Here is a 144,179-nt window from a genome sequence, read left to right on the forward strand (position 1 = left end):
AACAGGCTCAGTAATAACTTCCAGAGTGGTACTCTTTTCTCTCCTAATACCATAAAAATGTTTCTCATGGCTTTTATTCATCCCATTATTCTCAGGAGTAACCACCACAGCTCAATAACAATTTTATGTTATAATTTTAATCCACTTAAGCTTGATGTGGTCCTCTCCTTTGTATGAAAACATCTAGATATAGAACATTAACCCTTAATGATTTACAGATGGAAAAGATATATGATATAATCTAGAACAGTAGAACTCTAAGTATGGTTTAGAGATATTTTCCTGGGGTACTCAAGGTCAAAACTAATTTCATAATAATATAAGATGTTTTAATTTCTAATATAGCATTGAAAGACATGGCCTATGCAAACAAATGCTTGTGAGTGTGTGTGTAGAGGGGGAATGTATTGATATTTTTCAGTGTATAAAAAGGTGCTAAGACAAAAGAAAATAATTGAGAACCACTGATCTAGAGCAACCTCTGTTATAGAGATGGGAAAATTAAGTTACGAGAAAAGAAATGATCAGCTCAAAGGTATCCTGGTTGTAAGCAGCCAGGCTAAGATTCAAATTCAGGTCATCTAATTCCAAATTCAGTGTTCTTTCTACTCTACAGCAGCTACCTTCTTTACCCTATGGGGGATTTCCTAGGCTAATTGAGCTCAGGCAGATCACTATTCCTACATGTATCTGACCCTGAGCTCACTATATTTTAACTTTGGAAATATATTTAGTATGTGAAAGTGGTTGGAACTGTGATGACTCCATTTCTTAGTAGTACTCTGGTATTTGTAAACAAATAAGGCTGGAGAAAACCAATTGAGAGATAGGGGAAACTGCTAGGTAGCTGAAGAAGAAAGAATTCTGATGAGAATTCTATATACTTTAATAACTTCCAACATTAACCCTAGCTCTGTGAAAATTATGATTGTCTGATACCCAAAGATGATAAAATAGAGGTTTACAGATGAATGACTAGTTTGGTATCATATAATCAGTTACTGGCAGCACCATGATTAAAATGCATAGCTTTTCAATTTATAGCCCTTTTCAAAATTGGCTATATTAGCAATTTCCATTTTGAAATCATTAATTTAGCTTCAAGAAAAGGCAACTTGCCTTCCTGGACACTTTCCATTATACTTTTAAGGTCATGAAAATATTTTTATCTCCTTTATTACTCTCTCCTTTTTATTATTTTAACTATATTTTTTGTTAAATTTTGAAATAAAAAAGATGTAGAGAAAGTGACTTTTGTTGGCAGAATTTTTCAGGTACTTGTGTTTTTTTCTTATTATATAGAGGAACTCATATGCCTAAAATAATTGAATATGGTCACATATACCTCTCGTAAATTTAGTTTGCATGGAAAAATTGAGATGAAATTCCAATTATTAAGACAACAATAAGTTGTACTTCTAGTGTCATTAAACACGTCTTTTCCTATAAAACTACACAGTTACTAAATTTACTTTTACAAGCTCAGATTTTAAGTTGGCAGGTAACTCAAAGGCTTAATCAAACCTCTTCATTTTACAGACCAGGAAACTGAATTTCAGTTTTTAAGTGGCTTGCCAAAGGTCACATAGGTGGGAAATATCACAGCCAGGGCTGGAATACATACACATCCTTTCCCTGCAAAGGCAGGTAGTGTTTTTTCCTCTGTACCACAAGACCTCATAATTAATTTAATCCTTTGTTAAGACTCAAGTGTCTGTTGATTTTTCTATGAACTCTCAATTCTGTTAAGATATCATTAAAAGTGCTACATAATCCCTTTATGAATTCACTCTTTTTCCTCTAAAGCCTTTAGATTGATTCTGCCTTGGTAGAATCTGTCACATGGAAGTGAATAGCCATAAAATTATCACCTTAGGCTTGCTAATGCCCTAGTTTCAGAGTGACAGAAAATTCAACTACAATATCCCAAGGGATTTTCTCTGGTTTAAATGTATACGCAACTGCAAAACTCAAAGGCTATTTGTCTCATGAAGCATCAGTTAGCACTAAGATTAAGAACTTAACAAAGCTAATGATTGGCTCAGGTAATATATGAGCATTTCCTGCTACTGTGGTGTGCAGTGAAAGAAAAAAAAATGAAGATCTGTCTTATAATCTAAGAAAATCTTTTCTTAAAGTCTGAACCATTGCAATATTGCACATAATCTATCAATGGTTACTCCATATTGCTATGGAGATGACAGACACTTCTCCCAACTCCACTAGCATTGACAATGTGGTACTGGAATTGATAGGGTTGTTATTTTCAGTCTTATGAGAGAAACATGCAATAAGAGATGCAAGTCAGTTTGAGAGTTAGTCCTCAACCTTGAAAGTAGGTTTGAACACATTGACATGCCCCTGTAGTCATCCCTACAAAGACTCTTAGAAGAGTGATTGATACACTGAAAAATACAGTCAGCATAAGTCATTGATACTGGCACAAATGATTACACTGGTTAATAAAATGCCCTACCTGTTACTTTTAAGTAGAGATGCAAGGAGTTACCCCAATTTATCTCAGCAAAATGAAGAAGTTAGAGTAATCTAATGATCTATGAACTGTCCCATTAATCTTGCACTCTCTCTTCTTTCTTTACTTCTGTTCATTTCTTGTTTTATATTAAGAAAATAGCAAACATTTAACTTGGTTGTGTATTTAATGTTACCTAAAACTATAGAGGTTTGGGGAGGGAGGGGAGAATAATTGCTCAGGGCAAAGTTAGAGACACATTAAGACTGTCACAAAGTCATTGAGAAGCAAAAGAGAAGCAGAGCCAAGATGGCAGAGTAAATTCAATGACTCGCCTGAGCTCTTCCCTATACTCTTCCAAATACCTTTAAAAAGTTGGAGTAAAACTGTTTTCCAGCCCAAGACAACTTAGAAGGTCAGCAGGAAATGTCTATTGCACTGAGGTGACAGAGGAGCATTCCAGTGCAGGCTGCACCAGCACAGACAGGGCCCAGGAAATACAGAGTAGGCCTAGGGGTGACTGAATCAGTTGCAACAGTGATGGTTTCCAGACTTCTCAGACCACAGATGCCAAAGACAACTTGGAAGGTCAGCATGAAAGGTCTGACACACCCCAGTAAAAGAGAAGTAGAGTCTATTAAAAGCTGCAGCAGCACAGACCAAATCCCAGCAAAGCAGAAGCAGGCCTTGGAAGTGACTGAATCAGTACTGGCAGTGACTGCTTCTGGAAATCTCAGCCCTCAGACTGTAAAGGGGTTGAACAACTGGTCAGAAGGATTTTGTAGGGGAATTATGTGGGAAGAGTGGGATATTAATGTATTGTTGGTAGAGTTGTGAACTCATTCAACCATTCTGGAGAGCAGTTTGGAATTATGCCCTAAGGGGTACAAAACCATGCATACCCTTTCACCTAGCAATACCACTACTATGTTTATATCCCAAAAGAGATAAAAAAAATGGAGAGGGACTTATACATACAAAATTATTTATAGCAGCTTTTTTTCTTGTGGCAAAGAACTGGAAATTGATGGTAAGCCCATCAATTGGGAAAAGGCTGAACAAATTGTGGTATGTGATTATTTTGGAATTCTATTGTACTATAGAAAATGGTGAGGAGGATGCTCTCGGAAAAAAAAAATTGGAAAGACTGCATAAGCTGATGCAGAGTGAGATGTACAATGTACAAAGTAACAGCGATATTGTAAGACTATCAGCTGTAAATCACTTAGCTATTCTCTTCAATACTATGATTTAAGAAAACTGTGAAGGGCTTATGATGAAAAATACTATCTATCCCAAGAGAATGAACATATGGGGTCTGAGTACAGAAGCAGTTTGTTTGTTTTGTTTTACTTTATTTTTCTTGAGGGTTTTTTAAATTTGGTTTGTGTTTTCTTTCACAACATAGCTATCATGGAATTTTTTGCATGACTACACATGTATAACCTGTATTGAATTGCTTGCCTTTTCAATGTGGGGGAGGAAGGGAGAGAATTTGGTACTCAATGTTTTAAAAATGAATGTTGAAATTGTTTTTAGATGTAACTGGGGAAAAATAAAATACTGTATTTTAAAAAGAGAAGCAACAGAGTGATGCCTCCTTGAAGAATCACTTATCTTTTGGTCTTACTAACCAGCATTATTCCAAAGCCAGCTAAAAGTGATGAACAGGAGAGGGGATAAGCAGAGGGAGATTACCAATCTAAAAGGAATCACTTTATAACCCTATTAGAGAAAGTTAGCCCAGTAAAAGGAAGAAAATCAAATCATATTCAGTGTGTACCTAGTGAGTCTGGAATCTTTTACTATGTAGACACATACACATACAACATCTCTCTCTCTCTCTCTCTCTCTCTCTCTCTCTCTCTCTCTCTCTCTCTCCTTTACTTATCTATATACTATCTATATCTATATCTATATCTATGTCTATATCTATATCTATATCTATATCTATATCTATATCTATATCTATAGCTATATCTATATCTATATCTATATCTATATCTATATCTATGTCTATGTCTACGTCTACGTCTACGTCTACGTCTACGTCTACGTCTACGTCTACGTCTACGTCTACGTCTACATCTACATCTATATCTATATCTATATCTATATCTATATCTATATCTATATCTATATCTATATCTATATACCTATATATGTATATCCACATATCCTTTAGTTAACCTCAACCAGCACCATTAGATGAGTAAATACCTTACTCATAGAGACATATCTCACATAGTATATTTTAGGAATTGCTTTGTAAAATATCTTTAGGGTCATACATTTGGCAAGAAAAAAAAGAACTCTAATTTTCAGAATGTGCAAATCATTGTTAATTTTTAATAATTGAATTAAAATAATTATATCAACCACTTCGAATAATTAGATACTTGAATAAAAATTATCATCAAGAAAGAGGGGGCAAAACCATGTAATAAGCAAAGAACTGGTTTGGAAACCATGAAGAACTGGGTTCAAGTCCCCACAATAACGTATAGGGTCTGTGTGACCCATCTTACTAAAAGGAGTTTTTATATCTCCGAGTTGCCTAAAGGAAATCACAGGTCTAATTCTGGCAGATGGTGGGTCTTGGGCCTGCAATCAAGAAGATTTTGCCTCAGAAATCTGGCTTCAAATACTTACTAGTTGTGTGACCCTGGACAACTCACTTTAGCTCTATTTACCTTAGCTTCCTCAAGTATAAAATGATGATAATAATACCACCTATATCCCAAGGTTTATGTGACAATCATATCAGATGACATTTCAAAACTGTCTAGTACCATGCCTGGCCCATAATATTTGCAAATGCTTGTTTCCTTCCTTCTTTCTCATCCCTATCATTAATTACTTTAAGCCTGATATGATGTTTTACCTTTTCCAATGAAAAATCTATATAAACCACCCACGATTCTTACATTCATGTTTTTACATTCTGTGTTTGCTTTAATTTCCTCAACTTGTTACTACTTCCTAAGGGTGCATGTAGTTTCTTATTAGAACGAGTAGTTCACTGTATATATTTTACTGTTTCTGAAAAGCAGATAACACAGATTGTTTTCAGTTTGCTGATGAAGATGAAGCCAGCCTTTGGTGCCATCTGTAAATTCTATGTATCATGGACTAAATTTGAAATATTCCATAGTTCAGATGAAAATAAACATTCCATATGAACAATAACAAAATTGTTCTCTTTTGTTGCACTGCTATAATTAGGATATCTTATCAAACTTGTAATATTCTCTTTCTTATATATTAATTTATGATCCTGCCTAGGTCATCTTACCAATAGTTTTAGTAGGCAAATGTGGTTAACATGAGAAGCAGCATTACCTTAGTATAGAGGTTCTGGACATGGATTTGGGGAACTTGAATTTAAATCCTGGCTCTACCTATGTGAACTTGACCTTGGGCAAGTCACCTAAACTGGACTGGATGTTTTATTTTTTTTCCCCAATCTTAAGAATTCAGAGATTTTACTAGATTATCTCAAAGATTTCTAATTCTAAATCCTGTGACCTTTTGAACTGTAATAAAGAAAACAAAATAAATGGAATTTGGTGTTTATAAAGAGGATGCAGATCTAACATTTTCTAAATTTCCAAGGCTTTCTCACACTGACATTGCTATTCTTGACCCTCATTATTTTTTTATGTTATACTCTGCAAAACTTGTGAAGCATCAATAGAATTCTATCTAATTACAATAATTTAATTAAATATGACATTATATATATTTGTGTGTGTATGTAAAATATATATACATGCACACACAATTTGCAATATCTTAGGACAAATGGGAAAGCAAAACTTTTTTTAGATTAGTTTCTAATTAAGTTAAAGTGATGTTAGTTGGATATTATTTGATGCATTGGGACTATGAAATAAGCACATGAGTAGTCTATAATATGTAACTCTGCTTAAGTAATACAGATTTATTTTTTTTCTAATTCTTTCAGTAACTAGCCCTTTAATTGTAAATCCAAGATAGACCTTAATCATACCAAAATTTGGAAGGTAGCAGGATGCATTATTAAAATATTCAATTCCATTTTATGTGTTTTTTAAATTTATTCAGTCACTGGAGTAATAAAAACAGGCTAAACCACCTGTTATGATTGGCAGGTGTTCTGACAATTTTCATCCTGTGATCCCAAAACAATTGCTTCTAAACAACTGTCTCATTGTTCCTTTCATTCTTCCAATTTTAAAATAAAAGAAACTGGGAACTACGTAATACTTTTATTGAATGTTTGGAAGAGGCTAGCAGCAGTCTTAATGAAAGAAAAAATAAAGTTTGTCTCATGACTCCCTATCTAATGCTCCACTAAACCAGTTTAGGTGAAATCAGTTGGTAGTAAGTATCTCATTTCTATCCTAATTATTTAAAATCTATATTGAAAGTAGCCCAATCGAAAGTACACCCTACTCCTAACAAGTTATTCTCTAGTATTTTAATAAGGCTTTTTGCCAAAGGGGTTTCAGGGACTGTATTTGAAGAGCTAATTAGTTCTCAGTCCACTTCAATTATAGTCCTAGTAGTACAATGTCATTAACTTGTTTTCTCAGCATAAGACAGGAGTTAAACAGACTTGGGGAAAGAACTAAACTAAATAATATTCAAGCATGTTTTTGAGGTGATGAAACTTGCATGACTGCTACCTATTGTAAGACTTAATAGAGGCTAGCGATCTCAAATGCTATCAATCTACTACCTTTCATACATTCTAAATTCAATGAAAACACAAAATAAAATACTTCTTTTTCATGCTGAGATTAATTAAAGCTCTCTAAAAATTGGACCTGAAAAAGGTTTTAAGGAGAGCAAGGTTTCAGCCACAAACTATATTTAAGACTAAGTGCTTGGCCACAATCTGAATTTTGTTTGTTTTGGTTAAATGAATGTTAGAGTGTTATGATCTTTCCCTTCTGGAGGACTCGGACAGAGTGAACAGGGAACTTTACACAAGCCATAGCTAACACTTTGCAGCTACCATAATGTTTCAAATAAAGTATAGCACATACAAATTAATACTGAGCATCAAGGAGGAAGATTAGAAAATTACAAAAATCAAACCCCAGCCAGAAGATGATATTTACAAATTTAGTGTATGAGGTCTTATCAAATAGATATAAATAGCAGGAATCTGTAGTCTTATATACATAACCTTAAAGAGCCCTTGTAGCCGATAATGAATTAAATATCTAAGTTCTTCATTTTTCTTATTGCTAGGCTGTGCCTGAACAATATTGTTGATTCTAATGGATTCACAGTCAGATACTTGGTCAATTTCTACTAATGGCAAATAATCCAGTTAACTTCAATACATCACTGCCTGGAGAGTTCCAGTACACTGTTTGGGAAGGCTAGTTTATTATTAACATACTTTTTGGAATCCATGATCTTTTATTCATCCATTACTTCTACCTCATAGCACTGACCCCAAAGCCCTTACTACATACTGAAAAATAGGCTAGGTAATAAGAATAAAAATAAATGACTGAAATAGTCCCTGCCTTTAAGAAGCTTATATTCTACTGACTGAAATGTGTATTTCCCCTAAGGACTCAGTAATAGCTAACATTCCATATAGAAAATATAGCCTTACCCTCAATTCTCTGGTATGGTAAAAAGCAGAGCCCAGATAAATCATTTTTACACCCTAGGAAAGGTTTGATAAGTGCCCTGGGGGCTACTGTCCAATAGTGGCTTTGAGTCTTTACTATAATACCTATTATATATCTATAATTCAGGGGGAATGGAGTTTTTTGGCAATAAAAATATATGTATTTGTAACAATGTTATTAAAAAGAACTTTCATCATATTCCCTCATGTGTTACATGTGAAATGACTGTCTCATTTTCTTGGCCTATGTCTCAGATCTGACTCAGAGCTGAAAAACCTTTCTTCTTACTGATGCTTCTAGATCATTGCTTTTCTTATAATTCAACAACCTCTATGCCTTTTTAATTCATAAATGCTGTGAAAATAGTATGAATTTGTGTAAATTACCGACTTTGAATAAAAGAACAAATTGGACTTAAAGAACTAAATTGAACTAGGACACTAGGCTAGAGTTTTAAGATACCCTGGATTGTCAGCTAGATAGCCTGTGTATCTTTATCTTACACTTACCTAGGAGATATTATCAGATCCCAATGGATGAGAATGTTAAAAGTAAGAGATGTCTAGCTGGATTGCACCAGTATGTATGCCATGGTAGCTCAGAGGAATTTACCTGTTTTCACTGGCTAACCAAGAAAACAGTTGGAGACATGAAGTGCCTGAAATCATTGACAGTATCGTTTTATTTTAAAATACACTGGGAGGAAGAGTGAGACTGATGAAAAGTGCTAGATCAGCTAGCTTAAACCTTTCAATAAATAGTTGGCAGGCTTGCCCAACTTTTGTTCAGTTATGTTGTTCATGTTGCATTCCATCGAAAGGTGAGCTCTGATCCACAGAATGTAGAAATATTTTATAATTGGCCAAGGCCACAAAATTTTAGAGAAAATATAATTTTTGGGTATTTGGTAATTATTAGTATGAATGTATTAAGAACAATGCTACTACCGAGAAACCACTGAATGGTCTCATTCTTAACTAAATAGATTCAGAACCATAATGACAAGTATAGTTGTTTATGAAAAGAATAAAGCCCTTTAGAGATCAATGGGCAAACTTTGTATGAGGGGGGGAAAAAGAAACCTTCAGAGACTTAATCAATTCTTTTACATATATACCTTTGGGCCTATAAAGGCAGAAGTAATTTTTTTCTTTGTCCTTCACTTTGGTGTCATACTGGAAGTTTGGGGAGCCCTACTTGCCAAGATAATATTTGCATTAGTCAGAAGAGTTGCTTTATTTTTTATTATTTTTAATAAACAATATGAGTTATTACCAATTTTACAAGCTTAAATTCTTATCTTTGAAGTGAGTTGCCCTTGACAAGTTCGAAGACTATTTCTTTGAATTAAAATTTGTAAGTGTGGACTGATGATAACATACTAACATATTTAATCCAATGCCAAGCTGATTACTACCTGACAGAGGCAGGGAGCATTAGACAATTATGACTTCAGCATATACTACAGACTAAGTAAGGCTAATGTGGATTTAGATATTCTTTCACATACACCACATGACATCAAAACTCTGATAACAAAAGAAAATATGTGGTATACAGGGAGGTAGTATACAATCAAGTGGAAGTGCAGCTAAGAGTTTTGAACTGACAGAAGATGATATGCTAGCCACATAAGTAAACCTTGTGTTATTTTATAATATCTTTTTTATGTTGCCTATAGATGACTGGCAGTGAGAATAGATGTCTAATAAAGGACTAAAAGAAGTGATACAAGCAAAATATCAAGATTACTCTAATGGACTTAAGTTCCAGTCACCAAAAGTAATATAACCTTTTTTTTAAAATGGATAAGGCATTTATTAAGCAGTGATTATATGCAAAACAGTGTGCTAATAAGTACCAAAGATGCAAATAGGAAATTAAGACAGTCCCTGTTCTCAAGAAGTTCACATTCTAATGGGGAAGATAGGAAATAGTATGATATACGTGTTGTCCTTCATGTTCAAAGAGAGCCAAAATTATGTCACTATATTGGAATTAAGGTACAGTGTGCCTGACTGTGGCTGATCAGACCAATATGAGTTCAGAAGGCTCTGCCACAAATTAGGCACAAGTAGACCATATGGATATTTAGAGTGGAGCTGTCTCAAAATTTTCACATCTTCTCTTTCTTTTGAGCTGCTGCAATTCTGTTTAGCTCAGAAAACACAATGCTTTCTTTGATGGGGGCACAACACACTGGGAGTCTCCAGTGTCTCCCATATCTCACAATTGATTCCAAAGTTTTTCATTTGTAATATTTGGAGACTTTGAGAGTGTTTTTGTACTGCTTCTTTTTACCTCTATGTAAGCAATTTCCTTCTGCTTTCCCCATAAAATAGCCTTTCATGCAAATTTATATTTGGCAATCAAACAACATGGCCAGCCAATTAGGGTTGTGCTCTCTGTAATAGAGTTTGAATGCTTGGCCTTTCAGCTTGAGAAAGTACCTTAGTGTCCAGCACTTATCTTGCCAGCTGATCTTCAGAATCTCCCAAAGACAATTCAAATGGAAGTGATTCAGTTTCCTGGTGGGGTATACTGTCTAGGTTTCATTGGCATACAACAATGAGATCAGCACAATAACTCTGTAGACCTTCAGTTCAGCAGGCAGCCTAATACCTCTTCTCTTCAACACTTTCCTTCACAGCCTACCAAACACTGAGTTAGTGCTGGAAATGCATGCATCAAACTCACCGTCTAGTATATGTTCCTGAAAGTATACTGCCAAGGTAAGTGAACTTATCCACAACATTTGAAATTTATCTATTTGTTATAACCATATACGGATGACACAGTACTAGTTAGTAGAGAACTTCTGTTTTCTCTGTATTAATTGCCAGGCCAAAATTAGTACAAATGGCACAGAACTGATCCCTACTCTGTTGCATCTCAACCTCAGAGCTCCATTGTATGCACAACCGTCTGCAAACAAAAAGTTGTATACCAATTCCCCTTCTACCTTAGCCTTAGCTTGTAGCTTTTTCAAGTTAAAAAAAAATGACTGTCAGTGTGGTAGCTGAAACTTGATGTCATTTTTGTCCTTGTTGAAGGGGTCTGACAACATTGCTGAAAATATCATACTAAAAAGCATGAGAGCAAGCACACATCCTGATTCTCTTAGTTGGTGACTTTGAAAGCACAAGAGCATCATTCATAATTGAGAACCCATGCAAGCATGTTGTCTTGAAACTGGAATGCAATACTGATGAACTTCTCTGGGCAACCAAATTTTACCATGGTCTTCCATGACAGCTCATGACTGACAGCATCAAAGTCTTTGGTCAGATCAACAAATGTTGTGTACAGATTTCTTTTCTTCTCATGGCATTTGTTTCAGTAATTGCTTGGCAGTAAACATGATATTGACCATTCCTTGGCCCTTTCAGTAGTCACACTGGCTCTCAAGTACATGACCATTTTCCTGGTGAAGCATCAGCCTATTAAGGAAGACACTGACAAGAATCTTCTTGTCAATGGCCAAGAAAAACAGCCTGTGCTCACACTGTGATTGTCAAGGACAACCTATTTCTTGTTCCTTTATAAAAAATGGATAATGGAGGCATCTTTGAACTACTGGGAAATAATCTACTCTTGCCATATAACCTAAAAAATTTCAGTCAGCTTTTGTATATAAGTGGACTCCTTGTCTTGTAAATCTCAGCTGGGATAATAGAATCAACACCAGATACTTTGTCATATGAGAGAAGCTTAATAGAATTCAAAACCTTTTCTTCAGTTGGAATTTCAGCTAGAGAGTAGTTGACTCCAGCCTGAGGCATACAGTCAGTGGCTTCAGCATTCCTGATGACAGCATGTTGAAAATACAACAGAAGTGTTCAGCCCATCTCTCTAGGATCACATCCTCATCACTAGTCAATGTGGCTGTATCATTGCCAAGTACTTGGAATGCACCATAGGTTTTGGGCCCATAAATAGCCTCCCAGGCATCATAAGAGTCCTTTGGATTGCTACTATCGGTATAAAAATGAATTCCATCTGCCTTCTTATTGAGCCAAGAATCCTGCATTTCTCTTGGCTTTTCTTGCACTTTCCTTTTGATGGAGTTAGATGCTGCATTCTTAGAGACAGACAAACTATGCTATTGGTAAACCCTGTGGAGTTCTCAGTTTTCATTTATCAGCTTCTGAATTTCCCTATCATTTTAGTAAAACAAATCTTGATGTTTGCAAGTGTTTGCTCAGATGAGTAAATGTGGTGTTGTACAACAAATCCCTGAAAGGCACTCACCCCTTTTCTGCTTCACTATTACCAACACATACATATGCATGCCATACATATTCATACTTCTGTGTGTGTGTGTATGTGTGTGTTTCAACCACAGGGAAGGATCTCCATCTGATGTGGTAAGCAGGCCAGGGTTAAGTTAGGTGAAGCAGACAATTTTAGGGCACATTTTCTAGCCCCTTCCTCATGCCAGGATGAAAGAAATGTGGTCCTTAAAAAAGGCTGCTAAGACGTACTAGAGACAGCCATATCCTACTGCTGGTTCAGTGCAGGGAGAAGACAGCTCTAGGACCTGTGCCACTTTGGTGCAGGTTTGTGACTACCACTAACAGTGTATCCCTACCTGCTGCTTTATTACTTTCCTTTCACCATAGGATTTCAAGTTAGGTAAAAATGTTAAAATGGTATATGAGATATCATTTGACTCATGTATATGTTGGATTTAAGTGAAGCAGAATTACATAAAGTTGTTGGCTTCACTCTGTCTTCCAGAGTTATCAGAGTCCAGTGACAAGAAAAAGGCAAAACTATTAGCAATGGCTTGGGATTCAGTGACTGACCTTGTTCTCTTCAATGTCAAACAGAGCTCTTAATGCTCCCCAACACTTGCTTCCACTAACTTCATGGCCCATAGAAATAAATTGTTCACATCTGCCTAGGCTAAAGAATCATTAACCTTTAAAAACCATTTTAAAGCCTGTTTTTCAGAGCTATAATTTAAGAAAACATAAATGAAAACTACACAGGACAAAAAGTAAATTGCCTAGCTTTTAGGAAAAAAGATCTAGTCTGTACACCCCCAAATATCTTATAAAATATAAGCAACCAAAAATGATGTTCTTACAGACACAGCATCAACGTTAGGATATGGTACCCCAACTGGAGAGAAGGACCACATGTGGCGAAGGGCTGCAGTTGTGTGTGGCTTCAGAGAAAGTAAAACAGATATCTCTAGCCTCATCTTCCCCTACCATTCTCTAAGAGAGACTTTCATTCCTGCCAAGTAGTTTTTTCAGAGCTAGTTCTGCGGTTTGCAATCCCTCAGTACTTTCAAGATGACATTATCCAAGGAGACCTGTGGTCACTGTTCTCCTGGCCTGTGCTCTGGTTTATAAATGATCACAAGCACCCTTGATTCCCTGGAATCATGACCAAGGTTTCTATATCACACTTATAAAAAGTGGATAACAATAGCACCCACCTCCCAGGATCTGCTGTGGCAATTGGAGCTCTGTTTGACGACATCCAAGGCAGTGGGGCCTACCACCACTTCAGTACCTTTAAACAAGACTTATCTCAATTGATTCTCTGAGATTCTCTGACCTAGGTTGTACAGTGGATAGATTTTCGTCAGTCTCTGTACTAACAAGTTGGATCTACATTTGTAGGCTGTTTATGTATGTACAATTAAAAAAGTAATTAAACCTATTTTACTCAGTGCTACAAGGTAGAATAAAGAACAATGGATAGAAATTGCAGAGGGGTAGATTTTGGCTCATATTTTTCAACAACACTTATTAAAAGTTAGAGCTGAATGAGTAGTTTCTTGAGCTAGACATTTCGATAGTCTTAGTGAAGGGACTGAACTGCAACTTGTTGGAGCCACAGGTGATAACTGGGTGACAGATGGACACCAAAGGTGGAAAGCAGCCCTGAAAAAGGACTCAGCAGACCTCACACTGGAAGAACTAGTTTTCCCTGAACACCCATACACCTCAGTGGGGAAGATAACATATATTGAAAGTTTCAGTTACAAATCAGAAAGAAAGGTCACATGGTCATTATGGTGTAACAACAAAAGAGATGGTGATGTCTCTTCATTAAATTAAGTTTCCCTGATAAAAATACTATTAGCTTCTGATATTGAATCATTAGACATTGCCAAAGACTTTGGTGACAAAGTGTTTCTTTCATGAGCCTCCAAAATCTGTTGCTGTAACATCTGTAGGAGTACTTGCCAGGCTATATTTCCACAAGGGCTTCTTCTCAGGATAATGTCTGAGGGTGCTTGGCTGGATGGACTAGCTCCATCAGGGTCTGAAGGGCAATGGTAATCAAAGTGGTGATAGTGCTGCTTCAATCTTTCTCCTCCTCAGTGAAGTCATCATGGATATTTTTTTTTACATAATTATTTTTATTTCATTAAATATTCCTCAATTACATATAAAACATTTAGCAATCAGTTTTTGAAAGTTTGAATTGCAAATTCCTTACCACCATCCTAACTATACCCATCCTTGAGAAGGCAAACAATTTATTATCAAAAACGTATGTGAAGTCATGCAAAGATTTTTCCATGTTAGCCATGTTGCAAAAGAAAACAATGAAAGTAAAGAAAGTAAAAAAAATATATGCTTCACTCTGCATTCACAGTTTATCAATTCTCTTTCTGGAGGTGGATAGCATTTTTCATCATGGGTTCTTTGAATTGTTTCTGTTCATTGTCTTCATCAGACTAGCTAAGTATTTAACAGTTGTTCATTGTTACAATATTGCTGTTAGCATGTACAGTATTATCCTGGTGCTATTCACTTCACTTTGTATGAGTTCATATGTCTTCCCATTGCTTTTGTTTCTGAAATCATCCTGCTTATCATTTTTATAGCACAATAATATTCTGTAACTATCATATATCACTACTTGTTCAGCCATTCCCCAACTGATGGGCACCCTCTCATTTTCCAATTCTTTGCCACCACAAAAAGAGCCGTTATAAATGATTTTTTTCATACAAACAGGTCCTTTTCCCATCTCTTTGGGATACTGGCCTAGTAGTGGTATTTCTGGGTAAAAGGGTGTGCATAGTTTTGTAGCCTTTCTCAGCATAGTTCCAAATTGTTCTCCAGAATGGATTGGTTAATATGATGATTGTGGGAATAATTAAGAAATTTGTTTTGACTTTTCGGTTAATCTGTATTGAGGTATGACATGTAAAACAACACCAAAAGAAAGAAAAATGTCAGCTATTAATATGACATGAAGTTGATGTATGACATTGTTAGGAAGCATGAAGTTTGAGTGAGGAAAAGGAGATGTTGAAAGAGGTTATTGTTCAGTGACTACTTTAGTGTTACCACACTTGGAATTGAAAGTCTTCTCACATAGCTGTTATTTTAATGATTTAGTAATTTTAGATTTACAGAAGTGCCTTTATCTACACATAAGGATTCCACTCCTTTGTGAGAGACTCTACCTCATTCAAGAAAATGCTAAAAGGTCAAGGAGTGTTGAGATTAAAGGCACCTTAGAATTTATGTGAGCTGCATTATTTCTCAAACTAATTCTTTACATTGTCTGAAAATAATTATTTGGAGCATTTGGGAAGCTAGTAGACTTCTGTTCTTGGGTAAAAGTGCATAAATGGGAGATTTAAGGAAGACTACCTCAACTGTTTCTATGGAACTTGAGGAAGTAATTTCTAAACTATGAGCAAGTAAATGATCTGAGTAGATATTTCAACATTTAGTACAATGTGTGGAAGTATTCTTGCTATCTCTCAGGCAATGCTCCCCCAAAGATATTAGAGAATGGTCATAAAGTATAGATAATTTTGTTTGCATTGGTTTTGTTTATGCAAAACCTTTAATTTTATATATTTAAAACTATCCATTTTAAACTTATGTATTTACAACTATCCATTGTAATCATCTCTAAATCTTGTTTGATCCTACAATCTGCAGGTAAACTATTCCATGCTCTCCTAATTTGCTTATGGAATCACCCTTTATGAGTAAGCCATGTACCCATTTCACCTTATCATGGTACAGGGCATTAGATGTTGATCTATTCTGAGTTTTTGCCATACTGTTTTCCAGTTTTCCTAGCAAGTTTTTGTCAAATAATTAATTTTTGCCCCAAAGCTTGAATCTTTGGGTTTATCAAGCGCTAGATTACTATGATCATTTATTATTGTGTACTGTGTGCCTAATCTATTCTACTGATCCACTGCTCTGTTTCTTAGCCAGTACCAGATTGTTTTGATAATTATTGCTTTATAATACAGTTTGAGATCTTGTACTTGCCTATCCACTAAAAAAACAAACAGTCTAATCAACTCACTCATACACTCTTTCTTTATAGAATTCTTCTAACTACCCTAATAATAAAAAAAAATCCTTAAAGCATACATGAATCTTCTTCTTATGTAGAAAGTTAAAATAATCTCACCTTACTGAGTCCCTTATGATTTCTCATTCATGTTTAATTTTTTATGTTCCTCTTGAGTTTTGTATCTGAAAGTCAAATTTTTCTATTTAATGCTGGTCTTTTCATCAAGGGTCCTTGAAAATCTTATTTTTAATTAAATACTATTTTTCCCTTGAAGGATTATACTGTTTTATTTTTTTTTTGGGGGGTAGCTTATTCTTGGTTTTACTTGCAGCTTTTTTATTGCCTTCCAGAATATCATATTCCAAGCCTTCTGCTCTTTTAAGGTGATAGCTGTTATGTTTTGTGTGGTCCTGACTCTAGCTCCATGGTGTTTCAGTGGTTTCTTTCTGGCTGCTTAAAGTATTTTCTCCTTGGCCTGGGAACTCTGGAATTTGGCTAGAATATTCCTGGGACTTTTAGTTTTGTGATCACTTTCAGGTGGTGATTGGTGGATTTTTTTAATATCTATTTTACTCTTTAACTCTAGGATATCAAGAAAATTTTCCTTGATTTTCTTGACATGATGTCATCTATTTCTTTGATCATGTCTTCCAAGTAGTCCAATAATGCTTAAATTCCTTCTCCTCTATCTATTTCCCAGGTCACTTGTTTTTCCAATGAGATATTTCACATTTTCTGCAATTTTTTTCATCATTTTGACTTTTAGAATTGTTTCATGGTATCTCATGGGATCATTAGCATGCACTTGCCTAGTTATAATTTTTAAGGAATCGTTTTCCTCAGTTGCCATGTCCCGTATTATTTCTAGCCTGAGAGCTTCCAAAGTTACTGCTGTTTTGTCCTGAACACCTATCCCCATCACTGGTGTCTCATCTACTTGGGCTTCAGGTCATCCTCCTATTCCATATCACAGATCTCTCTTATCTCCTGTATTATATTGGGCTGTAAGCAAATCTCACTCTGACCTTTTCTTGGCTCTGTCACTCCAGAATTCTATTTCCACTGTTATTTTACAGTTGTATGGAACAATATCTTGGGAGATCTTGGTTGAGTGCTTCTTTACTCTTTCTTGGTTTTGCCTCTGGAAGCCCCCCTTATAATCTCTCATATTTTTTACATCTCTAAGTATCAGAGATATATAATCTCTATTTCTAGATAAAAAAAGGTTTTATGGAAAAACTTTTAAATAATTTAAATAATTGCAAAGTAACTTATCAATCATAATAAAAGCAATTTATACTAGAAATTTATAGGGAACAAAATGGTAAATAATTATTAGAATTTTGTGATAGGAGTACCACCAGGCTATTATAAGGGTCCTACTTAAGGTGACTGGGAGGATGTTTAGCTTCTTTGCAGCTGAGAAACAAAAATGTCCTAGTCCATCGGGAATGAGTGATGGACATTTTATCAGAATTTCTACTGCCTTCTGGAAATATTTTTGAACTAAGGTTCCCAGAGGGAATAGTCCCTTTGTTTGAATTAATATCATTTTAACCTTAGGAGTTTTATTCTTAGATATTTAAAAATGTTGTGTTATTGTATTTCATGGTCTTCTGAGTTCCTTATTGCATTCAGACCCCAAGCTTGAATCACTAGTCTACGCTGGGTTAGAGCTATCCCTGAATAAGTGGGGTGGATTTAATTGGAGAACTCTTTTTAAACCTTTGACTAGTCATAGATTTATACCTCCTGGAGGGTATTGCAGGTAGAACAAATGAGTGGCAAACTCTTGCTGTGTGGGTCTTCTGAGAAAAGATGCAAATGTATTGAAATGTCACAATATAGCATATGCCTAGAGTATTTTTTCATTTATGAAAATTCAGAAAGAATATGATTTTGTTTGCATAGGAAATTCCCTACATCAACTGGGCTTAACAATCCTTCTATGTTTTAGCAGAAAGTCATTGGGAGGTATATAATGGTTAAATGACTTTGTTCAGTAAGCATTTCTTAAGCACCTAATATGTGTCAGGCAATGCATTAGTAGTGGACATACAAAGAAAGACATGGCACAAGGTCTCCCAGCTAGTGAGTATGAAAGGATATATTTGAAACAAGATCTTCCTAACTCCAAGCTAAGCATGATATACAGTATATCACTCTGCCTCTTGCTATCTCTGTCTGTCTCTGTCTCCATCTCTCTGTCTCTACCTCTCTTTATCTTTGTCTGTCTCTCCAGAGAGAGACAGAGGGACACACACATACAGAGAGAGAAAGAGAGAGAGAGAGAGAGAGAGAGAGAGAGAGAGAGAGAGAAAGAGAAATGCAGATCGTATAATCTTAAATTAATTTGAAAGACTTCAATGGGTTTAAAGAACTTTCTGACCTTATAAAACTTTCTGACCTTATAAAATTCAAAATAAAGCTATTCAGTTATCATTAGGTCTTTATTTTTCCTCTCTCTTAGAATCTTATGGGGCCAAGTATTCTGTGGCTTAAATAACACTGATTCTAGTTCTCTGGGAATCCACTCTTGTGTAAATATTGGAAAAGCAAAAGATTTTATATTTAAGAGATATTTGGAAAGAATTTAATTCTCACTCTGACAGGAATTGTCCTGAATATAATGCTTCTTTTCATGTCTAGATGGTAACTGTTCCAGTTATCCCTGGTATTGCATAGTGCCACTGTGCATTTATTTAATTATAAGTTGTCACCTGCAGTGCAGTAGATGGCAGAGGAAAAAAAATATTTTTTTCTTTTCTTTTAAAGCAATATAGAAAGGTAGAGAAAGTCAATAAGGTGAGAGCCTTAGTTGAATCTAAATTGGCTAATTGCAGTTCACTTTTTTACTCCAAGAAAAGATCCATTAAAGGAGAAAATAAGCAATGAACATTGTCACATGACACAATAAATCAAAGGACCGCATACTTTCAGATCAAGTTCTCCACTTACTTTCTCTGTTCAGATCATGGGATCATAGAGTTGGAGGTGGAAACAACTTTAGAGGCTACCTATTACAACTTTTACATTTTGCAGAGGAGGAGAGGTTAAGTGAGTAAATGTTGATTGACTCAATTTATGATTCTAAAAATCTTCTCAGCTCCCCAAGTTGCTTCTCCCCTCTTATTTGAAGTCTAGAGGGTAAATTTTCTTTTTTAAATTTTATTAATTTATTTTGATTTATCTACAATCACTTCCATATGCTTTTAAGTTGAAAATTTTACTCCCCCTTCCTCCACACTACCTTCCCTAAGGCAGTGCACAATCTGATATAGGCTATACATTTACATTCCTATTAAACATATTTTCACATTAGTGAAGTTGTAAGTAAATATTAAAACCAATAGGAGGAACCTTGAGAAAAAGGAAACAAAACTCAACAGAAGAGAAAAAAATGATAGCGATTCAATTTCCATAGTTCTTTCTTTGGATGTGGACAGCATTTTCCATCAGAGGCCTCTGGAGATGTCTTAGATCCTTAATGCTGAGAAGGGTTCAGTTTAACAATATTAGTCATTGCACATGTGGCTGTTATTGTGTACAAAGTCTCTTGGTTCTGCTCACTTCACTCAGCATCAGACCATATAAGTCTTTCCAGGTTTTTCTGAAGTCAGCCTGTTCATCATTTCTTATAGAACAATAGTATTCCATTACATTCATATACCACAACTTGCTCAGCCATTCCCCTATTGATGGCCATCCTCTCAATTTCCAATTCTTTGCCATCACAAAAAGAGCTGCTATGAATATTTTTGTACATGTGGGTCCTTTTCCCATTTGTTTGATCTCTTTGGGATATAGCCCTAGAAGTGCTATTGCTGGATCAAAGGGTATGCACATTTTTGTAGCCCTTTGGGCATAGTTCCAAATTGTTCTCCAAAATGGTTGGATCATTTCACAACTCCACCAACAATGTATTAGTGTTCCAATTTTCCCACATCTTCTCCAACATTTATCATTTTCCTGTTTTGTCATGTTGGCCAATCTGATAGGTGTGATGTGGTACCTCAGAGTTGTTTTGATTTGCATTTCTCTAATCAATAATGATTTAGAGCATTTTTTCATATGACTATAGATGGCTTTAATTTCTTCATCTGAGAACTGTCTGTTCATATCCTTTGACCATTTATCAATTGGGGAATGGCTTGTGTTCTTATAAATTTGTCTTAATTCTCTATATTTTAGAAATGAGGCCTTTATCAGAGAGACTGGTTGTAAAAATTCTTTCCCAATTTTCTACCTTCCTTCTAATCTTAGTTGCATTGGCTTTGTTTGTGCAAAAACTTTTCAATTTAATGTAATCAAAATTATCCATTTTGCTTTTCATAATGTTCTCTATCTCCTGTTTGGTCATGAATTCTTCTGTTCTCCATAGATCTGATAGGTAAACTATTCCTTGTTCTCCCAGTTTACTTATGGTATCAGCCTTTATATCTAAGTCATGAACCCATTTTGACTTTATTTTGGTATATGGTGTGAGATTTGGGTCTATGCCTAGTTTCTGCCATACTCTTTTCCAGTTTTCCCAGCAGTTTTTTTAAAGAGTGGGTTCTTATCCCAGAAGCTGGGGTCTTTGGGTTTATCAAATAATAGATTACTATAGTCATTGACTACTGTGTCTTGCATATTTAACCTATTCCACTGATCCACCTCTATTTCTTAGCCAGTACCAAGCAGTTTTGATGATTGCTGCTTTATAATACAATTTAAGATCTGGAATTGCTAGGCCACCTTCCCCTGCATTTCTTTTCATTAGTTCCTTTGATTTTCTGGACCTTTTGTTTTTCCAAATGAATCTTGTTATTATTTTTCTAACTCTATAAAATAATTTTTTGGTAGTTTGATTGGTATGGCACTGAATAAGTAAATTAGCTTAGGTAGGATTGTCATTTTTTATATTAGCTCGGCCTACCCATGAGCAACTGATGTTTTTCCAATTATTTAGATCTGATTTTATTTGTGTGAAAAGTGTTTTGTAATTGTGTTCATAGAGTTCCTGGGTTTGTTTCGGGAGGTAGACTCCTAATATTTATAATGTCTACAGTAAGTTTAAATGGGATTTCTCTTTCTATCTCTTGCTGTTGGGCTTTGTTGGTAATATATAGAAATGCTGATGATTTATGTGGGTTTATTTTATAGCCTGCAACTTTGCTAAAGTTGTTTATTATTTCAAGTAGTTTTTTACTTGATTCTCTAGGATTCTCTAAGTATATCATCATGTCATCTGCAAAGAATGATAGCTTTGTTTCTTCTGTGCCTATTCTAATGCCTTCAATTTCTTTTTCTTCTCTTATTGCTAAAGCTAATTTCCAGTACAATATTGAATAACAGTGGTGATAATGGACATCCTTGTTTCACCCGATCTTATTGGAAATGCTTCTAGCCTGTCCCCATTACATATAATGCTTGCTGAAGGTTTTAGATAGATGCTATTTATTATTTTAAGGAAGACTCCATTTATACCTATGCTTTCTAGTGTTTTTAATAGGAATGGGTGTTGTATTTTATCAAAAGCTTTTTCTGCATCTATTGAGATGATCATGTGGTTTCTGTTGGTTTTGGTGTTGATATGCTCAATGATGCTGATAGTTTTCCTAATATTGAACCAACCCTGCATTCCTGGTATAAATCCTACCTGGTCATAGTGTATTATTCTTGTGATAAGTTGCTGCAATCTATTTGCTAGTATTTTGTTTAAAATTTTTGTATTAATATTCATTAGAGAAATTGGTCTATAATTTTTCTTTCTCTTTTTGACTCTTCCTGGTTTAGGTATCAACACCATATTTGTATTCATAAAAAGAATTTGGTAAGACTCCTTCTTCACCTATTTTCCCAAATAGTCTATATAGTATTGGAATTAATTGTTCTTTAAATGTTTGATAGAATTCACATGTAAATCCATCTGGCCCTGGAGATTTTTTCCTAGGGAGTTCATCAATGGCTTGTTCAATTTCTTTTTCTGAGATGGGGTTATTTAAGTATTTTACTTCCTCTTCTGTTAATCTGGGCAATTAATATTTTTGTAAATCTTTATCCATTTCAGTAAGATTTGTTGGCATATAGTTAGGCAAAATAATTCCTAATTACTGTTCTAATTTCCTCTTCCTTGGTGGTAGCTTCACCTTTTTCATTCTTGATACTAGTAATTTGGTTTTTTCTTCTTTTTTTTAATTAAATTAACCAAAGGTTTATCTATTTTATTGTTTTTTCATAAAACCAGCTCTTAGTTTTATTTATTAGTTCAATAGTTTTCTTAATTTCAATTTTATTAATTTTTCCTTTGGTTTTCAATATTTGGTGTTTAATTGAGGATTTTTAATTTTTCTAGTTTTTTTAGTTGTATGCCCAATTCATTAATCTCCTCTTTTTCTATTTTATTTATGTAAGCATTTAGAGATAAAAACTTCCCCTAAGAACTGCTTTCGCTGCATCCCAAGTTTTGGTATGTTGTCTCATTATTGTCATTCTCTTGAATGAAATTATTGATTGTTTTTATGATTTGTTGTTTGACCTAATCATTTTTTAGGATTAGATTATTTAGTTTCCAATTATTTTGTAGTCTATCTTTCCATGGCCCTTTATTACATATAATTTTTATTGCTTCATGATCTGAAAAGGATGCATTTAATGTTTCTGCCTTTCTGCATTGGATTGTGAGGTTTTTATGCCCTAGTACATGGTCAATTTTTGTGTATGGGCCATGTACTTCTGAGAAAAAAGTATGTTCCTTTCTATCTCCATTCAGTTTTCGCCAGAGGTCTATCATACCTTACTTTTCTAATATTCTATTCACCTCCTTAACTTCTTTCTTGTTTATTTTGTGGTTAGATTTATCTAGTGCAGAGAGGGGAGGTTCAGGTCCCCACTAGTATAGTTTTGCTGTCTATTTCTTCCTGTAACTCCCTGAACTTCTCCTGTAAGAATTTGGATGCTATACCATTTGGTGCATATATGTTTAGTAATGATATTACTTCATTGTCTATGGTGCCTTTTAGCAGGATGTAGTTTCCTTCCTTATCTCTTTTGATTAGATCTATTTTTGCTTTTGCTTTGTCTGAGATCAGGATTGCTACCCCTGCTTTTTTTACTTCAGCTGAAGCATAATATATTCTGCTCCAGCCTTTTACCTTTACCCTGTATGTGTCACTCTTTTTCAAATGTGTTTCCTGTAAACAACATATTGTAGGATTACGGTTTTTAATCCATTCTGCAATCATTTCCGTTTTATGGAGAGTTCATCCCATTCACATTCACAGTTATGATTACTATCTGTGTCTTTTTCTCCATCCTTTCCCCCCATTTATGCTTTTCTTTCTCCTTTCCCCTTCACTAGTGTTTTGCTTTTGACCACCACCTCCTTCAGTCCCTCCCCTTTTATTATCCCTTTCCCTTTTCTTCCCCTTTACCTTACTGCTTCTTCCCTCCCTTCTTCCCCCTCCCTTTTCTTTCCCCTTTTCCCTCCTACTGCCTATAGGGCAAGTTAGATTTCTATACCTAACTGATTATGTTATGCCCTTCTTGAGCCAAATCTGATGAGAGTAAGGTTCAAACAATGCTCACCCCCCCCTTCTTTCCCTCTGCTGTAATAGGATTTTGTGTCTTTTCCTGTAATGTAATTTACCCTTGTCTGCCTCCTCCTTTCTCAGTACATTTTCTAAGATCAGATTGATCCACTTATTTGGATCCATTTAACTTGATTAGTTTTTTTTTATCATTACATCAAAGTCAACTAATATCCACCCTCTTTATGTATACTCCTTTAACATGGTGTAATAACAATACAGTTCTCAAGGTTGCAAGTGTCATATTCCCTTGTAGGGTTTAAACAGCCCCCTTATTAACAACATATTGTATCTTTCTGTCCCATTTGCCTTTTTATGTCCTTCTTGAGTCCTGTACTTGAAGATCAAATTTTTTGTTGAGCTCTGGTCTTTTTATCAGGAAAGTTTGGAAGTCTCCTATTTTTGAATATCCACTCCTCCCTTGAAAAATGATGCTCATTTTTGCTGGGTAATTGATCCTTGGCTGCATTCCAAGCTCCTTTGCCTTATGGAATATCATGTTCCATGCCCTGGTCTTTTAATGTAGAAGCTGCAAGGTCCTGTGTAATCCTGACTGTGGTTCCATGATATTTAAATTGTTTCTTTCTGGCTGCTTGCAGCACCTTCTCTTTCATCTGGTAATTTTGGAATTTTGCTATTATATTCCTTGGGTTGTCAATTTGGGATCTCTTTCAGGTGGTGATGTATTCTTTCTATGGTTATTTTCCCTTCTGGTTCTAGGACTTCGGGCAGTTTTCCTTTATGATTTCCTGAAAGATACTGTCCAGGCTCTTTTTTTCATCATGATTTTCAGGTAGTCCAATAATTTTTAAATTGTCTCTCCTGAATCGATTTTCCAGGTCGGTTGTTTTACTGAGGTATTTTATTTTCATCTATTTTTTCATTTTTTTGTTTCTGTTTGACTGATTCTTGCTCTCTCATAGACATTAGTTTCCATTTGTCCAATTCTAGTTTTTAACAGATTGTTTTCTTCTGTTAGTTTTTGTACTTCCTTCTTCAATTGGCCAATTGTGTTTTTAGGGACTTGTTTTCTTCAGTGTATTTTTTTCCAATTGGCCAATTGTATTTTTGAAGGACTCTTCTACCTCTCTCATTTGACTATTAAAATCCTTCTTGAGCTCTTCTAAGAAGGCTTTTTGGGCTTCAGACCAGTTCATATTCCCTTTTGTTGTTGCAGATTTGTTGACAATGTTGTCCTCTTCAGAATTTCTGTCTTGATCTTCACTCTTCTCACAATATGAATCTATGGTATATTTCTTTTTACTCATGGCATTTCTTTATTCCCTGGCCTTTAAAGAGATTGAGCTCTCCTGCTGGGAACAGAGGGCACTGACCCAAGCTTCTTGTATTTGGAGCCTAGGTCTTGGTCGCTGGCTTTGTGTGCTTGGGTCTTTAATGTTGGCAATTGGAGGCTGTAGGTTTCTGGCAGCTTACCTTGTGTTGGGCTGGAATCAGCAAGGCTGGAACTTTCAGGCAAAGGTTCTGCTTTTCCTTTCCTTTAGCTTTCTTCAGCTCCTTTTAGATGGGTGCTGTAGGGTGTTTATCTGCCTGGGGCCCCTGCAGTGCTGCCTCCCTCGTTTCTGCTAATGTACTGGGAGATTCCTTTGTGGCAGAGTGCGAAGGCACCTTGTGGTTTTCTAAGCTGGTTTCCACGGTCACCCACCCTCACTGAGGCACTTGGAGGTCCAGGTGTTGGTGTTTGCCTGCTTTACTACCTGGGCTTCAGGTTGGTACCTGGCTTCAGGTACCTGGTGTTGAGTTGGAATCAGCAAGGGTGGGAGTTTAGGAAGACTTTAGGTGGCTTCCTTCAGCTCCTTTCAGATGAATGCTACCAGATACTTGTCTGGCTGGGGCCCTTTGTAGTGCTACTTCCCTTATTTTTGCTGAGGCACTGGGAGACTGTTTGCTGGACTGCTGCACTACTGCTCCCCATCTTCCTTCTAGTTAAGTTGTTCCAGGGTTTTTTTCTGGGATGATATTTCCTGGGTTTTTGGAGGTTGATAGGGAGAGTGAGAGTGACTACCTTTTTACTCAGACATCTTGACTCCTATAAGTGGAAGTTGAGGGTAAACTTTTCCCAGAGGTTTGCTTTAGAGAAGGCTTAGATCAGACCTTTCCAGGTAACTCCATTTCCCAGCAGCATCTCTGCTTGGTTTCCACTCCACAGAACAATGTGTCCCCTTGCTGGAGTACCCCTTGCTGGCCTTTCCTCTCTCTTTTTTATAGCTTTATCTTATGTTCTCCATTAGAATATAAGTTCTAAGATAAATAACTGTCTTTCTTTTTCATATTTGTGTCTCTTAGTGCTTGACATAGTGCCTAGCACATAGTAGGTATTTAATAAAAGTTTAATGAATCGAAGTGATGCTATATATAACCTTATTGGTTGTAAGAGGCTAAGGGAAATTTTGAACCAAAATTCTCTCATAACAAATCCATCATTTCTTATACTGTACCATACTGCATCTGATGTTAATCTGGGAGTTCATTCTTGAATGTGATATCATTTCATGGGACGTAGGTGATCACAAATTGCAAAATGATGAAAGATGTTTTAAGAAATCAAAGAAAAGTAGTGTATTAGATTTGTCTACAAGAGGAAAAAAATCCAGGGTTTATAGTCACTTGCAAGCTACCTGATTTAGTACTCTACAAATAGCCACATAGAACTAGAGAATTTTAGAGTTAAGAGAGATTTTTGAGATCAACTAGCCTAACTAGCTTATTTAAGCGCTGGGATTGAGGAAACTAAGTTTTAGAGAAATAAAGCTAATTACCCTGCCTTATAGAGAAAGTTAGTAGCAAACTGTGAAAATCATGATCAAGGTACCAAAAAAGAGCACAAGGATCACAAGTTAAGCATTTTATTACTCACAGACATACAATAATGCAACTCTGTATTAGTTCCCCCTTGATTCCCCTGTTGAGAGCCAAGAACTTTGGGTTTCTATCATTATTATTCCTTAGTAGAATCATGGGGATGAAATGTGATGGGGGTATTAAAGGCAGTTAATCAAGTGAAGCACAGAAGAGTAGACTATCCCCATTCTTTCTACCACAAAAGCCATTGTGATTAGGGAAGTGTGCAAGATTAATTATAATCAATATTGATATTTTGCATATATGAAGTAGATAAAGTTTCCTAAGCTGATTATAATTTGGAGAGCCTTGCAGATCTTTCTTGAATGAAGCTGGCTTAGTCTAGCTATTCAATGTATGTGAACTTCCCGGAACATAGGTGAGCCCATCAGGGATCAAACTTGCAGTCACTCCTCCAAAAGACTAATCATAATATAAACTGAGAATTAGAACAAACCCCTACCAGAATATTGCATCCAACTTACATATACAACTAGTGGAAATATTAAGATGCTCTGAATGCAAGATAGACATCAATAAAAAATTTCCACAAAAATAAATTTACAATAAAAGGTAACATAAGAATCTGGAAGAGTCTTTGGAAATAATGTCACAGGTTTAGAAGTGAAAAGGAACATTAGAGGTTAACTTGTTCAATTGATAAGGAAACTGAAAGGCAGTGAAATTAGGTAATTTAGCCAAGGTCACACAGGTTTTGAGTGTCAGAGATTCCAACCAGGTCTTCTGACTCTAAAACCATCACATGTCCCTAAAGCATACAACTATTCCAATACTGTTATTCTTACAGAGGAAAATGAGACCTACTAAGGTAAAGTCACACAATTAGTCTTGCAAATGGAAATTTTAAAATTGAGATAAACTAATAACGTCCTTGTTAGCATAGCAGATCTGAAGGAAGGCATTGTCTTGTGTATTCATTCTCTGCTCACCTCAAATTATGCTTTGGTTTTATCATATTGTATTTTTGATGAAAAATATTATTAGAAGTCACATCTCTTCCCTCTCCCATCTTCCATTTTTTTTATTTTTTTTACTTCTAATATCTAACTTCCTTATGGACATAATAATAAGAAGAACAAGATGAAAATAAGAAATAATAATAGCTCACACTCTTGAAGAGTTTTAAGGTTTGAAAACTTACTTTGAATATTTTGTTTCACTAGAAAGTGAAATGATTATTCTCAGTCTATTGATTTATATTTAATAGATGCCTAAAGCAGGATTTGAACCCAGGTCTTTTTGACTCTGTGTCATTATTATTTTAGGTTGCCTCTATGTATCTCCAAATTTGGGAAGAATTTGTAGAGAGACAAGTAGAGGTTTTATAAGCTGCTACATATTTATATAAAATAGGAAAAGAGGAAATGAGTTTTGCTGAAAATAACAGGCAATTGCATTTTATAGACCAAAAAATTCCCTGAGAAGAGGCATTATCACAAACATAATAAGAAAATCTCCATCCCATTTCTAAATAAGTACAAACACATTCAATCAGATATCTTATGGAATACTGTTGATTGTGACTGAACAAAATATCTGACATCTCTCCTCTTTTCTCCGCTCAGACAACCACCAGCCTGATTCACCACTTGCCTACACTATTAAAATGATTTGCTTGTTTTCTTTGTCTCCAGGCTATTTTCAGTTCAGTGCATCTTCCAGGCATATTGGTTTATACATCGCTTTAGAGTTGAAAGGAATCTTTGTAGTTTATTTAGAGGTTCAATGTAGCCCAACTTCCACGTGGTGTAGATAAGGAAATTGAGGCCCAGAAAGGGTAGCGGTCTTAACCAAGTTCAAAGAGTATAAGAAAATAAGTAGATAAGATGTAAGTAGAAGAACTAGGTTTTAAACCCAAGCCCTCTGACTCCTGATGCTGATTCTGTGTCTTATGCAATATCACTTCAAACTCAAAAACTAAAAGGCGCAGGTCTGTTCATGCCAGTTCATTTTTCAGAAGCTTGTTATTGAGTGAAGGATAAAATTTAGATATTCAAGGTAATCTACAAACTGACTCAAGCTTCTCTTTCCAGTCTCATTGAATAGTATTTGGCTATAAACTTTGTTCTCAACTTATTATTCCCCAAACCTGATATTATATCTGCTCCCTATCCTTATTCACATAAATGGCCCATTCTACTTGAAATCACTTATACTTTCATTATCTTCATATTTTACAATCTTCTTTCAGGTACAATGCAGATACTACATGCTCCTTGATCCTTTCCCTAAATAATTCATTTGGTAGTATTCTTTGTATATTCAAATTATTTATTGACTTCTCTGTGAATATATTTTATCTCCTGCCCTATTCCCTCCTTAGAATGTAAGCTTCTCAGGATCAGGGCCTGTTCTGTGATGATTAATGGAAAGGTGAAAGAAAGAAAGAAAAGAAAGAAAAAGAATAAACAAATGAATGAATGAAAGAGAAAAAAGAAAGAAAAGAAGGAAGGAAGGAAGAAGGAAAGGAAGAAGGAAGGAAGAAAGAAGAAGAAAGAAAGAAAGAAAGAAAGAAAGAAAGAAAGAAAGAAAGAAAGAAAGAAAGAAAGAAAGAAAGAAAGAAAGAAAGAAAAAAGAAAGGAAGGAAGAAAGGAAGGAAGGAAGGGAGGAAGGAAGAAAAGAGAAAGAAACAAAGAGAAAAAGATGAGCTAGCATTTACATAGCCCTTTTAGATTTGTGAATCAAATCAGTATTACATCTCATTGTTCTTGAAGAATTGTTTTACTTTCTTGAAAACTGGTTTCTTACATGATTCCTTTTTCCATAAAATCTATGCTCAGTTACAAAATTCTTTACAAATATTGTCTCACTGTATCTTCACAACATTTTATATTTATAACATAGGAGAGAGGTCATTATTATTACCATTTTATATATGAGGAAACCAAGGAAAATGGATTGTCACTTTTCCTCCTTTATACAGCTTGTGTCAGCCTGGATTTGAATTCAAGCACTTAGCATACTAATCATTATTATCATTATTTTGCTTGGAAGGATGAGTTTGTGATTCATCAGTGTGGAAGAGTGGTTCTCAAAGTTTGACCAAGGACCTCCAAGGGTCAAAGAGACCCTTTTACTTTTCCACCCGCAGGTCTACTTGGTTTGAACTCCATGCAACATAATGCCTCTCCCAGGGCAAGCTAATCACCTGAAATCTGATGGTTGTGCAATTAGCTCAGTTTTGTATACTCAACACCTTTTCACCTACCTCAGTCTTCTTTCCCCTTGGATTAGAGGTTTGGAGAATTGTTGACTCCTCCCTAAAATTTCCTTTATTGAAGGCAGAGACCTGGACTTTTCAGCTCTCTATCTGCAGCTCTTCTTGGTTTGAATTCCAGGAAAGAAAATGTATCTCTCCATCATGCCTGGTATTCCTCCCTTGCTTTCCAGCTTCCTTGTGTTTGTTCTCTTCCTCCACTAGACTGTAAATTCTTGAAGGGGGGTGGACTAGCATTCTTTTTCTTATTTGTGTCCCTAGTGTTTAGCATAGTGCCTGACACTTAGTAGGTGTTTAGTAAATATTTATTGTATTGAATTTCAGGAAATCCATGGACTCAAAATTATTTTTATAATAATATTGAGATGTTTTCATTTCTAATATGGGAACTCTGGAATTGGGCTACAATATTCCTAGGAGTTTTCCTTTGGGGATCTCTTTCAGGAGGAGATCAGTGGATTCTTTCAATTTCTATTTTGCCCTCTGGTTCTAAAATATCAGGGCAGTTTTCCTCAATAATTTCTGGAAAGATGATGTCTAGGCTCTTTTTATGACAGTGGCTTTCAGATAGTCCAATAATTTTTAAATTCTCTCTCCTGGATCTATTTTCCAGGTCAGTTGTTTTTCCAATGAGATATTTCACATTGTTTTCTAATTTTTCCTTCTTTTGGATTTGTTTTACAGTGTTTGATTTCTCATAAAATCACTAGCTTCCAATTGCTCTATTCTAATTTTTAAGGAAATATTTTCTTCAGTAATTTTTGGACTTCCTTTTCCATTTAGCCAATTTTTCTTTTTAGGGCATTTTTCTCCTCATTGGCTTTTTGGACCTCTTTTGCCATTTGGGTTAGGCTATTTTTTAAGGTGTTGTTTTCTTCAGTATTTTTTTGGGTCTGCTTTAGCAAGCTTTTGACTTGTTTTATGAGATTTTTCTTGCATCACTCTCATTTCTCTTCCCAGTTTTTCCTCTACTTCCCTTACTTGTTTCTCAAAATCCCTTTGGAGGTATTCCAAGGACTGGGATTGATTCATATTTTTCTTGGAGGCTTTGGATGTAGGAGCTCTGACTTTGTTGTCTTCTTCTGGTTGTATATTTTGATCTTCTTTTTCACCAAATTAAGATGGTATTAGTCTGATTCTTTTTGTGCTGCTTGCTCATTATCCTGGCCAATTACTTGAGTTTTAAACTCCTTGTTAAGGTACAAATCTGCTTCCAATGCGGAGAGTGTACTGTCCCAAGCTTCAGGGGTTTGTAGCTGTTTTCAGAAATACTTCTAGGCACCTGTAAATTTTCAGTTCTTCCAAGGTGGTATGATAAAGGGCGAGGTGTTTACACCTTTCCTGGCCTGTGACCACAAGTACTCCTTTCCATCCTGCAACTGTGAGAAGGCATTCCTCTCTACAGCCACTGCAAGCTCCACCACACCAGTGCTCCTCTCACCCCAGCAGCACCACCCAGAAATGTGACCCAGATCCAAGCAAGGTCAAAGCAAGAAATTCCTGCCTCAGCACTGGCAAAGAGATCCCTGCAATCCCTCTCTGATTAGCCACTGGATTCCCCCTCAGTCTATGGGCTGGAAGCTCAGGAAGCAGCTGCCCCCCCACCCAGGGCCGAGCTCTTGGGGAATGGATCTGAGACCTCACATTCCTGTCTCAGCACCACAGAAACAGACTTTTCCCACTGACCTTTTAAGTTGTCTTTGGCATTAGTGCATTGAGGAGTCTGGAAACTGACACAGCTGCCCAAAATTCAGTCCTCTGAGGCCTGCTCCAGGTTTGCTGAGGCCTGAGTGCCCATGCCACGCTGCTGTGCTCTCCCAGCCCAGCACAATATATCTTTCTGATCAACCATCCAGGTTGTGTTGGGCTGGAACTTTGTTTCATTCTGTCTTTTTGTGGTTTCTGCTGCTTCAGAATTTGTTGAGCCATGTTTTATGAGTATTTGGAGGGGTTTTGGGGAGAGCTCAAGCAAGTCACTGCTTTCATTCTGCCATCTTTGCTCCGCCCCTACTGATCACTTTTTTGACCCACAATCTTTAATCATGATGGTGGATAAGTTGTTCCCTGGGTTCTAAAAGAATGCAGGCTAGGAAATAAATAACAACATTATTTAATAAATGCTTGTTAAATTACACTGAACATTGTGCAATGTTTAGCTGTAGACTTGTTTATAATTCATGGAATTGTTGTCAGGGACCTCAGAAATGAAAACACTTTATTTTAGAAAGGAGAAAATCGAGAATTAAAGAGACCAAGAACTACTGGGTAGTCATGACAGAGAACGAAGTTTTCCAGATTCCTAGGCTAGTGAGATTTCCATCAATATTATGTTACCTCTCATAAGAATTTGAACTAGCTTTCTTTCAAATGTCAGTTCCAACTTAATTATTTTGTGATTTTTTTGGAAGCTGTCCATTAATGTATATTTTGGGAATGAAAAGCCAGTTATTCCATTATTTTAAAAAATCTTTTCATCTAGAGCATCACCAAGATGGAAGTTCCAGAGATATCTTGATTTACATAGTTTTGGAACTCTGCCCTCAGTCTGGGCCATACTAATTGGAGAGTGAGGAGGTTCATGGGAGTTTACATAACTCATTATATCCTTCCTGCTTTACACCATGTTTCACATGACATTGAGACATTCTCTAGAAAACCAGAGCCTGTCTGCTACTCCCCACATATTCATCCTACTCCTTTCCCCCCCAGTTCTTGGACAGTAATCCAATGAATTCTACCATTATTATGGGATTCTCACCCTCTCCCCCTTCCCTGGTTCGATTCAAAATCCTGTATCTCAGAGCAAAATCTTCTTCTCTAATGACTATGACCCTATAGATGTTGCCCTTAATTAGAATGTAGTCTCCTTGAGGGCAGGTACTGTCTCACCTTTATATTTGCTGCTTCAGTGTCTAGTTTAATACCTGACATATGGTAGGTGTAACTAAATGCTTATTCATTTGTCTTATAACAGTAAAAAAAATTAAGTATGCTTTAAAAAAAAAGATGGAGTGGTTGTGTTTTATACCTAATGACAATCACTCCTGGTGAATATCACCATCTCTGCTTAGAGATGAAGCTGAAAGAGCTGATGCACAGTAAAGAGACCATTTCTCACTATGTACAAGTAAGACTTGGGGTTTGGGACTGCAACTACTTCTTACTCAGTCTGTTTCTGATGTCTATGCCTTATATTTAGGTTAGTCTGCTCAGTTCCTTTTCTACAAAGTCTAACTATCCCTTACTTCGTTCCCCTTAAATCCAATTTGTCATTTAAGTTTGCTCCCATATACCTTGCTTATCATAACCCTCTGCCAGCATGATATTTATATCAGTTTCAGTTTCCTTAGATTTTTATTCTTCCAAAACATTTAGCTCTGTGGACATTTTCTGAAGCAAGTATCATTTCAATGTCAATTGCCTGATAGGCCCATCTCAGCAATGACTATGTCCTGCTCTTAAAAATTAAGTATGGTTCATAGATGATGAAATCAATAACATTTCAAAAGAAACAGAGATTCATATACATGACCATGCACATAAAAGTATTCTATATAAAAAGTATAGTCATGAGAATTTGAGAAAAAAGAATCTCCTCAGCACCCTCAAAAAGGAGCACTGGGATAAAAGAATGCTCTACCTGTGTGACCTCAAAAAATTCACTTAACTTCTCTGCTTACCTTTTGTTTGAAATTACAATGAGGGAGTTCATGACTTTTAACATACCTGCCAATTCTAACATTCGATGAATTACATAAAGTCACAGATTAATATTTAACTATAGGGCATATCTAACTTGTCTGTTCTTCCCTAACAAATACTTTCTAATGGATAGCATAATTCATACTGTTTTCTTTAAGTTTTCAAAGTAATACATTTTTCTACTTTATCCCTTGGGAAACTAAATTCTAATCTAATGGTTCTTGCAGACTTAAAATTTTCCTGATATTCTATCAAAGTACTATGTTCCCTTTATTTATTTGAAGCTATTATACCAGTTTGTCTTATAATAAATAATCTATCATTTTCTCACTGCCATTTACACCAATAAATACCATACAGTTTTTATTAATTGCTGTTATGTCTATTTCTCTAGTCATAACTTACTAAAATTTTGCCTCTTTTGCATCTTTAATGTTTGTTCAATTTCAGCAATTCTGTTCTATTTAAATTGCATTTCTTTCAGAACTCTGATTTATTTACATTGTTTTTTCCCCTTCCTTTATGTAGGATATCAAAATGGGAAATATATACCATTTACAAATAATTGTGTCTTACAGATTCATGTTTTGAAGTATTTTATTTTTAGTAGAGCCCCAGAAATGTCTGTTGCTGCTGTTTCAAATGATTTTATGTTTGTTTCCATTCTGATGAGCTTCTAGGAACTTCTTTATTAAGAGTTTGAATGAAGCTCTTGTTCGTAGCTCATTTTTGTTATTCTTTTTTTTTTCTTCAATGTCCAAAATAAAGGACATTCTAATTTTTTTTGAAGCAACTATCCATATATTTTCCTAATGTTAGATGGAACTTGTCTTTTATTTTTCCTTATGTTTCCATATTCACTCAAAATTAGGCTATTCAGAATCAGTATTATAGATAAAAATGAATGTGATTTGTTAGCAAATGTCTGAGACCAAATAGTTTGCAGAGCATTTGTTATGTTTCTTTCACAAATCTGACTACATGTGCATGTATGTACACATGTATAATATGTGCATGCATGTATATGCATGTCTACATTTATATACGTAGGCATGTATGTATGTGAGTTTCTATAGACATGTGTATATGCATTTATATAAGTATGTGTGTATGCATTTGTATATACATGTATGTGTGTATACACATATACATATATATTTCAGTGCTTTAGAATGTGATTTTCAGAAACATGTCAAAGTTTACAGAGAATTACTAAACTTTAAGCCAGGAAGATATGTTCTAATCCTGCTTTGGATGCTCAATAACTATATTTTAACCTATTTCAGCCTCAGTTAATTCATCTATAAAATAGAGTTAATAATAACACCAACCTTACAGATTTTTGAGAATCATATGGGGGTATATATGCAAATACACAGATACGTTTGTACATATATGTGTATAATGTATACATATGCATATGTACATATACAAACACGTGTGTGTGTATGTGTATCTTTCCAAACCTTAGAATACTATGTACGTAGTATTTAAATCTATTTTCTGTATTCACATTAAAAAATAATGAGTGTCTGTGATTTCTGCAGTCAGGAACTCCCAGTGTGAAAACACATTCTATCTATTGGGATTAGTAATTTAACCTATTTATAGTTCCACAATCATAGAGAGGTGACTACTTCACTAAGAAGTTAAGTGACTTGCCCTGGTTGCACATAATTAATATGTCTCAGAGGTGGGACTTAAACCCAAGATTCTTTTATTTCAAAATGTACTTATTTTATTTTTTCTCCCCTAAAAGAGATTGTCTCTCATCTTTCCATACTGGCTCTTTAGTGTAGCATTCTGATTTTTCAGTTCCTCTTTCATTTCATTTCAGTGTTTGATTTTATTCATGTTCCTGGCCTGGAAATCAGATATTGAAGAAAAAAATATATACCTTCCAAGAAAAGATTTATGCCACCAGAATCATCAAAAACAGGACCAACTATGATAATTATATTACTAAAGTTTCTATTCCCTTTGAACTGTTAAGATAAATTATTTCTACCCATCTACAATTGCAAATTTGTTTTATATATATATATATAGTAAGAAATGTTCATAATTAAAATGTCTGAGTCAAATAATGACCTATATTTATTTTATACTTAACTGTTTTAACTACAATGGCCTTAGGATTAGGCATATTCCTGTCATCTGAGAATTCCTATTTCAATTGTGGAAAAAAATGGCCTCAAAAATATGCCTAATTTTGCAGTTTCTAAACTACCTTATGTATCAGTAAATCATTATTTGAATTTAGTATCCAACTCAAAGCAATTATTTACCAAGTCTGTCTCTTTGAGACAAAATCACTATAAAGACTTCAACTGATCAATTGTAGTCATATATTTTGATTAATAAGAATAAGGCCTCCAAAAAGCTGTTTTACTATTCTGTAATCTCACTCACAAATGTGGTAAATTTTTAAATAGGGAAGAGATTAATGATTTATGCCATTTGGCAATGATTAAATGTTCTTTTTTTAAACATTTTGAGGTTATTTGAACTATTATAAACTGGTATGCTTATTTATATTTCTCATTAATTCTTTTGTATTAAAAAGTAAGTGAGAATATAAAATGAATTTAGATAAATTACATAATGATTAAGGGAAAGAAATAATTATTATAATAATTCTTTAGTGAAATTAAGGGGTTGGTCGCATATAAAACCTCATAAAGCAATATTGAAATATTTCTTACAGTTCATTTAAAAAATGAATATTAAGCTGGTGTGGTTGTTGTCTCAAGTTGTTGAAGGGGTACTTGAATATAATGGTTACAAATCAATTATGGGGATGTCAAGTTCTGGATAATATTGTATTATTTATTAATATGTCACTAAGGGGAATTCTTCCTTGTGTTGAACATTCCTGGCACTGCACATCTTTAATCCACAATTTTTCTTATTCCTGATGCAGATGCTGCTGCCTAGAGCATCATCACCTTATAATAATTCTTTTTTTATTAGTTCTTACAAGTAAAAATGTGTGGTTTATATTTTAAGGTATGTTACTTTAAGATTCTTGTCCAATAGCAAGGGGGAAAAAACTTGATTTAAAAACTGTGTATTCTGGGGAACATAGAAGAGTTGCCTATTTAGAACATCTATGAGACCCATGATTTTGTGATTCCATGACTTTTAAATCAATTTATTGTTTAATTAATCATTCCCTTCTTCACAAAAAATTTACATAATGAAATAAGCTACAAGAAAGTGATATAATTCACCAAAATGGAACATAAATATGCTACAATTTCATCCCATTTTAAAATATTCCTGCAAGTCAGAACAACTAGGATACAGCAGGGAAGAAATTAAGCATTTTTAATGTATCAAATGACAGCAGGATACTCATGTTTGTTTCATTTTTAGTTGATTTGATTATGAAGTTCCTATAAAATGAAGACACTTTTGATATCTGAACACAATTTAGGTGTATCAGCAATCTCTGTTAGTTTATCTGGCAAACTATTACCAAGCTTAGACAGGGGATGAGTGTTCTGGTTATTTAAATGACTACCATATATGACTTAATTTGGGGCATATTCAAAAAAAGTTTGTTATATGTAGTTATATTATGTTCGAGATCTTTTTTCCCCTAGAAAAACAAAAAGGCTTAACAGTGAAACAGCAGGATCCCATCAAGAAGAAGCAATATCAGACTGAACTCATTTTCTTTTTGATGGGTTTAACAAACTAATAGATAAGAGAGATGCAGTAGACAAGAATTCTTAATCTTTTTGATGTCATAAACCCCTTTGGCACTCTGTTAAAGTTGATGGATCCCTTATATGAATAATATTTTAAATGCACAAAATAAAATATAGAGGATTACAAAGAAAATGAATTATAGTAAAATGTACTAATCAAAATAGATGCATTTGGAACTGGATGAATAACTGTTGCCATTTTGATGAAAGTCTGGAAAAGAGTTTCCAGCGAGGTGCCATGAGGTGCTTCATCCTGTATTGTTTAAAATTTTTATCAATATATCAAGATAATGTGATGGATGACATCATTATCAAACTTACAGATAACATAAATCTGGAAGGAATAGAAAATGTCAGTGATAAGAACACCAAATTAAGGTTTAAGAGACTAGGTTTGGCCTAGATGGCCATGGAACACTAATGAAGGTATTAATTGATCTGGAAAAGGTAGCGGAAAGTTTAATGAGAAATTGAGGAGATCCATAAGAAAACAGCGATAGCTAAATCCCCACATCTTCTTTGACAAAGTGTCCAGTCTTACAATTGAGGGAAACACACAGGGTAGCTGCTGTCCATTATCAGAGGGTTTGGGTTTTTGTTGTTGTTGTTTGTTTGTTTCTTTTTCTTCTTAGTCTGAACAAAAAAGGGAAATTACGCTTCAAAAAGCAAAGGTCATTTTTTATAATGATAGCTCATTTTCATATACTACTTTAAAGTTGGGAAAGTACTTTCTATACATTTTCTATTTTGATCATCATAATAATTCTGTAAGGGAAGTTCTAGTATTATCACCATTTTAAAGTAAATGAAAATGAGGATCTGGGAGATTAAATGATGTCCTAAGGTTAATAAGCAATAGTTAATATACATTTATTAAGCACATACTATATGGTAGACATTGTGCTAATTGCTACAGATACAAATAATGAAATTAGAAAGAGTTCTTGCTCTCAATAAGCATACAGAGTAAAAGGGAAAGAAAACATACAAAAGGAATTTGAAAAAGAGATGAGGCATGAAGGTACCCAGCTTTGGGACACATCAGAGAAGTCAAAGAAATACAAATTGAGTATAGCAGAGTGGGAAATAAGGAGATGTGATCCAAGGATAACATAGTATTTAGCACAGGGGGGAATTCAAAGCCACATGCTCCTGTCTCTAAAGCAGTCACACTTATTTACTACAGTGCCTCTATGAGAAGGTAATCTTTCATTAGGAGTAAAATAAACATTGATTAGAGGACTAATTGTGTATAAGGCAACCATAATAGGTGTTGGGAATATCATTTTTAATGGCCCAGGTTTTATGCCTAAAAAGCTTACATTTCAGTGGAAAGATGAGATCTTCTTCTACATACTGTCTAGTTATAGAACTTAGAACAATGATTCTTAAACAAAAATTGAGGCACACAAAACAAAGAAGAGTTTTCAAGTTACTTGGTCTCCAGATTTATTATCCATCCATTGAGATTTCTTCAATCCCCTCAGCCTTCTCTTTTGAGCCTTGGGGCTTATAGCAGAGGAGGTAATTCTGAGAATTGAATTGTTCTTGTGATCTTCTAGGTTACAAGTCTACAAAATCAGGAAGAAAACTGCAGCTAGGGACAAAGACTTGGAGAAATTGAGGTGTCAGTCTGTGGGAAGGAGTATCCCTCACAATTATGAAGTGGTACTGGGACTTGCCATTTGAAAAACAGTCATTCAGCGGCAGCTAGGTTGCGCAGTGGATAGAGCATTGGCCCTGGAGTCAGGAGGACCTGAGTTCAAGTCTGGACTCAGAAACACAGTACTCACTAACTCACTAGCTGTGTGACTCCGGGCAAGTCACTTCACCCCAACTGTCTCACCAAAAAAAAAAAAATACAAAACAAAAATACAAACAAACAAACAGTTATTTAGACTCTAAAGATTTCTAGAGATTATATGGTCCTACTCTTAATCTTTAAGCAGTTGAGGAAACTGATGCAAGTAGAGTTCAAATGACTTGACCAAGTTCTTCACAACTATTCTACTAGGTACTTATCTCCATTTTGTAGATGAGGAAGTTGAGAGGCTAAGTGACTTGCTGAGCATCACCTAATTAGTGCCTGAGTCAGAATTAGAACACACACTTTCCTGATCCCAGGATTAATCCTGTATCTGCCATAATGCACTGGAGCCACCGATGGCACAGTGAATAGAACTTTGGGTCTGGTGTTAGGAAGACATGAGTTGAAATTTAGCCTCAGACACTGACTGGCTCTGTGATCCTGGGCAAGTCACTTAACTTCTGCCTCAGTTTCCTCAACTGAAAAAATGGAGACCATATTACCTACACCTCAGGGTTATTGTAAGGATCAATTGAGATTATATTTGAAAAGTGACACATAGTAGACACTATATAAATGATTGTTCCTCTTTACTCCCTTCATCATTTACACTAATTATACTCCACTTAAAAAATAGGTCTTAGGATTTTAAGTCTGCCCTTGGAAAGCCAGTGTAAATGTTGCTTATTTAACCAAACATGACACCACTGTCTCTATTTCACGTAGGTCCCCAAAGGGGAAAAAATAACCTGCCTCAAGAGGAAATGACTAGAGAAAATTCAAAACTATTCTTGTATGAAATACCAATATGGATCACTGATCTCCAAGAGCTTGACCATAATGAAATATAGGTAAAACAAAATTAGACAAAGCAATTTAATCTTATATGATTCAGAAAGGACAGCAGGCTCTTGTAAACTTGATTCATCACTACAAACATCAATTATTATTCTGATATAGATGTGTTGAAGTGGCAGTTAATAAAACATTCTGGTTAGTCAAATGAAAGATAACAGGATGAATTGCATGAGAATATGCTCCTTGCCTATATAATGTAGTGGAAGTCTGAGGGGAAAAAAAAAACCCACCAGCTCCCTGTTTTTTTAAAGAATGGCAATATTCTGCTTACCATATATTCTGCTTAACATATATTTCCTGAGCATTTGCTATGTGTAGTATCCTTTGATATTCCAGGCATAAGTAACACAAAATAGTATCCATCACACTAACAATATTGACAGCTTTTTTTTTTTTTTTACCTGTGGGAGGCAGGGAATTTGTGGAAGATTTTATGTGGAAAGGTAAGGAGAATAAAGGATTTTTTGGTTTTCAGTTGTAACAGTGACCATGATCTGATCTCATCCTATGATTCTTTCTACACATGTTTAGCCAAGTAATGATGAAAACTTGTCCAGGTGAACTGACATCATTAACTTTATTGAGATATGCTTTATTCTCACCCCTGTTACTGAAGGGCAGATAATGTAAATAACACTATCCTAATTAAGGTCCTGGAAGCTTCTATCTGAATACAAAAAACTTGAAAAAAGCTTGAAAATTCCATTACAGGCTGGTGTTTCACAGGGTTTCTACCTGGATCTCCTCCTGCTTCAAAAAGACATGACTTTATAGCCATTCCATAACAGTTCATTTTCCTACCATGTTGTGATTTTCAGGGTCTTGGTACATCCATGATTTGAGATCAGACCTTTTGAGGATTATAGAACTGAGGACTTAGCTCATTCTTAAGATTAATTAAATTACTCACCATGATGGAGTTAATCAAATGAGAACCATAGCTGCTGAATGGAGGCTATGGAGACAAACTAGGAGCCTTTGGTACTTTAGGAAGGAGTTCACATAGAGGAGCCAAGAAAGTGGCACATTCTTACTAAAGCTTAATGGTGTGACTAGCAAAGATAACTCCACCTTGTGAAGGTAAGGGGAGGGCTGCCATAATTACCACTGTTTCATCACTTTTAAAGGTGATAATGATTTCAGTCTAAATTAGTTGGATCCTACTGAAGTAATGAATCAATAATGTGATATAGTAGGAAAATGCTAAGCTTGAAGCTAGGAAGGAACTCTGTCTTGGATAGCTGTGTGGACCTAGTTTCTTAATATAAGCCAGTGGGAAATCACTACCTGTAAGACTTACTTTGCAAAGTTGTTAGGAGATTACACACACATGCATATATACATATATGTACACATATAGGCACATACATATACACACATATATGTATGTGTATATGTACATATAAACACACTTTAGCTCATTTTAATGGCTGAACCCCATCCACCTGACCCACCTCCCCTGATAGGTAAGTGGTAAACTAGATAGAGTGCTGGGCCTAGAATCAAAAAAGCTTACTGGCTATGTGACTTTAGGCAAGTTACTTAACCTCTGTTTGCCCTACTTTCCTGAACTCTAAAATGGGTTTAATAGCACCTACCTTGCAGGGGATTTATAAGAATCTATTTAAATAACATTTGTAATGTGTTTGGCACAATGTCTCATATAGAAGGTGCTAGGTAAATACTTATTCATTTCTGTTCTACCTTTCCACTCCTTCCTCAAATCTAAGCTGGTACTTGAGCATAACTCAGGTTCAGAAAGATTAAGCCACTTGCTAATAGCCAATTAACTGGCAAATGTTAGAAGCAAGATTGAAAAGCAAACTTTCCTCATTCTGCCTGTTATCAGTCTCGTTATCATGGTCTCTTGCTAGAATTATGCATAGTGAAGGTTTTAGATTATGACCTAATTCGGACTCAAACACTGAAAATTCAGGTCAATGGAGGGGCAGAGACAAGATGGCCAAGTATAGGCAGAAATCCAGCCAAACTCTCTCAACATTCCTCTCCCAGAAACTTTAAAGTAATACATCAAATTGAGTTCTGAGAAGCATGGTCAAAAAAGATTGAAATGAGCCATTAAAAATAATTTAGGAGATTGGAAGGAGAGGTCTATAACACAAGAGGTGGAGCTGGCTCAGATACATGTGGCAGCAACACCAGCAGTGGGCCTTGGAGATGGCTGTGACAGTAGAAGCAGCAGGTTCTTCAATTCTCAGCTTAGACATGATTCAAGGCAGAGAAGGGAACTAGAGCTTACAGTTGCAGGGAAGTGTGGGTCCTTCCTGGGTAAGGTTCAGAGCACAGATCAAGAGAGCTGTGACCTCAGCTCTCCCCCAATCACATTATCTTCAGGCAATTAGAAGGACGTAGAAAAAAAGCATGAGAGTCAGATGATTATGTTGGGATGATTTTTAATGGATGAATGAGAGAAATGGATGTACTGGGAGAAAGGGGAAGGGAGACAAAGAATGGGGAAAGTTATCTCACATAAAAGAAGCATGCAAGGAAGACTTTTACAGTGGAGAGGAAAATGGTGTGAAAGGGTGGAACACTTGAACCTTACTCTTCTCTGAATGGGTTCAAAGAGAGCAGAACATACACACAGAGAAATTCAAATGAAATCAACTCTGAAATACCATCTCATATCATCAGATTGGTCGACATGACAGAAAAGGAAATCAACAAATGTTGGAGGCAATGTTAAAATACAGGGACACTGATGTACTTTTGGAGTTGTGAATTGGTCCAACCATTCTGGAGAATAACTAGGAACTGTGTCCAAAGAGCTATAAAATTATATCTATTCTTTGACCCAAAAATACCACTACTAGCTTTGGATTCTAAAGGAAAATGGCTTGTATGTATAAAAATATTTATAGCAACTCTTTTAGTGGTGGAAAGTAATTAGAAAGTAAAGAAATGCCTATAAATTGGGGAGTGGCTGAATAAGTTGCTGTATGTGATTGTAATGGAATACGTTCTGAAGTAGCTTTTTTTTCATTTTGAGTTTACATATTACTTTCGTAATGGAGTGCTGGTGAATGTACAAATTTCTTCAGGTTGCTGTGATGGCTTCTCAATTTAGAGAAAGCTAGGAACTGCTTCTAAGAACATCATGATAATGTGTGAGGGGAATGCATATATGGACATTCTGTAACTGGTTCCAGTTAGGTTACCACATAGTAGGGAATAGTATTTTTCTACTAGCTGCCCAGCCAAAACTATTACTATCTTCAAAAGGCACTGAATCAGCTTTAACTATCTCTTTTGCATTAGCATTCTTGGAAAGCATTGGCAGGTGTTGAAAGAGAGATGTAAGGAATCTAGAGACCTACAAGGGTAATAAGAGATGGGAAGCCTGGTCTAGGGCTGGAAAGACTATGTCCTTGCATCTTTCCCTTTCCATTTGCTACCTCTGCTCAGCACTGAGACAAAATAGATGGACCGAATAATTAATGAACACATGTTCCAAGCCAAATTAATCTATAAAATGTCTTTGAAGGCAAACTGGCTAACAGTATCTTGACTTTTACTGGGCTTTGTTTTCCACACTTTCCCTCAGGGGTTATTCCTTCTCTCTTCCCTCCACAAAGCTACAGAGATTTTATTGTGTGACAATTTTTTTTTATTTTAGACTTAAATACTAAAACAAATACACAATAAGAAAATAAAGAGAAACATTATAAACTTAAATATTAAAACTTAAATAAAAATAAGACAAAAGCATGTCATATGAACAGCAGAATATGAAAAGATTCAAAATATAAAGCAATAAATTTTCATTTCAAGAAAGTCTATATAATAAATACTACATGTGTTGAGAGCTGTCTATCTTTTCTTTGCTTCCTTGTAAGTTTTCTCTTGTTTTCTGCTGTGCACTGTTTACTTTGTTCTTTTGCCCTCCCTTCCTTCCCCCCCTGCCCCCCTGAAGGCTACAATGAAGCATGGTTATATTTATATGTAGATAGATACATACACATAAACATATATACACATATATACTTTCCCTAACAAATTCTGCTCCTGATCTTTGTTTTATATTTGTGCATATCCCTTTCCCTCCTCGCTATCCCCATAGCATTTTATTTCTTTCTGAGTTGAGAAGACTTTTATGCTTACATGTTATATATGTGTATATATATATATGCATATATATATATATACATATATATATACACATATATATGTTGTTATACACACACACACACACACACACACACATATATATATATATATATATATATCCCTCTTGAATCCATTCCCAAAGAAAATAGGTTTCCAGAACTAAGAGCCATCCTCCCCCATCTAATTCCTGCCAGTTCTTCCTCTCATACATCATCTGTATAAGATAATTACACTTTTTAGCTGTTCCTAAATGGTTTTACTTTTTAAGGTCATATCATACTCAGGTCTACTCTAATCCTTCCTATAAACTACCCAATTACTAATAACAATGTTAGGTATACATTTTACATACATAAAAGATAAGTAGTCTATACTTATTGACTCTGTAATTACTCTTTGGTATATACCTTATATTTCTCTTGTGTCTTGTATGTCATCTTTTATTGAGTTCATTTTTTTTTTAACAAAGTCCTGAAAGTCTGACAATTCATTAAATATCCTTTTTTTTTTCATTCTGGTTATACTTAGCTTCTCCAGATATGATATTTTCAGCAGTAATATAGCACAAAGTAAACCTCTGGAATGACTGCTTCTGTTGAAAATATTTGTAATATTTAGGTAACAAATGAAATATTCTGCTAAAAATGTTGGTATTAAATACTTAAAACTTGACCTACTATGACTGGAAAGTTTTGGGAACAAAGCAAATAGAAAACAAATTATTTGAGAAATGGATTCTGAATACGTCAAATAAAAATAGTGGATGACAATTTTGACAACAATGACAAAAATTAAAAGAGCTCTAGATCATTTAAATTCCACAGTATATCTAGGGGCAGAGTTTTTTTTTTTTTTACCCCAGCTCTTTGCAGAGATACTTCTAGGGACCTATAAGTTTTCAGCCCTTACAAGGGAGAGGTATTTATCTTCTGGCCTGTGCTCTGCTCAAGCACTCTTTTCTGCTCTGGAATTATGAGGGGGGTTACCCCTCTGTTGTGGCTTCAAACTCTGCTCTGCTACTGCTCCTCCTCACTGTGGGACTGCCACTTAGGACCTGGATCTGAGTATGATCAAAGCAACAGAGTTCTGCCTCATGCAAGCAAAAAGACCCCTGTAATCTCCTTCTGATCAGGTGTTCTAGCTCCTTAACTTCTGTGGGTTGAGAACTTCAGAAGCAGGTGCTGCCACTGCCATTGCCAATGATTTGGCCATTTCCAAGGACTGCTCCCCATTTACTAGGGCCATTCCTGTGCTGCCCTTGCCTATGCTAGACTGTGCTCCTCTCTTACCCAGGTGCAATGGGCCTTTCTTGCCAACCTTCCATGTTGCTTGGGGCTGGAAGTTTGTTTTGCTCCATCTTTTTGTGGGATCTGTTGCTCTAGGATTTGTTTAGAGTCATTTTAAAGGTATTTGGAGAGCTTTGGGGAGGGCTCAGTTTCCTGCCTTTTCTCTACCATCTTGACTCCACCTTTTATAACTTTCCAGAGTCATTTTTTTTAAACAGATAGGTTATGACAAATGATAAAAAAAAAAAGGTTATTTTGGTTACATTAAATTGAAAAGCTTTGTTGGCATAAATAAAAATCAATGAAACTAGAGTAACAAAAGGAAATAATTAATGAGTGAGTGATGAATAATTTTATCAAATGTCTACAACATATCCATGCTGTACGGGGAGCTTGCATAGAAATATGTCTAGGAGCCATTCTACAGTGGATAAGTTTCTAAAGATATAAATAAATAGTTCTGAAAATTACAGTGGCAAATTAATCACAGTCAAATGAAAGAATGGAAATCAACTCCATGTTTTCATCTTAGAGATAGCCAAGTGAGGAAGATGAATAAAAATGTGAATAGTAATTTTTAAAAGGGCTATGGGAAGACAAATAATTATACACTCTTGGTAGAGTTAAGCATAGGCCTAACCATTCTGAAAAGTCACCTGGAATTCTGCCAGTGATTAAGTTATACAAACCAGATTCTAATCTAAAGATTGAATAGCAGCACTATTATTCCAAAGAATTGGAAATAACATGGATGAAAATCCATAGGAGGATAATTAAACAAACTACAGAACATTACTGCCTAGAAGAAATGATGAGTAGGAAAAGAATAAAGGAAAACTTTAAAAGCATTATAAAAAGTAAACTAAAAACTTAGGAGGAAAACAACAAACACAATGATGACCACTGTAACAATTGCTACTTGATACTGTGTAATTGGTATTACCAAGCTTGGTTCTAAAGAAGAAATGATGAAATATATATCTTTCCTGTTTTGCAGAGGCATGGGGCATGGTTTTACAACACTGAAACACTGATTAACATGTTGATTAGTTTTGTGGAACTACATTTTTTTGAATTGTTTTAAAAGGGGTCATTCAATGGACATTGGAGAGGGGGGCATATTCAGAAATGTTGGCAATATAAAATAAATTAACATGTTTTGGTGGAAAATAATCATTTAATTCAATCTTGAAGAAATTGATAGTGCCTATGAGCATACAAAAACAGAACTTCCAAAATTCACCAAATAAAATTAATTGCAGTGCATTTGCATTTATCATTGCTTTCCTCCCTGTAGCAATAATTAATCTCACCTTTCCCAGGAGTCCTCAGGCTAAAGCAAGTGATTCTTATGAAAAGTGATAAGTATAATAACCTTATATTCTGATTGTGGGAGAGAAGTTAAAGTTGCAACCAATGATAAATGGGCCAGAAATCTTCTAGAACATGAACCATGCTCTATTAAGTAACTTCCTATTTTTTTTGAAATCAATAACTTAGAAGTTATTTAGAAGTTCAGTAATCCAGGTAAATATCTAGAATTATCTACCCTCAGCAATCTTACTGGGCCTTGTTTCATGGATTCTTGATGTTTTATTTTTGTTTTTAATGAAGGGAAACATGTAGCCACAAAAGGGCTATAGACAATAATGGTCAAAGGATGTAAGGAGAGGTAGGGTGTTGATAGGAGGCTTATTCAGTAATAAGTTCAAAATTTATAATACACTACAGTGAGGCAGCTTTTTCTTTTAGTCAGCCATTATTTATAAACTTCTGTGTATCTCTATCATGCCCATTAGTGGTGACAGGAATATTGTTAATATCAAGTATAATATTAACTTTTCTGTCAAAATGCCATACTGACAGTAAGGAAGCCCTTTCCTCTGAACAATCCTAGTAATGTCAGGATTCTAGCAAGGTCCTTGCATTCTTGCTCTTGAGGCCTTTACTTTCAATTAGGTGGAACTAAGCCCCCACCCTGAAACCTTACCTTATAAACAAAGTCAGCTTGAGCCAGACTAGCTGCCAAAGTGACTCCTAATGTCCTTGCATGATTCATAGAGATTTATGATGACTTAGATCATTAAGGATAAATTAACCAGAATGAAGTGGGCATTCTTGCCTAGATTGCCATGGCTAGGGTCTCAATACCAAGGCTCACTACCTCATATGACCTCCTTCCACATTTCTTCCTAAAAGTATGAAAACATTTTTATAAGTTTCCTGATCAGACATCTATGTATTCACATGAAGGTGACCCCAGGACCTTAGACTTACAACTCTATTATCTCAATTAAAAACACCTTATTCATCCACCTATGAATCTGATTTGTTTCCAGGCTTGACAGTGAGCATCAGACTTATGACTTGAACTCCTGTTTTCCTGAAGTAAAGTTCAAGATGTTCTGTATTATGCTAGGGATTCTTAAGTGGTATATGGATAGATTTCAGGGACTGTTAACTTGGAATTCAAAAACAATGCAGCCTTTCAGTAAAGTCTCAATGAAATATAGCATTTCTTTCACATGAATGTGGAGAACAAATAACAGTATTATTAGACTTTACAAAACTGCCAAAAGGATCAATGAGACATGTAAGAAAGTTAAGTATTCATGTACTATTAACAACTCTCTTTTTAAATCAGCTATAAGATAGAAACATGACCTAATTCAGCAATGAGTTATTCAGAGTAAATATAATGCTTCCTTGTGGGAACAATGCTTACTGACTTCTTGATATTTATCTGATGACTCACTCTTTGCTAAGCAATGATTGGGGACAGAACCTTACATAAGTTTAAATTTACTTTCTTATATCGAACTTAAGTAAATTTCCTCATAGCTATACATAATAAAGACATGCACAGATTTAGATTGATCTTTGGATATAAAATAGACTGATTATATGGGGAAAATTCCCTAAAGAGACTTTTGATCCTGTAATATGTGGGCAATCTAAGTTATATGATAAAATATTCTTAAGTTTTGATTAATGACTGAATTATTAATGAGAGAATTCTTGAGAAATAAAGAGCCAGAAGCAGCTTCAGAATTGGAAAGACACATACTAGGAGTATGACTGTTTACAAGTCATTTACACCCTTGTGACCCAGGCAGCTCTCCAAAAATACGTTTTTAAACAGTTGCTGGCCGATCTGTATAAATTTTTTAAAAAATTATTCACAATGAATTTAAAGGTTTAAGCTCTACACATATATACACATATGTGTGTATGCATATACACACATTTACATGTATTTAGGTTGTACCACATACATGAATGGACAAATAGAAACACACATATGTATATGCATATTGCCTACATAATGCACATATATCTGTGTATGTGTGTGTACACACACACACACACACACACACACATACATATGTATTTGACAAAATGACATTACAATTCAGAGCTTAGTAGTTTGAGCATTGTAGAAAAGAATGGAATAACATGATTAAGAAAATTTAATTGTGATTTACTTTTTTGCATGATTTCTTTGATGAATAGTTTAAATGTAAAATTCACTTTAAGCTCTATAAAAATGTGTTTCAATATTCTTATGGGTTTTATTTTGTTTCTTTAAGCAGAAAATGATGCTTCTAAAATGCATGGACTTTGGCCCAGAGAATAAAAGCATCCCAAGATAAATGGACAAATCAAGATATGGAGTCAGGTGTGGGCTGATGGTCACAAATTCCTATTATGAAGACATAGTGATTATTTGGGGTTTCTTTTTGAAAGTAGATTAAGCTATTAAATTGATTTTACACAAGGAAAATTATTAATCTTGTGAAATTGAACACATGTATAAAAACTACAAAGAATACAGAGTATTATTTATTTGTACATTAAATGAAGTGAAAAAAATATTATCAAACTCTTAGCTAACCTTTATAATACCAAGAATTCTATTTCATCTGTCCATGAGAGATAAATAAAATTGTGTAAACATGTTTAAAATTCTATAAAATTAAGAATATAGTAAACAATTTAATTTTCTTCATAAGGTTTTATATATATACACATATACACATATATGTATATATGTACACATATTTATATATATATATATGTTCATACATGTATACAGTAAGAAAGTCTAGATACATTCTTTTTTTATTCTTGTATAACTGTAAAATAGAAAATAAGAGATTGTCATATGTTCAAGCTTCTATCTTCATAACTCTCTTCTCTGAAGCTCTGTGGAGCATTTTCCCCTTATGATAGAATAGTCTTTCGTTTTCCTAGAAAAGCAATATGGCACAGTAAAGCAATCATGGGTGGACTTTGAGTCAAAAAATCTGAGTTCAAAATTCAACTGAACCATTAATGTAGTGTAATCATGGTAATTCTATTAAGACCTCTAAATTTCATTTTCTTTAATACAATGGGAAAATGATTTTGAACTCTTTACTTCATAGACTTATTTTGAAGATGAAGAGTAATAAAGCATTTTGAAAATATTTTATTTTTTCAATTACATATAAAGATAATTTTAAGATACATTTTTTCAAAATTTTGAGTTCCAAATTTTCTTCCTCCCACTTTTTTACCCTTCATTGAGAAGGCAAGCAATTTGGTACAGGCAACATATGTACAGTAATGCAAAACATTTCTATATTGGTAATGTTGTGAAAGAAAACAAAGACTGGGAAAAAAAAGAGTGATTTGATATGCATTAGGATTCCATCAGTTTTTTCTCTGAAGGTAGATAGCATTTTTCATCATAAGTCCTTCAGAATTTTCTTGGATCACTAAATTGCTGCAAACAGCTAATTAATTTACAATTGATCATCATGAAATAGTTATTACTATGTATAATATCTACTGGTTTTGCCCACTTAATTTTGAATCAGATCGAGTAAGTCTTTCCAGGTTTTTCTGAAATCATCCTGCTCATTATTTCTTATAGCTTGGTAGTATTCCATCACAATCATATACCACAACTTGTTTATCTATTCCACAATTGATGAGAAATCCCTCAATTTCCAAGTTTTTGCTACCACAAAAACATCTGGTATAAATATTTTTTTCCATATATGTCTTTTCCTTTTGTAAAAATCTCTTTGAGATACTGACTAGTAGTTGTATTGCTGGGTCAAAGGGCGTGAACAATTTGATAGCCCATTGGGCATAGTTCCAAATTGCTCTCCAGAATAGTTGGATCAGTTCACAGTTCCACCAACAATGCATTAGTGTTCCAATTTTCCCACATCTTCAGCAACATTCATCATTTTCCTGTTTTATCATGTTGGCCAATCTAAGTGTGATGTGGTACTTCAGAGTTGTTTTGATTTGCATTTCTCTAATCAATAGTGATTTAGAGCATTTTTGTATGACTATAGATAGCTTTAATTTCTTCATCTCAAAATTGCCTGTTCATATTCTTTGACCATTTAACATTTGGGAAATGATTTGTATTCTTATACATCTGATTCAGGTATCAGATAAATTTGCTATAAAATTTTTCCCACAGTTAAGATTATTAACTATGTATTTGCCTCCAGCTTGGAATCCCTGAGAAGCTAATTGCACAGGGGATAGAGTACCAGGCTTGAAGTCAAGAGGATCTGAATTCAACTACAACCACAGACACTTACTAGCTATGTAACCCTTGGGAAGTCATTTAACTCTGTTTGCCTCAGTTCCTCATATATGAAATGATCTAGAGAAGGAAATTGCAAGCCATCCCAGTATCTTTGTCAAGAAATCCCCAAATAGGGACTTAGAGAGTCATACACAGCTGAATCAACAGCAATTTCCCCTCCATTCTATTTTCCCCATTTTCCTTTTTTACCACTCATCTTCCTCTCCATTATAAAAGCACTCTTTTGTTCTTTTATAGGAGATAATTTACCCTATTCTACTCTCTTCCAACTTCTCCCACTGTACCCTTCTTTCTCCTTCTTTAATTTTCTTTTTTTTAGCTTTCATCCCATCATACTGAACTCATATTTGCGCCCTCTATGTATATTCCTCCTAACTGCTCAAATAAAGATAAAATTTTTAGAAGTTACAGGTATCATCTTCCCATATACAAATGTATACAGTTTAACCTTATTGAATCTCTTATGGCTTCTCTTTCCTGATTATTATTTTATGTTTCTCTTGAGTCTTGTATTTCCAAGTAAAAATTTCTATTTAACTCTGTCTTTATATCAGAAATACTTGAATGTCCTTTATTTCAGTAAATGTCTATTTTTCCCCTAAAGGATTATACTTGATTTTGTTGGGAAAGATACTCTTATTTACAATTCTAGATCCTTTGCCTTCCAGTATCTTAACCCAAGCCTTCTGATCCATTAATGTGGAAGCTGACAAATCTCGTGTTATCCTGATTGTGGCTTTCATGATATTTGATCCACCCCAGATGCTTTCAATATTTTCTTTTTTACCTGGAGGCCTTGGCATTTGGCTGTAATATTTTTGGAAGTTTTCATTTTTGGATCTCTTTCAGGAACAGTGGATTCTTTCAATTTCTAATTTACCTTCTGGTTTTAGGATATCAGGGCATTTAAAAAAAAAAACAATTTCTTCAAATATGATGTCTAGGCTCCTTTTTTAATCTTGCCTTTCAGATAGTCCAATAATCATTAAACAATGTTTCCTGGATCTATTTTCCAAGTCAGTTGTTTTTCCAGTGTGATATTTCACATTTTCTTCTATTTTTTTCATTCTTTTGATTTAATTTTATAGTTTCTGGATGTCTCATGGAGTCATTAGCTTCTACTTGCCCAATTGTAATTTTTAAGACATTTGTTTTTTCCTTCAGTGAGCTTTTGTGCCTCCTTTCCCATTTGGCCAATTCTACTTTTAAGAAGTTCTGTTCTTCAGTGAATGTTTGTAAATCTTTTCCTCCCATTTGCCCAATTATGTTTTTTAAGCAGTTCTTTCCAGAGGATTTTTGTTCCTCTTTCCCTATTTGGCCTATTTTTAAAGTATTATTTTCCTTAGTAATTTTTGTGCTTGTATCAATGTTCTCATTTTTCATTGTTTTCCCACATAACTCTCATTTATTTTTCCCAATTGTTCCACTACCTTTCTTATTTGATTTTGAAAATCCCTTTTGAGCTCTTTAATGAATTTTTTTTGTCCCAAGACCAATTTGCATTTTTTTGGATGTAACTTTTTTTCACTTTGTTGTCTTTTGAATTTGTGTTTTGCCCTTCCCTGTCACCACAACAACTTTCTATTGTCCAATTCTCTTTTTAATTGACATTTGCTAATTTTTAGCTTATTTCTTAATTTTGAACTTTAAGTTAAAGTTGGGCTCTGTAGGTCTGGAGAGGATACTTTCTTAAGCTTCAAATATTTTTGCTGCTATATTCAAAGCTAGTTCTGGGAGTCTGTAATTTTTCAGTTCTTCCAGTTGGTGTGATCTAAGGAGAAATGTGGTCACTGCTCTCCTGACCTGTTCTCTTAATGACCACAAGCTTTCTTTTTCTCCCTGGAACTCTGACCTGGGTCCTTGCTCCCTGCAGTCCCAAGCTTTAGTGTGCTAGTGCTCCTTATTTCCAGGGGAATGTAACAAAGAGCCCCATATGGGCAACGAAACAGAGTTCTGCAGCCAGTGCCAGCAAAGAGTTGTCTATAATTTGCTTCTGACCAGTTTTTCAACCAACTTATCATCTGTGGGTTAAGAGCTCTAGAAGTTGCTGCTGCTGATTCAGTCATCCCCAAGGCCTATTTGCAGTTTTGCTAGAGCTGGCATGGTCAACACTGAACTGTATTCTACTCTATCACCAATGAGATAGACTTTTTATGTGTCTTGGGATTGAAAATTGTGTAGCCCATCTTTTCTTTTGGTTCTGCTGCTCCAGAAATTTTAAGGCATTATTTTAAGTGTTTTGAAGGCAATTTAAAAGAGTTCAAGCAAGTCCCTGCCTTTATTCTGCCAACTTGGCTCTGCCCCATTATAAAGTATTTAAAAGGCCTTAATAACCTGAAAAGGTAATATTTATATTTCTAAGTATTGCTTTTCTCCTGCTTCCCATCATTTGTGTTTCATATAAATATGCTCTTCCTTTCTTCAAGTAGACTTAAATAACTTATGGGTTTTGTTTTGTTCTGTTTGGTTTCCCTATTACCAAAAATCAAAGTGACATTATTGGATCTTTTCACTCCATGAAAAGAGTAATTTTCAATTTTTCTATTGTCCCTGAGTAATTTCCAGATAGAAAACAGATTAATTTATTAATTGAAATATCCATGTTTTAATATAATTTTAATTTAAATTTTATTTAATTACTTTCAAATAAGGCATAGTCACCCTTGAACTCACTCTGTCTAAATAGAATAGCAATTGAGTCAGTGGCATCCTGGAAAAGGGAATTAAAATAACTAGTTGTTAGAAACTAAAAGTGGTTATCCATTGGATAAAATTAAAATAGGTATCTGTAGGTGGGGCAGATTGGAATAAGTTCTCAAAAGAACAGAGAAAATCTTGTCTTCATTGTTGTTGTTGTTTTATACCATGTTTTCACATTTGAAAATATATGAAATTACAAAAAATATGAAATCACAAACATTTACAAACGTATGAAATTAAGGCCTCTGCTAGAAAATAGCAAAATATTGTTAAAACTAGAGGAAAAATGGGTAAGCATCTTGTTCATTATTATGTTGAGGTGTTAATTCTGAAACTGAGTAATATCCTTTATATTAATGCAATTCTATTTGAAAATATCACAGTTTTAAAAAGATGTTTTCTTCCTTTGAATACAAATTAAACAATTTACATTCTTGACATATATGATAATTGTTATATATGCTATTGATTTTGTATCATACTATATGGATAAAGAAATGCTAATTCTGATTTTTTAAAGGAAAATTTAATATAGGTACATATTGCCATGGTTTTTCACTATAAATAGTTGTTTTAAAAGAAATGAGTAAAAGCTGAAACTGTGATCACTAATATTACTTAAATTATATGTGAGTGGAATATATATTTTACATTCTCCTTAAGGAAGGAATCCCTCTGTGAGGTTGTGTCTATGTAGGCCTCCTGATTGAGAAATTATGCTGTCTGTGCAAAAAGTTTGAGAAAAGGAGAAAAAAAATGTCTATAACTCATTCCAAAAAGCATCCTGCCTGAGTTGGTTTAATTATTTGAATTCTTGTCAGTTGTGGACTCTGCAGTTGAAAAAACAAACAAACTATATATTGGGCATTGTTGCTATATAACTCTTTGAGGTCATGAGGTTTGAAAATACAATTATATTATTTGCAGATTGCTTACATTATAATTATTATGGTAAAGAAAGAAGCAGAAAGCCACTTACTTTTATGCTATGGTATCGTGGTGTACTTTACCATTTATTTCATTTATGTCTCTGGTATTGAAGAGATCCTTGTTTTGCCAAGGCTCTATAACAACTTCAAATAGAAATTAAAGCAAAGAAAAAATACAGACCACAGAAAGACGCATTTCTTTTATTAAGTACCTAAGGAGCCTTCTAGTTTTACTATGAATTAAGCACTTAAAGAATCGTTAACCCATTCAAGTTATAAGTTTAATGATAAATGAACCCACAGCTTTTGCTGTTCATTTCTGCCTTTTTCCTCTCTATCCTCTGATTTTGGGGGAAGATAGTGCTGTTGCATGATACAAATCTAAGCATCTCTTCTTCTTGTCCCATAATATACTTAAAAAACTTCCAATATATTAGATAATCCTGCTCAGTCAAGTTTAGGTCAACATTGTCCCATCTTTTCCATGGCAAAGAAGGGGAAAAAAACCTTCTAACATGAAAATTCTTAGAAAAGGCCAAAAATGTTTGCCTTTAATTGTGGAATCTCTCTTAATTCATTCAACTATCTTTTCCATTAAAATATAACATTTCTTTCTTAATGTAACACAATAGCTGGCAGGAATTGGAAACATAAAATTAATGGAAGTAATTTTGTTTCAATACTTATTGAAACTGAATAATATCTTTGATATAAAATCTAATAATGTGATTCAGAACAATCAGTATTAGTAATGTAGAAAAAATTGGAAAGACTTTCATGGAAAAAAATTAAAATCATCAAAAAGAAATAATAGAGCAACCTCTCCCTAATTAAAATTGTGTGAAGATAAATAAATGAGAATGAATTAGTAAAAAAAATTGGTACTAGAAGCAAAAACTGGGAAAGTTTTGTGATATATTAGAAAGTGAAATCAATTAAGCAAAATGAAAATACTAAGTCAATCTTCATTGTTCATTTTGATAGTCAATGTTTTATTCTATAAAACATTTAATGTGTGTATTTATGTGTGTATTATGTGTGTATTAAAGACTGAGGGGTTTGATTTAATTTTAAAGAAATTGTGTCTATACTGCAAGAATTAATAATGCAAATTATTCAATTACAGACATTATTTTTCAATTTAATTCTGTAATTCCATTGCTTTTTACGGTACCTTCTTATTACTTGCTTAAGAAATACATATTGGATTAGGTTATAAAATCTACATTGTTATAAATTCTTTGTGAGTAGGGATTGTATCTTACTCATTTTTGCAAACTTCTCAATGTCTAGGAAGATTATTCAATAAATATTTATAGAAGGAGTGAAAGAATGGATAAAAGAAAATTCACGAGCCTAATTTATCTTAAGGACTTAGAGTATATGTATATTGTATGTATGTGTTATGTATACACATATAGAATACATACATTATGTATACATATACCTGTACATATGTATATACATATATATATACATATACATACACATATACATATGTACATACATATATATGTGTGTGTTACACACACACACATTATATATATATATATATATATGTACTCTAGAGGGAAAAACTTCATAGTTATACATTTACTTTGTCTCCTGTAACATTTTCAATCTTAAATCTTTCAAAATGCTTACTTATACTATACCAAGATAAGGTCTCTAGACAGAAGTCTCCTAATTGCCTCTTTCCAAATCTGATTTCATTCTGACATTTCATTTGAACCACCTTTAGTTCTTTATGGGCAAATGGTATAAAGAGGTAAAAGGGATTTTGCTTATATAATTTATTTCATTTTGGAAACATGATGCATGTAGAACTGATTTCAGTTAAAAACAGAGTCATGATTTCTTAAAATTTCTTAATTTCTTAATTTCAACAAAATTTCTTAAGATAATATTTACGTAATGTAATGATTTACTTGTTAGAAAAACCATCATAGAACTCTTTTAAATCACATTTTTATAGTTTCCTAATATGTACTCTTTAGAGTATTGATATAGTCACGACATAAAACCTCTCATCTATTCTCTTCTTCTTTCAAGAGCAGATGTAAACACTTATTTTCAGGACCTTTTCTCTTTAAATTTGAGTGTATTTGTCCTCTAAGCAAAAATCTCTAATGGTTCCATATTTTTTAACCATATAACAAAGTAATTTACTGGATATTTTCAGTCCTCCTAAATCTGATGCCATCCTTCCTTTCCAACCATATGCCATATACTTTTACTCTATTTTCTGCAAAACCTTACCAATTTGAAATACTTTCTGCCTTCCAGATATGCCTTTTGTTTTCTACCCCAGTGGCTTTTCTTATAGAGTTACCTAATGAAGAAATGATTCCCTATCACCACTCTCAATTTTTAAATTATTAATTATGCATTTTTCACTGCTAAACTAATGTCATCATCTGAAACTCTTTCCCTGATCTCTGCTAGTCAGTAAATGACTTTCCTTTCCCAGTACATATGTACATGCATGAAATCCTACATCTGACACCTACTGGCTGTATGATCACTGATATGTCACTAAAACCTAATTTCTTAGACCACTCTCTAAGATGGTGGAACTCAAAAAAATTTTAGGAGGTCTTGGGAATCCTTTATACTTTGTAAAACTATTGAGTATACTCTAAAACTCTTAAAAAATATTAAGGACCTCAAGAGCTTTAGCTTATGTGGGCTATATCTAACAATATTTATCATATAAGAGTGTCCTGCTATATTTTAAAATATTAGTATTTTTAAAATAATGATGATATTCAATATTTAATATATTAAGAAAAATAGCATGTTTCATTAATATGTGTATATTTTCCCAAGCAACAAATAAGTTTAATTGAAGGAATGAATTTTTTTACATATTTTTGCAGATCTCTTTATTGGCTGTCTAGAAGACAGATGAATTTGTAACTGCTTCAATATTCAATCTGTTGCAATACATTGTGTTGGTTGAAATATATGAAAAAAATTCAGCCTCTCACAAATATGTAGTTGTCAAATGGAGAGTATTTTAATAGTTGGTATTATTATTAAAGTTTTAATCGTGAAGACCCTGAATCAGTCTCGTGTACCCTCAGCAATTGAAGGACTTCACTCTGAGAGGCTAGAGTAGGTGTGATTTACATTGGTCAATAGTATTTAACACTGGCAATGCTCTCAGCAATAAAATTTGAGAAGACAGCAGCAGCAATAACAGAAACAACTAAATATATCTCTCTATTAGACTGTGAATTCCATGAGATCATAGACTGTATTTGCTGATCTTGAGGTACTTAGAGTATTCTGCATGATTTGCTTTTTTATTGTATGTATAAATAGTAATAAATTTGGGAAATGAGATTTTTCTTTCTTATTAGGTATTTTCAAACTTTTCTCAACTTTTTATGTATTATGAATTTGATACTTTGAAAAATTCATTTCACCAGTGTGAGTTTAATAATGACTACAAATTGATGGGCATGAAAGAAACCATTATTTCAAATCCAGGGTTCCAATGAGCAAAGATAGTTCTCATATGACAAACGTACTATTTCTACCAGGCTTATGATTGCCAGCTATAGTCTAGGCCCCACTCAAGAACTGAGCACATACATAGATTTTAATTAGATCCTAGGTATCTAACATAATATTATCAATTTCTAGTTGTCTCATTGTTTCCATCAAGAGTTGTTTTTTTTTTTTCTGGTGAAGGGAAGAGATGAAATTTTTAAATAAAGCTTATATATCTCTCACAAAGAGCTATATCAGTTTCCCAGAGTAGGCAATAGTTTTCCTAAAATACTATACACGCACACAAGAACTCAATGTTGCCAATATGTATATTAGGTATGGAATATCCTTGAATTCATTCACAACTTAAAATGCCTAAGACAACAGAACATATAGCCCACAAACAAATAAGTACTCAAACTATTAGACACAGCCTCCTTCCCACCAAAGGTAAACAAAATTTACTGAGAGAGGGAAGGTGTAGGAAGAAAATTGAATGAGCAATTGCCCTTAACACCCAATCTTCACCGTCCAAGTGAATAGCATGGATGGCAAGGTTTGAATTTTATGCTTCTTTCCTCAGACCATTTCCTCATTCCTCATTTCACAGCTTTAACCCAACTTCAGGGCCTGGAATCAAGAAGACCTGAATTCAAAACTGGTGTCAGGTACTTATAAGTTGTGTGACTCTAGGGAAATCATTTAACCTCTGCTTGCCTTAATTTCCTCCTGTGTAGCTCCAAGAAGCTGCAGCCAGTAAACTATCTCAGCAGATGGCTAAATCAAGTTGAGGGTAACCAACTGACCTCAAACCCATTGGTGAGTTAGGGAGGTGTCTATCCCAAATATATGAAGACTTCCCTAGGGGAATAAGTGAATGAAAACAATTGGTTCCAATGGCCATGAAGGCAGGCAGCTGAAGCAAGAGCTGTGGTGCCCTAAGAGCTTGGTCAGACAGAGAAGACACCAAGATCATCCACTGCATCATGAGTCATCACCTGCCATCCTGACTTTTGTCCTGCCACTGGACTTTGATGACACTAAAAGAGAGAGTGAGGCTGATGACTTTGTGCAACTCTGCCTTACTTAATTATGGTTCATAAAGACCCTGTGATGTCATTGGTTCTTCTAAAAAATGAAAGAAAACAACATAATAATAACATCTATCTTCCAGGATTGTTGTGACTATCCTTTGAAATAATAATTGTAAAGTGATTAGCACAGTATCTAAGACATAAAATTTTCTATATAATTTTTAGCTGTGATGACGATAATGATGATGATGATGATGATGATGTAACTAGGTGGCACAGTGGATAGAGTGCCAGGCCTGGAGTCAAGAAGACTTGAGTTCAAATCTGGCTTCAGACACTTACTAGCTGTGTGATCCTGGGTAAGTAACTTAACCTTATTTGCCTCAGTTTCCCCATCTGTAAAAAGAGCTAGTGAAGGAAATGGAAAACCAATGCACTATCACTGCCAAGAAAACCCCAAATAGTGTCACAAACACTTGGACAGAACTGAAATGATTAAATATCATCATCACCATCATCATTGTTTTATTTACTCCCCAGTCTGGTCTGGTTCATTTCATCCCATTATCCTCCACTAACTGTTCAAATTGATTTTACTAATGTGGAGCTCTGAACATGTTATTCCTTTATTCGGTAAACTCCAGTGACTCATGATTACTTCAAGGATTAAATATAAAATCTTCTGGCTTTTAAAGTTCTTCATAACTTGGCTTGTTCTTTGCTCTTTACTCTTCTGACATCTTATTCCCCTGCACATATTTCATGATCTGATGACCTTAGCTTTTTTATTGTTTCTTGTGCAAAATGTTCCAACTCACGAGTCTATCCATTCATTTTCATTGTTTGTTCCTCTAGCCTGAAATTCTGTCTTTCCTCACTTTGTCTTCATGGCTCTCAGGTTTCCTTGTTGAAGTCTCAGCAAACCTCTACCTTTTGTGAGAAGTGCTTCTTAATATTTGGGCCTTCCCTCAGAAATTATATCTAATTTGTTTCAGATATGTACATTAATACATGCATACATATATAGAGAGAATGAGAAAGAGAGAGACAGAGACAGAGAGAGAGGAGGGGGGGGAGAAAGAGGGAGAGCAAGATTGTTAGTTTTTGCATAATTGTTAGTATGTTGTCTCCATCAGACTTTGAGTTCCCTGGGGTAAAAAACCTTTTGCCTTTCTTTGTAGTCCTAGAATTTAGCACAGTGTGTTGCAAATTATATAAGCTTAACAAATGCTAGTTGATTTGACTTAGTCCTTTCTTCTTCTCTAAAAGGCAGATTTAAAAAAGATGAAATCTGATTTCCAAAATATCAAACTCAAAAGTTTTCAATTCCTTGGAGTTGTTTGCAATTGAGAGTATTAATTTCAAATAGCTCCCAATATTTGGTTTTAAGTATTTTTTCATATATGAAATTTGAATTTAAAATAATCATTATATTCACTGAATGCTTTTCTATATCATGTTATGGATTTAATTAGCCTGAGGAAAAGACTTTCTTTTTATTCTATTAAATAAAGTAGCTATCTGTTTTTTGTGATTACTTAATGACAAACTTAGTATTTTGGACCACAATGGAACTCCTCCTCTATTTGGTATCAAAAGATGCAGACTCACATACAAATTCTATTACTTACAACGTGGGTGACCTTAAGAGGTCAAGTTACTTAATTACTCTCAATCTTATTTCCTCATATACGTAGTAAAGACATTGTGCCAGATAATATCAAAAAGGATCCCTTTCATCTTTAAAATTATGATCCTGTGATTCTAAGGTTGTATACTTGCATGTAGTACATGTTTACATTTATATGTAAACACACACATATAGAAAAAACACAAATATACACATATTCTTACAAATCTCTTTAATCTACTTAGACATTCAATCTGTTGAAACACATCTTATTAGTTGAAATATATAAGAAAATCCAGCCTCTCACACTGTCACAAATACAAAAAGAGGAATATTTTGTGAAAAGAGAATATTTTCTATTGTTCTGTCATTCAGTCATGTCTGACCCTTCATGGCACCATTTGGGGTTTTCTTGGCAAAGATTCTGGAGTGCTTTGCCATTTCCTCTTTCAGCTCATTCTAAAGATAAATAAATTGAAGCAAATGGGGTTAAATGAGTTGCTCAGGGTCACATAGCCACTAATTCTGAGGCCAGATTTGAACTCAGGAAGATGAGTGTTCCTGACTTCAGACCTGGCGCTCTATCCACTATGTCATCTAGCTGCCCCTAAATTCAATTAATAAATAATAAGTATAATCATAAGAAGAGGAAGAAGAAGAAAAGAAGTATTCCTGTTCTTCACAGTTAAACCTTACTGCTGAAGAAGACTATAATGTGCATAATTCAGTGGTAAACTGCATATACCTTTTCCTATCCTCCACTGCTGTAGGAAAGTTATAAAAATGCATTGGTTTGATTTTATTGGCCATATTTTGGACTATTAACCTCAAGCAGCAGTGGAACTTAAATTCAAACAGGAAGATACACCGCCTGTGTAATTGAAAGTAACAATAATTATTAAGCATGATAGCTGACCTTGAGAGAAGAGAGTTTAGATGAGAGCAAAGACAATGAGTGAATTAACATAAAGATTAGTGATCAGCGAATAAATAAAATAAAGTTTAGTGAGGAGTAAACCTTAAAAGATTCAGTGGTTTGGTTAGCCTAAATGGAAGTTCTGTGTGTTTATCTGAGTTGAATTGAAATATCCTTGTTATAATATATATCCACCTTCGCTTTAGACATCTTCCACTCAAAATGTCACTTCCAACAAGTCTCAAAATTCACATCAGATTTTAGAAAGCTCTTCCTAAATCTCAAATACTGTGAGCTTCATCTAGGTGTAATGATATTGCGGGCACTGTTATTTTTCCTTCTTTATTGAACTTGTGATTAAAATATGGTTTCTTTTATCTTAGTTAAATCCCCTGCTGAGTGTTCATTAAGATAATTGTATAATATTTGGACTATTTTGTTCTTCATCATTTTTTATTAGTTCTTTCCCTGATAGGGCAATCAAATACATAGCCATCAACAATAGAATTTGGAAATCTGAAGAGATTAGCTACATAAATGAATAATTCTTTATTTATGATTGTTGGCTTCATTTTCAATTTCCTTCCACTTACACAGCAAGTTATTAAAAAAGGAAGTTGGCTTTGTTCATACCGGTAATACTGGGTTGAGAGAAATACTTATATCTCCTCTGTTAAGGATCCCCAGTTACTAATAACTTTGAAGTGGCTGGAAGTTCTAATCTACTCCTCCCATTTTCTTATGGTGAAATAATAATGCTGAATTTAATTTACATTTTAAACTTCCTTACTCTTGAACAGCAACAATAAAAACAAAACCTTTTTTCTTCCTGTTTCAGTCAGGCGAATTCAAGAGAAATGTAACTTCAACGTAGGCCATACCATGTAGCAGAATTTCACTTATATGTGGATACACTAGTATTCCACATGTATTTCCTTAGCTGCTGAAATCATCAGAGATACTATGGAACAAAGGATGTGACTCCAAAATGGAATTTGATATGGGAAATAAAATATACTTACTTTCATTCTGTAATTTTTAAGCATGATGAATTTGAAATACATGATATTTTTTCATTTAAAAGTTATATTTTAGCCTAACATGATAAAAAATAAATATTAAATAATTCTTTGTTATTAAATAGTAGTGAGTACTATTAAAAATGAAGGCTTTTGTGTTTGTGTATTTGTGTAATCCTCTTCATGTGTTTTTTGGTGTGCAGTTATATGCTCATTAAAAAAACAAAAACAGAAATTCATAATTAAAAAATTATAGCAATAAGATCAATATTAGGATCACACCTCTATAGGTTAAAGAAATCCTGTCTAACTTTCTTATCCTCATAACTGAGATTTCTAGGTCTCAACCTCTCAATTTTTAGTGGAAAAATAAATAATATCCAGTTTTCAAATGGATAGGGAGAATTTAGGTGATTATTTAGTTCAGGTAAGAAACAAAATATCTTTATTAACAAATATATGTTAATGGATAAATACAGGTATTAGTACTATGTTTCAGAATTCAAGAAGCTTAGATTTGAGGACACTCTATAGACCATCAATTTTAACCCATTCCTAAAGAAGAATCCCCTATTAGATCTCTTAAAACTTCCTTCCTTTCTTTTTTCAAAAAGGAATGTTGCACAGTATTTTTAGTAAAATAACGATCTCATACAATGCATACATCTTTGACTAAAATAGAACCAATTTGATCACATTTGAAATAGTCCAGAACTGATTTTTCTTGAATCAAAATATTCTATTACTATGTTTAGAGATATGAGATCACATATGAATTAAACAAAAATATTACAAAGCCACATAGTTATAAACTAATTTAAGCAATTGACATTTTTCTGCAATATTTTTTTTTATTATTTCCCATTACCAAAACAATAGATATCACTTCCTGTAAATGGTAAAATAACAAAAAAAAAATTTTTTTTAAAAGTTGATTAAAAATTTATAGATTTTGAAAAATACAATTTATTTTACTCATACCACTAAACTGTTTTACTAACTGATAGAGACAATTTGTTTCAATGCCACTTGAAAGTATGAAGGCGCTTGTATTCTCCTCCATTAGCCAAAAATAATGAAGCATTACAATTCTCTGTCCATGTTACTAATAAACTTGCAGCAGAAGCAGAAGAAACCCAAGGACTTTTTTTTAAATTTCTTAGAGAGTTTTTACAACAGTATCACCAGCAAATAAAAGCAGAAAAAGCACATGAAGCAAAGTATACTTTTTAAAGTCACTGGACATTTAGTTTCTTTTGTCAAAATTTATACCAACTTGGAAAAAAAAATTGTCCTAACTTAGCACATGAGAAAGCGTTTCCATGGCTTGTCTTTTTTTTTTTTCAAATTTAGGAAATAATAATAACAATAATGATAAAGAATAATGTAACCATTTTGGAGTAACTGTACAGAAAACTTTAGGATTTCTGGAGCTTTACAATTTAGTGTATGACTTCATAAAGTATAGCTATATCATTCCATTTGGACAGAGTAATTAGTGGAGTAGATTAGGTGAATGTTGGAGACTTCAGTTGTTACTACTTTTAAGCAAGTCCTTTATTGAGGTTTCTCATGATTCCTTATGGACAAATTGGAGAGCAATAACATAAATAATCATGTATTTTGGTTGGCTCCAAAGTAATTAAATTGTCAAACTTAGGGAAAAAAATATTATTTGGTCTGTAGTGTAGTGTCTGAAGGAACATATCCTTGCCCCTATGCTCTTCAACATCTTGAATAAAGGATGAATATCATGTTGTCAAATTTGCAGGTTACAAAAAGTTGGAGGAATTTAAAATATTTGTTTATGACTATGGGTCAAGTAAAACCTCAAAAGGACAGGATATTTGGTTAAATAAAATTAAATGAAATGCAGTTGGTATTAATTCAATAAAATTAAAGATCTTTGATTATGGAAATATGTGCAAATTGTTGAAAAAACTAACAATACTTTTAGGCACAAGTCTTACAAAACATTTTAAAAATTGTATGTAGCATTATTCTAAATCTAAACATTCTTTCTTTGAGAAATTTCCAAAATGGCAGAGTTCTTTCATGTTCTCCAACATAACTCTATCTCAAGATGATTTAATGTTAACATTTGTAGAAAACATGAACAAATGAAAGATTATAATCTATTAAAATATAGTTTCAATTTAACATTACAGAAGTTATTACTCAGTTCTGTTCTTGACAATTCCCCTCAAGGAATCAAAGGGCTTTTTGATTGTGTTTAATAGTTCAACCTTAATGCAAAAGAAAACATTGCCCTCAAGTGGGTCACGTATCCAATCTCTTCAGGAAATAGAAAAGTTAAGTTTTAAGTTTACTGATATAACAATATGAAAATCCATTTATTTCTTAATTTTTTTACTGGATAACTGACCCCCCTTCTTTTCTCATCATACATGTTCTTGATAATGCCTTATATATCAGTTACATGAAGCTTATTGTTGCAATATTTTATTGGATACTCAGATACATCAAACATCTTTTTTAATTATCTTTTGAATCACCTGATAAATTACCTATGATTTCCAATTATAGCTTGTCCATAGGAGAATAATTGTATAAAGAGGAAGCTGTACAAAAAGCAGCTTGGGAACATTAAAAGTGTGATATGATTTCCTAAATGTAATGAAAAGTCATATACTCTAATTCAACTCAGGGCCCAACTCTTTTTCCAGTGCTGGCTACATATTCAGGTCTGGAATTAAGGGTTCATATGAAGTAAGAGTAAATAGAGGCCTTTATTTTTAAAATGACAGGTATCAATAGATATCAAAGTAGGCAATTATATTTACTATTTAGGCACACAGATTCAATACATTTAAAATCAAGATTTGTCAAGGAGCATCCAAAAGTCATAGAATATGTCATAGATAATTCAGTGAACTACATATTGTCTTGAATTTGTCACTTAATATGCAACACTCAAGAAAATATCCAAGTTATTTCTCAGTGAATTGTTTTGGATCTGGGGAGGGTAGCAGCTGAATTATATATTGATTTTTCTCCCTTGTGAAACATAGAATGACTCAGACCTAGAGTTCTGTTGCCCTAACACCTTTGCATGTCTGGAATAGAACCTCTGTCAACATACACACACGGACACATGCACATACCATACATGCAATGTATTTATTGTTAACATTCTTTTAAAATTTTGAGTTCCAGATTCTCTCCTCCATCTCAATTCTTCCCCGCCCACTGAAAAGTGAAGCAAATGATATGAAACCCTAAAGGACATTTTTCATATTGGTCATATCACAAAAAAAAAAGAAAAAGAAAAAAAGAAAGCAAGTGAGAAAATTATATTTTGATTTGCACTCGGAGTTCATCAGTTCTCTCTGGAGGTAGATAGCATTTTTCCATCATGAGTCATTTGAACTGCCTCGGATCACTGAATTGATCATAGTAGCCAAGTGTTTCATAGTTGATCATGATTACAACAGAAGAAAATAAAAGAGTAAATAAGTATGCTGTGATCTGCATTCAAACTCCATAGCTTTTTCTCTGGATGTTTATAGCATTTTCCATCATGAGACCTTTGGAGATGTCTTAGATTCTTGCATTGCTGAGAAGGTCTAAATCTATCAAAGTTAGTCACTGCATGACATGGATGTTACCGTGTACAATGTTGTCCTGGTTCTGCTTGCTTCACTCATACAAGTCTCTCCAGATTTTTCTGAAGTCCAACTACTCACCATTTCTTATAGAACAATAGTATTCTATTACATTCATATACTACAACTTGTTCAGCTATTCCCCAATTGATGGTCATCCCTTCAATATCCAATTCTTTGCCACCACAAAAAGAGCTGCTATAAGTAATTTTGTACATGTGAGTCCTTTTCCTATATTTATGATCTCTTTGGGACATATCTCTAGAAAGGATACATCCCTAGAAATGCTATTGCTGGGTCAAAGGGTATGAACATTTTTTATAGCCCTGTGGGCATATTTCCAAATTGCTCTCCAAAATGTTTGGATCATTTCACAACTCCACCAACAATGTATTAGTGTTTCAATTTTCCCACATCTTCTCCAACATTTATCATTTTCCTATTTTGTCAAGTTGGCCAATCAGATAGGTGTGATGTGGAACCTCAGAGTTGTTTTGATTTACATTTCTCTAATCAATAGTGATTTAGAACTTTTGTATATGACTAGAGATGGATTTAATTCCTTCACCTGAGAACTGCCTGTTCATATACTTTGACCATTTATCAGTTGAGAAATGACTTGTATTCTAATAAATTTGACTTAGTTCTCCCTATATTTCTTGGTTACACTGGCTTTGTTCATGCAAAAACTTTTCAATTTTATGTAATCAAAATTATCCATTTTGCATTTCATAATGTTCTCTATCTCCTGTTTGTTCATGAATTCTTCCCTTCTCCTTAAATTTGACAGATAAACTATTCTTTGCTCTCCCAGTTTGCTTATAGTATCAGCCTTTATGTCTGAATCATTAACCCATTTTGACTTTATTTTGGTACATGGTCTAAGATGTTGGTCTATGTCTAGTTTCTGCCATACTCTTTTCCAGTTTTCCCAGCAGTTTTTTTTTTTTAATCAAATAGTGAGTTCTTATCCCAGAAGCTGGGGTCTTTGGGTTTATCAAATAATGGATTAGTATAGTCATTGACTACTGTGTCTTGCATACTTAACCTATTCCACTAATTCACTACTCTATTTCTTAGCCAGTACCAAGCAGTTTTGATGATTGCTGCTTTATAATACAATTTAAGATATGGAATTGCTAGGCCACCTTCCCCTGCATTTTTTTTTTCATTAGTTCCCTTGATATTCTGGACTTTTTGCTACTCCAAATGAATCTTGTTATTATTTTTTCTAGCTCTATAAAATAATTTTTGGTAGTTTAATTGGTATGGCACTGAATAAGCAAATTAGCTTAGGTATATTTGTCATTTTAATTATATTCCTCGGCCTACTCACGAACAATTGATGTTTTTCCAGTTATTTAAATCTGATTTTATTTGTGTGAAAAGTGTTCTGTAATTCTGTTCATAGAGTTTCTGGATTTGTTTCATTAGGTAGACTCCTAAAAAGTTTATAATGTGTACTGTAACTTTAGATGGAATTTCTCTTTATCTCTTGCTGTTGGGCTTTGCTGGTAATATATAGAAATGTCAATGATTTCTGTGGGTTTATTTTATAGCCTGCAACTTTGCTAAAATTCTTTATTTCAAGTAGTTTTTTACTTGATTCGCTAGGATTCTCTAAGTATAAAATCATATCATCTGCAAAGTGTAGTTTTGTTTCTTTTTTGCCTATTATAATATCTTCAATTTCTTTTTCTTCTCTTATTGCTAAAGCTAATGTCTCCAGTACCACACTGAACAACAGTGGTGATAATGGACATCCTTGTTTCAACCTCTATCTTATTGGAAATGCTTCTAGCTTATACCCATTACATATGATGCTTGCTGAAGGTTTTAGGTAGATGATATTTATTATTTTTAAGGAAGATCCCATTTCTTCCTATGCTCTCTAGTGTTTTTAATAGGAATAGGTGTTGTATTTTGTCAAAAGGATAATTTGATCCAATTAAGGGATTGTACTGGGAGAAAAGGAAAGGAAGAAACAGACAAGGGTAAATGACATTACAATAGAAGGCACAAAAACCAATTACAGTAGAGGGAAAGAAGGGAGAGAGATGAGCATTGTTTTAACCTTACTCTCATCAGGCGTGGCTGAAGGAGGGAATAACATAATCAGTTATATACAGAAATCTAACTTGCCCTATAGGCAGCAGGAAGGAAAAGGGAAAAGAAAAGGGAGGGAGCTAATAGAAGGGAGGGGTGGGACTGAGGCAGGTGATGGTCAAAAGCAAAACACTAGTGAGGAGGGAAAGAGAGAAAGGAGAAAGAAAAGCGTAAACAGGGTGAAATATATGGAGATAAAGACACATATGGTAATCATAACTGTGAAAAAAACAGAACATAAAACAGAAGCTGGTAGCAGAATGGATTAAAAACCATAATCCTACAATATGTTGTTTACAGGAAACACATTTGAAATAGGCATACACAGGTTAAAGATAAAAGGGTGGAGTAGAATAAAGTATGCTTCAGCTGAAGTGAAAAAACAAACAAACAAATGGGTATAGCAATCCTAATCTCAGACAAAGCAAAAGCAAAAACAAATTTTATCAAAAGAGATAAGGAAGGAAACTGCATACTGCTAAAAGGCACCATAGACAATGAAGTAATGTAATTACTAAACATGTTAGATGAAAATTTAACACTCTGGAGCTCCTTAATTGACATTTCTGTTATTTTTACATGCAGAAAAGGGCATATTACCTATGAATATAGATTTTTTTTAAATGGTATGGATTTCTACATTAGGAGTTCAAGAAAATGGAGAACTAGATTCATTTGCCAATACTCATGACTTGTCAAAACTCAACTGTCTTTGCTGACTGACAACAAGTAACTTAATTCTAAGGCAAATACATGATAAATTGCCAACAGAGAAAGCTTATTCCTAACCCCTAATGCAATCACTCAGCAAACCTTTTCTCAGAAGCTACTCTCTATGTTGCAACAACCCTCAAATAAAGAAGTCAAGAAGCTAGAGAACTAGGCCAAGACACTAGCAGGTATGTGCATCCACCAGGCTTATCTCAAGCAAAGGGTCCAGCATTTATCTGGGACCAGTTCAATTCCCCCAAAAATCACTTGGGACAGAGACTGAGACAAATAAAACATTAATTGAATGATGCAGAAGAGTTTAAGAAAACTTTGAGGTCCACCATCCTGAGAAATCACAGGGAAAGGTGTCAAAAAATTAAAAATAGAGAAATTGAATATAAGCAGAAAATATACATTTAAATTACCCAAGATTTCAGTAAGAAAAAAGAAATAAAACCCTTTGGTAAAGATAGAGAGCTTATATCAATAAACCTACAAGGAAGATAATGGTAAGAGAAGGAAGTATGGCCTTCAATGAACTAAATGAGCTTGGACATCTATGAATAAATATTGTAATACAAAAGAAGAAGAATAGAAACATGAGGAAGTAGAAGACCCTATGCATTCCCAAGGTAGTATAGATGTTGCCAAATGGTTTGAAAGATTATCAAGAATTATGAAATAAGACGTTTTGTAACCAATAGCATAACATAGTTTTCTTATAAATTTCTGATAAAATTTATTGTATGATTTGACCAAATGTAATTTTCTTTTTTTAAAAAAAAGTGATTTTTAATTATTCTCCATTTTTTCAAGAAACAGTAATGTGCCCTCTTTTTCTGCTTCTCAACTTGCATACCCTAATATTGAAGATCAATTTGACTTCAGACTTATTCTAAAGATGAGCATAATTACTTAACACATGATCATAGATTGAAAGCTGGAAGAGAAATTGGATTGATTCCATTGATTTCAACTTCCCCATTTTATAAATGAGGGAAGTAAGCCATAGAAATATTAAGTGACTTGGATTCAGGTCTTCCTGACTTCAAGTGCACTGTTCAATTTGTTTAAAAACTCACTTAAGTTTGACAAACAGTAGTCAATCAGATGCAGGATCATCAAACAAAATTGTCACTTGAGGAGGATCTGAGAGAAAACAGAAGTACTTTTGGTTTGGTAAGTAGAAAGATATTTTATTTTATATCTTCTCACTTTTTTTCAGTTTGGTTGAGCTAATTTAATTAGTGATTACGGTTGGACACACATTTAATACTCCAATAAAGAGGACATTCTACTGTAGGAAAGAAATTTTAAATTATGGTAGATAAGTAGACTAAAAGAAGAATTCCACATTTTCAATTCATAATTTTATTCTAATTTCTATTGCTAGACTTCTAGAATGGAAGTGTGCATCCATAGGAACACATGGAGGCACATGTGTTTGAAATACACACAGGAAGAAAACTGAATTAGGTTAAAATTTTATGTGGTCTATCCTCCCCTCAACACATACACCATCACTGCAACCAAACCTCTACAATTACTATTGATATTATACTGGGAAAAATTCCCCATAGTAAACCTTCTCTTGCAACAAAGGGAAAAATGTAAAGAAAACTAAGTAACACATGGACATACATCTGAAACAAGGAATCTCAATATAAAGATGTGGGTGGATAAAGTGATCTTTAACTTCCCTTCTAGCTTTAGCATTCTATAACTTGGCATATGTATTTTGCTAACTAAGAATGACTTTTTAATATAGCAGCACAGCTGGTTCTTGTATTAGAATGCCTTTTCATACTCCATGACTTAGCAGAAGGAGGCTGTGAGTTAAGTGCTCTCAAAGATACATCAATATTAGTTAGTGGAGGGACTAGCAAAACATTTACACAAAATAATCCATCCTACCAACAGATGAGCAACCAGAAAGGATGTGGTTTTTCTGGGACATTATTCTGGATGTGAAGGAAAGACTTTTGCAACCAATCAAATTTTATAATCACTTTGAAACATCAGTGATGAAGGTGTGGATGAGTGAAACTAGATTAAGAGAACAGAATAGTAGAATCTTCCAACTGAAAAAAATATCAAAGTTAATCTAATCTATTTCCTTAACTGGTGTGTGAATTCTTTCTGCAACATATTTGACAATTTTATCTACAATGTTAAATAAATCTACTATTCATTAAATGCCTCCAGAAATTAGTACCACTGAAGATAAATCATGATGCTTTGGGAAGCTCTAAAAGTCAGATATTCAAGAGGAAAACCATAAAAAGTAGTGATAATGATAATAATAATAATAATAATAATAATAATAATAATAATAAACAAAGGAGAGAATGTCGTGGAGGATCAGAAGTTCAAAAATGTCTAATGCTGCAGAGCTAAAGATGGGGAAAGGCAGGAGTGTGCTGGGTAGAACTAGCATAGAAAAGCCAATTTTTAAATATTCATTGTTAATATGTACATCTCAGAAATATAAATGCACCAATTTGGGGCTTGAACTATTGTTTCATTGATAATCTAGTTTGTTTTTTTTAAAGCAATAGAGAAAATGTTAATAATGAGTATTAAATTTAAAAGTGCATTACAGGGACAGCTAGATGGCACAATAGATAGAGATCTGGCCTTGGAGTCAGGAGTAACTGAGTTTAAATCTGGCCTGAGACACATGACACTTCCTAGCTGTGTGACCCTGGGCAAGTGAACCCCAAATGCCTCACCAAAAAGAAAAAAAAAAGAAAAGTACATTGCACATACATCCACTACCCCAAAAACAAACAAACAAAATGAAACAAAACAAAACTACCCAGTTATTAAGCACTTACCAGTACATTCCTTGGAAAAGACCACTCCACTGTCAACTGGCAATTAAAAAAATCATGACTTTGGAGAAAGCATTTTGGGCTGACTGATATGACTGGAAGTCAAATTGCAAACTCCAATCAATCAATTAGCATTCATTAACAGCCTAATAAGTGCCAAGCAGCTTTCTAAGCTCTGGAGATATAGTGAGAAAGGAACGAAACTGGAGACAGTAGGTGTAGACAACTTTTATTAAGAGTTTGGAAGTAAAATGGAGGCTAGATACAGGATACCTTCAGGGGATAGTACAGGGGTGCATAACTTGCATCCTCAAGGCACAACTCATGACCCTCTAGGTCCTGAAGTGCAGCCCTTTGTCGAAAAGACCTTGGGAACCCAGAAGGCCATGTATGACCTCGAGGCCACAGTTTTCCCACCCCTGGAATAGTACTATAAAAAAATATATTTTAAGGATGAGAGAGTCATGAAATTATTTATGAGCAGTATAAAAGGAATCAACAGATAGAAAAAGATTTAATATTTTGGGAAAGGAAGGAAAAATAACTGTTATGGGAATGTGTTGTGGGATATGGGAGATGATGAGATCAAGGGTACCAGTAAAGCACTGGGCTGGGCAAATATGAAGGTCACCTCTTCGTCAGAGCCTGAAGTAAAGGCAATTATGAGAAGGCTTTTGTAATGTAGAATGAGAGGGACAAAACAAAAGCAATTGTTTTAAGTGGGCTCCATTTTTCTAAATAAAGTGTGAAACGGAGTCATTGCTGAGGAAATAGAAAAAGGGGGTGGGTGGCAAGGGAAGCTTGAAGACAGAAAAAAAGGGTTCAGACCATGCCTTTTGACAAGCATAATAAAGTAAAAATAATGAAAATGTACTGATCCAACATAACAAATGTATATGAGCTCAATTAAGGAATGGGATTGGGAGAGGAAGTGCACTACCATGTTACCAGTACCAGAGCTTTCTAGTGAGGAAACTCCCTTTACTGATGTCTATTATATGAAATACTGCCTCTTAAATGTATGCGTTTCATATATAATTTGGTTTCCCTTAAATGATTTTTGTTCCCTGCTCTATCAAGATAACAATTTTTATCTCGGCTCAAAAATTAGATGTGCTTTAGTTTTCAAAAGTAAAAAAAAATAATTAATTAATTAAAAAACCTTTTATTTATTTTTTTCTGTTCCAAAAAAACAGAAAGACCAAGAACATGATCTCTTGTCTCTTACTACAAGTTATGACTGTGGGCAAGTTAATAGACCACAAAGTTTATTTAGTTTTGAGATTGTAGTTTTTCATGTGATGGCCTTTAATCTAAATCTATGATGTTAAGCTAAATACCTATTTTTGCAAATATTTCATACAGACATACAAAGCTTGGATGACCTCAAAGTAAATTATCTTTTTTTTAAAATCAATGATAGAAGAATATACATCTAAAAGACAGCTACAACTTTAGAAACCTTGAAACACAAAATATTTTTTTTCCTTTATTTTTAAATAACTGTCCCTTAAATAATCATAGCACTGGCAAAATTTAATACATTTAGAGTGATTTGATTTTTCTAAATAGTCAAAAGTTATTTGAAGAGTGGTCTGACAAGTACAAGATCAATCTGTATAATACTATTTTGAATAAAAATGATATATGATGAATATGTCAAGGGAACAATATTCTTGAGTGAACTGGTTCTTTAAACAAGTATAAATAGAGAGTTCCAAGGATAATTTTGAAAAAAAAAAGACAGGGTTCATAGAATGACTTTATTTTTTTTCAAGGTGATATATTTAACAAACACACTCACTGTAATATGTGTTTTTCAAATCTGTATATTTGTTTATTTTTTAAAGCTTTTTGAATACATCATAAACATTAAGACCTAAAATATGATATAACTATATGTGTATCATGTATATTAAATAATATGAGAATAGGTTTGTCATATAAATATGCATATGTGTCTGATTATATATAGAACATGCTTATATAACATATCTACACATGTATGTATATACATTTTATATATATGAATATATGCATGTATACATAAACATATATTTGTAAAGCTGCATTTTAGATAGAACAAATGGGTTGTTATCAGATATTTTTGCTATATGATCTTAAGACTTGGTAAAATGTTATACTTGTGTATGTATGTATGCATATACATACACATACCTGCCTATTTTTACATATATAAACAGAAGTAGTATGTCTTATTGAGTCACACACACACACACATTATACATCCACCCTCACACTCACACAGAGATTTTATATATATGTATATGTATATATATAGTGCATACATATACATATACATATACATATACATATACATATACATATACATATATACATATATGTGTGTGTGTGTCAGTGTGTATGTGCATGTGTACTTTTTTCTCTCATTGTTAGGTCAGTAATACTAAAATGTACATAGTAATATTTGTAAACTTGGGTAGAGAAAACAAAACGCCTGAATATCTTTATATTTCAATAATGATTCACATTTATAAAGCACTGTTCACACAAAAACCCTGTTAGACAAGTTGTTCAAGTACTATTGTCTCCATTTTACAGATATGGAAACATACTCAGCAAATGTTTCCGTGAAGCCAAAGGCTATTAAACAACAGATTCAAAATTCAAATCCACTTTTTCCTAAAACCAACTCCAAGGTTCTTTCTATTATATTCCACTGTTTTTCTTTTACCTATCTGCAAGGCAAGTAAATATATATATATGTGTGTGTGTATGTATGCATGTGTGTACATATATGTATATGCTATATGTGTGTATTTATACATACATGTGTATGTGCAAGTATATATACATATATGTTGAGAGACAGAGAGACTTAGAATAGAAATGTCTTCTTTGTTTAACAGGAACTTAAATTCTTTCTTTCTGTTTTTTTTTCCCTATGCTTGCTGATATAACTTGGGAAATCTTTAAATATGTTTTCTCATGGATATCACTCATTATTCCTGAAGAAAGGACAATTTAAATAGATTAAACCATGAGGATACTATTCTGACAACTAACTGAAAGGCAATTGCTGATAGAAATCCTAATGGTGTCAAAAATAAGTCCTCAATTCTAAAATTATTCTGTGGATAAAAAGTGTTACAAAGAGTATCTGGTGGGGAATTGACATCTATGCTTGCACTTGATTTCTAAAACTGTTTCTGTTATATAAGCAGAAAATCACAAAGGTATGAATGGGCGAAGGACATTTTGATGTTAATTATCACATTATCATTATCATCATCATCAGCAGCAGCAGCAGCAGCATCCTTTAAGTTTTAAATCACCTTTTCAAATGTGTGAATCAACATTTCTTAATTATGAAGGATCAGCCATTACCTATAAAATTGTAAATTGTCATTGCATTAGTCTGGCTCTCCATTGTAAATATCTGAGGGTGTGTGCATGTACATCCATAAAAAATGAAAACTCTGCCATCATTTATGCTATTTACTGTTTCTAAATGTGAACTTGTCTGAAGGTAATATAATTTCTAAGAAAGAATCATGACCAGAGCTCAGGAGTTATCAAGGTATCTCTTATTTGTCAGAAAACAACAAAAGGCATTTTCCCTTAACAAAAAGAGGCAAAACAATACTACTTTCTATTAGATCATTACCATTTCTTTTTCCTTTGTTAAAAAAAATTGCCCAGGTAAGACATGACTAAGAGGAAAAATTGTATATATACATATATAGAATGGGGAATGTTGTAACAAGGGCCTTGACTTTCTCTACTGTCAGAACTGTGAAATCTGCCTTTCACTCATGTGCTCAGCTCCATCTGTCATGCCAACCAACTCAGACCACAGGGCAGCTGAAAGCAACCTCCTCTCACACTGGTTTGTAAGGTGCTAGTCTCTCCCTACTTCCATGTTCTATGTTGTTTGGGGTATTTCCCAGGGCTCTAGGTTGGTATTTTATCAACCAGAAAAAAAAATCAGCACATATTCAAATTGAAAGAAATCCTTTTGTCCTCTATCCATTTTGTATCCTTCAAGGTTCCTTAATGATATGCTCATGTACATTCAATATGGGCTGGGGTTACAGTGACATATATCTATGCGTGTGTGTATGTGTAGTATGTATGTATATATGTACATATATATATATACATGTGCACACATATAGTGTATGTACATATTTAATATATATTTAAATAACAATAGTAGAAATAAATCAAAGTAGTATGAAAAAATACATTTAGAGCACACATTCACATTCATCAACCATTTCATTTCCTCTCTATATCAACTACAAACGCACTAAACAAGTCTAAGGTCCAAAGGATAAATTGCCTATTTCTCGAGGTGAGAGTGGGAAAGGCTCTTTCTTAGGGCCTTTCAATTCAACCACCTTTGTATATCAGCATCTGCTGGTGCAGGTTAAGAATCTCTTAGAACTCCAAGGATCTCCAAAATGGCATGACCTGTATAAGAAGGAAAACATTCAACATCACTCTCATCTATAGGGAGGCAGCTCTCCTCTCATTTTCTGTCCTTAGATAAGAGGAAGGCCTAACAGACTTTCACCTACCATGAATAGCAATGTGTGTGCCTATATATCAGTCTCACTAGACAGCCTAAGAGAGGAAAGCCAAGGACTTTCACAGACAGAATCTTATTTTTCCATTCTCAGATTGTTGTGTTCACTTGTGTCTGACTCTTCATCACTCCATAGATAAGTATACCAATACAATCCATGAAGTTTTGTAGGTGTAGATTCTGGAGTAGTTTGCCATTTCTTTCTCCAGTGGATTAAAAAAAAAAAACAAAGGTTAAATGATTTGCCCAGGGTCAGACAGCCATAAATGTGTGAGTTCAGATTTTAACTCAGATCTTCTTAACTCCAGCCCCAGTGGTCTGTCCCCTGAGCTATCTCATTTCCTCCAAAACTATAGGTTGATCTTATATGCTTAAGTTTAGCACAGCACTTGACAGATGTTATTGTTTAGTTGTTGTTGTTTTCATTCCTGTCTGACTCTTCATGATCCCTTTTAAGGTTTTCTTGGCAAAGATATTGGAGTGGTTTTCCATTTCTCCTGCTCATTTTACAAATGAGGAAACTGAGGCAAATAGGATTAAATGACTTGCCCATGGCCAGACAGCTACTAAGTGTCTGAGGTTGGATCGGAACCCAAGAAGAGGAGTCTTCCTGACTCCAGGCCTGGCACTCTGTTGACTGGGTCACCTAGTTTCCCATTCTAAGATTAATCTCTTCTAGAATTTCTCTGCCCCAGGCTTTCTCTATTACCCTCAAAATACTTTCCCTCACTGCCCTGGAGCTCTGGATGGATGAAGCATAAGTGTTGCATAGATTAAATCTAAATTTCATTTAATTGAATATTCTAAGAATTTGGCTATATAAGGCTGCATGGACAGGCTGAATCTGTATACCACATAAGTAAATGCAGTAAAGGTTTTAAGTATTAATGAAGATAATGTTAAAATTCACAAGGAGAATAAAGTGCCATAGGCTTAAAAATAAAATTGGTAAAATGAATTGTAATTAATGATATTGTCTTTTATTAATTTTAGGTTCAATCACACTACACCCAAGATCTTTATTGAAAACTTATGTAACTGATACTTATACACATGATGGTATACAGGTTTATTTGTGGAATTTTTACACATTATTTATATTTTAAAGTACCTTAACGTGATTTTATGAGGATTATATCATACATGTAAAATATTTCATTGTTTTGCTGCTGCTTCCAAACTTCACAAATCAACAAAGCATTATTTTTTACATCCCAGTTTTTTTTTCTATTTGAGAAAAGTAGAATTTCAAAGACGTAGACGCGTTTCTGCCATAGTCAGTTAAGCTAATAGTTTCTTAGCTCAAAACCCCATTTTTTTCAGCATTTAGAGGACAATTCTACCTATAATAATAAATCTTTGAAAAGGGAGATAGCTGTTTTCAGTAGTGAATGCTACAGCACTGTCTTTGAAAAGGTGACACAACATCTGCCCTAAAATTGGATAGAAGGCAGAAACAATCAGTACAGGAACAAAGGTCAGGTTCACATGGAAATGAATTACTCTGCCCTTCTTTGATAATGAATGGGAAACAGGCTATAGAAAGTTACCCTCCACAGTTCCTAGTAGCAGGACCCATGGTGCAATAAGCAAGGCATAGTAGACAGGGGCAGCTACAATAGCAGAGACTTCCAATTTTAACAGATAAGAAGAGATAGGAAAGTGTTTCACTAATCTAAGAAACTGTGCCTTAACTCACAATGCCCAGCTCTCCAGTATTTTCAAAATTAAGTCCTCATAGCAACCAGAGGGACAAGCATCACAATTAAAAGCTTTATTTTTTTTGTGTGGATGTGTGTGTTAGAGTGCCTAAATTTAATTTCTGACTGTCTTCTATTAGTGAATTTTGAAAATATACTAATTTTTTCCCCTTTATAATTAATTTGTTTTTAGTTTTCAACATTCACTTCAAAAAGATTTTGAGTTTCAAATTTTCTCCCCCTCCCATTTCTTCCCCCTCCCTGAGATGGCATACAATCTGATATAAGCTCTACACATACATTCATGTTAAGCATATTTTCCCATTAGTCATGATGTGAAGAACAATTAGAACTAATAGGAGGAGCCACAAGAATGAAACAATAAAAGAAAACAACAAAAGAAAAAAACAGAAAACTGTATGCTTATATCTGCATTCAGATTCCGTATTTCATTCTCTAGGTGTGGCTAGCAATTTCCATCATGAGTCTTTTAGAGTTGTCTTAGATTTTTGCATTACTGTGAAGAGCCAAGTCTATCAAAGTCAGTCATTCCATAATGTGGCTGTTACTATGTACAGTGTTTTCCTGGCTCTGTTTGTTTCACTCTGCATCAGTTCGTATAACACTTTGAAACTTTTTTTGAAGTCTGCCTGCTCATCATTTCTTATAGCACAATAGTATTTCATTACATTCATATACCACAACTTGTTCAGCCATTCCTCAAATGATGGTCATCCCCTCAATTTCCAATGCCTTGCCACCACAAAAAGAGCTGCTATAAATATTTTTGCACATGTAGGTCCTTTTCCTGTTTTTATAATCTCTTTGGGACACAGCCCTAGAAGTGCTATTGCTGGATCAAAGGGTATGCACAATTTTATAGCCCTTTGGGCATAGTTCCAAATTGCTCTCCAAAAAAGCTGTATCATTTCACAACTCTACCAACAATTTTTTAGTGTTCCAATTTTCCCACATCTTCTCCAACATTTATCATTGTCCTGTTTTGTCATGTTAGCCAATCTGATAGGTGTGATGTGGTACCTCAGAGTTATTTTGATTATTATGCTAATTTTTTTTAAGATGAAATTTCCTCATATGTAAAATAAAAGACTGGGAGAATAGATGGCTTCCAAAGCCCCTTATATCTATCATTGTGGTTTACAACTTAATGATGGCCATTAGAAAATAGGCAACGTGAACCTTGAGAAATTACCTCCTGGAACTGTTCATTAGCTCTTTTCTAATATAGGTCCACAGTGTGAAGGCTCTGATTTGAACACAAAGTACAAGAATCGAGGAGTTGGAATTCAGTCTGGGAGTTGCACACAATCAAATATCAAGGACTCTAGGAGAAAGAAGTGATCTTGGACAGTGACATTCAGGACTCCATTCCGGAAAGACTTATACCATGTGCCAGAAATCCACCTTTGGGAATGAACTTGGTAGGACAAATGCAAAGTTTTGAGCTAATTCCCTCTCTCCAGAAACTGAGGTGTTTGTTATAAGATAAATTATTCCCTTAAAGTAACAGGGAAAAAACTTTTAAAAAATGTTTTGTTTTCTTGCTGTATCTGTGAACCAAATACCCTTTTGAAAAACCCAATCAATGTTAAATTATTATATGGAATTGGAACATTATTCACTAGACTCCTAAAAATGGAGGTAGCACAGATGTTAGGGGCTTGAGCCAAGAGAAAAAGAGAAAGACACAATCCCTTCAGGTTGCCTAAAAACCCTGAGGGGAATTTGTAACAGTCTTTGCCCTGAGAGAGTTGGGCATGAGTAGACATGTTACATGTAGAAATGCATATTTAATAAATTGTGAATTATTGATGAAGATACTTTTTTATTAATGATAAATTATAGGATAGGGATTAGACTTGTGGTGTTACTGGTAAAGACAATTCACAGGTGAGGAAAGTTTCCCTGCTAAACAAGTCAACACCTCTCCACAAAATAAAGTTTTCACAGCATTGCCTAGGGCACTGAGTGTTTATGTTGCTTAATCAGAGTCACATATCTGTAAATGTCAGAGACATAACATGAACCCAAAACTTCCTGGCTCCAATACTAGCTTTCTATTTACTATGAAATGTGTCCTTTTTGTGACAAATGACATGGTTAAATAAAGCTGATAATTAAGAATAACTTTATCTGAAACCTTATGGAGAAATCAGATTTATTAGATTATAGAATCCGATCTCCTAAATGAAAGGGTTTTTTATTTGTTTGTTTCATTAAATAATAAAATGTTAAACTATGTTTAAAAAGAAAGACTTGAAGACAGCTTGGCATAGTAAATATGGTATGGATTTGACATCAGGAAGATATCCTTTCAAATATTGCCTCTAATGCCTACTGGATATGGGAATTTCTAAATGAAGCTTTCCTGCTTCTCTCATTACTCCCAGTCAACTGCTAGCACCCTCTCCCTAAAATCATCTTATATCCATTTTGAGTTCATATAGCTGTGTATATGTAAGTATCTCCTTATAGAATGTAAGTCAAATCAGGGCAGTGATTATTTGGCTTTGTCACTGCATACCCATTGCCTACTGTGATGGCTGGCACATAGTAAGAGTTTAATTAATATTTCTGGCTTGATTGATTTACATTATGGAAAAGTTAATCTCTTTTTAGGTATGTTTTTATTGACATTTTCTGTTTCTTATATCATTATAATGTCGCACATATTTTCTGTCCTCCACTACTCCTTTCAGAGAACTATCCCATGACAAATAGCATTTTTTGAGAGGGAAAATACTCAGCACAGCTGATATATACATTGGAAAAAGTCCAAAAATATGTGAGCATTTTGTAATACCTTAGGACCACTCATTTCCATGAGAGGTATGTTTGAAGGGTCTTCTCATATGTGTTTATAAAACTTCATTTAGTCTTTGCAATTTTGATGGATTTACTTTTTTTATGAATATATATTTTTGTTAAATATGTCCTAATACATATAAACATTTTCAATTACTTAAAAAAATTGAGTTCAAAATTCCCTCTGACCTTCCCTTCCATTCCTCTGCTTGAGAAGGCAAGGAATTTGATCTTGATTATACATGTGAAGTCCTGCAAAATATATTTCCATATTAGCCATGTTTGCAAAACACACACACACACTCAAAGAATAAGAAAGATAGTAAAAAAAAAAGTATTTTACAATTTGCATTTAAGAGCTCATAGGTTCTCATTCTGGAGGAGGATGGCATCTTTTCATTCTAGGTCCTTTTGAATTGTTGTGGTTCATTAAGTTGAAATGTTTACATTTGATCAGCCATGCAATCTATCCATACAATATTGCCGTCACTGTGTACAGTGTTCTCCTACTTATGTTTACTTTACACAAGTTCATACAAGTCTTCTCAGATTCATCTGAAAGTATCCTGCTCATTATTTTACTTATTTATTTATTTATTTATTTATTTTGGTGAGGCAATTGGGGTTAAGTGACTTGCACAGAGTCACACAGCTAGTGAGTGTTATGTGTCTGAGGCTGGATTTGAACTCAGATCCTTCTGATTTCAAGGCTAGTGCTCTATTCACTCTGCCACCTAGTTGCCCTTCATTATTTTTTACACAGCAGTATTCTATTATAATCATAGGCAACAAGTTGTTCAACCATTCTCCAAATGATGACATCTCTTCAATTTTCAATTCTTTGCCAACACAAATAGAGCTGAAATAAATATTTTAGATAAATAGGGTCTTTTCTTTTTTATTTGACCCTGGGATAATGACCTATCAGGGATATTGCTGGGTCAATAAGTATGCACAGTTTTATAGCCCCTTAGGCATAATTCCAAATTGTTCCCTAAAATGTTTGGGTCCCTTCTTTATTTTTTTTTCAAATAATGTATATGGCACTGAGATTAATTGTTCTTTAAATGTTTGGTAAAATTCATTTGTAAATCCTTCTGGTCTTGGAGATTTTCTCTTAGGGAACTCATTTATGAGTTCAATTTCTTTTTCTAAGATAGAGATATTTAAGCATTCTATTTCTTATGTTAAACTAATCAGTTTATATTTTTGTAAAGATTCATCCATTTCATTTAGATGACTAGTTTTCCTGGCATATACTGGGAAAAAACTCTTAATTGTTGAAATTTCACTTTCATTGGTGGTGCATTCACCTTTTTGATTTTTAATACTAGTGATTTGGTTTTCCTCTTAGTTTTTAAAATCAAATTAACCAATGGAGATATAAGTTTTTTCATAAGTACTGCTTTGTCTGCATCCTATAAATTTTAGAAAGTTGTCTCATTATTGTCATTTCTTTAGTGAGAGTATTGATAGTTTCTATGATTTGTTCTTTGAACCACTCTTCCTTTAGGATTAAGTTATGTAGCTTCCGATCAGTCAATCTATACTTCCATGGCCCTTTTTAAAAATGAAGGATGAACAATCACCACAAAAATTATCTTCCAATATAGAAAGGTAAATAATTTAATCTTGTTGAGTCCCTTAGTATTTCTTCATTATGTTTTCCTTTTTATGCTTTTTGCGTCTCATATTTAAAGTCAAATTTTCTGTTCAGCTCTGATCTTGTAACCAGGAATGGTTGAAAATCTTCTCTTTCATTAAATATCCATTTTTTCCCCTTGAAGGATTATACTCAATTTTTCTGAGTAGGTTATTTTTGGTTGCAGTCCCAATATTTTTCCCTCCAGAATATCATATTCCAAGCCCTGTGCTTCTGTAATGTGATAACTACTAAATTTTGTGTGATCTTGTGTGTCACTCTACAGTAAGTATTTGATTGTTTTCTTTTTGCCTTCTGGTTATATTTTCTCCTTGACCTGGGAGCTCTGGTGTTTGGCTATCATATTTCTGGGAGTTTTAATTTTGGGATCTTTTCAGGTGTCAATTGGTAGATTTTTCACTTCTAATTTGCCCTCTGGTTCTATCATATCATGGCAGTATTCCTTTATAATTTCTTAAATGTGATGCCTATACTCTTTGATCAATGGTTTTCATAGTCCAATAATTCTTAAATTTTCTCTTCTTCATCTATTTTCCAGGTCAATTTTTTCCCCAATGAAATAGTTTACATTTTCTTCTCTTTTCCCCATTCTTTTGACTTTATTTTTGTTTTGTTTTGTTTCTTGATGTCTTATGGAGTCTTTAGCTACCCACTTGCCTCATATTAAGTTTTACAAAATTATTTTCTTTAGTGAACTTTTGTACCTCTTTTTTCCATTTGGCTAATTCTCTCCTTTTTTTTACATGTTATTTAATATTTTTGTGACTCTTTTAGCAAGCTATCAATAGTCTTTTTGTAATTATATTTTCTTCTTCCATTTCTTTACATACTTTTTTTAATTTTTCTCTCATTTTATTTTAAAAAATAATTTTTATCTCTTCCAGGAAATTTTATTTTACTTGTGCTCATTTCACATTTTTCTCTGAAGCTTTTCTTGTAGGTATTTTGCCTTTTCTTCTTCTGAATTTGTGTCTTGATCTTCCTTATCACTCTCGTAGTTGTTTATAGTCAGTTTTTTTTTTTCACTCATAAGCCCAGCCTATTTCTTGATTATAAACTATATTTCAAAGTCTGGCTGTGTACCTAGTGTAGGGGGATAGAGACTTTGTCTTAAACTTTAGGGGTTTTTTTTCATTTCTGTTTTCTAAGCTAATTCTAGGGATTTGAAAGTTTTCAGTGCTAAGGTGATGTGATCTGAGGAGAGAAGTGTCACTGCTTTCTTGGTCTACATTCAGTTCTTCATCCAGGAAGGACACCTGATTCCTTGTGAATGCAATAAATAATCTTCTTCAGATTACCTGGTCCCTTGGGACCAAAAGTGATCCTGTTCCTCAGGGCTTCTGCTCTCTCTCAGCCCCTGAACTATTATTCAGAGATAGGTTTAGGCCAAAATGGTCTTGTATCTAGTGCTATCAAAGGGGTTTCCACTAATCTCTTTCTGAATAGTTGCTAGATAACTCTACCATCTCTGGTTTGGGAGCTCCCTGAGCTGCTGCTGCTTCTCTCACTACCACCTGGTCCCACCATTTGTATTTTATCCATGTGTGCTTTGGATAAGCCTCCACTCCTGACTAATAGATGTCTCTAAATTCCTAAATTGTCTTGGACTGGGTAGAATGTCTGTGACCTTTTGTTGCTTCTGCCACTACAGAATTTGTTTTGAAGCATTATTTTAAAGTTATTTGGAAGGGAAAGTTGGAAAAGCTCAGCTGAGTGCTTTCTCTACTCTGACATCTTAGCTCCACCCTGGAAGTCTTCCTACATTTATTTTTGGTTGTTTGGTGTGTAGTTTTTCACTTATTTATTTGTTTGTTTATTTACATTATTGTAGTTACTATGTAGATTGTTTTATTGGCTTTATTTCACTCTGCATCATTTCATATAGACCTTTCCAACCTTCTCCATATTCATCAATCATCATTTTTTACAACACAGTAATATTCCATTATGTCATAATGTACCATATGTCATGTACCATATTTTGATTAATCATTTCTGACTTCATGGCATCTACTTTGTTTCAATTCTAGCTTCATGCAAGACATATTGCTATAAATATTTTAGAGTATTTGAGGAAATTACAATTGTTTTGACCTATATAACTCTTATAAATAAGAATAGCAATAGCTCAAAGTTTGTTAAACATGTTTTTTTTTAATCGTGGACTCCTTTGGCATAATGGTGACATCTTTGGATCCCTTCCTTAGAACACTGTGTGTTGCATACATCCAAAATTGAAGTAAATGGTAACATTCAGTTGGAGGACAGTCAAAACAGAGATGCAACTTCTTCCCATTATCTAAGCTCCAAGACCCTCTCATAGATATAGTTATTATTTCCTGTGGCTCTTTTGGGGTTCAAATGAGATAATATTTGGAAAAGCTAATATATCATATAAATTGATTAGCTCAAGGAAAGATCAGTTACTATGCTGGAGGAAATAATAGATATGAATACTTGGAGACAGAAGGAAAAAGGTTCATTCATGGCTATATCCATTGGAGACAGTTACAAAGCCTGATTAAGGGCCCACTCACTACTGCTCCTTCCAGATTTACTGGAGTAGGAACATTAGGGATTAACTTTAGAAGGATGAGCTGTCACTCCATTAATCCCCCAATTCCCCTCCTATAAAAATTGCCTTGAAAGCCAATTCTATTGTCCAAGTAGGCACCAATAATAATACCTGTCATAGAAGTCTTATGATATTCAGAATAAGATTTAACATTTATATCTTGTAACAGTATTCCAAAGGATAATATCAAGGACTAATGGGCAAAATGTCAGATGTGTTTGTGCCCTTTAGCACATCTTGTTAATGCAGGTTGTAAATGAAACATGTTAAATTGTCAGGAGCAACAAGTGTAGCCAAAGAGAATTATTTTCTTCACAAAAAGTGTCAACTAAATGTTAGATGCCTTCTGATGTTTGAGTTATCAAAAGGGTATGTTGGTCTTAGAGACTTTGTCAACAAGATGACATTTAAATAGAGAGTAAAAGAGATTCTTTTTTCCTTTTCCTTTTCTTTTTAAATAACTTGAATTTAGGTTATGCCTAAACTCATACCTAGAAAAGTGGGTTCCTTAGCACAAAGATAGATTACATCTACATGTTTTCTTGTACCTTCATGTAAAAAATACTTCCCCCACATTACCTAATACTATATTACCCTTGATCACTTAGAAATTAGCATCCCACATATTTACCTCAGAAAGGAGGTCAAAGCATGAAAAGAAAAAGAAAAGCAAGGAGAGAGGGAGGTCTTTTATATGTGAAGTGTGCATTGCGGAATACTGATGTGGGTTTAATGGAATTCACCATACTTTCTTAGCCAATTTTTGGGTATTTTATTACCCCTGTGGGTCACCATCTATACCTTTTCTGTACATATACTTTGGAATCTGTTTCTGCATCCAACTTGGGCTCTCAAAGCACCATCATTTGCCTTATCTAGCTGTGATCTAGGCATGTGCAGAAATTTGAGACCATTTCCTATGCGTACTGCCATGAAAGTGTATCATATTCCTGCTTTCCAGATTCTTTTATGTTTCATCTACCTCCAAAATAATGTAAGGTTCTTGAGTGCAGAGATTTTGCTTACTTGTATTTCATCACCACCACTTAGTAAAGTGTTTGACACATAAGAATTTGATAAATTTATTTCTGTCTGTCTCTGCCAATATGTGTATATGTCTGACTGTCTCTCTGTCTCTCTGTCTGTCTGTCTCTCTCACATGTACACACACACACACACACACACACACACATTAGCTTTGGTGACAATGAATTAACTCATTTTCTCCAGTGCAGACACAGGTAACTAAACACAAAATACATACAAAATAATATAAAGTAATTTTCAGAGAGAAAGATATTTTACAACTGAGGGAATCAGAAAGGGTTTCATGGAGGGGAATTGTTATTATCTCAAAATATGTCTTTCAAAGGCCCCCAATGATAAAATAATGAAATGAAATTAATTAGAAATACAGCATGAAAATACTAAAATAATGCCTCATCACTTAAAGCAATTTGGTATTTTCTCTAATTAAAACTTGAATACAAAAATAAGATACTTATTTTTTAAACAAGGAAGACTTTTATTCATCTTAATTTCTTTTTTCTTTTTTAGCTTTCAGAACTCAAAACATGCCTATCTTGGTATACTAAGCTGTAGTCACAGATTGTTTCATTTGTCATTTGACTTTCTTATCATAATGTATTTTGCCATGTACTACTTGTTATCATTTTATTATTTGCATTAATTTTTATATTGGGAAATAACCAGATTGATTTCCTCAAGGAGAAGGTATTGTTATTTTTAAATAAACATCTAAATACATTTCTTTAATTATTGGTACTTTGAAGGTTCTTTTCGATGTGTTTTTATTTTAAGATTTTTGAGTTGTTTATCTACATTTTGTTAAATTATAAAGAGTAGAAGGATCAAGATAAAACCTGGTATTGAAAAAAAAAAGCCATAAGTCTCAATTTTTAATGAAATGCAATTTCAGAATTAAAGAGATTTTGAAGATAATTTCATGCCTTACATTCTATATATCCACAGACCTTAACCAATTTCTCTGCTGTTCAGGTACATAAGAATCCATTTTCCACTCTTCACAAGCCAACTGAAGAGGAAGCAACATGTTGCATCATCCTGATAATCACATTTACATAAAAATTCCATTTTCTACTTTGCACTGCAAAAAATAACTGTTCCTCCCAAGTCTAATAAAATCCTGTCCTGACACTGACAGCAAAAAAAAAAAAAGGATAGCTTACAAGTATAAATAGAAACTTTTTAATGTATGTTCTTGATGGTTTTAAGATTATATAGAAACAAGAAACAAGAAAACTGTAAAGAAATTTGATGTCTTATTTATAAGGTGATTTTCAAGTTAAATTAAACCACAGGAATTTATCTTTAAAAAAATCCAGCATGATTAAACAGATTAAGATTTATTAAGCATCCAATATGTGCAAGAGACATTTATAGATGTTATAGATATAAAAATAATAAAAAAGAAAGAAAAATTCCCTGAACTCACATAGTCATAGCCTAGTAGATTTGAACTAGAAGGGATCTTACAGTCTCTTACCCCTCATTTCACAGATGTTAAAATTGAAGCCAAGCAAAAATAAATAGATCACTCAAGCCCATACATGCAGTAAATATCTTTTCAACCAAGTTTTTTTTTTAAATCCAAACCATTCTTTCTTGTTGTTGTTCTTCCATTGTTCTTAAAAAGGACCAATGACATTACAATGGCGATGTCTTGACTTGCATGTGAATTGGATTTAAGTGAGAAAGAGCTATGAAAAGTTATCAGTCTCACTCTCTCCTTCCCAGTCATCTAAGTCCAGTGGCAAGACATAAGTCAAGAAGATTGATGATGGCCAAGGACGCAGTAGATGGGCTTGGACTTTACTAAATTAAGGTCATTCCCAGGCCTCAGTTTGTCTGAGGGAATGCCTATTCAGTGACTAAGGGCTAGGTAATAATTGGGACAAATATGACCTAATTTACCATTAGAAAATCAATCTGGGAGGGGAATACCCTCAAAGTTTCTGGCCAGAACAGAAAACAGTTGCTATGTACACTCCTTCTAAGCCATCAAATTCTAAACAATTAGCCAAAGAAGCTTTAACTGAGGGCCAGTATTGGCCATGAAATGAAAGCCAGAGTGATTTGGGTTTAAAGGCTTAAGTCAAGTAGCTCCATTCGAAACACTATGATGGTCCAAAGAATCATCAAACTCCTTTAAAAATCATCATTTTAAAGCCTGTTTTTAAGAATTGTATTTCAAGAAATCAGAAATGAAAACTGAATTGGACAAATTGTAAATTATCCCAGTTTTTAGAAAAAAAACCTAGCCTCCAAGCCCCCAAATGTAAGCAACCAAAAATTATAATCCTACAGAGAGAACAGTTACATGTAAACATATGGCACCTCAAGTAGAGAGAGTGACCATCTGTAGTGAGAAGCTGTAGTTGTTTGGCTGTAAGGGAGGCAGAACAGACATCTCTAGCCTCATCTAACTAGTCCTTCTCCAAGAGAGATTTTGATCCTTGCTATGTGTTTATTTTTTTTTCAGAGCTAGTTCTAGAGGTCTGAAAGCCCTCAATTCTTCTGACATGGTATAATCCAGGGAGAGGTATAGTTATCACTGTCATGACTTGTACTCTGGTCTGTGAGTAACCACAAGCACTCTTCCCTATCTTGTAACCATGACAAAGTTCCCTGTACCCCCTCTCCAAATAAAATGTGGATAATAGCATCTACTTCCCAGGGTCAACTGAAATGGCTGCAGGTATCAGAGCTCAATTTGAAGATGTCCAAGGTGGGGAAACCCACCACTACTTCAATATCTTTAAACAAAACTTACCTCCAAGTATCTTCTTACTGTATACTAAAAGCTAAATCATGAACTACTTCAAGAAATTACCCAACATAAATACAGAACTAATTTTGAAAATATTATATGTGTAGATAAGGCATTCTCCTATTTATTTTCTTAATCACTTATGGGGGTGATTGAACTGGGGAAACCCTCTGCAAATAACAGGGTTGGGATTTGGACCCCAGAAAGGAAAAACCCTGGACTTTTCCACATGGCTAAATCTCTGGAGTTGCCTGAGGCTATAATCCCTCAACTGACCTTTAATTGTGGCTAAATCCAATCTCCCAATTCTATTACCCTTAACCTAGCCTGCCCCTCCATTGTCTTACCTCCCTATGGACCCCAGCCATTTCCCACCCTTCATCCTAGCTAGACTCTATTCTCCTTTGGTCCAGGTCCAGGAGTTCTATTCACCTCAGTTTACTGGCCATTCCCATCTGGATCTTCCTCACATCCCTCCTCCAGTCACCCCAACTTACTTGGCTACTCCTAGATCCCTCCCACAGTCTTTCTGTATATAAGGTCCATCTTGTCTCCATTAAGGGGCTCAGATTTTTAGAATCTAGCAAAATGCTCAGATTCTTAGAATCTAGCCAATAGCTCACTAATGTTCAGACTCCTTAAGAGTTTGCCCAATATGTCAAATGTTCTAATAAACTTGTCTTTGGCTGAAAGAAGTCATGGGTCAAATTCTTTTGGGCAGGACCCATGTGTTATGATATTGGGGTTCTAGCACCCCTAAACCTCATCACAAGTTTAGGTAAACAAAGGAAAAATATCAGCTACAATAAGTTCAGTTATTGTTTTCCAGTAGGCCACATATTTTTTCCCAATGAAATGAAACTAAAATTTATATTTGCAAAACAAAAAAAAAATAGACCTAGAATTCTTTTTTTTTATTTCTTTATTTAACTTTGCATAATGTTACTAACAGGAAGTTTGGCATTGTCCACAGAATGCTCTGTGGGGAAAGGAAGAGAGATTTAATAAGTATTTAAGTTAATTAACAAGTATCTGCAGCATTTGATTTAGTGACCCTAAACAAGTCATTTAATATCTTGGGGCTCTAGACAATGTGAAAAATTATGAGTAACAGCCAAGATGCCAAATTTCGGTAAAGGGAGTCTCCTCACCAAAATTTCACTAATGCAATCATAGGTCTTGTCTCTACTCCCACCTTCAAAGAGGTTGCTCAAATACACACACACACACACATTTATTCACATGTACTATTCTATTGACGGGTGCTTGTGTTTTGGTGCTTGTACTTGGACCCCAATTTCTCCCTAGCCTCAGAAACACTGTCCCTGACAGTTTCTCCCCAGCCCAAGGACCCTGTGCTTAGCAATTACTCATGAGTGGGCCCCAGCAAGACCCTTATCTCTCTCCCTGGTGCAGTTCCAAACAGCACCTGAAGGATTTATCAGTTTAAACTGACTTTGCACTGGGTCATAAAGACATTCTTACCCACTACTATACAATCCTACCACCCTATGACATTACCTACATCCTGGGCTCCTCATTAACTGTATTCTAGACTTAAGACATATGTATACTCCCTACATTTATTTTGTCTAACAAAACATTGTTTGGTGGCAGACTGGACAACTCTCAGTTACCCTGAACTCTAGTTGACTTAGTGATGTAGCAGGCCTAAAACCACACCTCCATGTGGCCACCCCTTGTGGGCTTTTCCTAGTGAACTCTGGGTAAAACGCCTGTGCAGTAGACAAGAAGTGCATGTTTCTTTAAGAACTGACCACTCCTTAACCACTTCCTAATCCCACCCTGAATCCCCTAGTTAGTATATTTGGCACATGTTTTATTGTATTTTATCCTATATAAACTTTAACTGTACCTCCCTAAGGTTGCAGGATCCTTTAAGAATCCTTGCCCACTGAAAAGCATAACAATAAACTTTGCCACCTTGGCTTAAAGAATGCTTGAGTCAGTGAATTCATTCCAGACAACCCATCCTGTAATTCAGTCTTTGAGGGGTCACAACCTCTCAACCTCTCAGCCCGCAACACGATGAACATTATTTTACTAAATTTGGTAAATTATTGAACATTCAGTTTTCTTTATTAAGAGGTGGGAGAGAGAGGGATTAAACCTCAGAGCCAATGAGTATTGATTGGGATTCTTATGAGGTTTATTGAAAGGGGAAGAGATTCACTTAAGTGATTAAATACACATTTATTAAGCACTTACAACAGTACCAGGAGGGCAGTGAGGTGGTACAATGGATAGAGCACAAGCCTTGGAGTCAGAAGGACCTGGGTGAAAACCTGGCAGCAGATATTTACTAGTTGTATGACCTTGGGAAAGTCAAATAACCCTTGACACCTAAATTTCCTCATCTGTAAAATTAGCTGGAGAAGAAATGGGAAACCACTTTATTACCTTTTTACTCCCTGCAAAATGATTATTGTCTACACTTTCATTTTTGAGCCAACTCAAAGCATTGTTTTGAATAGTTTTCAGTACTGTTGCTTGGTCTAGAAATTCAGCAGGGCCCCAGGTCAGGTCAAATTTGATATGAGTTCAAGGAGAAAGATCTAGATATTTATAGTTATTTTATATTTGATTTTGTATTGGTAATACTTATAATTTATCATTTATTAAATCTTTGGCCAAGAATACAATCTCCATATATTTTTCTTTTCCCATGGCACTATAAAGTTTTGTGATAGTTTTCAACAATTCATTGTTTAAAAAATGTATGAATGCCTTTAAACACAAATATATATCCAAGAAAACCCTAAATTGGGTCAAAAAGACATGGCTGATCTACTAAATTAAACAACAGAAATATATACAAGGCAATATGCTAAATTCTGGGGATACAAATAAGAAAAAGAAAGATAGTTCCTGCCCTCATGGAGCTTACAATATAATAGGGAAAGATAACACACAAAAGGAAACTGAAAGGGAGTTAGATGTGAAGAGGGTAGGATAAATCAAGCAAAGCTGTTGGTAGAAAGTGGAGTTACCTAAAAGTTCAGATCCCAGACTTCTAAACAGGAAGGCTATGGAAAGAATTTAGTGTTCCACCCTTTAGCAACTTAATCTGAGTAGAGTCAACTGAGGGAATTGAGAAGGTGTTAGTATCAAAAACTGAGTCATCTTTATAATGATGAGATTCAAGGTGATAAACTTATCCTTGGGGGACTTGAGTTTCATGGAATGGAAACCAAATAGAGTCAATGACATAAAGTGAAATTAGTGACATGGTCCAACAAATGCTTAATAGATTTTATAAAATAATGTGCAAAAATTTTTTCTAAATACAAAATGATGTTGATAGTAACAATAACAATGATATCACAAAGAATTCCATTCATTGCAATCTTTGTTCAGACTAAATATATTAATGCACATAAAATTGACGAGAGAAATCATAGCCTCTCACTTCTTCAACGCTATTTTTTTCTTGTTCAAATATCAAAACATATCTATATCAATTTTATTATAGATATCTCTATAGACAGGCATATATGTTACATGAATATATCACATTTCATTATATGAATATCCATTGTTTTATATATGTGTGTATGTGTATAATTTTCCACAACAGGAACTTCAGGTGTCGTTTGTCGTTTGAATTTGGGAAATGATTCAATATATTTTAATATGTTCATGAAATTGGCTATTATACCATAATTGAACATAAGATAAAGGAGTTCCCAAATTCAAATGATCAAAAAAGAGCCTAAACCCATATTTCAAGAGTTTCGCTGTAAACCTTTTTCCTTTGTAAGTTAGAATATCATATTTGATGTCCTCCATGCCTATAAAATGGTGGCTGTCAAATATTGTATGATACTGATTGTGGCTTCTCGGTACATCAATTCTTACCTTCTGGTTGTTTACTATATATATGTACATATATACATATATATGTATGTATATACATATATATACATACATATATATATATGTGTATATATGTGTGTGTGTGTGTGTGTATATATATATGTATAATATACATATTTTCCCTTTGGCCTGGATGTACTATAGATTTTTTTTTTGCTGCTTCTGTAAATTTTTATTTGGAAGTGTGTTTTTTCTTTTCTTTTCAAAAGGTGACTGATGGATTCTATTTTATTTTTCCTTTCTGATCATAATAAATAGGAATTTTTCTCTTATGATCTCTTGAAATGTGGGTTTAGGTTCTTTTTTGATCATGGTTATTAGTACAATGTTTCTTAAATTATTCAACTTCAATTATTTTCTAGGTCAGTTGTTCTATTGTTGTTATACAATACCTTTCACTTTATTTTGGGGGGGTTATTCTTTTAACTTTATGTTAATATTTCTTGCTTTCTCATACATCCATTACTTTTTATTTAATCTGTTCAATTTTTCAGGGAGTTTGATACTTGAAAAGGTTTTTGTACCTAATATGCTGAACTGCTCAATTTTTTTCTAGTTCTATAGGACATAGCTCTCATTTCCCCTAATATTTTTTTCCTTTAGTACTTTCATTTAACATGTATGTATGCATGTATGTATATGTGTGTGTTTGTGTACATACACATATGATTTCTAAATTTCTCATTCACCTCTCCCGAGTGGTTGAAATTTTACCCAATCTGTGTTTTGTTTTAAAGATTTGCTCTTAGATATTTTGGAGTTATTTTCTTTTGGGGGCTTCTTTCTTTATTATTCTTGTTATCATAATATCTTCTTTTTCATGTGGGATTATTTTGTTCATTTGTTCTTCTAATCTACTTCCTGACTTTATGTTAAAGTCAATCTACATGCTTCTTGGTGGTGGTGAGCTGCTGCTGCTGGTGGTGTTGGTGGTGGTGGTGGTGGTGGTGGTGGTGGTGATGGTGGTGGTGGTAGTGGTGGTGGTGGTAGTGGTGGTGCAGAGTCTGGGCTGAGTTTGTTGTTTTTTGGGTCCTTCTACTGCTTTCTTGGAAGTATTGAGTATCTCTTCCACCCATTTTTTGCCACCACTTTATTACCTTCTTACTCCCTACAAAATGATTATTGTCTACACTTTCATTTTTAAGCCAACTCAAAGCATTGTTTTGAATTGTTTTGAGTACTGTTGCTTGGTCTAGAAACTAAGCAGGGCCCCAGCTCAGGTCAAATTTGATAGGGGTTCAAGTGGTTGAAATTTTATTTAATATATTTAAAGTTATTTTATATTTGATTTTGTATTGGTAATACATATAATTTATCATTTGTCCTTGGCCAAGAATACAATCTCCATATATTTTTTTTCTTTTCCCATGGCACTATAAAGTTTTGTGATAGTTTTCAAGAATTCATTGTTAAAAAAAATATGAATTCCTATAAACACAATAAATATCTGATATATTATTATTTCCTGTTTTAAAAAAAATCATTTTGGGGATATAGAGCTAATAATGGAAATATTGGGTTAAAATATGTACTTTTTTGTTAATTTATTTTGATTTATCAACAATCACTTCCATTAGCTTTTGAGTTTCAAATTTTCCTCCCCCTTGCTCTCTGCCTCCCTCCCCAAGATGGCATACATACACATTTCTAATAAACATATTCTCACATTAGTGATAACATGAACTCTTAAATAACTATTTGAGCATAATTCCAAATTTCTTTCCTGGATGACTACACCAATGCATAGCTCTTCCTGTTGTTTTCTTTTTCTGCTATCCTTCTAACATTTGTCATTTTTTGTCAGCTTTACCAGTCTGATGAGTGTGAAGTAAAACCTCAGGAATACTTTAATTTTCATTTCTGTATTTGTGATATGTAGTGTGTTTAATGACTATAGATATCTTGTGTTTTCTTTTTTTTTTTCTCTTTTGAGGATTGCCTGTTTATACCCTTAGCTCATTCATCATTTGAAACAGGAATTTATTATTATAAATTTGAATCAGGTCCTTATAAATTTTAGGAATAAAATCATTATCACAGAAACTTATTGCAGTTATTTTATTTTCCCTGTTCTGTGTTTCCCTTCTTTTCTCGTCTGCATTGAATTTTTTTGTGAATGCTTTTTTAGCATGTAATCATACTTGTCCATTTTATCTTTTGTGATACTCCTTAGCTCTTGTTCAGTCATGAACACTTCTCTTATTTATTTAATTTAGAAAGCACTGAAGGGTAATTTCTTCCTAGTTCTTCTAATAAGTTCAAGATAAGACAATATTGAGATATTTTTTGACCAATAGTTCCATTGCTGTCAGTAACTGAATAATTAGGTATGAAACTAAATGAAATTTCCTGGAAATATGTCAAAAATAAAATTCAGACTAAATTTTTTGAAACTGCTTATAGTCAATGAAATCAATATTGTTCCCAAAATATTTTTACTACAACTTTCTATTAAAGTAATCAGTTGTAACGTATATTGTAGCATGAGCAGTGTCTACTTGTTGAGCTTGTGTGCTATTAGTTACATAAATAGACTACAACTTCTTTGTATGGATAAAGTTACAATTGATCCTATTCCAGGCTGATTTTGTAGCCTCTTTCAAACATGTCAAAAGATTAATATTTCAAGGCAATCTTTTTTCATTATTTCTCTTATATAATTAGAAACTTTTGGGGGAAGATCACTATATATCTGTATGCACAAATAAATAGCCATTACAAAGGAGATGAACCATTTCTGAAATAATTTACAAAATCTTGTATTTTCAGCATAAATGTAGACCTTCTATATTTAGACCACAGAACATAGCATCATAGATTTACAGTAGAAGGGACCTAACTACCACTGAGTTTATAACCCCTTGTTTTACCTAGAAGAAAAATAGGGAGTAATGGAGGGAGGTTTAAAACTATGCCAATGAAGCTGATGTTGATCGTTAAGATAAAGATTTTTCTTAAACACTTCAATGTACCTAAGGCAGAATATAGTGCTTTGCAAAAACTGGAGCATCTTGGAGAGAAGGATATGGTTTCAGTGTGTCTGAAGAAATAATACTTGCTTATTACTGGTCATTATGACCCACATCCTGGGAAGAGAGCAAGCCCTTCCATTTCTATGAATTGAAATGCTTTATCTTGCTTATTTCTTTTCATTTCAAGGTGAAATGAGCACTGGTGCAGCAGGTCTCAACTCTGCATTGACCTCTTTTTCACTTCTTTCTTAACAAGTGTGCCCTGAATTTAAAATAAAGGCAATAGTTGCAGTAATGCTAAATGAAAATAGATCTTCAGGTTGTGAAAAAGGCTAGAGTGATACTGGAAAGCCTTAGAGGAGGGAGTATACTCCTAACTTTCCTCTATTTTCTCTTTTCTACTAGACACCCTCCACAAAAGAGGAAAGTCAGGATGTTTTTATACTATATTGATAGAGTTCATATTTTCTCTATGTTCTAGAATCTTATAATGTTGAAGAGAGTTTGAATATTGTTTGAATATTGTAAAATATTGAATATTGCAAAATAATCTTGACTATTGAAGTAATATTCAAGTTGTCAGATGAGAGGGAAAAAATGTGCACAGAATTTTTGAGTAGCCAAATGCAAATGTGAATATAATCTTTTATGCTGGTAATTGTAATTTAAACATTTTATACTGGAGTTTAAAATGTCACACAGAGAATACTTAAGAGATCTTGCATTAAAAAAATGACCTACTAAAGAAACAATTTCAAAAATATTTTGTAGATAGAGCACATTTTTTTTGCTCATAGGAGGCTTTTGGTAAAAATCAGAAGTAGGTAAAATTGTGAAGGTGGTCATTTTTGTCTTTCATTAAGGTTCGGTTTTTTTCTTTTTCATCTACTTTCCTTTCAGTATTTACTTGAGGTAATGGTCTATGAGGTCTATTTTCCTTGATTCATTGACCCAGTATTGGGACGCTTAGGACATTTACTTCCTCTGTATCTCATGTCTTCTACCTATTAAAGGCTGACCTGTCCTTTATCTTATACAATCTTCTTCTCTGTGGCTATCATAATGGAAACTTATAGGATTGAGCTTGAAGAAAATTCAGAAAATATCAAATGCAACACTTTCATTTTACAGATGAGAAAAATAAGGCCAGAGAAGTAGATTGACTTGCCTAATGCCATAGTAAATAGTAATCCCCAGCTTTCTCTCTCCTCTATTTCTTCAGAAAGAAAACTTACCCTGTGAATTGAGTAATAGGAAATGAAGGCAGCACGAGGGCAAGCTGGGGTATATTTTGACAACAATGGACTTTTAATGCCTCTTAAATCAGATCATATAAATAGGGTGCACAACCCTTTCTATGTCTAAGCTACTTGTGTGACTAGTGATTAGATTTATTTCTTCTCTAGCATTGACTATGATTGTCTATGCATGGGCATCTTTTACTATTATTTTTGAAGGAGCATAGTAAATTTTTGCTGCTGGATTCTGAAGAGAGATTTGTGCCCATATCCCAGATCGCCTTAATTAAAAAGGAGAATTCATGAAGAAAGCTAATATTTAATTTTTAATGGATTACAAAATATAATGGAATCAGGTATCTATCTATTTGGGGTCACTGACTGTATCATTATGTTATACAATAGATGGAATTGTAGGCAGTAGAAACTGGGTTCAAAGTCTCTGAAACAAGATGTATGACCATGGAAACATCACTTAAATGTTTTGAGGCTGTTTCTTCCTTTCTGAAATCTGGATGCAGTCTAATTCAATAAGCAATCATTATGCATCTGTAATATTAGGCACTGTGCTAGGAGTTTAAGATTCAAAAATGAAAATGTAAACAGTAATTTCTCTCAAGGAACTTCCATTCTACTTGTGATAATATTACCTGTTTCCCCATTGTTGTTGTAAGGCTTAAATAAAGTAAAACAGTTTTCAAACTTGAAAGAGCTCTCTAAATGTCACCACCAGTATCATTATTATGATCATTATTGCAAAATGTTCAGAACTTTAAACTTCTGACAAATGGCACAGACCATCATGTCCCCAAGGTAGAAGTACAATCTTTAATTTCAAACTCATTAATTTACAACATTTGCTAATGGATACATGGTCTAGTTTGAGGTTTAATTTTTAATTATTATATTTTTAAAAGAAGGAAGTGACATTTGTTTTTTTAAGTTATTTATTTTTAAAATTCTTTAATTTTTAAATTTTGAGTACTAAATCTATCTATCTGTCTATCTATCTATCTATCTAATCTATCTATCTATGTCTCCCAATGCTCTCCCACCCACTGAAAAGGCAAGCAATATGATATCAATTATACATGTGACATAGTGAAAAATGATTTCCATATTATCCATATTGCACAAAAAAAGCAAGAAAAAATAAAGAGAGAAAACTATACTTCAATTTGTATTCAGAGTTCCTTATTTATCTTTAAGAATTGTCTTGGATAATTATATTGATCAGAATAGCCAAATCTTCCACAATTAGTCATCATTATAACTCTGCTACTACAGTTGACAATGATCTCCCAGTTCTTCTCACGTCACTTGTGTCAGTTCATATGGTCTCGTCATATTTTCTGAAACCAGCCCCCTGGACATTGCTTAAAAGTAAAATAATACTTCATCACAATTCTATGGCACAAATTGTTCAGGTATCCTCTAATTGATTTGCATCCCTTTAATTTCCAATTCTTTATCACTACAAAAAGATCTGCTACAAATATTTTTGTACATATAGGTCATTTTACTTTTTCTTTTATCTCTTTGAGATACAGATATAGACTCAGTCAAAGAGTATGTAGTTTTATAGCCCTTTGGGCACATTTCCAAATTGTTCTCCAGAATGGTTGGACCAGTTTGCAATTGAACCAAAATGCATTGGTGAACCTGTTTTCCCCTATCCCTTTCAGCATTTGCTAATTCTGATAGGCACAAGGTGGTAGCTCAGAGTTGTTTTAATTTGTATTTCTCTAAAAATAGTGATTTAGTGCATTGTATATGATTATAGATAGCTTTGATTTCTTTTTCTTCCTATTCCTGTATGCATTATTTTTTTTCTTTTATTAATTTATTTTTAATTTTCAACATTCACCTCCACGAGCTTTTAAGTTTTAAATTTTCTCAGCCTCTCTCCCACCTCCCTCCCCAAAATGGCATGCAATCTGGTAGAAGCTCTACATACACATTCCTATTAAATATATTTTCATATTAGTCATGTTGTAAAGAAGAATTAGAAGCAATAGAAAGAACCACAAGAAAGTAGAAACAAAACAAAACAGAAGGAAAAAAAAGAACAAATAGTATGCTTCGATCTGCATTCATATTCCATAGTTCTTTCTCTGCATGTTAATAGATTTTTCAATCATGAGACTTCTGGAGGTGTCTTAGATCTTTGAATTGCTAAGCCTATCAAAGTTAGTCACTGCACAATGTAGCTGTTACTGTGTACAACATTCTCTCTGGTTCACTTAGCATCAGTTCATACAAGTTTTTCCAGTTTTTTTTTTCTCAAGTCCACCTGCTCATCATTTCTTATACCACAATAGTATTCCATTACATTAGTATACCACAACTTGTTCGGCCATTCCTTAATTGATGGGCATACCCTTAATTTCCAGTTCTTTGCCACCACATACAGAGCTGCTATATATATTTTTGTACATATGCTTCCTTTTCCCATTTTAATGATCTCATTAGGATACAGCCCTAGAAGTGCTACTGTTGGGTCAAAAGGTGTGCACAAGTTTATAGCCCTTTGAACATAGTTCCAAATTGTTCTCTAAAATGGTTAAATCAACTCACAACTCCACCAACAGTGTATTGATGTTCCTATTTTCCTACATCTTCTCCAACATTTATCATTTTCCTGTTTTGTCATGTTACTCAACCTGATAGGTATGATGTGGTACCTCAAAGTCCTTTTGATTTGCATTTCTGTAATCAATAGTGATTTGGAGCATTGTTTTTACCCAAAAAAACCCTTCCTATTCCTATCCCTTGATCATTTTTTAATTGGGGAGCGGCTCTTATTTTTGTAAATTTGAGTCTCTATATATTTGATAAATTAAGCCTTTATTAGAGAAACCTGCTTTATTTGTGCTACTACTTTATTGTCTATGGTGGCTTCTCTTCTAATTAAGTCTCTTTTTGCTTTTGTTTTCTCTATCATCATTATTGTTATCCCTGACTTTTTTTACTTCATCTGAAGAAGATTCCACTTCAATCCTTTTTTTTTTAACTCTGCACCTCTAACTCTAAGAGTGTCTCTTATTAACAATATATTATTTGATTCTGGTTTCTAACACATTTTAGTATTTACTTCTGTTTCATGGATGTGCTCATCCCATTCACATTCACAGTTATGATTTCTGTATATTTCCTTCCATCCCATTTTCTCCTATTTCTTCTTCTCTTTCTCTCTTTTTATCCTATCCCTCTTTAAAAGTCCATTCTGTTTCTGACCACAGCCACCCTTCATCCACCTTCCCTTTTATCATTCTTCTCACTCCACTATGCATTTTTATTCCCTCCCTTCCTATTTCCCTATTGGGTAAAATAGATTTCTATACCCACCTGAGCATATACATGTGTTCTTCCCTCTTTGAACCAGTTACAGTAAGAGGAAGATTCAATCATTGTCCATCACATCTTCACTTCCCCCTACATTTAAAAGATCTTTCTTGCACTCCTCTTTTATGTGAGATATTCTCCCATTTCTGCCCCTCTCTTCCCTCTTCTCTCTTCTTTGCATCCTTCTCTCTTATCCCTTTATTTTGAGGGGAGTTAATGTTATCAACTTACATCCATGCCTGCTGTCTATACAGACTGTTTCTAAATGCCCTAATAATGAGAAGGTTCTTAGGAATTAAAAGTCATTTTCCTATGTAGTAATGCAAACAGTTTAACTTTTTTGAATTCCTTATGATTTCTCTTTCCTGTTTATTTATTTACTTATTTTTATAATTCTCTTGAGTCTTGTGTGTGAATGTCAAAGTTATTAGTCAGCTCTGGTCTTTTCATCAGGAATACTTGAACATCTACTATTTCATTAAACATTCATGTTCACTCCAAAAGGATTACACTCAGTTTTGCTTGGTAGGTGATTCTTGGTTGTATTCCTAGTTTCTTTCCCTTCCAGAATATCACATTCCAAGTCATCTAGTATTTTAATGTGGAAGATGCTAAATATTGTATGATTCTGACTGTGGCTCCACAATATTTGAATGGTTTATTTCTGGCTGCTTAAAATATTTTCTCCTTGACAAGGGAGCACTGGAATTTAACTTTCATACTCCTGGAAGTTTTCATGTTGGGATCCCTTTCAGGAAGTGATCAGGATTCTTTCTATTTTATCCCCTTAATCTAAAATATCAACAGTTTTCCTTGATAATTGCTTGAAATATGATGGTTTTTGATCATGGCTTTCAAGAAGTCCAATAATTCCTAAATTATCTTTTCTTGATATGTTTCCATTTTTTATGATTAGATATTTCATATTTTATTTCTTGATGTTTCATGGAATCATTAGCCTCCAGTTTGATAATTCTAATTTTTAAAGAGTTTTTCTTTTGTGAATTTCTGTACCTCCTTTTCTATTTGACCTATTCTGCTTTTTAAAAAGACCTTTTCTTCAGTAAAGTTTTTTCCCCTCTTTTACCCTTATGTACCATTAATTTTTGAAGTTATTTTCTTCGGTATTTTTGTGCCTCTTTTGCCAAGTTGTTAATTCTCTCTTCATCACTAGCATCACTCTCATTTCTTTCTCAATTTTCCCTCTACCAGTCATCTGTCTTTAAAAACAAACATTCTTCTAGGAATTCTTGTTGGGTTTGTGTCCAATTAGCTTTGATGTTTTAATTGTAGTTATTTTTAAGTTGCTATCTTTTTTCTGAGTTCGTGTCTTTGTCTTCCCTGCCATTGTAGTAGCCTTTTATGGTTTTTTTTATTGTTATTGTTGGTGGTGATATTTATTCATTTTCCAAAATATTTTTTGACTTTGAATTTCATATTAAGATGGGGCTCTAATCACCTATGGGTATAAAGGCCCTTTCATAAGCTTCACAGATTTTTGTGTTGCTATTTTCCAAACTAATTCTGTGAGTCTGAAAGTTTTTGGTATTGCCAAAGGTAGTGTTGTCCTAGAAGTGTGGTCATTACTTTCTTTGTCTGTACCTAGGAAGAGTCCATGTTCTCTTGAAACCACAAAGACTAATGCTTCTCTTGGCCCTGGGATTCTGACCAACTCCTCTAATTTCCTGCAAGCACAAGAACTTGCATTTTTCTTTGGCTTGGAACTGAGACCAGGGTTCCTGCTCCTTTATAATTGATTACAAGTACTTCTACCCACCTTGGAACTGAGATCCAGACACCTATGGGAATAAAGTTGCCAATCAACACCAGCTGTACTTAGTGCTAGTTGTACAACCTATTTACTATCTCTGGTCTGAAATCTCCTATATATGTTTCTGGTAGCACTGTTGTGGCCATCTCAGAAGCCCACCACTTGTGGTGGTGCCCCAGGCACTGTGTTCCAGATGGGCCTCCACCTTAGTGTCATAGAACTCTCCTGCTGAACTTTTAAATTTTCTTAGGCTGGAAAACATCTAAAACATTGTTTTTTTTTAATTAGCTCTACTCCAAAAGTTGATTTGAGGTGTTATTTTAAAGCTGTTTGGAAGAAATTGTTGAGAGAGTTCAGCTGAATTGCTACCTCTAATGCATTATCTTAGCTCTGCCTTTTTCATTATTTCTAAAGAGAAGAACAGTTTATGCAAATGAACAGTTTAAGTAGGATTTCAGAGGAAATATTTAAACTAATTTGGAGAACACATTCTTTTCAAGCATCCTCAAGCACATCAGAAAATCCCATTTACATGATAATAATGAATACGCTAAATACACATCATTCCTGTCCATTTATCAGAAATGGTCTAAGGATCATAAACAGTCAACCATTTGTTAGGCTAGTGTCTGTATTTACTGGAAAATAAAAAAAAAACATACTTTAAAAATGTAAGAAAATTCAATCTTTTTGTCCCTACCCCATTTATTCGAAAATATTTAAGTAATATAAAGGGAAAAGGTGTTCATAATGCTGGTATATCTTACATCCACTTTTTGTAGTTAAGTTTTCATAGAAACCTTGGATGTATGCCTTCCCTGTAATATTTTTAGCACAAATATTGTCCATTGCATTTTACTTGAGTTTTGTGTGATTTAATGCTGTCTTCATTTACAATTATGTAGTCTTTTAGCTCAGTTTTCTTCCCTATGTACCACCTAAAGAAGTCTTCTCATTTTACTTTGAATTCTTCACATTCTTTATACTTTGTGAAATCATCACATTCCATTTTGCTTATATCCCCCAATTTGTTGAATAGAATTTATTGTCCCCCAACTATTGGGCACATACTTTAGCAATAATCTTCCCAAAGTAAAAGGAAATTAAGAAACCTCTTGATAATGGTGGAAATGGAAAGTATAAAAGCTGACTTGAACCTTAACATCAGAAAAACTAAGACCTTGGCAACTTGCCACATCAGTTTCTGGCCAATAGAAGGAGAAGAAATGGAAGCAGTGTCAGGTTTTATATTCTTAGGCATAAAGATCACTACAGATGGGAGCTGCTGCCATGAAATTAAAATACCCTTGCTCCTTGGAAGGAAAACTATGGCAAATCATAACAGAATACTTAAAAAAAATAGACAAATCATTTTGCCAACAAAGATCTGCATAATCAAAACTCTGTTTTTTTTCAGTAGCAATGTATGGCTATAAGAGTTAGACTATATGGAAAGCTGAGTAACACAGAATTGATTGTTTCTTACTGTAGTACTGGAGAAGACTTTTGAAAGTCCCTTGGATAGCAAGGAGATCACATCAGTCAATATTTGAGTTAATTTGGGCTATTCCCTAGGTGGTCAAATGCTGAAGCTGAAACTTGAATACTTTGTCTACATAATGAGAAGACAGGACTCATTGGAAAAGACCCTGATTTTGGGAAAGATTGAAGGCAAAAGGAAAAAAAAAAGGATGGCAAAGGATGTGATGGATAGTGTCATGGAAACATTGAACTGGAACTTAGATAGACTATCCATGAGGTCATAAAGAGTTGTATAAGATTGAATGACTGAATAATAATCTTCCCATTAATTCCAGAGTTTTTATTTTTTGCTTTGCTTAGCTTTTAATTTAAATGAATTATATTTTCTTTTCTTTTTCTATTTTATATGGCAATTGGGAGCAGGTGAGGTTTGTGATCTAAGGAGTGAGAAAATGAAAAAGTTTTATAAAGCAGTGCTTTACCAATTTTAAAAACAGAGTGAGTGGTAACTATGTTTAATTTAAAATAATGCTTTCTTTAATTTACAAATAACTACTCCTTCATCTTACTTTTCCTCAGAGTTCTAAAGCAAGAAAATATACACATTCCTTTCTTTTTCAGACCCAGTTACGTAGGCCTTTGTGGAATTTTCTGCTTTTTTAGAAATTTTAAAAAAAGGAATTTGTGAGAAGAGATAATTTGGAATGCAGCAAAAGCAGCGATTCAGAATATTGCAGTAAATGAAGAGTAAGGAAACATTTATTGGAAGACATATAGCAAACAGTGAATCAAGTAGCTTATTTAATAAAACCCCATGAGTCAAGGAAAGATTAAGTTGTTCTAGTTATGAACAATTTTTCCAATGGAACATTTATTTTAAATTATTTTTATTTTATTACAATTTTGGCAAACATTATTATATAGAAGCAACTGCAGAAATCCTTATACTCACTTTTTTTTAAAAATTGCAAATGCTCAATCAGAATTAGGGTAGCTCAGAAGCAAACTCTTCTGTTCAAAAGAATCTCACTACAATACACACTATTTCTTAACATAGATAGAACTTTTATGCCTGGGTTCAAACTCTGGGTGACTTTAGAGATCCCTTCCATGTTACAATTTATTTTGAAAGTCCCTACATAAAGCAGGATCATGTGTATACCTAGGGAACTGGTCCAGAACCATCCATTACCACAAATTTAAATATTTTTTTTCTAGTGAAGAAGAGGGAAGTTTAAAATAATCCCTTTAACCTCAGTCCCTACATTTGTAAAATAATTTATTATCTAAGCCTACTCCTGTACCAAAGTCCTTTTCATAATATTGCCTGTACTTTCTATTAATTAGCTTCACTAACCTCCATAGCCATCTTTGAATGGTTTCTCTCCTTCAGGGCCTGTGTTGTTGATTCTACTCTCTCATCTCTCAAACCTATCCCGTACCCTCCACTTAGATGACCATTATCATACTTCAGCCTCATTACCTCTTTTCCAAACAATTTCAAAAAATTCCTAATTGGATTCCTTCCAATCTCTGTCTTCTACAATCCACACTCTACACAAATTCCAAATCAGTATTCTTAAGGCAAAATTCTGATCACATTATTCTCCAAATAAAAAAAATCTTCAGGAGCTCTGTTACCTTAAAGATAAAATTCCACAGCCAAGCTTTTAAAGACCTCCACACACTCACTTCCACTTGTATATTTTATATTATTCTCTTTGCTTCAGTGAAACTGACCTTTTAGCTCATCTTTAATCTTAACAATGAATCTCCATTCTCCATGTGTTTGCTTTCACTGTTTGCCCCACCTGGAATTGACTCATTCCTCAGCTGTGGCTCTTAAGTTTCTGAAAGGTTAATGCTAGTTGCTTCCTCCTATGGGAAACACCTGAACCTCACAGTTGTTAGGGCTTTCTCCTTTTCAAGTAGCCTTACATGTACTTATCTCTGTATATATTATCTCCCAGTGGAATGTAAACAAAACACTAAAAGGGAATGGTTCAAGTTTTTATTTATTTCCGTAGTGCCTAGAAGTATTTTGTGAATTGTAAGTGCTTAACAAATGTTGGCTGAATTCAATTGATATTTTTCCTTTAAAAAAAAAACTTACCTGAAAAACAAAAACAAAAAAGCCTCATAAAATTATACACAGTCAAGAAATTTGTTATGTCTGAAAATGTTTCTCATTCTGCATATTAGTCACTCTATACCCTCATTCAGGAAGTGGGTGACATTCTTCAGCATCAGGAGAACGTCATCATAAGAGGTCATTGTTTTGATGAGAAATCTGAAGTCTTTCAAAGATCTTAATTTTTATAACATTTTTAGTGGTCCTACACACTTCAGCATGACAGTATAGTGAAGAACTTTAGAAATTGAAAGGAAGATCAATGAATATTACACTCTTCTAAGGAAACCTGGGTCCTAGGAGGTGGTTACTTAAACATAGGGAATTCATGAAAGAAGATGACCTGAAGACTGTGCTTTTCCCACTACATATTGCCATCTTCCTTCTTTTGTGTCATTGAACTGCTAATTCCTAAGACTTCCCATGGAATACCTACAAAAATTGACCACTTAAGGTCTGGAAAGGATTCCCTATTGAATGGCATCTGTCATTTTCTTAAGGTAACTCAACTTTCATTTAAATTCCTGAGTTTACCCTATGGATTATTAGCAGCTTTGGTGTTACCCCTAGTGGTTTGTTTTGAAGTTATACAATAAAAATTTTATTTCCTTGTCTTCAATGTAATGAAATTGGCTGTTGATAAAATCATGCTTCTTAATAATTAACAACATAGGCCATGGCTGGCCAATTTTCCTTAGTGAGACAATGAGATGTAACTGGTCCAGTTATCAACACAGATCCTTAAATAATTATATTTTTCCCTTCCATAAATTGGATAAATTTGTAAATTTATATTTTGCTTTCACTTAAAAATTCAGAATTCAAAATTTTCTGATAGTGAAAAATATACATGAATTTTCATTACTGAAAAAGCAAAATTCAATCACTTCTAGCTTGCCCTGATCTAGCTTACTACTATCTTTCAGCTTTCATTAGCTGAAGATTATTTTACATTTTAAGCATCCTGAATTTCATAGAAATTCATATATGATTTAAATCATTTCCAGTTTTATAATATTTTTTTTTATTTTCGCAATTACATATATAACAATTTTAACATTCTTTTTTTTTAATTTGAGTTTCGAATTTTCTGCCTGTTATTGTATAGAATGTTCTTCCAGTTCCACTCACTTCATTTTGAATCAGTCCATGTAAATCTTTCCAGATTTTCTGAAATCATCCTGCTTATCATTCTTTATAACACAACAATATTACACTGTAATCATATACCACAACTTCTTCAGCAATACCTCCAATTGTTAGACATCCCCTCAATTTCAGTTCTTTGTCACCACAAAAATAGATGGTATATATGTTTTTGTGCAAATAGATCTCCACCCCATGGCCTTTTTACTTAAATCTTTTGGGTATAGACCCAGTAACAGCATTGCTGAATCAAAAGGTATCACAGTCTTATGACTCTTTTGGCCCAGTTCCAAATAACTCTCAAGAAAGGTTGGATAAGTTCCCATCTCTACCAACAATGCATTAGTATCATAATTTTCCAATAGCCCCTGGAATATATGTCATTTTCTTTTTCTGTCATATTAGCCAATCTGATAGGTATAGGGTGGCACTTCAAAGTTGTAATTTGCATTTATTTAATCAATAGTGATTTACAGCATTTTTTCTTATGACTATAGATAGCTTTGATTACTTATCTGAAAACTCCCTGTTCATATCCTCTGACCATTAATTAATTAGGGAATGGCTTTTATTTTTATAAATGTAATTCAATTCTCTATATATTTGAGAAATGAGGCTTCGTTCAGAGATACTTGGTGTATTTTATTTTCCTACAGTATATGTTTTCCTTCTGATCTTGGGTACATTGTTTTGTTTTGTTTTGTTTTGTTTGTTGCAAACTTAAAATAATGGCATCAAAATGATCCATTTTAAATTTCATAATGCTCTCTATCTTTTGTTTAGTCATAAATTCTTCCTTCATTCATAGGTCCAATAGGTAAACTATTCCATACTCCCTTGATTTGCTTAGGTTTTCACCCTTTGTGTCTAAAGCATCTACCCACTTGGACCTTATCTTGGTATGTGGTATGAGATGTTGATCTATACCTATTTTTTTTTTTGCTATATTGTTTTCCAATTTTCCTAGCAACTTTTGTCAGATAGTAAGTTCTTGTTCCAAAATTTTGGGTCTTTGAGTTTATCAAATACTCAATAACTATGGTTATTTACTATTGTGCATTATGTTCTTAATCTATTCTACTAATCAACCACTCTATTTCTTGGATGGTTTTGATGATTACCACTTTATAATATAGTTTGATATGTGGTATAGGTAGGTCACCCTTCTTAATTTGTTGTGTTTCGTTTTTCCCATTAATTCCCTTGCTTTCTAGTGCTATAAAATATTTTTTGGTAATTGGATTAGTATGGCACTGAATAAGTAAATTAATCTTGATAGAATTGTCACATTTAATATATTAGCTGGTCCAAACCATGAGCAATTGATATTTCTCCAAATGTTTATACCTGACTTCATTTGTGTGAAAAGTATCTATGTTTTCATGACATTGTTCTCTCCTGGTTTTCTGCCTGTCAGTCTGATCCATGTTCTTAATAATTTTTGCTGAGTCTTCATAAAGTTCATGGTTGCAAACTGTGTATATTTTGCTGGGGTTCTGTCCTAGTGCCTCTTTAATTTTCCTCTATAATATTTCACTTATTTATCTCATCAGGTCCTATGGATTCATATCTCAAGTCTATGCAGATGATTCTCAGATCTTTTTGTTTAAACCTAACCTCTCTCCAGATCTCCAGGATCACATCTCCAATTACCTATCAAACATCTGAAAGTGTATATCTTATAGACATCTTAAACTAAATATGTCCAAAACTAAACTAAGAATATTCTACCTCCCCATACCCTCTGATCTTCTTAATTTCCATAAAGTCAAAGCTGCCACTATCAACTTAGTAATCCACTCTCACAACCTGGATATTATCCTTAAATCTTTACTCTCTCTCACCCTACTAGTAACCAATGAATTTTCATTCCTACTTCAATCTTCACAATATCTCTTGTATATACCCTCTTCTCCCTCTGACAAGACAAACACCTTGGTACAGACCCTTATCACCTCCAGCCTGGACTATTCATAGACTTGTAGTTTCTGTCCCTGCCTGAAGTATCTACCCACTATAATATATCCCCTATTTAGCTGTTAACTTCATCTTTTTAAAGTACTGGTCTGACAATTTGGCCTGCTTCTATTCAGTCCAGTGGCTTCTGATTACTTGCAGAATAAAATATAACATCCTATGTTGGTTTTTAAAGTTTTTCATAACCTGGCCCCTTTCTACCTTTCCAGTCTTCTTATACATTACTTATTTCCATTTTTTTCCCTGATCCAATGACATTAGCTTCCTTGCTATTTCTGTCACATGATATTCTAACTCCCAAATTAATGCATTTTCATTGGCTATCTCCCATGCTTGAGTTCTCTCTCTCTCTTTATCTTCACCTCTAAGGTGCCATAGTTCACTTCAAATGCTAGCTAAAGCCCCACCTTCTGCAAGAAGCCTTTCCCACTCTTCTCTAATCTTAATGTATTCCCTCTGAGATAGTTTCTAATTTATCCTGTACAATTCTTGGCTTGATTTGAATATAGGAGGGATCTTATTACCTTTATAAAAATATTATCTTTACATTTCAATGATTATCTTTACTTTAATCATTCTTTTCAGTTTTGTTTTGTAATGTTTTTCTATTATTCTACACAATTTCATAACTGAAATAATTTAAGGCTATTGAATATGCATCTTTCTGTAGAATGATATTTCAGGCATACTGAGGTTTTGAGTATCTTAAGAAGCCACATTCTGTATTGATCTCATCTCAGTAGTAGGATTGGTTCCTGTCTTTCTCCATCCCTAGCTTAGAAGTAGAAGGATGCAAAATTGAATATGAACTTAAGTATTCCCTAATGGACACTCAAATTTGAACTAGTAGGTATGCCTTAAAATTCTAACAAGCCCTGAATTGGCTTGCCTCTGGGACTGGGGTTGTTAGATTAAATCAATTACAATTTGAATTATAATTAGTGCAATTATAGGAATATATGTTACCTAGGGGATGAGGGAGTCTGATTTAGTGCCAAAACAACAGCCAAAATTTGAAGAAGTCAGAAGTTTGAGTAAGTGTACTCTTATGCTTCTTTTATATTTCTCCATCCAGGATACAAATAATCTAATAGGCCTGAAAAAATAAATTCCTCTTTTTAATATACTTAAGACTCCTTTGCTTAACCACACAAGAATTTTTTTAGAACTTTATGTAGATATAGATAGATATAGATGTATGTATATGTTATATATACATATAGTTATGTATAGTTATATAGTTATATTATCTCTTGCCTCTTCTAACTTCTCTTACCAAATACCTAATTCCCACATGCTCCTAGAAATATAATTGGAATAGAATGAAAGCTTTATGATGTAAGCATTTGGTCAAAGTTTATTCAATACACCCTTTGTCTCATCAAAGGAGGGGCTAATGCATTAGCCAAGTATAATTCAAACTTGTTAATCCTTATGTCAAGTATTACTGCAATACTCATAGGTAGAGGGCCCCATTCTTTTCTTTGCTTATGACCTAGTTTCTAATTAGCATATAACCTTTTCTCTTCTCCACATATCTATATACATATATATATATTTTATTATGTTATATATGTTGTACCATCATGTTATATATTTGTTATATGATACATAAATAATACATGTACACTTACACGTACATATACATATTCAAAATATGTGTATCTTACAATGCATATTTGTGATACATGTGTGTATATGTTTATATAATATACATACATATGTATATACATCTGTATATATATATATATATATATATATATATATGCATATTGTGTAGGTATGTATATATAGAATTGCTAAACATTCACAAAGCAAAAGTAAATTCCTAATTCTAAAGAATAAAATTATCTCCTTACAGCACTAAAAAAGAATGATCCCAAAATGTCAAATCTCTGAGCTGTTTTGTCACAATAATACCAATAGTAAATGGTTAAAATCTCTTTCCAGATGGTAGGTAGCTTAAATATCAGCTAGCCACAAATTCCCTGGACACTCCACATCCCAAGCAATCCCCAGATTCAAAGCCCTCATTGCTTTTCCCTAATGCCTGGTCCTTCTTAACATAAATAAAGTCTGTATAAACTCACCAGACATTCTTGCTTTTGGAGTCTCCTTCCAATTATACCCAGTGGACTTGACCTCTTTCCATCATCCCTTCCTGGCTTTATTTATTGTGAGAATCTCCCCCTCTCTCAATAAAACTGGCTTGCTATACTTTCTCTCTTCCAAGTATCTCTTGTTAATTGTTGTGGGGTTTTTTTTGTATTAAACTTCGGTAATTCAAAATTTTACTAAGTCTGTAATAAGATGATGGGCAAATAGCCAAAGAATAAAAAGAAGCAATCTGCAAACCAGGAAGCACAAATCATTATTAAAAATTAAAAGAATGCTTAAATATCAATAGTTAAAGAGAAGATTAAAAAAAAATAAGGTACTGACTTTTAGGAGCCAAGATTGTGAAGTAAGAAGTAAATGGGCATAACTTGTCATATTCATTTCCAAATAATCACAAAACAGTGCCCCAAAACAAATCCTGGAACAGCCAAACCAGCAAAAAGATAAGGTGAAGCAATTTTTTAGCCTAAGAAACTTGGAATATTGGCAAGAAAGATCTTTTCCATTGGGGTAAAAAGGGAATGCATTCCAGAACAGGAAGTGTCCCAGCAAGCCAGCAGTAAATACCACCTGAGCAAAACAATGAAAGATCCTGAGCCCCAGTGCAGTGGAGCACACAAATCCAAAACCAGACCCTTCCATGGGCCTCAGCCAGGAAGAGCGGCAAAATCCAGCTATGAGAACTCTTACTTGCTTCAGCATAACCCTGGGCAAAAAGATGGCTGCCAGTATCCAGACCTCCATGTGCTTCTGTGCAGCACAGGAGGAGTGCAAAAACACCTCTCCCATCCACCCTCGGCATACACCAGACACCAGAATTAGGATCCTGGCTCACCTCTAGGTAAGCTTTCAGACCCCTATGGCCTCTAGCAGTTCCAGTAAACCCCACCCAACCCCCTCAGTGCAGCACCAGACATGAAAGTCCCCCATGGGCTTGAGGGAAACATAAGTGCAGCACCAGGTAAACAGTCAGGCCTTATAGCCACTAGCACAAGAAGCCTGAGACAGTGTCCCTTCCCCCTCAGGAGCAGAGCTTAAATTTAAACAAAAGGAAAACATCCAAAAATGATGAACAAACAAAAAATCTGACCATAGAAAGTTATTATGGTGACACAGACGATTGAGACACAAACTCAGAAGAGGACAACAATGTTAAAAACCTATGGACAAAACTCCAAAGAAAAACTGGAAGTGGCCTCAAACCCAGAAAGAACTCATGGAACAGTTCAAAAAGGAGCTTAAAAATTGTATAAGAGAGAGAGAAGATAAATTGGGAAAAGAAATGGGAGTGGTACAAGAGAATTATAAAAATGAGTCAACATCTTAGAAAAGGAAAACACTTGCTTAAAAAACAGAATTGGCCAAATGGAAAAGGAAATACAAAAATTCACTGAAGAAAGAAAAAATTCCTTAAAAGTTAGAACTGGGCAAGTGGAAGCTAATGTCTCTATGAGACATCAAGAATCAATTAAACAAATTCAAAAGAATGAAGCATCTCCCTGGAAAAACGACTGACCTGGATAATAGATCCAGGAGAGACAGTGTCAGAATCATTGGACTACTTGAAAGCCATAATCAAAAGGAGGACTTGGACAGCATCTTTCAATAAATTATCAAGGTTGCCTACCAGATAAGTGAACAATTTATGAACAAATAAGAGATAGAAAGTGTTATGGGATGTAAAATGGATAATTTTGATTATATTAAACTAAAAAGTGCTTGCACAAATAAAACAAATGTAAACTTGATCAGAAGGAAAGTAGAAAACTAGAGGGAAATTTTATATGCTTTTCCTCAGATAAAGATATCATATCTTAAAACATATGTAGAACTTTGCCAAATCTTTAAGAAGATGAGGGATACATCATCAAACAATATGAACTGGCAGCTTTCCAATGAAGAAATCAGAATAATTTATAGGCATGAAAAAATGCTCTAAATCGTTATTGAGCAGAGAAATGCAAACTAGAAATAAACTTTGAGGTATCATTTTGCACCTATTAGATTGGCTAAAATGAGAGAAGGGGGAAAAGACAAATGTTGGAGAGGATGTGGAAAAATTAAGACCTTAATTCATTGTTGGTGGATCTGTGAGCTGATCCAATCATTTTGGAGAGAGATTTGTAACTATGACCATAGTTATTAAACTGTTTATACCACTTGCCATAGCAATATCACTACAAGGTCTGTTTCCCAAGATGATTAGGGAAAATGGAAAAGAACACACATATTCTAAAATATTTACAGCAGCTCTATTTATAGTGGCAAATAAAGTGGAAATTGCAGATTCCTGTCAATTGGGGAATGGCTAAAAAAAGTGGGGTATATGTCAATGATGGAATATTACTCTGCTATAAAAAATGATGCGCTCAATTATTTTAGAAAAGCATGGAAAGACCTCCATGAAATAATGAAGAGCAAAATGAGTAGAACCAGGAGAACATTTTATACAGTAACAGCAGTATTATTGTGAGAATAATATTGAACAACTAAAGCATTCTGACCCAAATTAATCTGAAAGTTCTATGAAGGAAAATGCCATTTGAAACCAGAAAGGAAGAATTCTATGGTGTAGGAAATGATGAGTAGGTTGACTTAGGAAAGAAAAGAAAATATGGAAAGACTTGGACTTATGAAGGAAGATGCTATCCACCTCAAGGAAAACAGTTAGGAGCAAATAAGTATATTATGGTTTTACATATGTGTGTATGAATGTATATATTTGGATGAAAAATGGGAGGATGGGAGATGAGCATCACTTCAACCTTACTCTCTTCAGTATTGGCTCAAAGAGGGAATAATATACACAATCATTTGTATGTGGAAATCTATCTTACTCAACAGGAAAGTAGGAAGGGAGGAAATTAAGGGGCAGGAGGACCTGACAGAAGAGAGGGCAGATTGGGGAAGGCAGTATAAAGAAGCAAAACACTGGTGAGGAGGGAAAGGGTAAAAGGAAAGAAGGGACAAACAGGAGGGAAAATAGGATGGAGGGAAATACACAGTTAGCAATAATAAGTGTGAATGTGAAAGGGATGAACTTTCCCATGAAACACATGCAGATAGCAGTTTGGATAAAAGATAACAATCTTGCAATATGTTGTTTATGAGAAACACACTTGAAGCAGAGAGATACATGCATAGTAAAGGTAAAGGCTGGAGTAGAATCTATTATACTTCAGCTGAAGTTAAAAAAAAAAAGGGTAGCAATCCTGATCTCAGATAAAGCAAAAGCAAAAATATACCAAGTTAAAAGAGATAAAAATTCAAACTATATTCCTAAAAGTTCCCACAGGCAATGAAGTGACATCAGTATTAACATGTATGCAACAAGTGGTATAGCATCCAAATTATTTTTTAAAATCTATTTAGAATTTTATTTTTCTCCAGTTACATGCAAAAATAATTCCAACATTCATTTGTAACACTTTGCATTCCAAATTCTCTCTTCCTCCTTGCCTACTCCACTCATTGAGAAGGCAAGCAATTTAAAATAGATTATGCATATGTAACCAGGCAAATATTTCCATAATAGCCATGTTGTAAAAGAAAACATAGATCAAAGTGGGGAAAAATAAACTTCAAGAAAAATAAAGAAAATTTAAAAAAAACTTTATTAAATCTATATTCAGACACCATCAGTTCTTTCTCTGGAGATGGATAATATTTTTTGTCATAAGTCCTTCAGAGTTGTCTTGGATCATTTTGTTGCTAAAAATACTTAAGTTGTTCACAGCTGATCATCTACAATATTGCTATTGCTTTGTACATAGTACAGGCCACTTTACATAAGCTCATGTGAGTCTTTCCAGGTTTTTCTGGGAGCATCCTGCTCATCATTTCTCATAGTAAAATAGTATTCCTTCACACTTACATACCACAATTTGTTTAGCCATTCCCCAATTGATGGGAATCCCCTCAATTTCCAATTCTTTGTCCTTAGAAAAGAGTTGCTATAAATATTTTTGTACATTTGGGTCTCTTTCCTTTTTTTACTATCACTTTTGGTACACAGACCTAATAGTGGTATTGCTAGGTCAAAGGGTATATAAGGTTCTATAGGTCTTTGGACATAGTTACAAAGTACTTTACAAAATGGTTAAATCAGTTCACAATTTCACTAATCAGGCATTAAAGTTCCATTTTTTCCAGATCCCCTCCAACATTTGTCATTTACCTCTTCTGTCCTATTAGCAAATCTAATAGGTATGAGGTAGTACCTCAGAATTGTTTTAATTTGCATTTCTCCAATCAATAGTTCATTAGAACATTTTTAATACAGCTTTAGATGGCTTCGATTACTTCATCTGAAAGCAATTCATATTTTTGATCATTTGTTATTTGGGGAATGGCTCTTACTTTTTATAAATTTGATTCAATACTTTTTCTTGCTTCTCTTATTTGAAATCAAATTTTCTATTCAGATCTGGTATTTTTATCAATAATGCTTGAAATTCCTCTCTCTCATTGAATATCCATTTTCCCCCCTGAAGGATTATGTTCAGTTACACTGGGTAGGTGATTCTTGGTTATAATCCTAACTCCCTTGCTCTCTGGAATATCATCTTCACATCCTCTCATCTTTAATGTAGAAGCTACTAAATTTTTTGTTATCCTAACTGTGACTCTACTATGCTTGAATTGTTTCTTTCTGGATACTGCAATATTTTCTCCTTGACCTGAGAGCTCTGGAATTGGACTATAATATTCCTGGAAGTTTTCATCTTGGGATCTCTTTCAGGAGGTGGTTGGTGGAGTCTTTCAATTTCTATTTTACTTTCTGGTTCTAGAATATTAGAGCACTTTCTCTTGATAATTTCTTGAAAGATTATTTATAGGCTTTTTTTTTAATCATGATTTTCAGGTAGTACAATATTTTCTAAATTATCTCTCCTGGATCTATTTTCCAGGTTAGTTTTTTCCAATGAGAGTGTTCACATTTTTTTCTATTCTTTCCACTCTTTTCATTTTATTTTATTATTTATTAATTTCTCATAAAGTCACTAGCTTCCATGTGCTCAGTTATAATTTTAAGAAATTATTTTCTTCAGTGAGCTTTTGTATATCCTTTTCCATTTGGCCAATTCTACTTTTTGAGGAGTTTTTTTCTTCAGTGAATTTTTGGGCCTCTGTTTCCTTTCACCCAATTCTGCTTTTTCAGGCATTAAGGCATAGTGAGTTTAAGGTGTCTTTTTTTTTTCAGTATGTTTTTGTATTCTTTACCAAGATGTTGACTCATTTTTCATGATTTTCTTGAATCACTCTCATTTCTCTACCCAATTTTTTTTCTACCTCTCTTACTTGATTTTCAAAATCCTTTTGTAAAACATATATTTTTATCATATTGATTTAAAAAGCTTTTGTACAAACAAAACCAATGCAACCAAGATTAAAAGGAAAGCAGAAAGCCAGGAAACAATCTTTACAGCAAGTGTATCTGATTAAGGCCTCATTTCATAAATATATAGAGAACTGAGTCAAATTTCTAAGAATATCAGCAATTGCCCAATTGACAAATGGTCAAAGAATATGAGCAGGCAATTTTCAGATGAAGAAATCAAAGGTATCTAGAGGCATATGAAAAAGTGCTCTAAATCACTTTTAATTAGAAAAATGCTTATTAGAACACCTCTGAGGTATCACCTCATACCTACCAGATTGGCTAATCTGACAAATAAGAAAAATGAGAAATGTTGGAGAGGATATAGGAAAATTTGGACACTGTTGCATTGTTTGGTGGAGTTGTGAACTGATCAACCATTCTGGAGAGCAATTTGGAACTATGCCAAAGGGCAAACAAATTGTGCATACCCTTAGATCCAACAATACCACCACCAGGTCTGTAACCCACAGAGATCATAAAAATGGAAAAAGGACCTATTTGGGTAAAAATATTTATAGCAGTGCTTTTCATGCTGGTAAAATTTTGGAAACTGAGAGGATGCCCATCAATTGGGAAATGACTGAACAAGCTGTATTGTACGAGTATAATGAAATACTATTTTGCGATGAGAAATGGCGAACATTCAGATTTCAGAAAAATGTGGAAAGATATGTACCAACTAACGCAGAGAAAAATAAGCACAACCAGAAAAACTTTGTACACAATACCACAACATTGTGTTATGAACAATATGAATGATTCAGTTCTTCTCAGCAACACTATGATCTTAAGACTAGTACAAAAGACTCATTAAGGAAAATGCTATGCACATCCAGATAAAGAACTGAGAGGCTCTGAATGCAGATCAAAGCATATTTTTTTCACTTACTTACTTATTTTGCATTTTTCTCCCTTTTGATCTGTTTTTTTTCTTTTATAACTCTGACTAATGCGGAAATATATTTTACATGCTAGGACATGTATGGCCTATAACAATTTACCTACCATTTTAGGAAGAGAGGAGAGGAGGGAGAAAAATGTGGGGCTCAAAATCTTTTAAAAACAAATGCTAAAAACTGTCTTGACATATAATGTGAAAAAAGTATTAAAATCTAATAAAAAGAAATGCTGAGGAGGAAAAAATATCTCACTATATCATGACCATTGCATTCGTTAATTAAAAAAAAAAGAATTCAAAAGGAGATAATATGATGGCTAGGAGGAATGAAGAGAGCCAGGTACACTTATTCATAGTTAGTGCAATTTCAATCTCACAAAATCATTTCAGTGAATTTTATGCCATACATATTGTTGTTGTTGTTGTTGCTGCTGCTACTGCTGCTGCTGTTGTTTTTCAAGCATTTCAGTCATGTCTGTCTCTTTGTGACCCCCTTTGCAGTTTTCTTGGCAAAGATACTGGAGTGGTTTACAATTTCTTACCTCAAGCCTATTTTACAAATGAGGAACTGAGGCAAACAAGGATAAGTGACTTGCCTAGAGTCACACAACTAGTAAGTATCTGAGGCCATATGTGAACTTACAAAAATGAGTCTTCCTGAATCCAGGTCTGATATTCTATCCACAGAACCACCTTCCTGCCCCATAATAATTAATCTCCTCAAAATAAATACCCTTTGTCTCAACAATTCCAATGTTGGTAATGTGTCTCTATGCGCATTTTTTTTTATTCCCACTGGTAGAATATATGTTCCTCAAGAAGTGCTTGTTTTGTATTTATCTTTGAATAGCCATTTCTACTTCTATTTATTTTGTTTCTGCCAATAGCAATTGTTAACTTTTTCCCAGCTTTCTACTTTCTAACATTATCACTGCAGAAATAAGAGGCTGACAAATCCTGAGATCCACTTTGTATTTCTTTCTTTCATGTATTGTTCTAGCCAAAAAATCGAGATACTCTTGTACACACCACTGGTGAAGTTCTATGCTTATGGATAAACTGGTCTTGGAGGAACATATAGAGTTTTACCATCATCATACTCAAATATTTTACAGCCTTGTGCAAGCTACTACAGTTTACATTCTACAAGGCTGGCCTTCAGGAATTCAAGGTTACTAGCTTGCCACATTGAATCATTAGTATAATAGGACAAAGCAACCTTGGTAAACTGATTGTCCTCAACTTTCCACAAACAGCTTTCTCCCCTACTCCATCAGCCAGCAAGATGAAGGTCCTAGGACAAAGCTGCTACTAGACGCTAATTGCTTATTGCTTCCCAGATTTAGCTTCCTGCCACATGGAGTCTGGGCTTTACATACTTTGCGGGTGCTTAAGACAATGAGTTACCTAGACTTGATGACATACTGACCGGATATTTCCAGATGAAGATGAAAGGGGTCATTCCAGATAAAGACAAGGGAAACTACCTCCAGGTGACCTAAGTTCCATCATATGTTTGTCGCATATTGTTGCTGTGGTACAGTAAAGTACACCTCCTTTGAAAAACTTCAAGAACTTGCAAGCACTTTATTTCATCCCAACATTGAACCTGAACTAAGAAGTTGTTGGCATTAGAATCACATCTATAATAATTAGTATAAGACTTTGGGGGAAGGCTTCTTATGGTTAGAATTAAATATTTTGAATGTACTTATCATATAAGTAAAGCTATTAATAAACTATGGGTTTGGTAAAATTAAGCCTTTATACAGTTTTATTTTAAACTGTTTTGACTTCATGTTGCATTTTGAGATTTTATTTTAAGATTTATTTTAACCATACATTTTACCCTTAATATCCTTTTCTACATTCAGAATTTCATGTTTGCCTGAAGTTATCTGTTCATTATTATTCCTTTTGCCCAATTCTGCATCTGCAGAATCTGTTTTTCTAGTCAGCTACAGTGCTTGAAGTTCAATGTATTTTGGTGCACGTGAATAAAGTCTGAAAAAAACATATTGAATGAAATTATATTTACTTAACAAGTTAAATAAAACTTACTGAAAATCAAACATAAAAGAGTGATGTGATGATTTATGAGGTGATTTCTGTGCCCTGCATGCAAGGATCGAGCTGTGTTTCTCATTTAAACAATTTCCTCACCCATTAAACTATCCACTTTCTCTATGTAATGTAGAACTTTTATTCAGCAGCACATTTTCACCTACCATTTTATTATTCACCCACCTATTTTATTACTTCCAACTTTCACAATATCAGTTAGGATTCTAAATCCTACTAACACAAGACTAAAGATGAAATAAGAATTAAACTTGAAAAAAATTCATATTTTCCCACAAAGAATAATTTTTTTTTCCCATATCCTAAAATTGACTTGAAATCCCAGCCATAACTTTTATTCATGTTTATTTTTACTCTGCCTTAATTTCCCCCTACCCAACTTTGTTTCCATACCTAGATGTCATAGTTATTATTCTTGTTGTTGTTTTATTCCATCAATTGTATATCATAATTAAATGGAGTGGTAAGAATCCTAAATTCCAAGACTTGTATTCATGAATATATGCTTTATTCTTAGACAAAGCATTGATGTTGAAAGCATCCAATATTTATAGAACTTTTTTTAGCTGTTTCTATCTTTCAAGAGACAATTGACTAGCAGCTTTGAATTAAGTGCTGATTTTTCATCTACCGGCAGCCAGCATTAACTTCAACTTGGAAGAAAAGCAGCCTTTTTCTACAGATTTTGTTTCTTCCTCCACATAGATTGCATTTCTTCGCATATTGGATAAATTGCTCCAGTTGCATCAATGAGAAGTAATTCATCTTTGACAAACCCAGATCCATAACAGTGTTAACACATGCACTACCTGCCATTAATCCACTAAGAAAAGATGGGTTTGTCCTTCACAGAAAAGAACAAAGAAACTAACTGACCCATGAAATCAGAAACTTAGCTGAATGAGTGCTTGATATGAAAGGAAAAAATTGTTGACTGTATATGACAGAACTCAAAAGTATAAAATGTCTCAAAGATAAGAAGAGATCCAGATGCCAAGACAAACCTGGCTAGGACTAAGTTCCATTAAGCTCAAATTAATTTTTAAAAAGTTATTAAGTATTTCTTATAAGCAAAGTTCTAAATATAAAAGCCAAAAAAAAAAAGCCACTGCCTCCAAGGATCATATATGCTAATGAAGGAAATATATGTTACTGCAGGCACTCAAGTAAGCAAATGGAATATAATTTCCATAGGTACAGGCTGGTAATAATAACTCAAAAATCTTAGAAATTATTCCTTTTAAAAATATTTTTAAAATTTATTTTTTTAAAAAAATAAAAACAACACTTGTATTCCATGAATTTATTCAAAATTGGACATATGCACATATGTATGTATATATAAATATATATCAGATACACACCTGTTTCATATTTATTAAAAAAAAATAGAACATTTAAGACCGTCCTTCCTAAGAGTCTATCCTCCCATTAAATGTAGTTATCCCTTGTCTGAGGAATGATTTTCCTGCTTGAACATTTCCTGTGATGGGGGCTGACTGTTTTGTAGGACTATTTACTTTCTTTCTTTCTTTTTTTTTAGGCAGTTGTGGTTAAGTGACTTGCCCATGGTCACACAGCTAGTAAGTGTCAAGTGTTTTGGTCTGAGATTGGATTTGAACTCAGGTCCTCTTCACTTCAGGGCCAATGCTCTATCTTAGCACCTCGCTGCCCCCTATTTACTTTCTTGTCAGTCATATTTGATCACACTTAGGTTATCCCTATACCTTCCACTTCTGTGGTTCTAGTTTTCCTTAGAGCAAAGCACAATTATCTTCTCCCTTTGCAAAAAAAAAAAAAGTTCTTCAAACATTTAAAGAAAATTATCAAGTCCTTGCTAAGTGTTCTCTTTTCTACACTCTTTCATTTCCTTCATGCAAATGAATTAATTTTCAAATAATTTTACTGTTTTGTGTTTTATTAGATCTCTAATACATTCACGTGTGCCTATGTGAATGTGTGCATACATACATACATACATACATATGTACATATATTAATTTGGATTACCTTTCCATAACAGAGAATTTAATTATGAGGGACATTTTTATAGGAATGTCCAAACTTCATTTAGTGTTCTTTTTATTTGTTTGCTTGAGTGTTCTTAAAAGAGCTTTGGGAAAATATTTTTAAGTAAGAGAAAATCAGTGGGGGGGTTTTGTTTGTTTGTTTTAGTACAATACTTTAAAATATTTGCGTAAATTTCCAAACAACATTTAAATGTTTCCATCATATGGGAGATAGCTATATGTGGTAGATTAAACACACAGAAGAACTGAGAAATGAGACATTTACTTTCTGTTCTGCCACAGATCTGCCTACTGTATGACCTTTGGTAAATGATTTCATTTTTCTGTCTTCTGGGCTTCTTTATTCATGAATAGAATTATAACAACATTTAGCTATTCCACAATGAGATAAGGTATATTGAAGAAACAGTGGTTACCGAGCACTCATTTTCTTCATGTTTAATAAAGGTTCAACAGATCTTAGGAGAAACAATGTAGGACCCAAAACAAGATTCATAAGAGAGTTAATAATGAAATAAATGCAAATTTTTTAGCATTAAGATAAAATATTTAAAATAATAAGTAGAAAACATACTTTGATACGTATATGACAAACATACATATATGTAAACTTATCATATATCATATATGATAATTAAATTGTGTATGTGTGTGTGTGTATATATGTGTGTGTGTGTGTGTGTGTGTGTGTGTGTGTGTGTGTGTGTGGTATCATGTAGTTTTAAAATTTTAGAGTTGGTCTTAGCATCAGAAGACATGGTCTTGGCTTCAAGTCCTGGCCATAACACTGTAGCTGGGTAACTACAGGCAACTTCACTAAGACTCAGATTTCTCATCTAGGAAGCAATGTATGTATTATTTGCTTCACATGATTCCTATAAGAAAAAACATTTTATAAACCATGAAGCATTTAATAAATCTGCGCTTTTGTTGTTAATGATGTTGTTACTATTAAAATGTATATGATAGGTTGAAGAAGGGTGTTGTGTGCATGTGTATGTTTTCTCAGCTCTAAAGGCCACATTTTAGGAACCAATAACATAATGTATTACAGCATTTATGGAGGGACATAATTCATTCAAACTGTAGAACAGAGCTACTTCTAAGGGATAGGCACAAAGAACAAGTAGGGCTTGGTGCATGAATGTTTCAGTGTTTTCAAGGGTTGCTGTTCCCCACCCCCAAACCGTATATTCTTAATTGCTTAAGTAGCTTTCAAACTTATTCAGAAAATTATGTGGACTTAAGATAAACTAAGCTATAAGTCAACAATTCTCATGTCAAACCATCACATACCATGGGAGAGGATCAGTCAAAAGCATTTATTTAGTATGTATTGTATGTCAGGGTCTATGTCATGTGCAGTAAATAAAGAAACACATCTTGCCCTTAATAAGCTTACAGTCCAGATGTTTTGATGAGGCAACATGGATAAATGCCAATATTTGCAGAATAAATACAAAGTAATTTAAGATGAGGATGAGACTAATAGCTATGCAGAGCAGAAAGTGAGGGATAGTCTTATCAAATCAAACAATGTAAGACACTACTGGGCATGGGTAAACAAAGGCAAAGAAAAACAAATCATTAAAATAATTTTTCTTTGCTTTTAATAAACACATTATATTCAATTGGGAGCAATACAACATACAAAAAGATAAATATGAGTATAATGGGATGGGAAGATGGGAAGGAACCCAAATGACCAAGAGGATGAAAGTGTTCTTTTGTCATTTAAAGAAAACAAAAACAAAAGCAAAAAAAGTATATTTTCTGCATCTAGAAATGGATAGGCAGAACAGTTCATCATTAGAATAGATAAGAACACAAGTCAATCAGTTTGAATGAAGGCATTGGAAGAAATAATCAAAAAAAAAACCAAACAGATAAAGCCAATAATGATATTAACCAATTGATTGAGTTCAAATAGTTGTTTATACAATAACTGGTTCATTGGATAAATCTCCCACTTTGTTTCTGGATTAATATAAATGTATAAAAATATTTCAGATTAAACATAATAAAACAAATCACATATATAGTGAAATTTTTATTTTGAACACACAGACATGATTATTTAAACTTAAGAAATTATGGTCCTAAAATGAGGAAATAGTATATCAATGAAAACTTGGATAATGAGAGATTCAGGTAGCTAGGTGGGATAGAGTGTTAGAGTTAGAGTGAGGAAAAAATGAGTTTGAATCCTAACACTGACGCTTAGTACCATTGTGATCTTGGGCAAATCACTAAACCTCTTGAAGACTCAGTTTTCTCATCTGTAAAAAGGGAACACCTAAAACAGGGTGTTGTGGTGAGGCTGAAGTGAGACAATTTATGTACTTTAGATTGTTATATAAATGTTCTGGCTGTAGTAGTTAGTGCTACTGTTTGTGTGTGTGTGTGTGTGTGTGTGTGTGTGTGTGTGTGTGTTTTCTTTCCATGATTATTTGTTAACCAAAATAACCCCTCCTAAAACAAGGGGTGAGCAGGTGAAGAGGGTGAACTTTCTAGGATAGTTCAGAGAGATAAATTTAATTTTTTTCCTGAATTTCTGTTGCTTTTTTCCCTATAAGTTTTGGTAAATAGTTTAGGTTATGCAGTATAGTATGTTGAGGAAAGCCTGGAATTTAACTCAAATGATTATTTGGGCATATCACTTAATCTTTGTAAGCCTCAGTTACCCAGTTCGTAAAAGAGAGGTTTGAACTAGGTGGTACTAACTTTCCTTGTAGGTCTTGAGCTACAATATTAATTTATGATGTGGATTAATTTCCTGACTCTGCTACTTGTTATAACATAACTTTCTGTGACTCAACCTCTCTTCTCCAGTTTCAGCCTATATAAAATTAGAGGGTGGGACTAGATGACTTCTAAAATCCCTTCTAGCTCTAAATCTATGAATATATACCCACAAACATACACACATATGTACACATACATATTATATAAACATACATGCGTGCATGCATATATGTATTGTGTATATATGTATATACAAATATCTATGTGTATATATTCATAAATATCCAATCCCACAATGTAAGGTTTTCTATGTTCATGTATTATATTACTATTTATAAGACACTATGTTGGGCACAGTGGACATAAAGCTAAAGCAAAATAAAATGATAAAACAATCTGTCTCTGCCTTTGAGGAACATGTTATATTGTTTTTCTATACAAAATGTAAAAAGATAAAGAGACAGAGAGAGAGAGAGAGAGAGAGAGCGCTTTCCAAAAATAAATAACACATAGATGAATTTACCTACTAGGAAATAGCAGACCATCCAAAATTTGTATTAATATGTCTTAATTTTGATTAAGGAAGAATATGGTAGCTGTAACAATAATAACCAACAGAAAAAAAAACATGTAATTATAATAGAATTAAATTTGGCAGAAAAACTTATTTAATTGAACTGAGAATCCTCTGGGGCCAAATGGTTTATGAGTTTCTGATTCAATGGTGGTGCAATGTAATGGCATGAAATTGCATTATATTAGTTATTTCTGTCTCAATCTAACTGAGCATGAATATCTCTGAAACAGTTGTATCTGAAGAGCTTGCTTTATTTTATTTTTAAGTATAGAACACATAATTTTTATAGATGATCTGTACTTCCCCACAGGAATCCACCTGACACATTGCCATCTGCTAAAAGAATCTGAAGCTATATGGGCCTTAGGGATATGTGGCACCTGGCTTTCCTTTAAGTAAAGACTTGAGGGATGAGGAAGGAATCTCCGTGGAATGTTACTAACTGGCAAACATTTATTTGTTGTATAAGCAGAAAAAAATGAAGTTAAAATAGTTGTAATAGTGTCTATAAAATGCCTATTTCTGGTGCCTTGTTCTGGGGAGATAGAGGCAGAAGGGTTATGATGATTCTGCTACCATTTAATTCAATTTTTAAAAAAAGAAAAAAAATGTCACTGTGCTGATCAAAGTAAGATGCATTTCGCCTTGCAATTTCAAGAAAAAGAATATAAAATAATTAACTATATATTCCTTTGTTTTTATTGTAACAACTCAAACTAAATGCTTCTTGTGTAGACAAAACTTATATTTTCCATACTTAAATTGAATTATTAAAACTTGAACAGAGTATGAGACTTGTATCTTTGTTAATATCATTCCAGTCACCTAAAATGCCCTTCCTTCTCTCCACCCAGCAAAATCCTGTCCTACTATTTGATATCCTGATCTTATCACATCTTCTCAGTGTTATAGCCTGCAATGATTTATCTGAATTCTTAAAGCAAGCATTCTCTTTGCAATTCATGTGCTAATTATTCAAGTAAAACACTTAGTTAATGAAATCAAGCACTTACTTTTTTTTGCAAAACACTACAATAATCTTTGGGAATATAAATAGAAAGACAAAACAGTCCTTCCTAAAGGGTGGCATCATGTTCTATTGGGGAAAGAACTTATTTTCCCCTTTCTTATACACTTGTGATCATGTCATATGATATATTCTCTGAGCCATGGAATATACAGCTCTACAAAGAATGAAATTAAGTTCATCACCCGAAATGCTTTGAAGATGAGTTGTGTGGATATGTGTAGATGACAACACATAACAAACTAAATGCAGAAATATATAAATATAGATATAGATGCAATGGGAATCCATTAAGGAAGCAATAAAAAAGATATCTTATAGATTGAGAGGAAATCATAACTGATTTACAGCCCATATTTTATGTTGGCATCCATATAATCTTAAGAAACACAGATGAAGAGTCAGTTGCACCCTTCTAGGAGGATTTATGGGATAGGTGGAGCAAGACTTACACAGGATAAGAGAACATGGATGGGATACAATCTTTATCATTTGAGGGAGTACCCAAAGTGATGAGCTCTCAGATACATCAGAAGATTGAAATAAATGACAGTACTCTGAAGGTAATAATTCTACCTCCAGAATATCATTAAACACAAACACTCTAATTAAATCAAGGCAAAAAATACAAATGACTGATCTATTCCACAAACCTAGAGAGAACACATAAGCCTGAGTTCTGATCAGGAAATCCACAGAAAAATCACAGTGAATATTTTTTTTCTATCTCTGATTGATGTAGGAAGACAGTCAGGAGTCTCTGGACCCTGAAGATAGGATGATCCATTAGTCATCCAAAGCCTGAGGTTACACACTGGAATGAAAAGAGGCCATAGATCCAGCATGAAAGGGTTTAATAAAGCTCATGAAGCAGAAAGAAATGGTGACTGGAAGCTCTATTTCTAATATTCTAGAGTTAGGCTGAATAACTAGTAAAAACTAAGTACAACATCTAAACCCAGGATGGTGTTAGTCAAGGATTGGTCATGATACTGAAGTATTATGTGGACAAAGCCCAAGAAGAAAAGCAGGAAATTCCTGTGTGTCTGATTGTGAAGCAGTAGTTGAGATCCCACCCTCCAAATTATTTAAAACCTGAAGTTAGGTAATCAGGGCAAAGAGCTAGCTTGAAAGCTAGCTCCTAGTGACTGGAATCAGTAGTAGTCTGCTATAGCTCTAATCAAGGTCAGGCCTATTGTTGTGTTGTCAAAATGCAAATTTGAAGCAGGAGGTTGCAAGATTCAGACCAGGAAGATATTTATCAGACTTTACTCTGTATGAGATACTTTTGTGTATAGTTAAAGTATGAGAGTTCCCAGCCTGAGCTGCCTCTGAGGTCCTTGAAGAACACAACATTCAAGATCTAGAGAAAGCATCAATAGGAAACAAAAGAATACAAAATACATCTAAACATGCCTGGAATGTTTTTTTTTTTCGGAAGTTTGCCAAGACTAGACCTAACACTAAGTCCCAATTTGAGTAGTAAATTTATAAAAATGTGTAAGCAACAGCAAATACAAATTCTACCCTAAAGAAATAATGTAGTATCATGGATACCCAAACTACAATCTTGAAGAAAGACTATGACTTTAAAACTTACCCCTTAAAATAAAACAGCCTCCCAAAAAAAACCACAGCTTGGACCCAATTTCAACTACAATTCCTGAAAAAAAGTAGAGCAAGAGTTGTGTTTTTTTTTTTTAAGTTAGGTGATTTGTAAAAGAAATGATAATTCTAGAGGAAAGAAATGAAAAATAAATGAGACCTATGGGGTAAACATTTGGAAGAAGTAACAGTTTATTACAAGTAGGTAACCCCTCCAAAGCAGCGGATGCCTTGAAAACTAGACTGGATCAAACAAATGTTAACAACTTCATGAGAAAATAAGAAATACTAAAAAAAAGAAATAACTGAAAAATTAGAAGAAAATTTATTTTTAAAAACACTGACATGGAAAACAAATGGAGAGATAATTTAAGAATCTTTGGCTTCTTTGAATAGAATCATCAGAATCTTCATATCATATTTAAAGAAATCATGAAAAAAATCATCCAAATTTTTTAGAACCAGAAAGCAAAGTAAAAATAGAAAGAATCTGTCATTAATTGCTGGAAAGAATCCCAATGGAAGGGCCAAAATTCAGAACTTACAAGTCAAAGATGGAAAAATATGACAAACATCCATAAAGAACCAAAGACCCATGGTCAGAACTACATAAAGTAGAGCAGCTACCTCCTTATAGAAACACTGAACTTGTAATTCCCAATTTCAAATTTCAAAATGCATAGTCTTACAGCCAAGAATACCATACCTAGGACATAAGCCAACAGAGGGAAAGTGGTAGGGGAGTAGAAACAGATTGCATCAATCACAGAATACTGTTCCTGAGCATGCTTTTCCTCACTCTTCACTTTCTTCTTTGTCAGGAGAATGTAGCAAGCAAAAGGAAGGAAAACAAATAAAAACAACATAATAGAATAGAATGGGGGTTAATACACAATTAAAAAACATAATTGTGAGTATGAATGAATAAAAATTAACCATAAAACAGAAGAGTACAACAGAATGTGTTAATAAGAATCCAACACTATGTTGCTGTAGCAGAAAAAAAAATATACATATACATATATATTTCATTTCACCTAAAGTAAAAATGGTAGTTGTAGCAATCATGATATCAGAGAAAACAACAGCAAAAATACATTTAATTAAAATGAATGCATTTGGAATCTACATTATGTGGAATGGTACCACAGAAAAGCGGTAAGTACTTATATAGAAAATGGATTCACCGAATTTCACACCATCTAAATAATTAAAAGAGCTAAGTTAATTACAGGGAGAAATAGAATCTAAAAGTAGAATAATTGTTGGGCCAAGATAGTGAAGAAGAAGTTGCCTGAGCTCTCAAAAGTTTCTCTTTGAAATGATGTTAAATCAGGTCTTCAAATGCATTCTAGAGTGCCTGAACCTATAAAAAGGTGGAGTGAAACAATTTTCCAGCTTAATATAGCTTAGGACTTCAGTAAAGGTCTGTTTCATTTGGGTAAAGGGGGAGCACAGCCCAAGGTAGATAGTGTCCAGGCAAGTCAGCAAGAGGTACTTAGCCATAGCATAGATCAGCAACTAAGGCCCCTTAATCCTGACTCAGCAGGACAGTGGTACAGCAGGCCCAACTGTAAGTCCTCCAGGCCCAGAGAGAAGGTAAATTACCAGCCCTGGAAACCAGGCAACAATAATGAGCAAGCCGCCAGAACCTGAGGCCCCAGCACACACAGTCAGTGACCAGGCCCCTGGCCACCAACACAAGAAGCTTGTGACAATGTCCCCTGTGCTCAGAAGCAGAGCTCAACTTCAAAAAGCCAAAAAATAGGCAAAAAAAAGAGCAAGAAGTAAAAAAAAACCTTGACCATAGAAAGCAATTATGATGACTGGGAAAATCAAAACACAACTTCAGAAGAGGACAACATAGTCAGAATGCCTGCATATGAAACCTCAAAGGGAAATATGAATTTTTCTCAAGCCCAAAAAGCCTTCTTGGAAGAGCTCAAAAACGATTTTAAAGGTGAAGTAAAAGAGGTAGAAGGAAAATTCTGAAAAGAAAGGAGAGGTATGCAAGAGAGAGCCAACAGCTTAGAAGAGGAAGGACAAAAATTGACTGAATAAGACAATTCCTTAAAAAAGTACAATTGGCCAAATGAAAACAAACAAAAACATCCACTGAAGAAAACAACTCCTTAAGAAGGGAAAAGGAGTTATGAAAACTAACTGAATAAAATAATTTCTTAAAAATTACAGTTGGGCAAATGGAAGCTAATGACTGTGTGAGACATCAAGAAATCAGTCCAAAATAAAAAAAAAAATTTAAAAAATTTGAAGAAAATGTGAAACACCTCATTGGGGAAAAACAAACAAACAAACAAACAAACAAACTGGAAAATAGATCCAGGAGATATAATTTAATAATTTTGGACTACCTTAAAATCATGATCAAAAAAGAGCCTAGACAGCATCTTTCAAGAAATTATCAAGTAAAACTGCCCTGATAATCCTAGAACCAGAGGGTAAAATAGTCATTGAAAGAATCCACCAATCACCTCCTGAAAGAGATCCCAAAATGAAAACCTCTAGGTAAACTGCAACCAAATTCCAGAATTAACAGATTGAGGAGAAAATACTGCAAGCAGCCAGAAAGAAACAATTCAAATATCGTGAAGCCACAGTCAGGGCTACAGAGGACTTAACAGCTTCTACATTAAAGGATCAGAGGATTTGGAATATGATATTCTGCAAGGCAAAAGAGCTTAGATTACAGCCATGAGTTAACTACCCAGCAAAATTTAACATAATCTTTCAGGAGAAAAGTTAGACATTCAATGAAATAGGGACTTTAAATCATTCCTGATTGGAAAAAAATGCAGAGCTGAATAGAAAATTCAATTTTCAAATGCAAGACTAAAGAGAAGCATGAAAAGGTAAACAGTGAAGAAAATAATGTTATTCAATGAGCTTAAACTGTTTAAATCCCTACAGAAAAAGATGACACTTGTAACTCTTGAGAACTATATTTCTATTAGGGCTTTTAGAAGGGTATGCATGGACAGAGAGTGTGGGGATAAACAACAAGAGAAGAAAAAAATTGAAAGAATTATATTAGGCAAAGAAGAAACAAAGCTATAATTCTTTGCAAATGATACAATGGTATACTTTGAGAATACTAGAGGATAAATTTAAAAATTCTTGAAATAACTAACAACTTCACCATAGTTGTAGGATATAAGACAAACCCACAGAAATCTTTAGCATATCTGTAAATTACTAACAAAACCCAACAGCAAGGCATAGAAATAGAAATTCTTTTTAAAATAACTGTATACAATATTAAATATTTGGGTGTCTACTGCTAAAAGAAACCCAGGAACTATGTGAACACAATTATAAAACACTTTTCACACAAATATAGTCAGAACCATATAATTGGAAAAATACCAATTGTTTATGCGTAGGCTGAGCTAACTTAATAAAATGGCAATTCTATCTAAATTAATTTGCTTATTCAGTGCCATACTAATCAATCTATCAAAAATTATTTTATAGAGCTAGAAAAAAATAATAACAAAATTCAAGTGGAGGAATAAAAGGTCAAGAATATCAAGGGAATTAATGAACTAAAACTATACTATAAAGTGGCAATCATCAAAACTATTTGGCAATAAGAAGTAGAGTGGTGGATCAGTAGAATAGGTTAGATACATAAGACACAGTAGTCTGTAACTAAAGTAATCTACTGTTTGATAAACTCAAAGTCTCTAGCTTCTGGAATAAGAATTCACTATTTGACAAAACTGCTAGAAAAACTGGAAAATAGTTTGCCAGAAACTATGCAAAGACCAACATCTTATCAACATTTACCAAGATAAGGTCAAACTGAGTACATGATTTAGACATAATGGATGGTACAATAAGCAAATTAAAAGAGTGAGGAATAGTTTACCTGTCACATCTATGAAGAAAGGAAGAATTTATGACCAAACAAGAGATAGAGAATGTTATGAAATGCACAATATATAACTTTGATTACATTAAATTAAAAAGCTTTTGCATAAACAAAGCCAATGCAAATAAGATTAGAATTAAAGCAGAGGGGCAGCTAGGTGGTGCAGTGGATAGACCTCTGAGCCTTTGAGTCAGGAGGACCTGGGTTCAAATCCAGTCTTTGACACTTACTAGCTGTGTGACCTTTGGCGAGTCACTTAACCCCATTGCCAAAAAAAAAAAAAAAAGAACGAAAGCAGAAAGCTGAGAAACATTTTTCTTTTTACTATCATTCTCAAATATGTACAGAACTGAGTCAGCATTGTAAGAATTCAAGTCAGTCCCCAATTTATAAATGGTCAAAGGTAGTTTTCAGATGAAGAAATTAAAGCTATGTATAGTTATGTGGAAAAAATCCTCTAAATTACTATTGATTAGAGAAATGCAAATTAAAACCACCTCACACCTATCAGATTGGCTAATATGATAGAAAAGCAAAATTATAAACATTGGGGAAGATGTGGAAGAAGATGTAGAAGAAGAAATTGGAACACTAGTGCATTTTTGTTGGAGTTATGAATGGATCCAAACATTCTGGGGAGCAATTTTGGAACTATGTTCACCTTTGATTCAGCAATACCATGACTAGATCTTTATCCCAAAGAGATCATAAAAAATGGACAAGGACCCACATGCCCAAAAATATTTGTATCAGCTCTTTTTGTGGTGGCAAAGAAGTGGAAATTTAGGGGATGCCCACTAATTGATGAATGAATGAACAATTTGTACATGAACATAATCAATGCTATTTTTCTATAAAAAATTATGAGCAGGCAGATTTCAGGGAAAAAAAAATCAACTGGAAACACTTATATGAACTGATGCTGAGTGAAGTGAGCAGAACCAGGAGAACACTGTATGCAGCAGCAGCAACATTGTATGATGATCAATTTTGATAGACAGCTCTCCTCAGTAATGCAATGATCTTATACAATTTCAAAAGATTCATGATGGAAAATGATATTCACACCTGAAGAAAGAACTATGGAGTTTGAATGCAGATTGAAGCATACTATATTCATTTTTTATCTTTTTTTCTCGTTTTTTTTTCCCTTTTGTTCTCATTCTTCTTTCACATCATGAGTAATGTGTAAATATGTTTAATATGATTGTGCATATATAGCCTACATCATATTGCTTGCCACCTTGAGGTGGGGGGAGGTGAAAGGGAAAGGTGTGGAGAAACAAATTTTGAAATCAAAATCTTATAAAAGTGGATATTGTATGTGATTGGAAAAAAAGGGGGGAAAAGTAGAATAAAAAGAGACTTCAATGTACTTTTTTGAAATCTACACCATTTCAATCAAAATAACTTAAATACTTGGAAGATAATTTAGAAAAGTTAAATGATAGACTTCTTGTGATTACTGAATAGGAATATGAAGAAGTTTACATATTTCTCAAATATGTGTAGCAACTTTACACAAATAAAGAAGGTATTAGAGCATAAGCATTTAAGAAAGAAATTCATGAAATCAGAAATATTAAAACATCATTTACTCACACACACATATGTAAGTATGTATGTAGGTATGCATGAAAGAGCCAGTAAAAAATCATCAAAATTAACTGGAGACTAAACAACTCAATATAAAAAATAGATTGTCAAACAAAAATCATGTAAATAATCATTTCATTTAAAGATAATGACAACATCTGAAAGCCCAGAAAATATCTCCCCAGGAAAAACTCTGAAGCAGCTGAACCAGAAGAAAGATGGGATGAAGCAGTATGGTAGCCCAGTAGCTTGACGGATTATCAGGAAAGGCCCCTCTTGCCTTAGGGAAAGGGGATCAGTACAGAACAGGAGGCATCCCAGAAAGCTAGCAAAAAGCCCCACCTCAACATATCAGGGGAAATTATGAATCCCAGGTCTTGGAGTAGACAAACAGCAACACCAGAACCCTGTAGTGCCTCAGTATGGGCAGAAGAACCAATGGAAACTGGTTCAGAAAACCACCAAGTGCCTAGGTGTTCTATGGCAGCCAGGTCTTCCAATGCCTCAGCAAAACTCTGGGAAGTGCTCCAAGGGCAAAAGCCCCAGGGAGACAAACATCCCACAGCAGTGAAACATCCATCTGAAAGAGGCCAAAGAAAGTGAAAAGAAAGGTCCAGGTGAGCAGGCCACTTTCAGGGGCAAGAATACCTGATCCTACCCCTAGAGTTCCAATGTTGCTGATTCCAGCCCAACATCAGGTAAGATACCAGAACCCTACAGCCTCCAACTGCCAAAATCAGAGACCCCAGCACACAAAGCCAGTTACCAGGCTCCAGGCTCCCAACACAAGAAGTTTGAGTCAGTGCCCCCTGCTCCCCAGAAGGAGAGCTCAATCTTTTTAAATGCCAAGAAGTAAGCAAACACCATAAATGAAAAGAAAGGTACCATAGATTATTATTTTAAGGACAGTGAAGATGAAGGCAGAAATTTTGAAGAGGACAACATTATCAACAAACCCACATCTGGAACCTCAAAATGGAATATGAACTGGTCTGAAGCCCAAAAAGCCTTCTTGGAAGAGCTGAAGAAGGACTTTAAAAGTCAACTAAGAGAGGTAGAAGAAAAATTGGGAAAATAAATGAGAGGCATGAAAAGAGAGAGTCAATAGCTTGGAAAAAGAAGGAAAAAAATTAACTAAACATAATGACAACTTTAAAACTACCAAAACTATGAAAATTCAGTCACAGAATTAATTAGGAGAAGATTTCTCTCTCTCAACACTTTCATCAATAAAGGGAGAAAGAGCAGTTCAACAAATAACTTGACCATGAATACAACTTAAAAATAATAGAAAACCAACAAATAAAACCTAATTCAATAAGAAAGCAGGAACTTCAAATGCAAAGAAGAGTTGAACAAAATTGAAAAAAAAACTTGTATAAATAAAATTGTGAGCTATTAAAAAAATAGATTATAAAAGGAAAAACAAAAATAAATTGCCAGTGGAGACTTCCAAAGGGAGAAAAAGAGAACACAGAAAAGGCCCTGAAGCAAATGAATCTACAAGGGAATTCTATCAAAGTTGAAAGAACTAATTAGGATATGCTTTTTAGAGCTAGAAAAATAATGATAGGATTCTTTGAAAATGTCAGCAATCTCAAGGAAAATTTTTTTTTAAAAAGTTAGAAGGAAGAGAAACCCGAAGTACCAGATCTCAAACTATACTACAAAATAATAATCATCAAACCGATTTATTACTAAGAAATAGAGGTCAATCAGTGTAGGCCTACAACATAAAACAGCAAATGAACAAATTAGCATAGTGTAAAATAAACACAAAGATTTACAGTAGTAGGGTAAGAATTCCACCACTGAAAAAATCTGCTGGGCAAACTGTCAAGCAGTATGATAGGAACTGAGCAGAGACCAATATTTTAAACTTAACGACAATAAGATAACAAAATAATAATAACAATATGATGTCACCATAATTACACGTACAAACTAGAGGAGCACAGAAGAAATTATCTTTTTTATCTAATCATAAAAAGAGCTCATTAACAAAAGATATAATTATAGAAGTTAAAATTGATCATTTTGACTATGCAAAAATTATTTTTTCTTTTTTAATTTTTTTTTAATTTTAAATAAAGTATTAAGGTGCAGAGCCCAGACTAATACACACATACTAAGTGGAACCATACATAACTTTCATAAAATCGTAGACTCTAGAATAAGAAAGGATCTCAAAATTAATGTTGTCCAGAACTCTCATTTTAGAGATGAGGTGCCCTAGGAATTTGGCCAAAGACACTAGTAATAAATAAATACAGAGGCAGGATTTGAACACAGGTCCTTTGATTGTACAACCAGTAATACTGTCCCCTAATTTTGATAATCATTGGATCTTTTCCTTTCTTTAAGATACCTTACAAATCAATTCCCTCCAGCACAAATTACTTCTATGTGTACTTGATCTGGGCTGATGTTCTACTTGATATCACCATCCTAAGTATTTTTTCTTTTTTTTTTAACATAAATTTATTTATTTTTAGTTTTCAACATTTACTTCCACAAGATTTTGATTTCCAAATATTCACCCCATCTTGCCACTTCCACCACCCCAAAACGTCATGCATTCTGAATACCCCTTTCCCTAGTCTGCCATCTTTTCTATCTCTCCCACCCCTTCTCTTATCCCCTTCCCTTTCTATTTTCCTGTATCATAGGATAGACTTCTGCACCCCATTTCCTGTATTTCTTATTTCCCAGTTGCATGTGAAAACTTTTCTTAAACGTGTTTTTGAAACTTTGGGTTCCAAATTTTTTCCCTTCCTCCCTCCCCACCCAACCTCATGGAAAAGGCAAGCAACTCAATATAGGTTATACATGTGCAGTTATGCAAAACACTTCCATAGTAGACAAGTTGTGAAAAACTAACTCTATTTCCCTTAATCCTGTCCTGCCCCCCCATTTATTCTGTTCTTTCTTTTGACCCTGTCCCTCCTCAGAAATGTTTGCTTCTAATTACTCCATTTCCCAATCTGCCCTCCTCTCTATCATCCCTCTGCTCTCTTGTCCCCTTCTCCCCCTATTTTCCTGTAGTCTAAGACATATTTCCATATCCAATTGAAAGTGTATGTTATTCCCTCCTTAAGCCAAATCCTATGAGAATAAGATTCACTCCTTCCCTCTCACCTTCCCCCATTTCCCCTCCACGGTAAGAGCCTTTTGTTGTCTGTTTTTTTTTTTTGTGAGATGATTTACCCCATTTTACCTCTCCCTTTCTTCTTCTCCTTGGATAGTCCTTTCCCATCCCTTAATATTATTCTCCAGATGTGACCCCTTAATCTTCAACTCACCCTGTTCCATCTATCTATCTATCTATCTATCTATCTATCTATCTATCTATCTATCTATCTACTTACCTTTCTATCTATATACATACATATAATTTTTTCCCTCCAACTACCCTAATTCTGACAAAGGTCTCAGAGTTAAATATCATCCTTCCATGCAGGAACATAAAGAGTTCAACCTTAATATCTCATGATTTCTCTTTCCTGTTTACCTCTTCATGTTCCACTTGAGTCTTGTACTTGAAGGTCAAATTTTCTATTCAGCTCTGGTCTTTTCATCAAGAATGCTTGAAAGTCCTCTATTTCACTGAATGACCATCTTTTCCCCTGAAGGATTATACTCAGTTTTGCTGGTCAGGTGATTCTTGGTTGTAATCCTATCTCCTTTGACCTCTGGAACATTATATTCCATGCCCTGAGGTCCTTTAATGTAGAAGCTGCTAAATCTTGCGTTATCCTGATTGTGTTTCCACAGTACTTGAATTGTTTCTTTCTGGCAGCTTGTAATATTTTCTCCTTGACCTGAGAACTCTGGAATTTGGCTACAATATTCCTAGGAGTTTTCCTTTGGGGATCTCTTTCAGGAGGAGATCAGTGGATTCTTTCAATTTCTATTTTCCCTCTGGTTCTAAAATATCAGGGCAGTTTTCCTTGATAATTTCTTGAAAGATGATGTCTAGGCTCTTTTTTGATCATGGCTTTCAGATAGTCCAATAATTTTAAATTCTCTCTCCTGGATCTGTTTTCCAGTGCAGTTGTTTTTCCAGTGAGATATTTCACATTGTCTTCTATTTTTTCATTCTTTTGGATTTGTTTTACAGTATCTTGATTTCTCATAAAATCACTAGCTTCCAGTTGCTCTATTCTAATTTTTAAGGAAGTATTTTCTTCAGTAATCTTTTGAACTTCCATTTCTATTTGGCCAATTTTGATTTTTAGGCCATTCTTCTCCTCCTTGGCTTTTTGGACCTCTTTTGCCATTTGGGTTAGGCTATTTTTTAAGGTGTTATTTTCTTCAGTATTGTTTTGGGTCTCCTCTAGCAAGCTGTTGACTTGTTTTTCATGATTTTCTTGCATCACTCTCATTTCCCTTCTTCTTCTTACTTGCTTCTCAAAATCCCTCTTGAGCTCTTCCAAGGCCTGGGACTGATTCATATTTTTCTTGGAGGCTTTGGATGTAGGAGCTTTGACTTTATTGTCTTCTTCTGGTTGCATGTTTTGATCTTCTTTGTCACCAAAGTAAGAAAATATAGTCTGACTCTTTTTGTGCTGCTTACTCATGATCCCAGCCAGTTACTTGAGTTTTAAACTCTTTGTTAAGGTAAAAGTCTGCTTGCAATGTGGAGAATGCACTTTCCCAAGCTTTGGGGGTTTGTATAGGTGTTTTCAGAGATACTCATAGGGACCTGTAAATTTTCAATTCCTCCTAGGTGGTATGATAAGGGACAACGTGTTTATTCTTTTCCTGGACTGTGCTGTGGTCTGTTAGTGACCACAAACACTCCTTTCTGTCCTGAACTGTGAGGAGGGTTTTCTATGTACTGGCACTACAAGCTCCACCACACTAGGCCTCCTTCTTGCCCCAGGATCACCACTCAGAACTGTGACCCATATCCAAACATGGGCAAAGCAAGAGATTCCTGCCTCAGCACTGGCAAAGAGATCCTTTCAATATCCCTCTGATCAGCGACTTGATTCCCCCTTAGTCTGTGGGCTGGAAGCTCAGGAGGCAGCCCCCATCCTGGGCCTAGCTTGGGGAATGGAGCTGAGACCACCTCGCTCTCTCTCAGCATCGCAGAAACAGACTTTTCCCACTGACCTTCCAAGTTGCCTTTGGAATTCATTGGTTGAGAAATCTGGAAACTGCCACAGCTGCCCACAATTCAGTCCTCCAAGGCCTGCTCCAGGTTCACTGTGACCTGTGTGCCCATGCCACACTGCGCTACTCTCCCAGCCTGGCATGATATACCTTTCTGATCAACCTTCCAGGTTGTCTTGGGCTGGCAATTTGCTTCACTCTGTCTTTTTGTGGGTTCTGCTGCTTTAGACTTTGTTTACAGCCATTTTCTATAGGTATTTGGAGGGGTTTGGGGGAGAGCTCAAGAAAGTCACTAATTTCACACCATCTTGGTTCTGCCCCTCCAAAAATTAATTTTTATACAAACAAATCAAAACAAATAAAGCTAAAATTATTTGGGAAACAAGTACGTTGGAAACAGGGTTTTGCAGCAAATTACCCTAACAGCCTCATGTACAAAATGAAATCCATAAGCATAAAATCCATTAACCAAATAGTAAATGGCCAGAAGATATCCACAAGCAGTTCTCAAGGGAAAATAAATGCTCTAAGTAGTTAATAGAGAAATTCACATTGGTTGTTTTTGGTTGATTGTTGTCCTTCCTTCTTGAAGAGGATCAAAATGATATCAGTATGCTAGAGTTAAGTTTCAGTGTGACTGATTATGGATGATAAGACCAATATGAGCTCACAGTGTTGTGCCACAGGTCAGACACAAATAGTTCACATGAACATTCGGGGTATATTCTCTCAATTTCTGCATCCTGTGTTTCCTTTGAGCTGGTTGAATTCTGCTTTGCTCTTAGAGCACAACACCTTCTTTGATGTGAGCATGCCATGCTGAGTGGTCCTGTGTCAGTGTCTCCTATACACACAATCAGTTCCAAAGTTCTTAGGGAGACCTTGAGAGTGCCCTTGTATTGCTTCATCTGACCACCATATAAATGTTTGCCCTATGTGAGTTTGCCATAAAACAGTCTTTTTGACACGTGGACATTTTACATTCAGACAACATGGCCAGCCCATTGTAGTTGCACTCTCTGAAGCAGAGTTTGAATGCTTGGTAGTTTAGTTCAAGAAAGGACCTCTTTTTTTGGTATCTTATACTACCAGATGATCTTCAGAACCTTCCTAAGCAATTCAAATGGAATTAATTCAGTTTCCTGACATGGTGCTGATATGCTGTCCAGGTTTCACAGGCACATACGATGAGGTCAGCACAACAGTTCTGTAGACCTTCAGTTTGTTAGTCTAATACCTCCTGTCTCCCATACTTTCAGGGCCTCCCAAACACTGAGCTAGCTCTGGCAATTTGTGCATCAACCTCATGATCAATGTGTATATATCAAGGAAGTACACTACCAAGGTAAGTGAACCTATACACAGCATTCCAAACCCCATCTGCTGTAACTGATAATTCCACATATGGAGGGTGTGGTGGGGCTGATGGAGCCCCTGTGTTTTCTTAGTGTTAACTGTTAGGCCAAAACTAGCAAGCAGCAGAGAATCAATCCACACTTTGTTGCATCTTAGCTTCAGAGGCTGCATTGAGTGCACAGTCATTCATAAACCGAAAACCACACACCAATACTCCCTCCGCTTTGGTCTTGGCTTGTAGCCTTTTCAAGTTGAAGAATTTACAATTAGTGTAGTAGCTGACCTTGATACCGTGTTCAGCTCACTAAAAGTATTTGACAACATGGCTGAAAACATCATGCTAAAAATCATGGGAACAAGCATAAAACTTTGTTTCACTCCACTGGTGACTGGGAAAACACAATAGCATTGTCTATTATCCAGAACCTGAGCAAGCATGCTATCGAGAAATTAACATATGGTGCTCATGAACTTCTCTGGGCAACCAAATTTTGACATAATTTTCTATAAGAGCTCATGACTGACAGTATCAAAGGTTTTGGTCAGATCTCCAAACTTTGTGTATATACCTCTGTTCTGCTCCTGGCATTTTTCTTCGAATTGTCAAGCAGCAAACACCATAACAACTTTTCCTTGGCCCTTTCTGAAGCCACACTGGCTCTCAGGTAGATGCCAATCTTCCAGGTGAAGGATCAGCCTATTCAGAAGACTCTGGCAAGATCCTTGCCAGCAATGACTAAGAGAGAGAGAGACCTCTGTGACTGTCATAGGGAAGTCTATTTCCTTTACCTTTGTAGAGATGGACAATGGAGACATTCTTGAATTCCTGGGGGATGACCTCCTCTTGAAAATTTTAGTCAGTTTTTATATGAGCCATGGAGCCCCTATCTTGTAAATCTCAGCTGGAATAGAATCAGCACCAGGTGATTTGCCACATGAAATGAGCCTAATGGCATTCAAAACCTCTTCTTCACTGGGAACTTCAGCTAGGGAGGACTGACTTCATTCTCAGGTAAACAGCAAATACAACAAATGTTGAATAGGCTACAGGAAATCAGAGGAGCTGTGAATAGATAAAACTACTTTGGAAAGCAATTTGGAAATAAAGCATTCATATTCTTTGACTGAATTATACCACTACTAGGCAAAGAGATAAACAAAAGGGGGAAAACAATTACTTGTACAATGATGTTTATAGTGGTTCTTTTCTTGGTGGCAAGGAACTTGGTACTGAAAGAGGTAGCCTATCAAATGAGGAAAGATGGAACAAATTGTTGTAGAACAAATAGAAAAGTTTATGTAAAATATCACTCCAGTATCAAATATCAAAGAATGTATTTGGCTTTCAAAGCCCTTCATAGCCTATTCTCCTCCTACTTTTGCAGTGTTTTTCTATCTTAGTCTCATCCACATTCTTTATGAGCTAATAACATTGGCTTCCTTGTTGTTCTGTGAACAAGATACTCCATCTATTGACTTTGGACATTTTCTCTGATCTTCACCTTTGTTTTCACTAGGCTTCTGAAGCTTCCTTTTAGGCCTAGTTTAAATCTCATTATGTACAAGAAGCCTTTGCTAATTAATGCCCTTAATCTTAGTGCTTTTTCCCTATTGATTGTCTCCAAGTCAATTTGCATATGTGTTGTTTATATGACTCCTTTCTCCCCTTATAATGTGAGGGAAGGCAGTGGAACTAAGAGGGGTTGAGGAATGCTTCCTACAGAAGGTTGAATTTTAGTTTAGATAGAAACAATGCCTGGGAGGTCAGAAATCAGAGCAGATGAGCAAGAGGTTTCCAGACATGTTGTGCAATCAAAGAAATTTAGTCAGCCTGGAGCTAAAAACTGGAATGTTTCTTACTTGCTTCTGGAGGCAATAAGAACCACTGGAATTTACTGAATAGGGATGGGGAGAGTGACGTGACCACATACGCATTTTAGGAAAATTACTTTAGTAGATGAATGTAGGATGGAATGGAATGGGGGAAGATGAGACAAGCAAATCCACCAGCAGGCTATTGTAATAAACAAGGCATGAAGTGATGACAGCTTTCACTAAAGTGGTGGCAGTGTCAAAGGGAGAAAAGGGTATATTTGGGAGATGTTGCAAAGGTGAAAGATAATGAGGAATCCAAGATGACTCCTAAATGGCAATTGAATTTGAGGTAAAAAGACTGACCAACAAGCTATTTGTATTAATCCAGGAAAGGGATGATAAAGCCCTCCATGAGGGTAATATCAATGTTACATGGCACAAAAAGAATATATGAGGGATGTTCCAAAGGAAAAAAATGACAAGATTTGCCAACTGATTGTATATGAGACCTGAAAGAGAGTAAGCAGTAAATGATGACACTTGTTATACTTGGTTTCCTCCATGGTAACGAAGAAGTTTAATAGTTTCTTCTAAAGAAGTAAGTTGTTAAAAGAAGATGGTTTTGGGGGGAAAGATAAAGACATCAATTTTGAACATGGTGAATTTTGAAGATATTCTTTTGAAGATATCCAATAGGCACTGAGAGATACAATGCTGGAGTTCAAGAGAAAGATTAAGATTTGGATTAGAGAAACATCGGCATGGCTAAGATAGTTGAAACTTTGGGACTTGAAGAGACAACCAACTGAAATAGTATTGAAGGGGAAAATAAGAAGACCCAGAATAGATCTGTGTGGTCAACAGTTGTTGGTGGCATGACCTGGATGAAGATCCAGCAAAGACACTCAAGAAGAAGCCTTCAGACAGATAGAAGAAAAACCAGTAGAAAACAGTGTTGTGAAAACTTAGAGAAAAAAGAGTATCAAGGAGAAGAGGATGATCAATGTCAAAGACTACAGAAAGGGTTAAGAAAAGGCCATTAGTTTTGACAGTTATGAAATCATTGCTAATTTTGGAGAAAGCAGTTTCAGTTGCATGAGAAGATTGGAAATCTAATTGCAGAAAGTTGAGAAAATAGTGAGAGGAAAGGAAATGGAGTCATTGATTATAGATGAAACTCAAGAATTTAGCTTTAAATGGGAAGAGATATCTAGGAGGGATAGATGGATTAAGTGAATATAACTTTTGGGGATGGGAGTGGCATGAGCATATTTGTAAGCAGTAAAAAAGCAATGAGTAGACCTTGAAAGACTGAAGATTAGTGAGAGAGTAGGGATTATAGAGAAGGCAAAATCCTGAAGAAGACAGGGAGGAAAACAATCACTTGTGCATTATGAAGAATTTACCTTAACAAGGAAAAAGGCCATGTCTTTATGTGAGATGGGGTAAAGGATATAGTAGTGGAAGGCATTTAAATGATGTAAGATGTGGGAGAGGGTAGAAGTGAAAGCTGTTGGCAAATGGTCTTAATTTTCTTTTCAGTGAAGCAGGCTTTGTAGTTCTCTCTGAGCTGAGGTGGTGGGAAAAGAGGAACCATGGAAAATTTGAGGAAGTTTGAAAATATGGAACATCCTGTGTAATGATTGAGATAGTGTATCAGTTGGAGAGGTATAAAAAGATTCCTTTGTTTTAGTGAAGACTCTGTCCAGATTAGGTTGTGGTCGTTCCTTATTACTGCCATGAGCACCACCATACTTCCCAATCACTCAGGTTAAAAATCTCAGTGGCATCTTTCACTCCTAACTATTTACATCCCATTTTGCCACATAAATTGCCAAATCTTACATCTTTCACATTTTCTACCTTCTGTCTACTTACAAAGCAATTATTCTATTCTGACCCGTTCTTGACTCTTAAATTAACCATTTCAAAAGCCCATTGATTGCGTCTACCTGCATTGTCTCTTACAATTCCAATCCATCTTCCACACTGCTCCCAAAGTGATTTTTCTACAGTGCAGATGTGATTCCTCTACTTACCTGTAAACATCAAGTGACTCTGAATTGACTCTAGCATCAAATTTCACTTCATCTTTTAAAAATATATTCATATAAGTTTAATAATGAACTCAATTTTAAGCCAAGGTAATACATTTTTAAATTACAAATGAGTAAATATCTATATATGATGAGTATGGTGTTTTTTTTTTAACTAGGAAGGGATGCATGATCAAAAACTTTCAAGTTCATTGATCTAAAAAGTGGAGAAAAATAAAATTCCTTTTGCCAAGGCAATTACAGAACTGTTCTCATGCCATAAATTTGAACTCTTAAAGGTATTTTCCATTTGTTACACATGGTTTTTAGTTTCTCTAGAGCTATTCTATTAATATAGTTCTTTACTTTAGGCACATTAGAGATTAAATAGACTTCCAAAGACTAGCCTGAGAACCTAACCGCAGGTGACTAATTCTATAGGGGAAAAAAAGGATTCCAAATTTCAAACAATTTTCATTAGAACTGCAGTAATATTCACTCATTTATTTGTTGAGACAGATTTTGTTTTAGTACATTACCAGAGGCTTTGATATCAAGTAATTTGATGATTTTATACCAATTGTATGGCACCTTTATCCTTTTAA

Source organism: Phascolarctos cinereus, unplaced genomic scaffold (assembly GCF_003287225.1).
Source record: "Phascolarctos cinereus isolate Bilbo 61053 unplaced genomic scaffold, phaCin_HiC Scaffold_4;HRSCAF=312, whole genome shotgun sequence".
Lineage (NCBI taxonomy): Eukaryota > Metazoa > Chordata > Mammalia > Diprotodontia > Phascolarctidae > Phascolarctos > Phascolarctos cinereus.